This window comes from Onychomys torridus, chromosome 3, assembly GCF_903995425.1.
Source record: "Onychomys torridus chromosome 3, mOncTor1.1, whole genome shotgun sequence".
Lineage (NCBI taxonomy): Eukaryota > Metazoa > Chordata > Mammalia > Rodentia > Cricetidae > Onychomys > Onychomys torridus.
This window is the reverse complement of record NC_050445.1, coordinates 22,879,633-23,011,416: the sequence shown is the minus strand read 5'-3', so window position 1 is coordinate 23,011,416 and position 131,784 is coordinate 22,879,633. Positions and strand designations below refer to the sequence as shown.

At 40.8% G+C, this 131,784-nt stretch overlaps 2 protein-coding genes and 1 pseudogene across 4 annotated transcripts; 2 read left to right on the top strand and 1 right to left on the bottom strand.

The window, feature by feature from the left end:
• Nucleotides 1–20,826: 20,826 nt before the first annotated feature.
• LOC118579263 lies at nt 20,827–21,123 on the bottom strand (annotated as a pseudogene).
• A 5,850-nt stretch (nt 21,124–26,973) lies between these two features.
• On the top strand, nt 26,974–54,811 carry Tacstd2 (tumor associated calcium signal transducer 2). Of its 2 annotated transcripts, XM_036182798.1 has the most exons (3): nt 26,974–27,912; nt 53,665–53,895; nt 54,779–54,811. In XM_036182798.1, exons 1-2 carry the CDS (start codon nt 27,190–27,192, stop codon nt 53,887–53,889), a joined length of 948 nt encoding a protein of 315 aa, XP_036038691.1. In that variant the 5' UTR covers nt 26,974–27,189; the 3' UTR covers nt 53,890–53,895; nt 54,779–54,811. The 2 variants fall into 2 exon arrangements, with proteins under 2 accessions (XP_036038691.1, XP_036038690.1); XM_036182797.1 differs by lacking the exons at nt 53,665–53,895; nt 54,779–54,811 and having other exon boundaries at nt 26,974–28,783.
• On the top strand, nt 54,785–131,039 carry Il23r (interleukin 23 receptor). 2 transcript variants are annotated; one of them, XM_036182795.1, is made up of 11 exons: nt 54,798–54,881; nt 58,353–58,649; nt 67,098–67,221; nt 73,592–73,752; nt 76,495–76,640; nt 91,690–91,846; nt 104,637–104,723; nt 107,302–107,404; nt 111,506–111,596; nt 113,634–114,378; nt 130,668–131,039. In XM_036182795.1, exons 1-10 carry the CDS (start codon nt 54,812–54,814, stop codon nt 114,270–114,272), a joined length of 1,875 nt encoding a protein of 624 aa, XP_036038688.1. In that variant the 5' UTR covers nt 54,798–54,811; the 3' UTR covers nt 114,273–114,378; nt 130,668–131,039. The 2 variants fall into 2 exon arrangements, with proteins under 2 accessions (XP_036038689.1, XP_036038688.1); XM_036182796.1 differs by lacking the exon at nt 130,668–131,039 and having other exon boundaries at nt 54,785–54,881; nt 113,634–114,931.
• The last annotated feature ends 745 nt before the right edge of the window (nt 131,040–131,784 follow it).

Genomic DNA, 131,784 nt, shown 5'->3' with positions numbered 1-131,784 from the left:
GTCTATTGCTTTCCTCTCTCTATTTATTCTCTCTCCTTCTTTCCAATCACTTTCTCCTCTCCCTCTTTCCTCTCCTGTACCTCTACCCATCTGTTTCTGCTCTTTGCTCTGTCTGCCTGCCCTCTCCTTCCTCCTTCTTCCCCTCTTTCCTCTTTTTCTCTCATTCCTCCCTTCCTTCCCCTTTTCCTCTTTTGTCTATATATTCACTCCCCCTCTTCTGTGTCTCTCTTCTCTCCCCTCTCTCTACTTCCTATCTATCTCTGTCTACTGTCTCCCATTCTCTAATCTTCTCCCTCTCTTCTCTTTCTGTCCTTGCTCTCTGTCCTCCTCTTCTCTCCCTTTATCTTTATATTTCTATTCTCCCTTTCTCTCTCCCTTTCTCTCTCCTATCCTCTCCTATGTCTCTCCGCCATCTCTCTATATCTGTTTCTCTTCTCTCTCCTCCTCTCTCCCTCCCTCCATCTCTCTTTCTTCTCTCCCTCCCCTCTCTTTCCTCTTTCTGTCCATTCACTCCCCCACACTCCACCCTTTTTTCAGAGCTCTTCTTTCTCTCCTCACGCTCATACCCTATCCTCCCACGGTTTTGCTCCTTTATCTCCCTCTAACCTGACTCTCTCCCATCTCTCTCCTCACACTCTTCTCCTTCTCTCTCCCTCCTCCTCTCTCTCCTCTCTCATTCTCCCCTTTCTCCTCTGTCTCTTTCTCTCCTCTTCTCTCCTTTTTTCTCTTTCTCTAGCCAGTCTCTCTCCCCTCCCACCGTCCCCTGTGTCTCTCTACTCATTCTTATTGCCCCTCTCCCTCTTCTACATTTCTCTTCTTTCTCTCTCTTTCCTCTTTCTTATCTCTCCATCTCTCTGCACTCTTTGCTCCTCTTTCCCTCTCTTTTCATCCTCTCCTCATCCATTTACTGTCTGTCCTCACCATCCCCTTTCTAACTGCCCTCCCTCTCTCTCCTCTATCTCAATGTCCCCTTTCTCCATTCTTTTTACTCTCCTTTCCCCTCTCTGTGTTCTCTCTCTCTCTCTCTCTCTCTCTCTCTCTCTCTCTCTCTCTCTCCATTCTTTGTCCTCTTTTTCCCTTTTCTCTCTTCTCTCCCCATCCTCTCTTCCTCCCTCTCTTCTTTCTCTGTGTACTCTCTTTCTGTCCATTCTTTGTCCTCTCTTTCTCTCTCCTCTCTTTCTAGCCTCTTTTTTCTCTTTCTCTATATTCTCTCTGTATATATCTATATCTTCCCCTCTCAAAATGAGTCTCTCTCTTCCATTCTCTCTCTCTCTCTCTCTCTCTCTCTCTCTCTCTCTCTCTCTTCTCTCTTCTGTGTATATACGTTCTCTCCCCTCCCTAACTCTCCTAACTCTGCTCTTTCCCTTTCTCTAGTCTTTCCCTGTCCACTCACTCTTCTCTCTCCTTCTCTGAGTCTCTCTTCTTTCTCCTATCCCCTCCCCACACCTCCTCCCTCTTTCTCCACTCTCTTCTTTCTCTCTTCTTTCTCCCATCCCACTCTCTCTCAAGAGAGAGAGAGTAGGAGGTACACAGGCTAATACAAATCAACTTTTAAGACAAGAAAGATTTGTTTGGGGTTCAGGTTTGAGGTCATTTAGTCCATTATTCCGAGAAAGCAAAGCAGCAGGAATGTGAGAAGCTAGTCATGTGACATCTGCAGTCAGGAATGAGAAAGATGAATGCTGCTACTTTCCTCACTTTCTCTTTTTCCATTTTTATTCATTCTAGGCCCTCAGCTCCTGGCATGGGGCTGCCCACGTTTGGAATGAGTCTTCCCTCCTTAATCAAACTCCCAGAAACCCCCTTACAGATAGACCTAAAGGTACATTCTCCTAGGTGATTTCAAATTGTAAAGAATCATTAATGCCAAGTGGTGCTGGAATCATAAGAAGTTATGATTTAATCTAGAGAACTTGACCTTATTTATTCATATAATAATTTATACTAAAAGTTAAGTAGAGATATGCATATAGTATATAATACTACAAGTCTGATCTCACTGTTCGGATTGTCTGAGTCACATCTGAATTTGTCTGTTCCCTCTATCATGACATGATTTCAGCTGCCTTGATTGTGACTTCTATTTATGTGGCATCTATGACAATTTTATATAATAAGATTAATTCTGAGTTCGAACCTAAAATTCTGACAATCTTACATATATTGCTGAAAGCTTTTTGGTACTTTTTCATAATTTCAATAAAAAATATATAACAAACATTAAAATTTAATCATTTAAGTTTACAGTTCAGTGAATTAAATGTGTTCACCATGTTTTATCATTTCCACCTTTTCCAGAAAATTTTTCATTATGCCTAGTCTGTTTAAATGTAATATACTATTCCATATTATGGGTTATTTTATATTTTCAATATACTTCAGCAATTTGTCTCAACTCATTTAATTTGCAGCTTCCTTTAATGAAGTGAAGTTTATATCATATTCTTAAAACCTGAGGTAAGAGATATTCATTTGTTTTCACCTGATCTTATTAGCTTTGTCTATAAGGAGAGTACATATTTATGCACCAATATTCTGTCTCGACCTTGTCTAACTTTGGAAAAGTACAAACTGCTTACTGTGCATTGAGGAGCACTATGTTCCGCATATAACAAATGTATTTGTAAGAGCTTGGAAAAAAAAAAAAACTACCAAGCTCTGAAACAGAGCATGGAATACAGCAAGAAAACAAAAGTTTATGCTTAGGCTTTAGTGGTTCAACAGACTGTAATGGTTTAAATAGGAATGGCCTTCACAGTGTTATGTGTTTGAATGCTTGGCTCATCAGGAGTGGCACTATTAGGAGGTGTGGCCTTATTGAAGGAAGTGTGTCACTGTGGGGGCAGTCTTTGAGGTCTCATATGCTTAAGCTATGCTCAGTGTGGCTCAGCTTCTCCTGCAGCCTATGGATTGAGATGTTGCTCTGGTTTGCAGAACAAATTCCAGGACAGCCAAGCTTAGGCAGTGAAGGAAAACAGAAGACAGAACGCTGGTGAAGATGAATTGAACAAGGGGCAATGTTCTAGCCCCAGCAAGCAGTAGAACTTGGCAGCTTTGACTATTTGATTCTGGCTTTAGAGTCAAGGATAGAAAAAAAAGGGGTTATAAAATCTCCCTCCATAACTAAGGAAAGCTGCTGAGGCCAGGTACGTGGCAGGGGTGTCCCTGCATGGAGGCCCAAAGAGGCCATTGTGTGAAGCTGTGAAGTTGAAGTCTGGATTGCCTTGGAGACCCCAAGTTGTTGGAGATGCCAGGGTTTTAGGATACTGTCAAGGGAAGCTGTTAACAGGGAATGGAAACAGCACAAGAGAAAGAAGTGTGCTGCAGTCCACAAAGCTGAAAGGAGCTGGAGATCTGAAGAGTGTTTGACATCAGACATGGAGATGCAGAGTTTAGAGTTTGGCCAGCTGGTTTTTGGTCTTGCTTTGGTCTAAGTACTTCTCACTAAGTCCTTTGGACTTTTAAACGGTATTGAGTCTGTTACAGACTATGGGGGTTTTTAAAGTTGGACTGATGCATTTCTGCATTGTGTTATGGTTACAAGCCTGTAGAGGCCAGGGATTTGGAATATGGTGGTTTGGATAGGAATGGCCCCATAGATTCATGTGTTTGAATGTTTGACCCATTGGGAGTGACACTTCTAGGAGGTGTGGCCTTATCAGAGGAAGCATGTCACTGTGAGGGCAGGCTTTGGGGTCTCATATGCTCAAGCTATGCCCAGCACGGCACACAGTCTCCTTCTGTCACTTGTGTGCCAAGATGTAGAACTCTTGGCTACCTTCCCAGCACCATGGCGGCCTGCATGCCACCATAATTCCCACCATGATGACAATAAACTAAACTCTGAACTATATTCCAGCCCCAATTAAAAGTTTGTCTGTGGTGATATTTTGTTGTACCCTAATAAAATTTGCCTAAAGATCAGAGAACAGAACAAGCCACTAGATTAAACATAGAAACCAGGCGGTAGGGGCACACACATTTAATCCTAGCACTCCAGAGGCAGCGAACCTTCTGGATCTCTGTGGGTTCAAAGTCACCCTAGACTACCTGAGATTGATTCACTCTAGGAGAGAAACAGAGACAGGCAGTGGTAGCATACACCTTTAATCCCAGTACTTGGAAGTCACACACCTTTAATTCCAGCAGTAGAAAGTAATATGGCTGGATGGAGAAAGGTATATAAGGCATGAGCAGACAGGAACTAAGGCCACTATCTCACAGGTTTCACATCAAACAACCACAGACTGGAAATACTGTTTTTTTTAAACCAACTACATCTATACTGAACATATGTAGACTCTTTCCATCATACAGGAAATATGCTATAACATATTTATGTAACAATGATTTATGTAGCATTTACACTGTGTTATGTATTAGATATCCTAGGAATGATTCAAGTGAGAGGATTGCTTGAGTTATATATAAATCCCATGTTATTTTTATATTTTCATATAAGGGCTGACCTGGGCAAGTGTGGATGGTCCTAGACACAATTACCTATAGATTCTGAGGAACAACAACTATAAAGTGTTTAGCAGTTAAAACTATGTGGAATTTTGGCATCATAATGGAGGATAATTAGATTGAGGGGACAGTGAGAAGTAAGAAGCAACTGATGTATAGTTCACTCCTTTGAGAAGCTTAGTGGTGAGGACAAGAGAGATCAAGAAGGCTTCATGGAAACAAAACAATTTGAGAGATGAGGATGAGAGAAGAACGTGAATGGAAGACTATGAAGATGAGAAGAAGCCAGGGGAGAAGAAGAGAAAATACATAAAGAGGAAGCAGATCTACTATTTACAATTTTTCCACATCTTCCTTGGTTCTCCTGTATACCCCTCCATGAGGCTCTACTGATTGACCTTTCAAATAGGATTCTACTTCATTTACATACAGTCTTAGCTTACTTTTCGTAATTTCACACTTTTTCTGGTTTTCTATATAGAAATGGCCTCTCATTCTTCCTTACGTTTTTCTTTCTCTATTAAGTTTTGGGTTATCATGTGACCCAATCATCTCATACACACACACACACACACACACACACACACACCAGCTATCACATCCCTTCTCTTTCCCTTTTCTATATTCAAAGAAACTATATTTGGTTCTCTATTCCATTGATTCCTAAATTTTAAATTCTGTCTTCTATTAGCTCACCACTTGAATGATAATCTAACAGACATCTCATACTGAGTGTGTTTAAAATAACATCCTGAGCCCCATCACATTCTGTTCTTTCCTCAGCTTCTAGTTATTACTGAAGTCACAAGCCTTGGAGTCACCCTAGATTCCTGTCTCACTGTGTAACTGACTTGGTTAGTCTCTGTGTACCTACGTGAACAATAAGCTCTCTAAGGCACTGTATTCCTACTGTCTTGCACAGCAACTGGAAATTGGCAGAGTTATGATATCTGCGGAATAAAATCAAGAAAAGTATTAGAGATCTGTTTATTCTCAAGTAGTGAGCCAGCCTCCTATCTGTAGAAGCAAGGAGAGTTGGAAAAAGAAGATGAAACTCTCCCCATATAAGAAGGCTCTTTTAATCTAGAGAAAGCTCAGGGTTGCTTCATGGAAAATGGACAGATTTTAGCTCACAGCAGTAAAGGCAAGGATAGGGCTTGGCATCAACTGGGAGCTATCAGTGGAAAGTGGAGAGAATGCTAAGGTTTTATTTTGCATTTTTGTTGTCTTTTGAAGCATTTTAGTGTGGAAAAACTCATGAGGCCTCAACCCTAGACAAAGAACTATGGGCAGCTAAAGAATGCTGAGATCAGGAGAAATAGTATTCCCAATGAGGGGCACACCAACTGCTTGTCCAAGACCAAATTGTCAGCCCTGAGAACATACGTACAAGTAATATCATTCAGACTAAGCAGGTTTTATTTGTATTTAGGAACACACACACACACACACACACACACACACACACACACACACCACCACCACCACCACCAACAACAACAACAACAACAACAACAACAAACAAAAGAAAAAAGGTTATGAATTCAAAATATTTAAAAAGGGGGTACACCAGATATTTTGGGGGGAGGAAAGGGAAAGGGGAAGTGATGTAATTATATTATAGTCTCAAAAAATAAGGAAAAATATATTTTAAAATATTTTGGTCCTTTTTCTCTGGGTTCTTTAGTTAGAAAACAAACAAGGTATTTGAAAAGATCTAAGTTTTACATAGATGCAGCTCTGTTGTGTTATTGTAAGTGGAAACTGAGTTGAGGACATGTATGAACATTTCTTTAAGTCTTAAATTATCTTAAACTTTTTATTTTTAAATGAGTGGTTCAAAACATCATGATCTATCCCTCCCAGAAGGGGATATGGAGAGCAAGCAGCATACCCATTAGTGAGAACACGCCACCAGATACATCATGTTTTTGCCTAGGAAAGCTGTTAGAGATGCAGCACCAAGGCTTTTCACTAGGTGCAGGCATTTAGTTATCTTTGCATGACATGTGCCTGTACTTTAGGTTCCCAGAAGAAAAGCAGATACTTGGCATTAATCTTATTACTTATGCAAACAATGTAGGTGCAGACAGACAGCCTTAACACTTAAGAGAGGTTTTTTTTTTTGTTTTGTTTGTTTTTTTATCAATGGGAAGAATAGTTTACTGATCACGTTCCTCAATGCCACCCAAAGGCCAGCTTACGAGAAGGTCTTCCTTCTCTAAGTCAACTCCCCTTTTGTCTGTGTTCTTAATTCTTGACCAGCATGTATTATTACACTAAAACTGTTAACAAGAGTGGTGCAGCAAGTGAAGCCAAGCTGTAATGTTGAGTTTACATGGACCTTTTAGTTGTCTTGGTCTTAGCTAGTTAAATTTCATGTGGCAAGTCTAGCTTGGGTATTAATTTAACATAACTCAATTCTGTTCAGCCTAGGGTTGAGCTGATGTCATAGTGTGTAAATATACAAAATATAGTCTCAAAGAGCTATGTCAGTATACTGCAAGCCAAGCGTCTGTGGTTGTTAGGTCACCTCTAGACGGGACATCTATAGTCAGGTAGTAGGTTACTTCCGTCCCTGTGAGGCCTGCCTTTACGCCTTCCACTCTCTTCGTGTTTCACTCTGAATACTTTAGCTGAGTCACTGGTTTCAGAAGGACTGTCACAAGTAGTCAGTTTTAAAGAACTTCGTTATCTTTGACTTCATTTGGTCTGTGTCTAGACTGTGGATGATATTTGAAGGTGTTTTGTGGGAAAGTCAGGTGCAGGAGTCAACCCCTTCTATATTCTAGTCTGTCAGGTTAGAGAGAGGCTCAGAGATCACTCTGAGTTTCAAGTGATCATCACAACAGCTTTCGGGGTGGTGTTGGTTTTCCCCTTCCAGGGAGAACAGATTGGAATGGTTTTAAGGCTTTGTTCCTCCACACCTCCCAAGGCCTTGAGCTTTTTTTCTCTGTTTTATAAAACATTTAATGAATGTGTCCAGTGAATAATTATAACTTGATTTTTTTTCAATCTTGGTCATTTGGGGGTTTTGCTGTTGTTTTCTTTTTTCTTTCTTTTTTTTTTTTCATGTAGACCTTTTTGTGAAGAAATGTTGAATGCAAGAAGGGCAAAGGACTTTCTACACAAAACACTTTATAATGAATTCACCAGAAAGGATAGGGGTTGGTTAGGACAAAATTTCCATTTTTTTTAAACCAAATAAGACTTTAGAAGCTCCCTGTTTGGCCTGGAGAGGTGGACTCAGTGGGGAAAAATAGGCTGTTTTTTCAGAGGACTCAGATTCAATTCTCTGCACCAACATGGAAGCTCATGAGCAAGTGTAATCCAGTTTGGGTGAGCTCTGATGCCTCTTATGACATTGGACGTTCCTGCATGCGTGTGGTACACAGAAACACATTCAGGAAAAACACCCATACACAACATAAAGAATGCTTAAAATTTAAAACACGCTTCTTTTATTCTGATTGTGCATCAAGTGAACAGCCTAAAAAAGGTCAATCTTTTTCTGAGACAGCATCAATAAATAAACTGCCTTCCTGAGTTGTCTCTTATGTCAAGAGAAAGGCAAAAATTACAGAATCCAACTAATCAATCATACCTACACCAGAAAGCTGAATGAATGATGAGACATCCTAGAGGATGATATTCCTAATCATTTCAGTGGATCGCTAGTATTTCCTGCCCATTGTTGAGAGCTGTTTGGTATCATATACTTATATTATGATGGTATTTTATAAAATGTCTTGATTTTAATAAAAGAAACATTTTAAGACGTAAACACCTTCTTAAAGAGGTGATAGCTCAGTTGGTAAAGTACTAGTAATCTGGGTTTGATTCTCAGAACGCTTTTTATAATCCTAAGCATGGCCAGGTGTGGTAGTGCTCACCAATAATCCCTGTGGAGGCAGGTGGAATTCTGTGAGTTCAAGATCAGCCTGGTCTACATAGTGATTTCCAGTCCAGCCAGAGGTACATAGTGAGACCCTGTCTCAAAATCCACACTTGCGCGCATGCATACACACACACACACACACACACACACACACACACACACACACGTGAAAGAGAAGGAAGGAAGGAAGGGAGGGAGGGAGTGAAGGAGGGAAGGAGGGAGGGAGGAAGGAAAAAAGTAACCCACCTGACCCCACCCCCACACCGAACAAAAGAAAAATCCAGGTTTAGTGGACACCTGTGTAATCACAGCTCTGCACAGGTAGAAACAAGTGGATCCCGGGACTCACTAGCCAGCTAACTAGCCTAGCCTACTTGGAAAGTTCCAGTCCTGCAGGAGGAGGAGAAGGAGGAGAAGAAGAAAAGAAGAATATGATAATGACAACCAGATTGCCTCTGGCCTCCACACACATGCTCACAGAGACATTCACATGCACCCACACATTCTTTACACAAACTACTTTATTCTCAGTGTTACTGGAGGAAAGGGCAGTACCACAAGCAAGTTTGTACTTCTGCTTCCTTTTCGTAATAATTTAAGGAGTTTGTGCTCTTTTCCAATTTGCTTTTGTAGCCCTGGTGATCTGGATCATACAAAGAACGCAGCTCCTGGAAGTGGACCGCCAGCTAGAGGTTACTTGACAGTAACGAGAAGTTTGACTTAGCGGCTCACACGTTGCCGGTAAGTATTTTTCACATCCTTTCTCATGTAGAGGATGGATTTTGACCTTCCCTGTAGTCCTGTGACTGAGGAACTGGGGCAGAGCACATATAAGTCGAGAAATTCTGTTCCCAGCATGTCTGGGAACCATTTTTGGTCTCTTGAGAACCCGGGAATAGCGGCATGGCAGCAGACCCTTCACAGCAGTTTTGACTGTGTCAACCATTGGTGTCTCAGCATACTGTGACTAAGGTCTTCAACTAACCCTCAGGAAGTGTGGGGTCAAGAATTCAAATGGACAGTTCTCACCATATTTCTGGCATCGGAACTAAGATGTTTTTCATGACAAAAAATATACTGCTCTATTTCAGTGAGCTCCTGTGGGAGGAAAAAGACCTTCTTTATGTACTTAATCTCTAGTTTTGCCAACTATTGAATTTTTAGCACTTTTGGGGACAAAGTTTGATTAAAAGAATTATTGTAGGTAATCAGAATTGTCACTTTTTTGTAAAGCAGCTATTTATCTGTAAGCATGTGTGTACATATGGCAATTTTATTGCATTTGTTGTATAACATAAGACGCTTTCACTCACTATTCTGTTAATGAACTCTTACAATATTCTAATGACTTGCATTTTGGGTACTAACTTTTATATAAAAACATGATATTCCATTTTTGGTACGGGTACAAGGGAAAAGCCTCAGATCTCTTGGCGAGCGTGATGGGGTGTATGAGGGTGGGCAGTTGTTTTGAGAGTTTCTTTATTTTACATGTATTTTTATGTCTAGACCTTGCACAACATCTGCTACTAAAATTTACCATCTTGAGTGTTTCTATTCACGTTTATAGTAACTAGACCTCTACCTAAATGTACCTAAGGTACTTTGATCACAACAGTCCACACTTGAGAGTCAAAGGCAAAAGACTCCAAGTTCAAATGTCAGCTTTACCACAGAATGGTGATTTGTTTGCATTATTTATTTTTTCCGAATAGGAAATAGATGTAACAATTAAAAGGATTTCTGTCCTAATTGTAGGGGTGAAAACTTAAAATTTGAAATGAGCATTGTTTGTGTCTGGAGCACTCACCTCCATGATCAGCTGTAAGGTTTGCTGTAGCCTTTCCTGTACTTGATCCCACTTCCCTTTCCCTTAGTCGCGCAGGCCTGAGGAATGCAGTTTGCTTAGGTGTCCAGCAGATGGTGCCATAGTTCATTTTGTGGGCTCTGGACTCTGACTTCTTGAAAGTTTTATACGCATTTTTCAGTAACCATTCTTACCAGAACTATACCATGTTTGTATTTACATGACATATACTTATTTAAATTCCAGAAGACTGAGACTTAGATGCTGATGAAGATGAAAAACTAACAGGTGAAGAATTTGAATTGCTAGCTGGTCTGCTCGGTTTGAGTGACTGACTGGCTCATTGTGCCGGAACCAGCTCAGTTCCCTGACAGTAGCAATGGTCACAGCTCCCATTTTATTGTCTGTTATTTATTGTCTTATTTTATTGTCTGTTTTAATATGCTTCTTATGTAAATAGCAAGGATAGTGGTTTAGCATCACCTCACACCACCAAGTCCCTTTAGCCATTTGGTGGGGGAGGGCAGGGAGTATAGGCCAGAGGTTTACATGAAGGTTTTTTTCCTCCGTTGTTTTCCACCTTATTTTTGGGACAGGGTTTCTTTCTTTTTTTGGGGGGGGGGACGGTGAATGCTGGAAGATCAGAGAAGCAGAACAAGCCACAGCTATCTCACCTTGCTAGTTCCTCAGGTGATCCTGTTTCCTCAGGCTGGAAGCTTCTGAGTCCTCCTCCACATGAATCTCAGCTGAACTGTGTTGCTCCAAAGCCTGAACGCTTAACCAACCAGATGCTTAACTAACTACATGCTTTACTCCGGGACAGGGTTTCTTACTGAAGTTGGAACTCACTGATTTGGCCAGACTGGCCACATTCACATGCGCATGAATGCACACACTGAAATAGGTATATTAACACCACACACACACACACACACACACACACACACACACACACACACCCCAAAATAAATTTGGTACTATTAATGATTTAGCTCTTTATGTGTACTCAAGGCATATTTTATTTATACCTTTTATGGAGCTGGAGACATGGTTCACTGGTTAAGAGCACTTGCTGTTCTTGTAGAGGAACCAAGTTCTTTTCCAAGCTCTGATATGACAGTTCACAAATATCCGAAACTCCAGTTTCAGGGGATTTGATGCCCCCTTCTGGCCTCCTTGGGCACTGCACACACATGGTGTACATCTATACATGCAGACAAAATACTCTTACGCATAAAATAAAAACAAAATATTAAAAAGAAGTATCCTGTATCTGTTCACATCAGAAGTAACATATAAACAGAATGAAGAAAAACAAGCATGTATTTAGTGGAAATTTTCTCCTATTAACTCAGAAATCTCTAAGTTTAATATTTTAAGAAAGTTTCTACTAGTCCTAGTGAATGAACACATTGTCTTGCTATATTTCTGTGCTGACTAGAACACACATAAAATAAAGGGGAAGGGGGACTGGTGGTCCAGATACTTTTTATCCTTTTTTGTTGAGACCTGGACAGAATCCTGTTTTTGAGGTACCATGGCTATGGAAAAGAGTTCCTTTGGTAGAGTAACATTAGGGAAGCAGGCAGCAGCCCTCGTAAGCCCTCATGAACTTTAAGGAGAGTAGCGGCTGCTGCTCCAGTCCTCCTGGCCAGTATAATGTTCATGCAAGTCCTGTCTCCTCTCTCAGACAGGTTCGTTGTTTTGTCTCAAGTGATACAGTTAGTTCCTGGCACAGGAGCCTGGCGGTGGAGGGAGGAAACGTTCAAAACTTGAAGGTATATTGTTGAATGAATCTAGAACAGATTTGGTCATCATTGCTATTTATTCAGCTAATACGTGTCTCCTTGGGAGTTGAAAATAATGCCAATTTAGCAACTGAGTCAGCTACACACCTTTGTTGTTGTCATTCCAGAAACTGGAAACTAAAGCTGTTGCAATTGGCACTCGGTAAAAGTTAGTGAACGAGTGCGTCCACCAAACTGACAAAACATGAAGAGTAAAACATGAGCAAAATTAATGTGTACCTTTAGACATTACATGATGGCTACTTCTGAAGACGCAGTTGCTTCTTGGAGCCCCCAGCAGGCTTCTGAAGCATGCTAGGGTTCTGCTTCTTAACCTAGAAGACGGCTACGTGGGGATTTCCAGACTGAAATGCCACATCCCAGTGATTCAGTGATACTCTTGGTGCACACATTATTCATTAAAAAGAAAATATTTAGTTAGCAGTTCCCATGTTGTGTCATGTTTTGATATCAGGACATGACGGCACAGTTTTTGTTTGACTTGGGGTTTTGATGATGAGGACAGTAGGTGAGGTTCAAAACTGTCCCTGAAGAAATCTGTGTTTGTTTTCTATATGAAGTGCTTTTCTTCCTGGCAGTGGTTTGCCCTGTAACCTGGCTGCTGGTCTTGAGTCTCTGGATTAACAGATACCCATACACTAGTTCAGATGCAACAGGGAGAGCTGGCCCTTGTACCAGCCCTCCTGCCATGCAGACACCTTGGAACATTCACATGGTGGGTACATAAGACCTGCAAGCCCATTTCTTGCCTGGTCTACCTGAGCACAGCAGTGGGATGGCTGGCAACCAACACACCAAGTGCTACAGTGCTACTGGTGTAGCTGATTACACATGTATTCTGCTGTTTTTCTCCAGGGTTTCTTAAGAACACTGTGGAATGTTCTTTAAATCTTTTTGTTCCAGAAGCATAGGTAAGAATTAAACCGTTCGTCCCAACTGCCTCTTCAGAACTTTATTTTGGCTCCAATTGCTATCAATCTCACCTCAATCAACGGCCCAACTCAGCAGAAGTTTCTACCCAGCTTTCTCTGAGACGGTGATGAAGAAAGTCCGCATGTCAGCACCCCCAGGCTCTGTTGCCACTCAAGCCCTTATGGCGTTATTGGAAGACAAGGGGGCCAAACTGAGATGTAACTATGGTAAGTCAGACATAGGGAAGAAAGGCAGGTTCCACAGTGTTTGAGCCCAGTCTTCTAACTGACTTAATTCATGTTTAAAAAGAGTGGTTTTGCATTGTGTATGTGACAAAGGGCATTTCTTAAGTTTAGAGCACAAAAGAATTATGTAAATATCTTTGGTGTTTGGGAGAGGGTCTCTCTGTGGTTGGCCTCCCACCTGGGCCTCCTCAGCACTGGGATTACAGGCTTACACAGACACAGAAAGGAGTGCTATAAAAATGAGCAGATTAGTGTGGTTATAGAGTATGGCTTGAATCCACATAAATGGTAGAGTTCTTTAATAAAATTAAATAGAAATGGTATGAAAGATAACATTTTGAAGCCAGGCGGTGGAGGCGCACACCTTTAATCCCGCACTCAGGAGGCAGAGCCCAGCGGATCTCTGTGAGTTCAAGGCCAGTCTGGTCTACATAGTGAGATCCAAGACAGGCACCAACCTTGTCTCGAAACAAACAAACAATATATATATATATATGTATATATATACACATACATATATATATATATATGTATATATATATATATATATATATATATATATATATATCACTTTGAAAGGACTACTTAAAGTACTATTTAACTTTTGCTTCAGTCAAGAATAATTAGCTGAGATTCAGAGTACTTTGGGATCCATTAACCTAGTTCCTTGACTAGCTGTTAAGATAGATTTTTTTAATTATTTATTTATATATTTGGTGTTGAGTATTGGGACCCAGGGCCTTGTGTGTTCTGAGAATGTCCTCTGTCACTGAGCTGTAAGCCCAGTTATGTCCCTGCTAAGGTGCTCTTTAAGCAACAGACACTAGATTGTTATTCTTTTTTTTTTTTTTTTTAAGATTTATTTATTTATTATGTATACAGCATGTATGACTGCAGGCCAGAAGAGGGCACCAGATCTCATTACAGGTGGTTGTGAGCCACCATGTGGTTGCTGGGAATTGAACTCAGGACCTCTGGAAGAGCAGTCAGTGCTCTTAACCCCTGAGCCATCTCTCCAGCCCTAGATTGTTTTTATTTTATTTATTTATTTGTTTGTTTGTTTGTTTGTTTGGTGTTTTGAGACAGGGTTTCTCTGTGTAGCTTTGCACCTTTCCTAGAACTCACTTGGTAGCCCAGGCTGGCCTCAAACTCACAGAGATCCGCCTGGCTCTGCCTCCCAAGTGCTGGGATTAAAGGTGTGCGCCACCACCGCCCTCCCGGCTTGTTATTCTTAAAGACCCATCACTTTTGTATAGGCCAGAAAATTGTCTGCTGCATTCCCAATCCATTAAGTCCTTAGAGCAAGGACTACTTATTGATGTATAATAAAATTGCGTAGTGCTTTAATAATAGATGCATGTGCACTGCTCTATTAGCACACTCCTGTGCAGTGATGTAGTAGTACATCCTTGTGTGCAACAGTCTAGTTCCATGAAAGCAGATGTCATACATCTATGAGTCCTGCTGTGGGATTCATTACATTTGTGTGTTTCTATAATAGTACATCTATGTACTACTATACTCTTACATCCATGTGTGCTGCTTTGTGAGAACATGTGTCATCATTCCCACAACAGTGAATCTATGTGCACTCCTTTACTTTCATTCTGTGTGTGCTTCTGCACACGGACATCCATGTGTTCTGATTTACCAAGAAATACATAGACACCCCAATAATAGAACGTCTATGTGCACTGCTCCACTTCTGCACAAGTCCACCTGTGTCCATGTGCAATGCAGTAATAATATCCTTGTTTGCACTTCTTTCCTAGGGGACATATGTATAGTGCTGTCCCAGTAGGGCTATGGGCATACAGGAGTAGTACAACCAAGTTTGCTGTTATACGTGTACATACAGGTGCACTGCTGAACTAGTATATCAATGTGCACTGATCTACTCCTACAAATGTGTGCACTACTGTACAAGTACACCCCTGTGCTCCATCGTATCAGTATATGCACATCTGTTTATGTTGCAGAAGTAGGGCATCTGTTTTTCCTCAGATATCAATGCACAGTGCTCTAGTTAGAGATACATGTACACTGCAATAGTATTACTTTCAAGTACATCATGGTACTCACATATTCATGTATGCTCCTATCTAATATCTATAGTGTGTGCATTTACCCAGATTAAAAGCACCATGGGAGCAAGTGTCTACACTAACCCAGATTATCTCAGCATGAGTACAGATGTGTGAACTTATCCAGACTATCTGCACCATGGGCACAGATGTCTGCACTTACACAGATTATCTGCACCATGGGCACAGGTGTCTGCTCTTATCTGGATTATCTGCAGAATGGGCACAGGTGTCTACACTTATCCAGATTATCTGCACCATGGGTACAAATGTCTGCACTTATCCAGATTATCTGCAGCGTGGACACAGGTGTCTGCTCTTATTTGGATTATCTGCAGCATGGGCACAGGTATCTGCACTTATCTAGATTAGCTACAGCATGAGCACAGATGTCTACACTTACCAGATTATCTGTATCATGGACACAGGTGTCTGCACTTATCCAGACTATCTGTGCCCTTGTCGAAAGTTCCTGTACTTTTCTTGATTGATTGGTGCACTAGACACAGGTATTTTGTGGCATTAGTTAAGCTGTGGTACCAGCTGTCTTCCTTTTTGTTGTTGTTTGTTTGTTGATTAGCTGTATCTCTGGAACTGGTATAATCAGTTTTTATGGTCAGATGCACATTTACACTCAGGTCTCTGTGCTTTTCTGTATAGAGTGCATCCGTTGGCTAAACTGCCTACATTTCTTTCAGATTAACTTCACCCACCCCTGGATCAGGTGTCCATGGTTTGCCTAATTAGCTGCAGCTCAAAGCACAGGTGCCTTTCCTATCCTTAATTAGCTGCATCCCTGACCACTGCATACTTGGTCCTAACCCTAACCTACACTTACCCCTGATCTAACCTGTAACCAGAAATCCAACCCTTAACCCTAACTCTAACCTAACACTAACCTCAAACCCCAAATCCTAACCTTAACACTTTGTCTAATTATAGCCTTAACCCAAATGCAAGCAATAGTTCTAACCTTACACTAAGTAAATGACTGACTCTAATTACAATACTAATTTTAATTCTAATTGGAACGCTAGCAATAACCCTAACCCTAGCACTAACCAAAACCCTTGCATTAACCTACCCTTAACCCTAACACTAAAGAAAGTTCTATATCTGTTAGAAACTTAGCTGAAACCACTTTGTGTAACTTATAAACGTGACGCCAGAGCTTGCTTCCAGGTAGCACTGCTAAGAAGTAGATCTTAGAAGTGAGCCCCAGGCTGGCCATCCTGCAGCTCAGGTAGGAGACTAACCCAAAACAGGCATTTATATGGTAATTAACCTCCCCCAAATGGTATTGTTATGATAGTGATTCAGCCCCAAATTATGAGTCATGATAGCACAAAACCATCAAAATAGCTAACAGGATAGCCAAAGAAATGCTATAAAAATTGGAAGTTTGGAAGTGCTCTCTAAATTTAAGCCTAACCCTATTCCTATCTCTAACCCTACCTCTAATGCTAGTCCTAACCTTACACTTAACACTAGCTCTGTCCCTAAATCTAACTTGAATACTAACCCAAACCATAGCTCTCACTTCTCACCATCAATTTAATCCCAGCTTAAGCACTAGCCTTAAATACATCACTAGCCTTAATGAAACTGTAAACCTAACTCCAGCCCAAACTCAAAACTAGGTCTAAACCCTATTTCTAATAACTGTAGACCTTACATTAACTTTATACCAAACTCTAAAATAACTCTGACCATAATCCTAACCCTGACTCTGTCACTAACACAAAACTTAAACCTAGCCATAATTCTAACCCAAGGACTAACATTAACTGTAACTGTAAACCTAGCCCTAAAGTTAACCCTAAGTCAACCTCTAATCTAACTACAACTTTAGAAATAATGCGAATATTGTACCTAATCCTGCCCTAAAATTAACTATACCTCTAAATCTCATATTCAACTTAGAAATATAACTAAAACTTTCATTCCCTAACACAAACCCTGGCTTAACCATAACCCTATTCCTAACTCTAACATTAATCTTAGAATAAACATAAAAGTATCTCTAGAACTAACACTAACTCTGGCTGTTACCCTAAACTAAACTTAACCGTTTCTTACCAGAGCCTAACCTTAACCAAACACTTTCTAATCCTAATGTTAACCTAACCACAACCCTACCTTTAATATACAATAATTCTAATCAGATCCTAAGCAAAATCCTAACCTTAACTAGGATAATAAAATAATAAAATTAGGGCTAAAACTTATTAAAAATCCAATTTTTGATGCTAAATGTACTCCCTTGCCAAAATGCTAAATCAAGCTGTATCAAACCTGAGTCATCCTTAGATCCAACCCTAACCCTAACCCTAACCCTAACCCTAACTCTAACCAAGCTGTATCAAACCTGAGTCATCCTTAGATCCAACCCTAACCCTAACCCTAACCCTAACTCTAACCAAGCTGTATCAAACCTGAGTCATCCTTAGATCCAACCCTAACCCTAACCCCAACAGTAAATGGAATAGCTACATAGTTCTGTTAGTAAAATTAGATCACACCCTAATCCTAAACCAGCTCTAACATTACTCTAACATACAACCAAACATAAATACAAACCCAAGCTTGATACTAACCCTTTCCCTATCACTAATCTTCACTCTAATGCTAATACTAACCACCACCACTACCTAAAACTAGTCCTAATCCTAGCCATAAAACTTAAACATAGCACTAAACAAAATTTTACAACTAAAAAAACACTGGCTTTAACCCTAAACTTAATCCTAAAATTATCCAAAACATAGCCTTAATTCTGGGCCTAGTTCTAACCCTATTTATAATCCTAACACTAACACTAGCCATGACCCAACCCTAAACCTAACAGTAGCTCTAACAGTAGACTTAAGCTTACCTTGAAAGAGCATCCCAACCCTAGTTCTTGCCCTAGCTCAAAAAGTAGCCCTAAATGAAAGTGTAACCCTACCTCAAGCTCCAACTATAAAACTATGTTTAACCCACATTCTAAGACTAATTACAGCTTTACACAAAGAATATACAAAGCTCTACCTAACATTGTCAATAAGCCTAACCTTAATCATAAACCTAAACCTAGGTCTCAAACTAACCCTAGACCTAACAGTAACCCTAACACCTAACTCTAACATAAACCTTAGAAACAGCAATATTGTCTCCAGCCCCAACCTTAACCCTTACTCTACTCTAAATTTTTTGTTTGTTTGTTTTTCAAGACAGGGTTTCTCTGTGTAGCTTTGCGCCTTTCCTGGAACTCACTTTGTAGACCAGGCTGGCCTCGAACTCACAGAGATCCGCCTGCCTCTGCCTCCCGAGTGCTGGGAATAAAGGCGTGCGCCACCACTGTCTGGCTCTACTCTAAATCTTACATTAATCTTAGATATTTACCTAAACTGTCCCATGCTCTACACAAATCCTAGCCTAAACATAACCATGACTCTAACATTAATCTCAGAAATAAACATGAAACTGTCTCTAGACCTAAGGCTAACGTGAGTCATAACACTAACTTGAACAACTCTAATCTTATTTAATTCAACAGTAGCTCTAATCAGACCCCAACCAAAACCCTAACCCAAACAATACATCTAGCACAAACAATAAAAAATAACTTGGTCTAAATCTAACAATAACCCAATTTCTAACACTAATTTTACTCCTCACTCTAATGATACAGCAAGCTCTATCCCTACTCTGAGCCCTGTGCCTGATGCTGTACTGATCCTAACCATAACCTCAACTCTAAATTTAACCCTCATGGCTTTATTTGTAAGTTTACATCTAACCCTTATCCTAACCTAGCACACTATTCCTACATTTGACCATAGCTACAATATTGGCCATACCACTATCCTCAAACACAACAGTAATCAAAACCCTAGACCTGTAACTAATCATAACAATAACTTAAACATTGCCTAACCCATCCTTAACCTTAATCTTAACACTAAAAAAGCTCTACACTTAATCTAAACACTGGCTTTAATTCTAGTCTTACCCCAAAACTAACCCTAAATCTAGCCCTAAATTCTAACCAGAACCATAACACTGTCTAACCTAACCCAAAACCTAACACTAGCTCCAACCTTAGACCTAATTTGAATACTAACCCAAATCATAGCTCTTACCCTTAACTTGGGATTAACAGCTCTACTGTCCGTAAACTTAACCCAAACCCTATCTCTAACTCTACCATCAATCTTGGAAATATGCCTACTACTACAAATGGCCCTACTACTAACACAGGTCTAAATATAACCCTAAAACTACCTCAACCTCAAGCATTAATCTTAAAAATATAACCAAAAGTGTCTCTAGCCCTAACCCTAACCCTAACCCTAATATAACCCTAAACAGATCATAGTCAAAATCCTAATCATACGTATTGCCAAAACACTAAAACTAACCATAAACTTATTTCTAACTTTAACTAGACTCCTGACTCTAGTGCTACACCAAGATCTATCCCTGGAGTCCTAGGACTAGCTCTGACCCTAACCCTAACCTGTAGTTAGAGTTTTCCTGTCTGGCCCACAGTCAGGACAAATCTCTCACCCGCCAGGCCCATAGTCGCTCAGAACTAACCAAGTAAACACATAGAAACCTACATTGTTTACAAACTGTATGGCTGTGGCAGGCTTCCTGTTATCTATTTCTTCTATCTTAAATTAACCCATTTCTATCAATCCATACTTTGCCACGTGGCTCATGGCTTACCAGTACCCTATGTCTTTTCTGTCATGGCGGTGGCTGGCAGTGTCTCCATCCAGCCTTCTGCTTTCCACAGTTCTCTTCCTCCTTGTCCTGCCTACCCTATCCTTCCTGCCTGGCTACTGGCCAATCAGCATTTTATTTATTTTAACCAATCAGAGCAACACATTTGACATACAGAACATCCCATAACATTAACCCAAACCTAAATTTAACCCTCACACAGTTCTATTTACAAATTTACACCTATGAAAAATTCACCCTAGCTCCAACCTTACCCTGAGCCTATATCTAAAGGTGATTACAACACTACCCATAACAATTACCCTAACCCGAGCACTAAACCATAACCATAACTAAAATCTAACCATATATGTCTTAGTTAAGTTTTCTATTGCTTTGAAGAGACACCATGACAACAGCAACTCTTATTTAAAAAAACAAAAACAAAAACAAAAAAAACCCATTTAATTGGGATGGCTCAATTACAGTTTCAGAGGTTCAGTCCATTATCAGGGAGCACGGCGCCATGCAGGCAGACGTGGTGCTGGAGCTGAGGGTGTTACATCTTGCAAGCAACAGGAAGTCAACTCTCAGTCACACCGAGGGAAGCTTGAGCAAAAGAGACCTCAAAGCCCACCCCCACAGTGGCCCACTTCCTCCAACAAAGCCACACTCCTAATAGTGCCGCTCCCTATTTGATTATGGAGGCCAATTACATTCAACTACCACACTGTCCTAACCAAAATCTCTTTTTAATTAATTTATTTATTTAGTTTAGTTTAGGTGTCATCAGTTTCTTACAAAAGGGAGGCATGGAAATTATTTACATGATGAATAGGTCAGAACATCAGTGGAGTGGGCAACTTCATGTGACAGCGCCTCAACAATGATTTTAGTTCACATGCTTTCCAAAAATGTCACCATCTCTGAATAAGAAATAATCCTTGTCATCTAGACCTGCTTTGGCACCTCTGGGAGAAGAACTTGTCTCCAGCCTTCACACTGGCTGGCTTTTCTTTCCACCTTTTCCTTTCACGCCCCATCCCACAGCCCTACTGTGGCTTGCAACACTTTTGCTTGAGACTTCTCAGGAAGCCTAATGCCACCTTTGGAGATGGGTTAGGTGACATCCTTTCAACCAATACTCCCTCAAAGAGCAGAAAAACTTTCTGGAAGCCTGTCCAGCCATGACTTGTGTGCCACCGCAGCCCAAATTCTGCACTCAGACTTCTGCTGCAAGATGAGTCCCTAACCAGAATCTTAAACATGGCATTAAACAAAGATCTATACCTATTCTAAACACTAGCTTTGACACCAGTTTTAAGCATAAACCTAACCCTCTGGACCCCTAATTCTAAACTTAACCCTATATGTACTTCTAAGTCTAGCAACAGACTTAAATCTAACACTAAATTTAAGCCTATATGTAAATACGTACCCAAACCGTATCTCTAACCCTAAATTTAACCCTAGCTTAAACACTAGCTCTAAATATATCTCTGATCCTAAATAGAACTGAAACCTTACCTCAGGTCTGTACCCTAAAGCTAGGTCTTTAATAACTTCTACCCTGGTTCTAACTGTGCCTCCTACACTAACTTTATACCAGCCCTAAGTCTAACATTAAACAACACATACTCTAACACCAGTCTTAACCCTAATACTAACCCAAAACTTAGCCCTAATTCTAACCCTATCCCTAACTCATATCTACCACTAGCCATGACACTAAACTTAAAACTAGCTCTAACCCTATACTTAAAACAGTAGCCCTAAATAAATCCCTAGACTTAAATGAAATTCTAACTCTACCTCAAGCCTGGACCCTAAAGCTAGGTCTATAACTAACATTAATGCTATTTCCAATTCTAGCTGTTCATCTTACGTCAGCTTTGCACCAAGCTTTAACTGAACCCCATCCATAATTCTAACCTTGGCTCTGCATCAAACCTCACCCTAAACATAACCTTACAGGTAAAACTAACCCCAGGATTAACACTAACACAACAAATATAGCCCTACCTTAACATTAAGCCTACTCTAACTCTTAAACTAACCTTAGAAATAATAGCACTATTGTCATTTCCAAGCCCTAAATCAAACCTTCAACCTACCTCTAACCTAGTCAAAACCCTAAACCAAGCATTAACCATAACATTACCTAAACAAAGCCCTAAATCTATCACTAACCTTATCCCTCAAACTGAACAAAGCTTTACATCTAACCCAAATACTGTCTCAAACCCTAGTCTTAACCCTAAAACTAACCCTAAACCTAGCCCCAATTCTAACATTAGCCCCAACCTGATTTCTAACCCTAGCTGTACCTTAAACCTAATATTATTTCTAACGCTAGCCTCAACTTTATCTCTAACCTAAGTTGTAATCCTATCCCTAACCACAAACCTAAAACTAGCTATATCTTAGACATAACTTGAATACTAACTCAAATCCTAGCACTCACTTGAGCCTTCAAAAACCTCAGACTCATGCCCTAAGCATGCCCCTATCCCTAAATAGAATTGTAGCACTACCTTAAGCAAAATGCCTAAAAATAGGTTTAAAACTAACCTTAACTCTTGTTCTAACAATTTCTGTAGTTTTTACAGAACTTCATAGCAAGCCCTAACCTATTCCTAATGATAATCCTAACAATGGCTCTCCTAGCAATCTGAACCATAAACCTAAATTTAACTCTAAACCTAACCACAGAACAAACACTAATCCTAAGGACAACGTAACACTGATCTTAACGCTAAACCTACCTCTAACCCTACCATTAATCTTAGAAATATAACTAAGACATCCCCAGTCTTAACACTGACCCAGGCATAACCATAACTCAAACAACACTTCCAACAATCTTAGAAATAAAATTGTCTCTTCCCCAACACTAACCATAGCCCTAACTCTAACCCTACTCTGTCCCTAGTCTAGTCTTGTCTAACCCTAACATTAACAATATCCCTAAGCATAACCACACAACAATCCTAATTAGACCATAACCAAACCCTAACTCTACACCTACCTGAATCACAAAACTAGGTCCAAAACTAACTATAAAGCCATTTTTAACACTAACTCTACACTTTACCCTAATGCTACACTAAACTCTTTGCCTGAGTCCTATGCCAAAACTTAACTCCAACTCTAACCAGAATGCCAAGCCAAATTAAACATGTACATAGCTCTATTTGTAAGTTTACATCTCACCCCAATCCTATCCATAACTCTGACCTTACTTTAAGCCTACAACTAACATTCTGCCTAAATTGACATCAAAACCAAATCTAGCTCTCACCACAAATGTGATGCTAGCTCAAACACTAGCCCTGAATAAATCAGTAACCAGAAGCCCTATCCCTAACCACTAGCCCTTACAATTACACCTTAAACTTAACCCCATATCTAATCAGACTGAAGACATAACGTATATAAAACCTAACCCTAACCATCAGCCTAAACCTAACACTTATATGCTTAATATTAACCATAGAGTTCACCCTGCCCTAACACTCCAAAACTAACCCCAAACCAAGCTCTAACTCTAACCTGAAACCAACTCTAAATCTACATATAAACATAATGTGAATGCCAACCACCTAACAACAGTCGTACAATAACTCAGAACATTATCCCTAACTCTAACTCCCTAACTTTAAACCTAACCCTAACCCAACTTTGATCCTAACATTTTCTGAACTCTAATGATAACCCTAATGATAGCCTAACCCAAAACTAACCAAACCCTAACTGTAACCCTTACAGTAAACCTTAAAATAAACTCCTAAACCAAATCTCAAAACTCAAACATTAACTATAAACCAAACCTATTCTCTACTCCTAACCCTAATCTACAATAAACCTAACAACACTAAAACTGAAGCCTAACCCTAACCTTCTAACTATAATTCTAAAGTGAACTTAACCCCAACTGTAAGTCAACACTAACCAGAAACCTTACTCTAACACTAAGCCTCATCCTAACTTTATCCCTAACCCCCTAATATCAACCACTAACACTAACTGTAACACTAACCTGAATTTTAACTATCAAATTTAATAATAAGCTATACCTTAACTACCAAACAGAAACTCTAACCCTAACACTAAACGTAATTCAACCAAATGTAAATCATAACCAAACCCTAATCCTAACCCTAACATAAACCCTGACCCTGATCCCTAAAGCTGACCTTTCAGCAGAACATCTCTCTCCTCCCTACAGGCAAAAGCCAATAAAAGTTGGTGTTTGTGGGTAAATGTGAAAGCAGTTCTCAGGGTGCCATTATCAAGTCTTCCTTAAAGCTAGGCATTTGGAAGATGGGCTAAGGTAGGATTGGTATTTCAGGATGTCACAAGTGATAATATTTACTTGACCCAGGCCATCAATACTGAAATGGTTCACATATACACTCCAGGGAGAGCATATCAGGGTTGCAACATTCTGAGTACAATTCACTGTGAATTAATCCAACAAACGTTACTTAGTGATTCCTATGCTCATCTGTCAGGGACACAACACACTGATGTGGCTCCTGCCCCTTGTAAGCACCTGACAATTCCTGGATGATGGAAAGCTTTTGTTAAGTATTTCTAAATTACAGTAGAAATACAAAATAATTAAGCTAGTACATGACTTTTGTTTTTAATTAGAGGAAGGGAGAATTTGATCTGGGTAAGTTTGTACCTGTCGAGAAAAGTCTGGCAGAACCAGATATTAAAGAAGGAAGGCAGAGGGTCTGGAGGTCATCCTTGTTCACTCTGCCTTCCCAAAGAGAACGCCAAGCTTGGACACCTATTACTACTCCACTCCTCCCAGGAACCTAACAGAATCCTATTCTGGGGTGAGTTAACTAAGCAGTCAGGCCATCTTCTCCTACGTTCCTCAGCCCTGAGAGCCCTCCGCACCAGCTTCCCTCCATTTGGCCTGGGGGGACTCAGAGAAATGAAAACCAGGTGGAAACCTGGAAAGTGGTGGCACAGGCCTCTAATCCTAGCACTTGGGAGGCAAAGGCAGACAGATCTCTGAGTTCAAGGCCAGCCTGGTCTACTGAGGAAGTTTCAGGATGACCAGGGCTACACAAAGAAACCCTGTCTTGAAAAAAAAAACAAAACTATCTAAACAAACAAACTTTAAAAAGAAAAAGAAAACCAAGGGGCTTTGCCAGTTATCAAAGATTTTGGCCACCCAGCCAATCACTGGAAAAAGCAAGAAGACAGGCTAATTTTTAATAGAATGTATCATTGTCTTGGAGTTACAAAGATTTACCATTACTGTCTTGTCTGTTTAGTTTGATTCTCAAAAAACAACAACTAAGAAACAGAGCCTCTGATGTACCCATTTCACAGATGGGCAACAGAAACCAGGAAGGGTAGTTTTTGCTAATCCTGGGATGCAAAAGATAAGAAGACCGAGAAGAAGCATGTTTTTCTGAGTGGATCAGGGAGGAATGGATCAGGAAAGGCTTCCAGAAAGTAAACAATGATTGTGTAGAAAAATCACAATTGTGTACTGGAACCAAAGAGGAGATTCCAGGTACATGACTCTGCAAAGGCTTGAGAACATGTGGAAGTCTGGGAAGTGGGCAGGGATCCAGTGATGAAGGCAGTAACTAACTATGACAGCAGCTGACCCTGTGAACTAATTAATATAATAAAGTATGAACTTTACCCTTAGAGCCAAAATGTCTCTCTCTTCCCCTGTCTACACCACACACACACACACACACACACACACACACACACACACACACTCACAATACTCTCAACTGAGAGAAAATGCACACAGATTTGAGCATTAGTTCTTTGTCTGTGGCAAGGTGGGTGGAGGCCGGACAGGCTAGGCTAGTTGCTCAAGAGACCTGAAGACATGGTGGGAGTAGAAATCTGAGGTGTGTCCCCAAATCTCCTGGTGCTACTGGGTAAGAATCCGTCCCTCGTGTCTCCACTTCCTCTATCTATAAAGACAAAATAATATGTTTGCATCCGTCTGCCTTGGGAATTGCTTGATAATTAATGGTGCAGAGGCCTGGCTGGCTTCCATGAGTCAAACAACACCCTTGTACAGTATACTACTGGCACACATTAAATGCTGATATATAAAATGTGTTTTGAAGGTGGATCTGAGAATAATTATAGTTTGTTAATGATTGTTAATTTTACCACAGCTTGGAATGGTGGACTTTCTCTAGATTTTTAAAGAGATTGCCACCCCTTCATCCCATTAAAGAGGCACAGTTTCTCACAGGCTCCATTTTATTTATTTATTTATTTATTCTCCCCATACTTAGTGGTTCAGGCACCTCCACTGATTACCGAGAAAGAAAATCAATAATTTGCTCTCTGAGAATCAAATGGTACCAGATCTCACCTAGTGGTCTTACTGACTAAAAAAAAAAAAAACCTAAAACTGTTTCTTTTTCATTTATCTTTACAAGTATAGACACACGTGTGCGTTCAATAGAACTGGCACACCAGGGCAGCTGGATTCTGCAGGTGATGTGTAAAAGAATTGTTTCACTAGCCTACCTTCAGATTCTGCACCATTTTGTTTTCATAAATATGCCTTTACAGTTCTTAGAGCCAAATGGGAGACCCAGGCTGGAATCCTAGGAGATCAATGGCTGGGGTAACTTTAGGTCTCCCTGCCTCATCTGTATCATCTCTCCTAGAGTAGGGCTTACAGACAGTCCGTTTGTGTCCTGAAAGGCATGAGGGCATGCTAATATTATTGACCAGCAAAAGAACTGAGTAAATGTGTTATGAGGTGTTCTGGAGCGAGAAGGGAGGGCAGGGAAAAGACTGAAGACAGGAGCTGGGAGAGAAAGGGAGGTGGTATGGAATTATGAGACCCGGAATGAGAGGAGCGTGGAGGTCAGGAGCTGGGCCTCTGGAGGAACTCAGGAGGCTGCATTCGGAGAAGTGGGACACCCAGGTTCTGAGCCATAAGGAGGACAGGGTGGGGCTAGGTAAGTACTGGTTTCCTCTATGGGCTTTTGGTCAGCAGATGGCAGGAGCAGCCTCCCCTGCCTGATCCTATCTCAGGAAGCTCAGGGCTGGCGACTTCCTCCGCGGGACCTGGGAATGGGGAGTGCCGCCAGATTCCAATGGGTGAGTCACTGGCTAACCAGTCCTGCAGGTCTAGGAGGGTATAAGAGCAGGAGGGAGCGGCCTGGCAGCAGTCGCCTGCAGTGATCCTTCAGAACCCCTGCCCTTGGACAGTAGCTGTGAGTCCGTTCTCCTCCACCCCACCATGGCTAGGGGCTCGGAGCCAGCACCACTGCTGCTGCTGGGGCTGCTGGCGGTGGTGACCCACTTTTGCGCTGCACAGATGAGCAACTGCACATGCCCCACCAACAAGATGACCGTCTGCAGCTTAGATGGCCCAGGTGGCCACTGCCAATGCCGAGCAATCGGCTCCCAGATGATAGTCGACTGCACCACGCTGACTTCCAAGTGCCTGCTGCTCAAGGCACGCATGAGCGCCGGGAAGAGCGGCCGCAGCCTGGTGAAGCCTAGTGAGCATGCGGTCCTGGACAACGATGGCCTCTACGACCCAGAATGCGACCACGAGGGCCGCTTCAAGGCACGCCAGTGCAATCAGACCTCGGTGTGCTGGTGTGTAAACTCGGTGGGCGTGCGCCGCACAGACAAGGGCGACCTGAGTCTGCGCTGCGATGAAGTGGTGCGTACCCACCACATCCTCATTGAGCTGCGCCACCGCCGGACCGACCGAGCCTTCAACCACTCTGACCTGGACTCGGAGCTGCGGCGGCTCTTTAAGGAGCGCTACCAGCTGCGCCCCCACTTTCTGACAGCCGTGCACTACGAGGAGCCCATCATCCAGATTGAGCTGCGACAGAACGCGTCGCAAAAGGGCCCGAGAGACGTGGACATAGCTGACGTCGCCTACTACTTCGAGAGGGACATCAAAGGGGAGTCGCTGTTCTCGGGCCGCCGCCGCCTGGATGTGCAGGTGCGTGGGGAGCCCCTGCATGTGGAGCGGACGCTCATCTACTACTTGGACGAGAAGCCCCCCCAGTTCTCCATGAAGCGCCTCACCGCCGGCCTCATTGCTGTCATTGCTGTGGTTGTTGTGGCCCTAGTGGCCGGCGTGGTCGTCTTGGTGGTCACCAACCGGAGGAAGTCAGGAAAGTACAGAAAGGTGGAGCTAAAAGAGCTGGGGGAGATGAGACGCGAACCTAGCTTGTAGATGCCCGGCAGGTCCTGGGCTTCCACATCACCCCAGACCAGAATGAGCTGGCCTGTTGATTCTTGGCCAGGAGGTAATTTTCCTCCCAGCTCTGACCTTTTCCTTCTCTATCCACAAACAAATTCGCTAGATGCTGAGTTCAGGTTACCTCCTCGCCTTTGGTCTTGAAGGAAGCATTTCTGAAATTCCTTGTCCGGTCAATAGAAACCTGACCACAGAGTTAAGCAAAGGCTGGCGAGGTGGCTTAGTTAAGGAGCAAATGCCAGGCAGCCCAGAGTCGTTTCCCAGTGACTTGAATCCACCTAAAGACTTAAATGGGTTGAAATGGGAGAGCAGTGATACTAAGGCCATGGGTTGACATCCATCTGCTCCCTGCCTTCCCGAAGAGAAGAGAAGTTGACTAATTGAGTGTGCAGTGTCCTTCTTCATCAGGCGTCGTTTGTACGGGAGGAAAAGGCCTTTCCAATATATGAATACATTTTAAATGTCTCTGTTGGACTGCATCTATTCTTCTGCCTGCCCTTGATGGAGCTGATACTAGTAATGTTCTCTTTTGTAAAATGTTTGTACAGATATGTCTTTAATAATGCTGCTGTTTTTTAAGCAACAACTCGAGTTTAATAAAATATGGGAAAGGCACAAACCTGAAGATGGGCTGTGTGAAAATTCCCTGCAGATTTATACCATTTTGTTGTTCTCCTTTGTCTAATACTTGGATTTTATATTTTAAATTCTAACGCTCCCATGTGAGATTCTAGCATTGACTTTCGATTCTCTGGTGTTTCTGAGGGCTGGGGTGGTGTGCTTGCCTAGCATCTGGCAGGCCCTGGGTTCCATCCTCAGCGGTGGGTGGGGAGAGATGGAAATTTGGGATTGCAGTTCATTTGAAGGTGTTTGCTAAACCTAGCCGCCTTCAAACCCACAGAGGAATGGGAGATGGAAGCAGCCTCTGGCTGCTTATTAACAGACAAACCTTCCTTACAGTTCTTAAGCTGTGGAGGAGCAAAGACCACTCCCAAGAATCCTAGGAAATAAATGACTAGGTGGCTTCAGGTCTCTGCGACTCATCTTCTGAAGAACAGGGCTAAAAGTTCGCGTCTTTCTTATGAGGACACTCACCTGTTGGCGATGATCAGACTGTATAAATGATTGCTATTGTTTAGGGCCAGAAAGGAGAGAGTAAGGGGGTGGGGGGAGAGACCTGAAGGTGGAAGTTGGGAGGATGGGAGAATGGGGTGGGGCAGCGAGCGCCTCTGGAGGCTTTCCTGAAACTCTAACATTTGCTACCAGTTCTCGGGTTGTTCCTGAGAGATGGGAGGTGTGGTTGCCTAGCAAAGGGAAGCCGCGCGGGGGCGGAGCCTGGGCGGGCAGGCGAGTATCGGTTTCCTCTCTTGGCTTTCATTTGCCCAGAGGCGTGTGCAGTCTGATGCTATCTCACAGGGATGGCTGGGTACTCGGTGGAGTGGGAGGGCCACCCAGATTCCTTTAGGTGAGCCGCTGGAACCAGCTGATCCGGTCTGGCGGAGAGTAAGGGCGAGAGGGAGCGTTCCAGCCACCCGCAGAAGTCCGCAGTGTCCCAACACCTAGCCCGAGCCAGCCGAACCCCGCGGCTGATCCGCCCCTTCGCTGTTGATGCTCCGGCACACGCCGGTGCTACAAGTGCTAAAGGTGATGCTCCGCTTCGCATGCCAGCAGGACAGTGACACTTGATCTGCCAACTAGATGGGGTCTGTAGCCACTGTGGAGGTCGGCTTCTTCGATTTGGTGACTCACTGCTCCACGCTGACCTCCCTGTGCGTGAGCTGGTGAGGCTCCTTCGTTTCACAAGCGTATTTTCTCTTAAGAGTCCTACTCTGAAGTAGGAGGTACTGTCTCATTTAGCTGTTGGGCAAGGACATTAACCTTGGTGGTGAGCAACTGTTAAGCAACTTCCCCAAACCCATATTTATGAGCACTTGCACCATTTTTCCATTGGCTGTGCAAGCTAGTCACCAATTGCATCAAAGTTAACGCTTGCTTTTCACTCATTGGTACTCACCCAAAGCCAAGTGTGTCGCTGCGGGACAACAATTCAATGCAATAACCGGAAATCTAGATGCAAGGCTTTCTCCCCACAGAAACCCATCTCCTCCCACCCCTCCTCCACAGTCCAAACTGAGCCTCAGCCTAAAATACCCGGCTGGTGGTTAAGGGGTGGCAGCTCTCAGCTGCCTGTCTTCTCAGCCTGGGGCTGTGGGTGTTTGGCGTTGGTGGTTTAGTTTGCTGCTAGGGGAGGACCGAGGACCGAGTGTCTTCAACCTTAAAACTTCCTCTCCTGTTCAAATGAAACCACTTAAAGGAAGGCGGCAGGTGCAGGCAGGTTCCCAGCCGTGGCATGCAGGCGGAAGTGCCTACCTAGTTACTCCCTAGTGAGAGAGACTCTGTGGTCGTCATTCTCTGGTCCCTTCCTCTTTCAGCGTCACCTAGGACCCAGGCTAAAAAGCCTTGAGGGAGGGAGGGCGAGGCATTCTTTAACCTAACCTTCCTCATAAGGGTAAGAACAAGGGGTTTCCTAAAGTTAAATTTCTGTGGCCCAGCTGGAGCTTACAGGTTTCATTATTTTAACTGGCCTTCAAAAAACCAAATAAGCAGGTGTGGATGAACTGGGCAACTGAAAAGGAGTTCTCTGAGAAACATCACTTTCTTCTCTTAGCCCAGAGTAGATGCTTGCCACTTTACAGAGCTCCGAGTTGGATCCCCTCTCACACGTGTCATCTTTGAGACACTGACTTCCTGGAGAATCTGAATGCAATCCTGCTCGGGTGAGAAAATTGCTAACTCTCCTTTCTCTGTGAAGATGACAGGAGGTATTTGGTGAGTTCAGCGTATGTATATATACCCTTATATATACCACTACTCTCTTTTCTAGATCACGTGAATGACACACACAAGAAAATCAAGATCTAAAGAGGCTGACACGCACGCACATCCTCCTTGAGCCAAAGTTGACTTTGGCCCAAGTGGCTGTCATGGGCACCTGGTGTGTTCGGGACTTCTCCTCTTCATTTCTTCCAAGCCGGTCATATTTCTGTTTTCAACTCAACCTGTGTGCTGAGGACAGGACTCCTGAAACAGTAACCTTTGGGGCCTTAGCCTCTTCCTCCAGGATTCCCCTTCACGCCAAAATTTCCCTTTCACTGGCTGGTTTGAGGTCGGGCTGGTGCTGCACTTGAGAGGAATGTGTAAAGCAGGTGGGGCTCTCATCAGGTCTCAGCTTGTCCTCTGAGCCTCCAGCAGTCTGCGTTGATTTCCTTGTGTGAGTCACCAGGGTTTTCTCCATTATTTCCATTCCCTTCAGAAGAACAATATTCAACATTATTTACCACTCTTGCCTATCTCTTGTTTACTGTTTCCAAGTAGAATATTAGAGACAGAAGGAGTGTAATTTCGTCGGATATTTTATTGTACAGAGAAGGGACAGGACACAGAAAAGACTTACCCAAGCAGGGCAGCAGGTAGCAGTTGTACTTGGGTTCCTCAGCTCCTCAAGGTCTCATCTAGTGTTCATTCTGTCTGCCTGCCTGGTTTTTTCTTGATTATTTGTACACATTTTTTTTTTCTTTTGAGACAGGGTCTCACTCTGAATTCTTGGCTGGCTTAGAACTAACTCACTGTGTAGATTAGGATGGCCTCAAACTCTGTCTCTGACTCCTGAGTGCTGAGATTAAAGGTGTATGTCACCTTGCCTGGTGATTATTTCCATTTTCAAGTTGTAAATATTCTACAGCTTTTGGGTATCACTTAAATAGGAGTGATACTTTGGCTAAGTGGGTGTAAAATGGTAAGCTTTGAAGTCACCTGGCTGCTATTTTTCTGTTTGTGAAATGGGTATAGTTTTATTTAGCAATGTGCTTGGTCTTAGTTAAGATCAGGCCTAGGGGGTTGAAAAGATTACATCACTCCCGTTTGATCTACAGCAAGTTAGCCTAAAAACCTGGAGCAAATATTGCTGGTTGTGAATGAGTTCATAGATTGTCCACCCACTTGCTCATGGGAACATCTCTTTTTCTAGATTTCTGTGATAGAAAACTAGGGTGGGGGGCATCTCTGAATTACACAAAACAGAGGCATATCTTCAACTGTGGTATGAGAAACAAATCTTTTTCCTTTTTTTTTTTTTTTTTTTCTGAGACAGGGTTTCTCCATGAAACAGCTCTAGCTGTTCTAGCTGTCCTGGAACTTGCTTTGTAGACCAGGCTGGCCTCGGACTCACAGAGACCCATCTGCCTCTGCCTCCCAAGTGCTGGGATTACAGGCCTGTGCTACCACCGCCCACCTCAAATGTATTTCTTTTTTAACTTCAGGGTTATCCACTCAAGGAGCTCCACCTTGTAAAACTGAAGATTTGTTTCAGAGAACCAGAACTAAAAATGCCACTGAAGGGTTCTCTGTGTAGGGAATAGTACTCCAATAGTTTAATGCTGAGGAGTCAGGCTGAAAGAATTTGGCACTGAGGAGCTGGATGATAAAGGCTTCATTGCACAGAGGAGTCCCCATAGCAAGACAGGCCTCTAGAAGCAACCAGGTCAGACCGTTTTTATGCCCTAAGTCCCCACTCAACTCCCTCTCCCTGTTACAACTATTTCTTTTTAATTTAATACCCAATGCCAATTTTAAAGGACATCTTGGTCCTGCCTTGTGTCTTTTTTTCTTCTCCCTCTCTCAAAAAGCAAAGACTGTCCTGAGTTTGGGGGGAGCTCCATGGACTCTTGAGAAATGGAACTGTTCTGCATTATCTATTTTTTTAACCTCTCCCTTTGAGATTACCTTCTGCCCAAACTTCCTTAACTCACCCTCCTTTTCTTGCTCTTACAGCAATCCCTACTTTTTATGACTTGCCCCTCCATGCTTTCTATCAACCCAATATGAATTATTAGTCTTTCTTACTGTGGGATTCTTTTTCCTTCACTTTACTTTCCATGAATACCCATAATATCTGATATATTAATATACACAGTACTGTCAGTGTATCTTTTTAATTAAAAAAACTTTCATTCATTTTACACACCAATCAAAGATCCCCCTCTTCTCTCCTCCCACCCCTCCCAACCTCCCCTCCCAACCCATCCCCCACTCCCTCCCACAAGAAGGCAAGTCTTCCCATGTGGAGGCACTTTCAGTAGAGACAAGTCCAATCCCTTCCCCCTGCCTCAAGGTTGTTTGAGGTGTCCCGGCATAGGTAGTAGGCTCCACAAAGCCTGCTCACACACCAGAGGTGGATTCTGATCCTACCACCAGGGGCCCTCCCAAGCAGATCAAGCTACACAATTGTCTCACCATGCAGAGGGCCTAGTCCAGTCCCATGTAGGCTCCACAGCCATTGATCCAACTTTCATGAGTTCCCTTTAGTTTAGTTTGGTCATCCCCTATGAGTGTCTCTTTAAACCCCAAATAATTGGTGCATTTAGGATGATGATTTTGTAGTTGACTACAACTCTATTTTCATGATGGGTCTACCAATAGATAGTGATTAAAGTAATAGAATACAAATAGAATTCTACTCTAATGGATGGAATGGAATTAGAGTCTAGTTTCCTGAACAGTCTTACAAAGGAAATGACTCTTCAACACTACTACAAAATTTCTCCTGAACATGAAGACACCCCCAGTGATAGAAGAAAAATGACTTAAATAAAAATTTTCCAGATGCACAAGTCCCAGGGCAAACACAAATATAAGATGAACACAAAGACACCTGTCTCCTCCCAAAATACACTAATCCCACAGTATTGACCCCAACAAGAATGACTTCAGTGGAATTCCAGACAAGGAATTCAAGAGAATGTTTATAAACATACTCAAAGAAATCAGGGAGGCTAAATAAACTCCTGAATGAATTCTAAGAAAACACAAAGAACTGAATGAAATAAAGATATAAAAATGGAATTTAGTCAAGAGATATAAATGCTGCAGGCTAGAGAGATGGTCCAGCAATTTAAGAGGAGTGCATCTGTCACAGGGAACCTAAGTTCCACTCTCAGAACCCACTATAGGCACCTCATGGGCACCTGCACTCATGTGAACATGCCTACACACAGACACATAGATATATACATAATTAAAATAAAATAAATTTTAAAAAAATATAAATATGGGAGAAAAAACTAAAGTGCTGGAAATAAAATAGTCAATAAATCAAATAAAAAGAAAAGTACTTTGCCCATAGAATTGTCATAGGTAGGGCAGATTGTAGGGACTGAATACAAGGTAGAAGAATTGGAATATTCTGTCAAGAACAAAGAGACACTATTTAAAACATACAAATGGAGTATGGAAAAATCTATGGGATGCTGAGAAAATAATTACATGCTAAAATAAATAGAAAATTTTCAATATAACAGAAAAATCTGCAATCTAGGGAAGGAGATGTCCACCCAGGTACAAGAGGCATGTAGACTATCAAACAGATAAGATCAGATAAGAAACTCCACACACCACATTAGAATCAAAACAGAACAACTAACGGATCAAAAGATGTAAGAGATAAAAATGAAGTCACATATACAGGCAGGCCCATTAGAGTAACAGCTGATTTCTTAGCAGAAACTTTCAAACTGAGAAAGATTTGGAATGTCGTATTACAGCCTCAGGTAGATCATTGGTGCTAACCCACATTAGTATACCTAGCAAAATTCCCTGCCATCCTTGAAATGGAAATCCAAGTTTTTCATGATAAAAATGGCTTAAGGAACTTATGACCATTAATTAACCTCTACAGAGAATACTGTAATAAAGTTTTCAGACTAAAAAGAACAGCAAACCCATGCAAGGGGCTACACAGAAAATTACACAAATAAGGATTAGGAAAAACAACATTTCAACATCAATAAAATGAGAGTAATTAATACATAACTTTCAATAACAACTCTGAATGTTAATAGCCTCAATTCTCCAACCAAAAGACAACAAAATAGCAGATTGGATGAAAAACAGGGGAATGAAAACTGAAGCAACTACTCTGGAAATCAATGCAGAGGCTCCTCATACAGCTGGAAATAATCTACTCCATGATTCAGTTATACCAATCTTGAGAACATCCTAAATAGAGATTGGTGGTGGGGAAGAAACATGCCAAAGTCAGCAAATGCTATCATACAGTGGGACAAAGTCGGAAGGAAGCTAATCAAGCAACATTGCATAAAAGGAACACAGGTTGTCCCAAGTCTGGCACAGACTGAATATTCAGTGGCTTTGTGACTGGTAACTCCATTCTCTACCAGGGCAAAAGAGAAGTTCCCAGGAACCAGATCCTGAATCCCTTTGATGCCCTGGCCCCAACCCCAGCCCAGACCTTGCCAGGACACAGAACTAGCCTTCTCTCTGTCATTTCATCAGGGCATCTGAGAAAGCCCTGGGTCAGCCTGCATCCCCACGCAGAGATTGTTGCCCTTCCTTCATTCTTGCTCTATCCCCAATCTCCAGGAAATGGAAAGAGCCTAGATGTTCACCAGTTGATAAATGGATAATAAAAATGTAATATATTTACACAATAAAATATTATTCAGGTGTTAAGAGAATACAATTAGACCTGGCAGTAGTGGCACAGGTCTTTAATCCCAGAACTCAGTGTGGGGTTGAGCAGAGGTAGGCAGATCTCTGAGAGATCAAGACCAGCCTGGCCTATAAAGTGAGTTCCAGGACAGCCAGGGCTATTACACAGAGACACCCTGCCTCAAAACAAAACCAAACATATGAGGGAAATAAAAGAAAATTATAAGATGTGCAGGTAAATAAATGAAACTGGAAATAATCTTCCTGAGTGAGGTAACATAGACTCAAAGAGACAAACATCATGTTTTCTCTCATATGTGGATATTAATCTTTAAGCTTTAGATATGAGTGTTTTCTTTGAAATATCCATAGAAGTTAATGAACTAATAAAGGAAGGAGGAAGCCTTTTGAGCGAGGGAGATACAATATAATGTTATAAGGGGAAGAAATGGGAATAGGAAGGATTCAAGGGGGTGGGGGTAGGAAGGCATGCTAGAGGAGGGAATGAAGGGAAACTAAAACTAAAAACCTTTTTGAGGAAACTGTAAGGAAACCTACGAGAATAGAAGCATCTTATAATATATACATATATAAAAAGAGTTTAAATGGAGCTGCCCTATAATGAGGGGCAAACAATATTCCAACTAGATACCATATACTATCAAAATTCCAAGTACCAGGAATAGGTAATCCTTTTTAGAATTGCTGGCCAGTGGAGTCCCATAGACCCCCCACAAACATTACAGGCTATTCCGATTGCTCTTGGTTACTCTCCAGCACCTGACAGCAGTACCCTATTGAAGATACCACATACTTGAGTCATTAACATGAAGAAATCAAGTAGCCACTGATCTGGAAGTTTCACCCCTATTGGATAGCATTAATAGTGCTAGAGGATGCTTTACACAATATGGGAGGAGAAAAGTAATCACCAGTCTCACTCAGCTATGAACCTTGCATACTATAATAATGACCTGTCTGGCAAGTTATGCCCAATAGTACAAGAGCAGCATGAATGTTATGGGAGTAATCATCCACTTTCCAACTGGATCTAAGGCTCACTCCATGAAGTGGAACAAATATCTGGCACTGTCAATAAGGCCAAGATCCTAAGCCCCTAAGAGAAAACCTACTACTATTATTCTGCTAAATAGACATAGCATTTAAACTGCTAATGACTTACTGCTACACTCATAGATCAGTGTATCTTTCAACCCTGTGTGGGATATTCGATCACACCATGAGTCCTGGGTTTGAATTTGCATTATTAAATAAAATCAACCTTGAGTCAGGAGGCCAAGTTAGCAACCAGTTGACAGAAAGTAATCAGAGAGAGTCATAGGGTGTCTGCAAGACAATATAGAGACAGAGAAACACACAGAAAGTAGTAGGGAAGGACTTAGTGTAGCATTGATTCTCTTGTTTTGGCGGGGCAGTAGGACACTCTCTTTTAGAGATGCTGGCAAAGAGAGAAGGTCAGCTGGTTGCTACTCAACCTGTTTGAACTAGCAGGTTTTCACCCCAGCCTTTGACTCTCAAGTCTTATTGATAAATAGAACAATAGAGATTTAATTAAAAATTATATTTGGTGGCAGCAACATAGTCAATGCCTGCAGGAACAGAATTCCTGCCAGGCCTCAGCCTGAGCAGCCCGGCCACCGCCAGAGAAGCAGGTCAGTAACCTCAGAGCCACATTTGCTGGCTGAAACAGCAGCAGGTTAAAGCACAGCCTTCTGTGCCGATGGCAAACAACGCAACCCTCATTACAGACGCTTCTTTCAGCAGATAGTGAGTATCACAGAGATTCACCACAGGAATAAGGGAATATCCGACTGTGAAATATTCAGTCCTGAACGAGACATCTATGCCACAACTTAAGGCTCAGGGAAATCATGGAAGAGGGAGTGGAAAGACTGTAAGAGCCAAAGACAGTGGATGGTGTCACGGAAATGGAGTTTTCTGGACACACAGGAACTCACAGTGACTGTGGCAGTACACACAGAACACAAGAAAGCTCAAGGCCAACCAAGTCCCAGCAAGAAGTGTGATGAGGGGGCCATGCAGGAACACTCTCAGCTGAGGAGATGACTGACATTTGACAGCTGCTAGCAAAGACAGAGTTGGTTTTCTTTAACAGTGTATGCTCTGACATATTGACAAGACACGGGGTAGGCCCCACACCCAAGAGAAGTTAACCAATGTAAATTTAAACTCACTGGGTTTAAAGAGAGAGAGAGGGGAAGAGTGAGTGAGTAAGAAAGAGAGAGAGAAAACAAGAAGTTGGGTGGGTAAAAAGACTAAGGTGGATCTTGGAGAAAGTGAGGTGAATATGATCAATATATGTTGTATGAAATTTTCAAAGACTTAATAAAATGTAATTTAGAAAAAACGGAAAAAATGTGAACTATCTTTTTGCTGACTCCAAGAATATACCCCATCATTAAAATTAGATACCACTTTAGAAGAGAGGATAGAGAAAAGTATTACACACTAATCAAAAAGAAAGCAATCAGGAATTGCTGTTGAAATGGACTTCAAACAACAACTACTCCAAAGAGAGAGAGAAGGTCACTTTATTCTGACTAAAGGCAAAATTCATCAAGAGAAGGACGTTACATTTATAAACATTCATGTATCAAATACAGCAGCTCTCAGTCTCACTAAAGCAAGCACTGCTAGCAGGTCACAGACTGTGACGATCAGTATTAATTGTCAAATTGACTGAATGTAGGATCATCTGGAAGATGTGTACACTCCTATGAGGCATTATTTTGATCATTTTCATTGTGGTTAGAAGACTCACCTGCTGTGGGTAGTATCATTCCCTTGTTAGGATCCTGCATCATATAAGTAGAGAGGAGGAATTAAAGAACATGCATGCATTCATTGCTCTCTTCTTATTGTGGGTGCCATGTAACCAGTTGCTTCAAGCTCCTGATGCTCTGAATTCCCTGTATGATGACCTGTCTCTTGAACTGTGAGTGAAAACAAACTCTATCTCTCTTAAGTTGTTTTTGTTTAGAGTATTTTGTCACAGTAACAAAAAAATAAACTAAAACAGAGGTGAACAGTGTGTTCCCACTGATAGTGGGTGACTTCAATACCTACCCCTCTTACTCTTAGATAGACCATCTGGACAAAGCAAACAGAAACTTCTGAGGTAAATGACATCATAGAGCAACCACAGAGCATTGCATCAAAATACTACAAAAACACATAGCCTTCTTAGCAGCCCATGGAATTTTCCCAAAATAGACCACATATTAGGATTCAAAGTAAGTCTCAAAAAGTACAAGAAAACTGAAGTAACTTCTTGCATTTATATCTGACCACAGTGGAATAGAGCTAGACATCAACAGCAAGAAAAATCATAGAAAACGTACAAACTCGTGGAGATTAAACAACGCAGTGTGGAGTGATGAGAGTGTCCCAGAAGAAATCCAGAAGGAAATTTAAATACTTAGCATGGAACGAAAATGGAAACCTATGGGCAACAATGTAAGCAGCCTTAAGAGGAAAGGTCATAGAGACAAATAGTTACATTAAAAAAATGACACTCCAATAAAAAAAAACTTAACCATGCACCTCATAGCCTTAGAGAAACAAAAAGATGCCACACCTAAAAAGAGTTGATGGAGATAAATATTAAGATCAGCACATGTCAGGTGGTGATGGCACACACTTTGCTAAAGGACTACTCAGCACATGGAAGGCAGAGACAGATACACCTCTGAGTTCAAGTCCAACCTGGTCTACAGATGAGCTCCAGGACAGCCAGGCACAGACACTGAGAGCAACAATTAATAAATGGGACCTCCTGAAACTGAGAAGCTTCTGTAAGGCAAAGGACACAGTAAATAAAACAAAATGACAGCCTACAGAATGAGAAAAGGTTTTCACCAACCCCACATCTGACAGAGGGCTGGTCTCCAAAATATATAATGAATTCAAGAAAATGGACATCAAAATACCAAAAAATGGGCTACAGAGCTAAACAGAGAATTCTCAACAGAAGAATCTCAAATGGCCGAAAGACATTTAAGGAATTGATCAACAACCTTAGTCATCAGGGAGATGCAAATAACAACGACTCTGAGATACCATCTTACACTTGTCAGAATGGCTAAGATTAAAAAAAAAAAAATTGATAACAGCTTTTGTTAGAGAGAATGTGGAGCAAGGGGGACATTCCTCCCCAGGGAAAGACATGTAACTAAATTATAGTGATCTCACTCACTAGAAACATTCATAGCTACACCCAAATACATTTTACTAGCTATTTGACCATCCTTTAGTTCATTCAACCTGATAAAACTGGCTATCACAATAGATTTTGTGTTTCTGGCCAAGTTTTAGTCTCATAGAAAAAAATAAGCAGAGTGCACAAATATTTCTTCCATGTCTCTGGTACCCACATATGTACAGCTTCCCTGGTTATCAATACTCCACACCAGAATGGCACATTTATTAAAACTGTTGAACTATCATGGCACAGATTATCACCCAGAATCTGTAGTTTGTCTCAGAGTTCATTCCTGGTATTTCACAAATGTCTAATGATACACTCTAAAAATCCCTTGTGCTTTACTTCATTTTTCTTCTCCCACAATCTCTGACTACCACTGATCTTTTTATTATGTCTATAGTTTTGCCTTATATAGAATGTCATATTGTTGGAATAATATTGTGTGTAACTTCTTTATTAAACTCCTTTCATGTGTTTTCATGGCTTAGTAGTATGTTTATACTAAGTGGTGGGTATTATTTCATGGCTTTAATGAATCAAAATTTATTCATCACCTCCTAATAACATTATGGTGGTTTGAATAAGAATGGCCCCCATAGGCACAATTACTTAAATGTTTGGTTCCCAGTTAGTAGAATGTTTAAGAAGAATAAGGAGGTGTGGTGGCTTTATTGGAGGAGATGTGTCACTGGAAGAGTCTTTGAGGTTTCAAAAGACTATACCAGACCGTCTCCCTCTTTCTCTCTGCCTGCTGCCGAGGATCAGCGTATAAAACTCTCAGCTACTTCTCCAGCATCATACCTGCCTGTCTGCCACCACGCTCAGGCTATGATCATGGACTAACCTTCTGAAACTGTAAGCAAGCCCCAAATTAAATTATTTCTCCTATAAGCTGCCTCAGTCATGATCTCTTCACAAGACTGTCTTCGTGAACAGATGTATTAGAAGAACTGTTAATACCTTAGAGAAAAGCAGCATGGCATTAGCTCTGAGAAGAGTTCAGGTCCATGTAGCAGAGTGTGGGACCCTTCTTACAGGGTTTCAGAGGAAGGGCTAAGTTCTATGCCATCATGTGGTTGATGGGTTGATAATTAGATGGTGATATGGGTCTACAAACAGGCTATCTCTGACTCTGAGCAGCAGGAGAAATGAGAGGAGGTCTTGCATTTTGAGGAAAGAACATGTGACCTTGAGGCTGTATGGGGAGTGGAAAGGAGGAGCCCACTTAACTAATATGTACCCATCTTATGAGATGTGAGTTCTTTACCCTGGGATATGTACACAGAATCAGCTCTTCATAGGAGGTGGGGGGGCATAACTATAGATGGTATGATCTAAGCAGTGCCTGATCTGGGTCCTAACACAAACAAAAATTTTACAAGTCAGTAAAAGAAATATTTTCTTTTTTTAAAGAAAGTGGATTAAAATAATTATTAAGCATTTGCTTGAAGAAGAAATTCGAACAGCATAGAAGCATGAAAAGATGTTTGCCTTGTAAGGGACAAAGGAATGTGCATTTAAATGGCAAAAAGGAGCAGCTTACCATGTAGTGTTTCAAGTACTTTAAATACTTAAGATATTTGAATTTTGCATTTCAAGAAGGTTACATATCAAGATGTGAGCAATGGTATTGGGAGAGTAGGGTCAATGGCAATTTTCTTTCTTATATTTATTTTTACTTATGCAATTAGGAAATAATCATTTGCAGCCACTTAAAGGAGTTCCAAGCTGGAACTTCTGAACGAATAGCTAAGCTGTGGTTACCTCCTCTGGCTCCCCCTGGAGGACATTTAGCTATTTTTTAATTATTCTAGCTCCAACTTGCGGAAACCAGATCTTATCAGCTGGTGGTTAGACAAGAGGGGACTGTAGTGAGGATGTTAGTACACTAGCAATCCGAGGGCCAGTTACAAAAACAACGCTCTGTGTGCTAATATGACCATTCTCTTCAAGCAAAAGCAATAAGTTTAAAGTGGACGACCTGTTTAGGATGACAAGAAAGTACAGGAAGTCAAGAATGGATAAAGGAAATGCCAAGCTAATTTTTATTGGAGTGTAACTTGTAAATAAGGATGCAGCCAGTATTGCAAACATGTGTATATTCCAGAAGCATGACGGAGCGTTTCAGTCAAAATGCTGTCCCTGTGCTATGGTCCATCACATCTGTGACTCTCATCAAACCTATGGCCATTTCACCTGTTTCACAGGCTGAAACAAGAGCAGCAAAGATTTGATTATTGCATTGAGAGCACCTATGTGAACCTGTTATAAAACAAGTTACACTACATAGTTCTGCAGAGTTTCTACTACCTTTAACTTAGTATTCAGCTTCCCATACCTCATAAAAGATATGAGTGAAAGTCTCTGTGTACCAATGTGGCTTTTTTTGTGGGAGAAAATTCAGTTATATTGCACTGGGCCCCCTGGAAACAAAGAGATGTATCTGTGTGCAAGATTATTGTAGAGAGTCTCCAGAAGCAAGGGATACTGAGGGAGAGAGCAAAAGACCATGACATTTCTCAGCCAACTCCAAGAAGAGATCTGGTGCCTGTAGGGTTTCCTCACTTGTAGCACAGAGACCAGGGCTTTGGACCCACAATCGAGCTGTTGTTGAGTGTGTGCTATCCCAGAGAAGAAACATATGCCTTCATCTTTGGGAAATTTAGGAGGCAGGCAGCTGCTGGGATGAGGCTCTCTGTGAATGGAAATCTAGTATGCAGCACAGTGATTCCTCTGAGTTGAATGTAAATAAAGTCCTAATGACAGTGGTGGTGTCACAGGACAAATGCTTCAGTGGACTCTTCAAGCAACTGTCCTATCCATGACTATTCAAGAAGGAATACTCACAAGTGGTGCACATACCCCATTTCAGCCACATTCCACATTAAAACACTTTTTCTAAGGGCTTAGCCAAAGGAAGTTATTTTTGTTGGTTCTCTGAATCCAGATGGTGTTTGGAGCCTTGACATTCACAAAGTCTCCAAAGGTAGCATGCTGTATTAATTTTCATTGATGTGGGACATAGCTGAGAAAATACAAAAGGAAGAAAGGCTTTTTTGGGCCATGGTTTCAGAACATGGTTGAACAACTCAATCACATGTTGAGGATCAAGGCTATCACTTGTTGGCTTCTAAGAGACAGAGAGACACAGAGAGGAAAAGACTAGAGATATGATACAGTTTTTCAGAGACAGGCCCTCAGCGATTCATTTCCTCTAATCATTCCTGGCTTCCAGAGCTCCCATCCCACCTGAATAACCTGTAAAACTGTAAATCCATCAATGGATTAGTCCATTGGTTAAGCCAGAACCTCCATGATCTAAATGCTTCCTGAAAACTCAACCTCTGAACATTGCAGTGGGGACCAAGCCTTCAGCATACCAGCTTTTGGGGAAATATTGTATATTCAAACTATACAAGCCAATACAAGAATGTTGGTTCCTGAATGGGATCTGATCACACGTCTAAGTCTGGGCTGATACAACAAACTACTATCAAATGAGGAGCTTAAACAGAGAGCATTTATTTCTCACAGCCCTATAGGCTGTAAGTTCAAGAACAGGATGCCATTATGGTTAGATTCTGGTGGAGGGACCCTTTCTTGTTTTACAGACAAATGTTATATATTCACATGGAAGTAGGAGAAGTCTCTGGTTTCTCTACCTCCCTTATAGAGGGCTTTTGTCATTCAGGAGTACTCTCCCTGCATTACCTAGTTACTTCCTAGTCATCTTTGCATCTCTAGAATAAAAAGTATCTGACATAATTAACTTCTAAAAAGAAAGGTTTATTTTGGCCCATGGTTTGAAGGTTCTAGACCCAGATGAGGTAGACCTATTTCTCTCTGCCTCTGTTGAGATGAGGTGCCAGACAGTCACAGCCAAGATAGTGTGGTAGAGCAAAATATTCATATCATGAACTAGAGGATCAAGGCGGGGGGGAGGGGGAGCGCGAGAGAAGACTGTCTGGGGTCCATTAACTCCTTTGTAGATGCAGCCTCATTACCAAGGACCTCACATAATGTCCAACTGCCTAAAAGTTCATAGAACCTCCCAAACCCAATAATTGGGATTGAGCCTTTGGGGCCTTTAATCCAGTCAATAGCATCTGGATACCATCACATTGGGTATTCAAAATATGAATTTAGGAGGTACATAAACATGTTGAAGAACTGTTCATTTGGCAACATAGTGTTGTATATCCAGAACAGAAAACTTACTCAAGCTCTAAAATTATGCAGATTTTTGTGGCTGTGAAAATACATTTCTCAGATCTTCTACTGTGGGAAACTGTGGTGTGACACTATTCCTGGGAAGATACACACGAATATATATTCACCCTGTGCAGGAAACTGACGACAGACCAAATCAATGATACCACTGAAGTCCATCTTGACAAACCAATGAGTTTTATCAGGGTTACATACGGGAATAAAGGTGATGAATTACTTACAAGAACAGGGATGATGTAAAGGTAGCTGCATCACCCAAAAGCCCACCATAGCCATGAAAATTCATCAAAGCTGCATGACACAAAGGCAGCTCATCAGGTTTAAGAATCTCTCCCAGGAAGCTCAGCTGCCCTGAGCATTCCTTTAGCAGTCTTTGATGCTAATAGAATCTTGAGGAAGGAGGTCCTTTTGCAGCTGGTCACTTTCAGGGACTTCCTAGGCCTTTTTAAATTTTATTTTTGAAGTCTTAATTATTTATTTATTTATTTATTTATTTATTTATTTATTTACTTTTATGTATGAGTGCTTTGCCTGCATATACATAGGCACCACATGCATGCCTGCTATTTGCAGAGAAAGGGGTGTCAGGTACCCTGAAACTAGAGTTATAGATGATTGTGAATCACTATGTGGTTAGTGTAAACCTAGGCCCTCTGTAAGAGTAACAAATGCTCTTAACCACTAAGCCATTGATCCAGACCCAAGAACTTCCTGAATCTTAAGGTGCCTCCATTAGAACTTCCTGGGTCTTGAGAAGCTTCTGAGGAAATTGCTACATGACAGGAGCATGACCAGCTCATACTGTCTACCCCTGACCTGGGCTTTCCCTAAGAAAGAGCAACAAGGTAATACTTTCCCCAGGCTATGGCTACCTAATAACTAAGCATGATGTGAAGGGCAGTGGATGCCCATATCTGCAAGATACAGAGTTCTTCTAATGAGCAATTTGGGGTCCTGGGATTTCCTGTCTCCAGTACCCCCCAGAACTATGTTAAACCTCTAATCTTCTCCTACCCAGACTCCTCTTCTTTAGGCAATGTCAGATCTCATCGTGACCTCCTTGGATTATTGTTATTCCTGCATCCTTCTCAAATTTTTCCATTCAGTGAGTATTCAGTGTATCTGACTCTACCTTGACATATGCATCACAGAGAGCCTGAACTTCCACTAGCTTGGTCTCTGGCTCACTCACAGGCTCATGCTTTCTTGTACAACCCAAGACCACCTGCTGAGGGAGGGTACCGTCCACAGTGGGTTTACACCAATTAGTAATCAAGACAGTCCTTTGCAGACATATCCACAAACCAGTGTTATCTAGGCAAATCCTTAACTGAGATTTTTCTCTCAGATGAGTCTAGGCTGTCAAGTTAATAATTAACACTAATTTGTACAGCCACTTAAGGTACAGAAACATGAAGCCTAGGCTGGTCCACAGCCCTTCTGGCCACAGTGGAGAAAGCAGAGATGTGGTTAGGAGCAGCCAAGAAGCCAAGAGTGACCCCTGGGTTCCTTCTCAAAGTCACACTCTTCTGATTAGATTTGGTCCCTTAAACCGGATGGATATTCTCATATTCTCTCTCTCTCTCTCTCTCTCTCTCTCTCTCTCTCTCTTTCTCTCTCTCTCTCTCACACACACACACACACACACATACACACACACACACACACACACATTCACTTTTTTTTGTAAATTGGGACTAAAATATTTACCACTTTTTTTTTTTTTTGAAAACTGATCTCATCCCCTCCCCCCCACCCCCGCCTCCAAGCTTGTCTTGAACTCCTGGATTCAAGTGATCTCTCCAGCCTCAGTTTCCCAAGCATCTAATTTTAACTATTTGTAAGCATGGACTAAAGCAATATTGACTTTGGTCTGCACAAACCTGTACTTACTATGCCCATTTCTTGGCTGTCGGTTTGATCATTTGGCTGAAGTTAAATTCCTGGATTTAAAGTATTCTAAGAATTCAGCTGTCAAAGTTTCCACTGATCAAAGCATTGATGGTCAAAGATCTAGAATGTTGAATTTGATCTACTTTTAGCTTCAGGTCTCTTTATTTTAGCCTTAAAATTGTATAACAATTACTCTGGAAACTGAAGCAGGGGGATTTCAAGTCTAAGGATGGCCTGGACTACATAGCCAGTTCCAGGTCACCCCTAACTGTCTATCAAGGCCTATCTCCAAAGAAAACAACAAAACCTAAATCCTATAACTTTGTGATATATAGAGCTTCCCATTTTTTCCAAAAATGAGTCAATTAATTTCCCAATTATCTTTTCATACAGTTAATTTTAAAAAGTTGGCTTGACTTGCATATTTTGCTTTTAACAAATTGATAAAATTTTCCATTAAAGCTACCAATAGCAATAAAAGTAATTTATACTAAGTATCATTAATAACTGTTTTCAACTTGTTCTTCTTTGAGTCATTAAAGCTAAGCATCTATTTTTCAACTTCATTTTAGAGTTATTTTTCAATATATGTGTGTCTTAGTTGTGATTCTCTAAGAAACAGAACTGATAGAATGAACTAATGTGCATCTACATATTAGGAGGGGATTTATCAGAGCACCTTACAGGCTGTGGTCCAAGTATTCCTACAGTGGCTATCTCCTTATGGAAAGGCCAAAAATCCAGTAGTTGTTCACTCCACAATACTAGATGTGTGAATAGTCCCAATCTGGTGCTGGAGTCCCAGGAATGTCCTAGAGAGCTGCCAGTTTTCAGTCCACATTGGAATCCTGAAGAAGTTCTAATACCAGCAAAGAAATGGGTCAGGATAGATGGACTTGCCAGTGAGAATGAGGACAAGCAGATAGCTTTCTTCTTTCATATTCTCTTATGCAGATTGCCACCAGAAAGTATGGCCCAGATATAAGGTATATCTTCTGACCTCAAATGGTCCAGATTTAGGGTAGGTCTTTCCACATCAAATAATACAAGAAAAATCCTTCACAGGTGTAACCAGCTGCTTCTGCTTTAGTTACTTCCAAATACAGTCAAGTTGATAACCAAAGTTAGACAGCATAATGTATGTCTGTGTGTTTTGCACATGAATGCAGATTCACCGGGAGGCCAGAAGAGGGAGTTCAATCCCCTGGAGTTAGGGTAACAGGAAGTTGTGAACTTCCTGGTTAGATGCTGGGACTGATCCTGGGTCCTCTACAAGAGCAGTATGAGCTCTTTATCACTGACTCACCCTCCACCCCCAGGTTTGGTTTCTTGGCCATAGCCCAGAATTCTTGGATGTCATGAACATGCTCTTTTTTTCCCATTTATGTTTGAGTGTAGTATTTTCTCAGCCTTGTTCTGTATCCCTAATAGTCTCTCTTCCGCATGATTAAGTATATTAGTGATGTTTATACCTCTAAGTTTGAGCCCAGTCAAAAATAACCCTTTAAGAATAACAAACAGGAGCCTGGAGAGATGGCTCAGAGGTTAAGAGCACTAACTGCTCTTCCAGAGGTCCTGAGTTCAATTCCCAGCAACCACATGGTGGCTCACAACCATCTGTAATGAGATCTTGTGCCCTCTTCTGGCCTGCAGTCAGTCATACATGCTGTATACATAATAAATCAATAAATCTTTAAAAATAAAATAGGCCGGGTGGTGGTGGCACACATCTTTAGTCCCAGCACTCAGGAGGCAGAGCTAGGCAGATCTCTGAGTTCGAGGCCTGCCTGGACTACAGAGTGAGTTCCAGGAAAGGCGCAAAGCTACACAGAGAAACCCTGTCTCAAAAAACCAAAAAAATTAAAATTAAAATTAAATAAATTAATTTAAAATAAATAAAAATAATTATAAAAAAAGAATAACAAATAACTAATCAGACCTTGAATGTAAAAGGGAAAAAAGACTAAACATTAAAGGAAGAATTGTTTGTAGTTCTAATTTTGTCATGGATGTTTTTGTTGGTGGATATGCATTTAAATATATTCACTAGTGAAAATGATAAATCCAATGTGAAGCTCCAGAGCTTCAGAATGGCTACTGTAACTGTATAAAAGACCACTGAGATGTACAGACTCTAGATATGGTTAATTCTGGTGTATGGTGTTTATTTTTAAATTAATGCATGTATTTAGTTTTGTTTATACCATCAATGAGAAGGGGGGAGGGATGAAGGAAGAAGGGAAGGAAGGAGGGAAGAAAGGGAGGAAGGGAGGGAGGGAGGGAGGAAGGAAGGAAGGGAGGAAGGACGGAAGGAAGGAAGGAAGGAAGGAAGGAAGGAAGGAAGGAAGGAAGGAAGGAAAAGTGTTGGAGCAGCTTCCTTCTGGGCCTTTGGAAATTAAAGATTGAGCATGGAAACCCAAGCAAAAGAATCAATAGTTCAAAGGGGATCCTTAGCCTACACAACTAGGTTCACAAGATACCTTGCAACAAAATACTAGGAGAGGGCAGAGAAAGAAATGGGGTAGGGAAGAGAAGGGAACCTTGGAGACTGGCAGGCATATATAGAGTTGGGGTATGGGGTGTTAACCAATTGAACTTGTGTACTAATTTCTTGGTTTTGTTTTTGTTTTTGTTTTTCAATTGGTTTTCTGAGACAGGGTTTCCCTGTGTAGCTTTGCACCTTTCCTGGAACTCACTTGGTAGCCCAGGCTGGCCTCGAACTCACAGAGATCCACCTGCCTCTGCCTCCCGAGTGCTGGGATTAAAGGCATGCGCCACCACCGCCCGGCTTAATTTCTTGGTTTTGTTACCTTGATTCAAGATCTACTTTGTAGATCAAACTGCCCTTGAACTTACAGAAATCCTTCTGCCTCAGCTTCCTGAGTACTGGAAATACAGGCCTGAGTCTTTTGTGTGATATATGCTGTACCCAGCAAGTGTTTGATGTCTGCAAGAACTGTCTTCATTTCAGTGGCTTTTCTTCTTTGCACACCAGTGGCCTCTGCTGGCCACACTTAAGTTCATGGACTGAACATAATACTGCCTCTCTTTCTTAAGAGGACCTAGATCACACTGTAGAGGATGGCTGATGCTCTAGCTAAGGAAGTGTCTTCCAGGTGCAGCAGGTGCAAAGGAGAGAAACCACAGCACTGAAATCCCTATAGGCTGACCTGTGGTTATGCTTCCACAATCTACTAAGCATTAATCAATTGGAGGGATGGGACAGCAAGATGTCTGCTGGAGCTTTGGAGTTCATGGGCTCTACAGCAGTGAACCCCAGACAGAGAGATGCTGCTGACATCAGGCTCCGGGATATCACAGTCCAAAATTATTCCGAACTAATGTCATCTGTTCCCCCAGCACGTATGCGTGTCACTGCCTGGGTTGAGCCTCCTCGCCTGTAATTCCTGGCTTGTCTTTTCTATTTTACCTTTTTTTTTTTTTCCCAGAGCATGTTGTTCTACAGAAAAACTGGATAAACTTTCGATGTACTACATTTCCACACCTTTATCAATGGGGTACATTTTTTTAGAACTGATAAGCCTATAGTGACAAGTCATTATCAGAGAAGGTCCCAGTTTATGATAAGGTGATGTGTATTCTATGAGTTTGAATAAATATAGAATGACATGAGACCATCACTGTAGCATCATTAAGTGTAGTTTCACTACCTTAAAAATTCTCTGTGCTTAGCCTGTTCATCTTTTTCTCCCTTCCACTTAATTCTTGATGTACACTGTGATGGTTTTGTTACTGTTTGGTTGGTTTTCCATTTGTTTTGTTTTGTTTTGTTTTTCTATAATTTTTTATCTTCTGTAATGTCAGTAGGAATCATACAGTATGTAAACTTTCAGACTGGCTTCTTTTACCTAGTAACATTCATTTAAGCTTTCCCCCACGTCTTTCTATGGCACCACAGCTCAATTCTTTCAACACTTAACAATAGTCTATCATCTGTATGTACTACAGTTTATTCATCTACTTACTGGATATACTGGTTGTGTCCAAGTTTGAGTAAATATGAATAATGTTATAAATTCCCATATGCCAGATTCTGTATGCTTGTAGATTTTTATCTGCTGAGTAAATTCCAAGAAACACAATTTCTGGATTTTATGTAAGATTTTATGAGTCTGTTTAAATTTCAAAGCAGTTGTACTATTTTACATTTCCTTCTAGTTTTAATTCATCTCTGTTTCTTGGAGTTGTTAAATGTCTTGGGGAAATCAAGCAAAGTTGACCTTTAGTGTGCACCTCACAGGAAGTGGGGTGAGCCAATCTTCTACTGCTTTCCTTCTAACAGAGCTGAGTAAACCAAGGTGTCTAAAGCTGAGGCCCTGAACTGCTGATTGGAGGTGGCATTATCTTTCAGATAAAGTCAATATATGGCTCTTTCTTCTCAGAAAATCTTCAGGTACCAGTTCACTGCTGTGATAACTAATAAGACAAAATAGCTCCTCACTTATTTGAAGGATGAGTAAAAGTAAAAGTATCCCTGATTTATTTAAAATTTATAAATAAGCCATGAACTTAGAAACATTATGTCAAAGAAATTTTAGGTTGCTAGGAATGAATCTAGAACCTATACATTCTGGGTAAGCACTCCTAATGCTATTTTAATACTTTTTTAAATAAATTCATTGAAAATAGTGTGTTACCTTCTTAAATATAGCTATGTCACCTAGTGTCTATGTTTCTTAGTTACTCAGAATTTCCAGTGTTGAAAGGTAGGTCAGGCTGGGACAGTGAGCTGTGCATCTTTGGTAAAGCAAAAACATGGTGGTGAATGCTCACCCTCTGAAAGATTGGTAGGGCAGCAAAAAACAAACAAACAAACAAACAAAAAGCAGTTGAAAGGGGAATGCCTGCACCAAAAACAAAAATATAATATATATCAGTGAGACTATATCAACCCAAACAAACTAAGACAGACAACTTTCAATAGCCTTGTAGTGACAATGTGTTGATTGTATTCGGGGAAACTGGATATTTATACTCATTCCAAGCAAATAATTTGGAGAACACCTCCACGTCTCCACATAGCTCTCTAAATTCTTACTGCTTTGCTTTTCTTCTGGCCCCACTTGAGTCTCGCAAGCTCTCCCACCATGGGAGGTGGCTTCATCATTAATCTGTTCTCCACATAGTCATCCCCATTCTAAAGCCCATTGGTTAATGTTATTTCTTTACTTAGCAATAATTGACATATCTCTCTCTCTCTCTCTCTCTCTCTCTCTCTCTCTCTCTCTCTCTCTCTCTTTGCCTTCAGAATGAAACTTAACTATTTAGTCAGGAATACAATACCAATTTCAGGCTGTTACTGACATGAAGTTTGTTTGTTTGCTTATTTGTTTGTTTGTTTGGTTTGTTTTGTTTTAGCATGGTGGGAATGGGGTAGACAAGGAGGATCTTGCTATATGTCTTAGGCTGGACTCAAACTGGTGATCCTTCTGCCTCAGACTCCCAAGGACTAGGATGACTGGCATGTACCATCATGCTCACCTCTTCACTAACATACTTTCCGATGAAGCTCTCTATCTCTCACCTTGGAAAAGCAACTTGAAGGTCCTTAGACAGTCACCTACACCTTCTGTTCTCCACACGTGAAATGTTTTTCAAACCTCCTTCACAGCTTATAAGGCTGAAACTAATGATTAACTCCTGGTCCATAGTCATTTCTTCAGCTTGGTCTTCAAATTTATAATACGTTCATATTTTCCAGAGGTTCTCAGCTTGGCCATTGATTACAGTCACTCAGGCTTTTGTAAAAATCTCAGTGTCCAGATTTTGCCCACAGCAATAGCAATTTCACCATCTGCAATGACTCCAAGCACAGCAATATTTTAAATGTTCTCCTACAATGTGGGTGCTGGGAACTGAACTTAGGTCCTCTGGAAGAGCATCAAGCACTCTTCACAGCTAAACCACATTTCCAGACCCAAGCTTTATTTTATGTTTTGAAACAAGGTCTTAGTCAATTTCCCACACTATCTTTAAACATTTTGTAACCCAACCATCCTTGAATTAGAGATCCTCAGCCTCCCAAACATTGGAGATTTAAAGTAACTTTTCTTAAAAACATAATTATACATATCCCCAAAATAAGCTGTAAATGGATCAGAGTCATGGCAAATTTTACCTACTTAGCCATCTCCCCAGCTCTAAATTGATGATTTTTCCTTGCAGGGAAGGAATTTCTTATTTTCTTTCAGAGCATGGGAGAGTATGTCCTTCTCTCACTCCAGTGATTGTTTTTGAAGCCAAATAACCTGGCAACATTATCACATTGCACCTGGTAAGGGCCCTGAAGTAAGTGAAAGCTTTTAATTGGAGACTTTCTTACAGCTTCTGAGAGTTAGTTTTATGGCAGGAAGCATAGTGGAAGCCAGGCAGGCATGGTGCTGGAGCAATAGTTGAGAGCTCACATCTGAATAACAAGTTGGAGGCAAAGAGAGCAAGATTGTGCCTGGTGTGGGCTTCAGAAACTTCAAAGCTCACCCCCCAGTGACACACCTTCTCCAAGATCATACCTTCATAAAGAGTCCACCAACTAGATAAGGAACATTCAAGCCTATGGGAACCATTGTCATCAAACCACTGGGACCATAAGGAAAAGCTTGAAGGGTTGCACAGGAAGCAGTACTCTCTCACTTTCAGGAGGCTTCAAAGTTGGCTTCCTTCACCCACTTTCCCTTTTCCTTCCCTTACAGGCGTGTCCTCACTTGTCTGTTCCCCTGCATTTGTTGGAAAACTAAGGACTTACAGGGGTATAACCCTTTCCCCCTTTACTCTTGTGAGGTGCCTGTTGACCCAGTTTAGGCTCCTTTTCTGTGTCTTTGGCTGGGGGTGCATCTCTTCCCTCCCTTCCACATACCCTTCTGTGCTCTAAAATCTCATTTCTCATAATTTTGCAAGCTAAAATGTGTTGTTCTCTTAACCCACTGTTGGCCCTCAGCAGCCAAAGGAAAGAGGAGGAGTGTTGACCTAGAGAAATTCCAGCGTCTTGCTGGAGAAGAATGGCCTCCCAGTTAAGCCTCAACAAGCTTCTGTGCAACCGTGTGTGGTTGGGATTGGTCAAAATGAATCTGGAAATGAGGTCTACAGGAGAGAGTGGTGGGACGTCCTCCTGAGTTACCTCATGTGGCTATTATCTCTAAAGGAGTTGGGGGGAGTAGAGGGTTTCTCTCCAATTCTCTTGACCTCATTATTCTCTCTTACTTTGGTGTATGGTGCAGGTAGAAAAATAAGCTGCTACATGGATTGGTGTTTCCTCTTTTTATTTTTTTAATGTTTATTTGTTTTGAGACCAGGTCTCACTACGTAGCCCTAGCTGGCCTAGAATTCCCTACATAGACCATGCTGACCTTGAACTCACAGAGAACCACCTGCCTCTCTCTCCCAAGTGCCATGCCCATTTGTTTGACTTCTTCTTAAATCAGACAATATTTTCAATTAAGGTGAGGGAAACAGCATTGATGCAGCAGCTCACTTTCAGAAATCTGGGTTTTCCCAAATAGTGACATGAGAGCTAGTCATTATGAAATGGACTCCGAGTTCCTCTTCAGGAAACGGAAATGTAGGTCAGGGCTCTGCTGACATTTCCATTTGTCTCATAGGTAAAATCTGAAGCAATCACTGACAGGCAGGCAGTGGGAAAGAAGCCAGCCAGCCATGAGGGCAGCTGCTTGGCTCTGAAGAGAGAAGGTGCGGCAAATGAGCAGAGATGTAAAGAGACCTTAACCCTGAAACACGCAAAGCCGGCTGCACTCTCCTCTGCAAAGGCACGGGCCAAAACTGCTTTCTTTCGTGTGCTCTGTGGTGCTTTCGTGCAATGCTACTGATGAAAGGTGAGTCTATTATAATTACTGTCTGCCATACTATCACACCAATTTTGGTAACTAGGTGGTGAGCAGTAAAGTTCTGATGAGGTACTTCTACAGCTTGTACTGCCTCTTATAGAGACATGTTGTCACATATTAAGAAAGGGCTCTCCAAGTTCATAAGCCACAAAAATATAATCATGTGTTTTATGCTGTTTGATGAGCCATGAGTTGTGTTTTGAAGTTTTTTAATATAAAAACTCAGGCTTCACTAAATTGACAAAAACAAAATAACTGTTACTAAGTAACTAACTTATTCCACAACAAGACAGACAAGTGAAGAGCAAGGCCCAAGTGTAAACTGTGGACAGTGTCTTCCATCAAACGTCTCTTCTGAGCCAGAGATGAAGGGCCCTCTGTAGCTTTGACTTGTCATAGTCTATTTAGTCTTGGCCTTGTTCCACTATTCCTCACTTTGTATCTTTTGTGTGTGTGTGTGAAAATTCTAAAACTTTCTGTTTTTCCCACCTTCTGTTCATCAAAGACTGGTCTTCAGATCATGATAAGTGTGAACCAGTCACATATTAACTGTTCATCATCAGAAGTTACAGCAGAGAGGGGAGCTGTCTGATGAGGGGCTATAGAGTAGGAGTAACTTCATTTTAACAAAGATCTGATGACCTCCTAAGTGATGCTCGAAGGTGGACATTCTATCCTGATGCTCTGTAGACAATCCACCCTGATGCTCTGCTTATCTGCCTCTTCATGAAGCTTCTCACACAACGCTGGCATCTCTCTGCCCTGCTTCTGTCATTCTGAATGAAAGAATCCTATTCAAGCTAATAATTATGAAAAATATAAGTATCTCAGTAAAATATTACAATATAAAGATTTTTCATATTTTTTCCAGAGAGAAATGAAAGGTTTCTTCCTTGCTTGGAACATGAATCACCTCACACTTCAGTTGCATGTAGGAATAGCCCTCTATGTGCTCTTCAGATGGTGTCATGGAGGTATAGTATTTTGTGTGTCTCTGTTTTCATTTAACAAATAGAACATTGAATGATTTTCATTTTCAAGCCATTGTGTCATAATATCTGAAAAATGCAAAATTTATTGCACTGAGAAAAGTTAATACAGAATGGAACAAACTAAAAGTAATCCAACTTCCTTCCAAATACAAGTTGTTTACTGTTTTGCTTTTTTTCCCAGATACCCCAATGGACAGTCCTCTGTCATTCATGAATGTTTCCACACAGAAGGCCATCTTGAGATGTTCTATTTGGGGATTATTGTAACCTTTATGTAACTTATCCAAAGCTTACATTTACTTCAATTCTGTGAACTCTTTATTAATGATCACTCTACAGCAAGCTCTCTGCTAGTTTTAGTCCTTGTGAGACACCATTATTTTGCTGTTTTGTTTCTGTCTTACAATTCACATAAACGTTCAATAAAACAAGTTCTTCTGAGACTGCAGAAGTTTAAGGAAGGTTATAGTTGACATCTGGGAGTTTCTGTTGGGAACAGCTATCTCCTATGAAAGGGTACAGTTATAGGAAGACAAACAATACCAACACAGGATTCTGACTAGTGAGTGACATTTTTCAGACTAGGTGATTCAGAATAGTGACAAATTTTTCCTTTTTTGTTTGTTTTGGGGGAGTGTTGTTTGTTTTTTCATTTGTTTGTTTGTTGTTAAACGTGAAATGCTTCACAGATTTGTAAATCATCCTTGCTTGGGACCATGCTGACTTCCATTTTGCTCATCTATAGCTGTGGACACAGTTATGTTGGAGCTATAGATGTAGACTCACAGCAAAATGACTGGACACTTCAGAATCAGACCAACAGATTCCTTACAAGCTTTAGGAGAAAAGAAGCCAGTTGCTTGAAATGAGCAGACACTAAGTAGATTTCTGTTTATACATCCAAATGACAAGCACACAGCAAGTGAAGTAAGAAGTGGTGGTAGACAGTGCCAGCACTGATGTTCTTTCTTCTATGACTATTCTAGTAGAATCCAAGTGACAGCTGTCCAGGTTTTCACTAGGATGGTCCAATCCATTTCAGTAGCTCTACTATCCGAGTGAAGAGGCACACAGCTTAATCCTGATACTCAGGAGGCCAAGTCAAGAGAACTGTTGCAAGTTTGAGGCTAGAGTCGGCTACAGAGTAGAAGGACAGCCTGGAACACATGGCGAAACTACTCCATCAAAAAAAAAAAATCGTTGAATAAACAAATGCCTTTATAAAGATATAAAAGTATAATTACACATTTCTACAAAAAAGTCAAACATTTCTAACCAATCTAATAACCTTATTTAAGAAATTCAATTAGCTTGGCAGGGTAGCTCATGTCTATATTATTATCATGTAAGAGGCCGACAGGAAGATGGAAGTAAATTCAAAGTCAGCATGTGCTGCGTGCAAAGTGAGAGCCTGTCTCAAGAAGAAGAAAGAAGAAAGGAACTGTCAAGTCAACATGACCTAGTCTGTGTTACCTCTTCCTGATCAACAACTTGCCCCCATTATGTTCTGAAAAGCCATTTCTAAACCCCAGAACATGTGACCAAATCACTTGACACTTTTCTATGTATTCTAAAAATGGTTTCACAATGAGTCATAGAGATATTTTTTTCTAAAGTTGAATTATCAAACTTATTTAAAATAGCTAGATGTTTCCTTTTAAAATATATATATAGAGTATATATATATATATATATATATATATATATATATATATATATATAGAGAGAGAGAGAGAGAGAGAGAGAGAGAGAGAGAAAGAGACTACCTCACAAATCTGTCTGTCATCCTTACTCTGGACACATGCCACTCTACTCAATATTGTCCCATTCCTCCTCCTCCTCCTCCTCCTCCTCCTCCTCCTCCTCCTCCTCCCTTTTCTTTTCCTCTCCTCATCTTCTTCTTTCGCTTATTTTTTAAGATCAAGCCACAATTTGCACATCAGCCTTGAACTTGCTATGTGATACAGGCTGACCTCAAATTCTCCATTTTCCTCCTTCAGCCTCCCAAGTGCTAGGATTTTACTAATGTGCTACCATGCCCTGGTAGGTATTTCTCTCTTTCTTTTTAAATATTTTTCACACTGATTCATCTGTTTGGGTAACAGAGACTGTGCCATGGCACAAGAAGGAGACCAGAGGACATGTGAGGCCCAAGGATCAAACTCATGTCTCCAAATTTGGTAGCCATCTCACCTACTCTCATTTTCTGTTGTGCAGCCCAAGCTATCTTAGAGCTTATAATCTATGTAGCACATGCTGGCCCTGAACATGTGGTCCTCCTCCCTCGGTCTCTTGAGTCCTGGGATGACAATAGTATAAGACTGCCCAGATAGTGTCACAAACTCCCTTTTCGTGTCTCTGGTTCTAGTACCTATTGATGATGCTGTAATTATTTTATTACTACGTCAACATTTAAACATTTTTAATTTATGTATAAATGTTACTTAAACAAAATGAAATCTTAAATTACATATTCAGCAAGTTAGTTCTTTAAGCTTTATATTTCAAAGAAAGGGCCTTTTTAAAATCAAATATTGATCTTTGTTCTTATCTTAATAAGATTTAAATTTATTTTAATATAAGTACTTCCAGAAAAAGCTACAACAAATTTCATAAAATTTCTGGTATGTTTTCCAGGTAAGAGTTTTATTTCACTAACATTCCATTCCATTTGACTTTATACAAATGACTTAAGTATTAGGAGAGTCTCATGGGAACAGAACTCAAGGCAAAACTGCCACTGATCTTTAAAGTTAGTGATTTGGTGTCATGAAAGTAATTTACCAATTGTATAATGTTTAAGTCATAGACATACACAATTTAAAATAAAAATATTAACATGGAGATTAATTGTTGCTAACAACTTTTAGTATTTCTCCTTGATTCGTCCATTATTTGTTTTTTCCCAATGTTGAGCTTTTATGAACTATGTTGTTTTGCAGCTTGCTTTTTAACTCAATAATGTATTTTGTTTCCCTTATCAAATTAATGATAAGTTTCATGTGGCTATTAAGTGCTCTTTTTTTTGTAAGGAGTTGATCATTATATCACATTATGCTGATAAAAGAAACTTTTATCTCAAACAAACAAACAAACAAAAACAGCCCCTCACAACCAACAAAAGATTGGTTGAGTATCAAAAGAATAGAATTGAATTCTGCAGTGCCCCGTGTGCTACTTTGAGTCTCATCTTTGAAAAAATGTTGTCACTTCATAATGGTCTCCACCCTACAGTAGAAAAGGAAATTGTGTTTGCTCTCTGACAATGGGAAAGCACAAGGGCTGTGCCGAGCTGCTGCTCATCAGGGCAACCAAAATGAAAACACATAGCCATTCTTCAGTAATCATTCAGTTACTGAAAGAAAACATTTTACATGCAGTGGCATATTCTTCTTCTAAATCCCTTACAATATTTTGCCAACACAATTGATTATTTTATGTGTTTGTTTGCAGGAATTACAACTATAAACTGCTCTGGTAACATGTGGGTAGAGCCTAGTGAAATGTTTCAGATGGGGATGAATGTTTCTATATATTGCCAAGAAGCCCTTAAGAACTGCCGACCAAGGAAGCTTTATTTTTATAAAAATGGCCTCAAAGAAAGATTTCATATCACAAGGATTAATAGAACAACAGCTCGACTTTGGTACAAAGGCTTTTGGGAACCTCATGCCTCTATGCATTGCACTGCTGAATGTCCTGGGCATTTTCAAGAGACGTTCATTTGTGGGAAAGACATTTCCTCTGGATGTAAGTACTATGATGTATCTTAATGGTTAACTGATAATTGCTGGGCTTTTGAACTAAAGCTAGAGGCAAATCACTGTAGTTGGCCTATCATATAGGTTTAAGACAAGGGCTCAACTTGAAAGAGTCAGGTTAATCAACTCTGAGTTAAGGAGGCTGGTGAGGCCCATGCAAAGAAGAAAGATCTGGGACAGCCACTGCCACACAGGGCCCAGCATGCCTTGATCTGTTAAGTTTTCAAAAGAAGACAGAAGTAGGGAGGTTTAGTGTGAACACCGTAAGTTTTAAAATATTGCAAATACCCACCAGAGAACAATTTCCCCCCACTAGCCTGAATAAATACAGTCTATGTGAAAGCAACACCTCAGGGCTGAGAGGCTGCTCTTAGGTAAGGATGAATGTGGAGGAAGCAGGATAGTGAATTCCTGATCAACCTGAGCCTTGGCAACAACAAAAACGTTTACATGATGTTCTTTTCATCTGTTTTTCATTTGGTTTTTGTTGGTGAATTTGTTTTCCAAACTAATATCATTAACTCTGAAGCTCATTGATCCCAGTGAGAGATTTTTGAAACCAAGATTCAGCGTGCATTTCAAAACTACCTTTGCATTCTCACTGTCCTCCCAATGAGCTGTGTGATCTTGGGCAATTTGTTTAGCTGACCTCAACCTCCATGGCTTTTTCTGTGAAATGAAAGTAATTGTAAGCACCATATTTCAAAATTTATTTAAATATATGTTAAAAACTTCAAAGTATGTTAGAGTCTAATTCTTATAAAAGCATGTTGTTGATAAAACATAAGAAGATTCTCCAGACAGGCATGGTGGCTTCCACTTTTAATCCTAGCACTTGGGAGTCAAGTAAATAGATCTCTGTAAGTTTAAGGGTAGACCATTCTATATCAAGAATTCCAGGCCATCCAAGGCTACATAGTGAGACCCCATTTCAATAAACAAACAAACAAATAAACATACATAGGGAGAATCTCATACAGTCTTTTGTTCTTAATCCCATAGTTCCTATTACGAATTACCATTACTGTCATTATTAAGAAAAATTCAGTCATATCGATCTCAAAACACAATCAGTTTTGTTCACAACATTATGAAGGTGTGTAAGTTCCTGTAATTATTTATATAAATATTTATGGACCTTCTGTTTTTGAAGTGTTTGTGTGTTTGTAATTGTATGTGCAAGTATGTGTGTATATGTGTGCATTTGGGTGCAGAGGCCAGATGTCAAACTTGTGCATTATTTGAAAGGAGTCTTTCACCTTTTTTGTTGAGACAAGGCCCCACACTATGACCTGAGGCTCACCAGTTAGTCTGGCTGGCCATGGAGCCTTAGGAATCTTCCTGTCTCTACCAACTCAATGCTGAGATTACAAGCTTATGAGAACATGCCAGGTATGTTATGTGGATGCTAGGGACTAAACCCATGCTTGCACAACAAACACTTGACCAACTAAGTGAACCACCTCCTTATCCTCATTCTCCAGTAGCTCTCTGCCATTTGGGGTGAATGATTAGAAGGGCTCCCTTCCCCTGTACATTTTATAATACTATCTAAGTTCTTGCTTCTTCCTCGGCTCCAAATTGTAAATAAGAAGAGCCAGAGCAGACCCCTGGATCACTTGGCCTCATGATTCTTCCTTGTTCTGTAATAAGGTCACTGTCCTGCTTAACTCCAGGCAGCTGACCAAGCATGCATGTCTTTCAAATGAGATAGCTATAGGATGAGGTGGAGGAGAGTTAAAGAAGTAAGTTTTAGGCTTTAATAATAAACTTGCTACATGTGCCTTGAATCAATGCATTAAACAGTAAAATGTGCCTACATTGTGAAAAATTAAACCATAAACAGACAGCTCATCAGAAGTATGAAATCTTATTAGCTTGTCCGTATCCTCAGGAACAAAATCACCCTCTCAATATGTCAGTGTGTTTCTGTTTCTCTTATGGGAATTGATGTAAGAGTGGAGAATGATATGCAATTTCTTCAGAGGGAAAATGAGAAATCTCCACAGTTTCTGAGAAAGGTGGGTTTGTTTAAGTGAGAGGGGGAAAAAATCTAAAATAAGCATCACTTCTATTAAAAGAAAAAATCCAGCAGTTTTGGGTTTCAGTTCTGAATGAGTTTAGAGAATGAGCACAGACAGTTGTGGTGATGGAGATCAGAGCAGGTGATTTTATAAGATGGAACAAGATCTCAAAACAGTTACCACCATGTTGCTTTTAGTTAAAGCAGAATGGGTCTGCCTTATGCTGGGTCTGGTTGAATGAACCATTAATACAGGATATTGTTGAGCCTCCTATTTTCAAGCAAACTTGATCTTAAACTCCAGTTTGGTACTGATCACAGGCCCCTTCATTTTGGTTTGAATTGCTAGTTTCTTTTCCTAGTGAAGACCTTCATCCAAAACAACAGCAAACACATTCTTACAAATTTTACTTAACACCCCTTCCCTGTGTGTGCCAGAGTGTAGATGACTCATTACTTGCTGCCACCCTCCTAGTATGGTTGAGGGGTTTCTGTCCAAAGAGCAGAACCAAGTCAGAGGATGTTCCCCCTCCAGGACACCCTAAGAGAAGCTCTCATCCTGTACCATCACTCTTTCCATTCATTAATTTTTGAGGTGTAATTCCTCACAGAAACCTTGGGTTATGAGTGTAAAAACCCAACTGCCAGGCAAGAATTTACTCAACCCCCTGGGTTCAAGTTGAATGAGCTTTGGGGCTGAGTTCTCAGCAAACTTACATCCTATTAACTAGGTCAAAAAAGGGGGCTTGAGGGTTTTGTGGTGTTCTAGAAAGTACACTGCTTTCACTGGGCTACTTTGATACAAGATATTTGTTCTGTAAGCTTCACGATGTCAAGTAGTCATCACTGTTTTGAATGGAGTGATTGCAGGCATTTTGACACATTGTGGAAGGGAAAGTGGGTCAGTGTCTTCCCTGAAACTGTACAGGTATTTCAAAGTCTTTCTAATGAGTGATTCCTGAAACACCACTATTGAAGTTTCCACTATAATCCATAATCTTAAATGCTTCTTAGATTCTTATCTCTGATTAAATGAGAACATACTATGGGAAATTTGTTCAAATAGGGGTCATTGAAAGGTGTCAAATTAAACAAATCATGTAAGTGATGTTTCCACTTAACCATTTACTTGAAATTTCGAGTATTTTTGTCTTACATGTTTTCGGTCTTTGGTCTATACTTATGATGATGAAAGAATTGTTAGCCACTCAAAAACCTAAATATTTTCAGTGTTGCTCCTTGTGTGGATAGCATAGCCTGCACCTTCCTGCAGCGGCTTAGTGCTCTCCGCCTGAAACTTCACGCCTCTCTCCACCTTAGTTCTTCCCATTATCATCGTTTTAACTCACCATTCAGTTCATGGGATAAACTTCAGTGACTGTTTTACAAATGTACCCCAAAATGTGCTGAGTACTAGAAATACAAAGTGAAGAGAACCACAGACCCTGCCCCTTCAGAAGATCTCGGTGGCAAAGGATCCTTGGTTAGACTGAATTAGTGACTCTCCTGGTAAATGATCAGGGAGCATCCTAGAAGAGCAGAAGGGTGGAACCGATGTGGGGGAGCAGAATCCTAATCCTCTGTGTGCTCTGGATATTCTCAAGAAGTGGAGAGCCAGTTTTGTTCTTGGATAGCTGTAGCCTGGCAGTGAATCTAACAGTGGGATGTTCCTCTTGGGACTTTACTCTCTAGCTCCTTATTCTGCTTCCCACTAACATGCATTGCTCACTTAGCCATGAGACAGAGTTGTCACTTCTGTCTTTTCCGAAGTTGTTGCCAACCATCCATTTGCAGACCTGACCATTTGCTTCATGGAGAATAGTGTGAAACAAAGTCCAGAAAGTTGACATGTGTCTTCTGTAATTGTCAAATTATAGGGCTGTCGATAACCACAGGAAAAAGTAGCAAAAATAGAAAAACCCCTATAAAGCCCACGAGCTCATCATTCTACCCATGACATAATCCCACTGTTATAATCCGCAAGCTCTCACCACCCAGTGTGCAGAATGATGTAAAGTACTGTTTCCATGCTTACCTCTTTCAAGTTCAAATGAAACTTCAAGATTTCTTTCACCTTGAGGGAGCCCCCGTTTCTCATTGGAACCTAACACTACCACTCACCAAACTCTTACAAAGCATTTTCATGTCATCATTGCTGTTTGAAAAATAGCTTTTAAAAAGAAGATTGAGTTGTTTGTATGAGTTTCTGTGTGAAAATGCATGTACATATGTGTGTGAAGGTAGGAAGGCAAGAAGAGGTCACTGGGTATTTTCCTCTCTCACTCTCCTTCTTTTTCCTATGAGGCAGAGTCTCTCTCTGAACCCAGGGCTCACATTCTCTTGGCTAGGCTGGAAGCCAGCAAGTTGCAGTTATTCTCCTGTTTCTGCTTCACTTGGAGCTGGAGTTACAGAGGTGCATACCATGCCTAGCTCATTACACAGGTGTCATGATCTAAACTCCAGGCTTCATAATTATGCAGCAAACACTCCCAAACACTGGACATCTCTATAGCCAAGAACACAGCTTTTAATATTAAAATTGATTACATTCAACATACACAGTTAAAAAGCTTTTGATGAGCAATGCCTGTCAAGCACACAAGCCCATCATTCTACCCATGACATAATCCCCTCGTAACAATTGCAAAGGTGTCTTTGAAGTTTCAGCATTTCCCTTTCCCTTTCTCTATGGAAACTGCTGCAATATACCACTTTGTGACACACTTTTTAAATCACTTTATCATATAGTCATTGCTCAGTAATATATTTCTAACAACTTCTAAGTCCTTAAAGCATTGTCAACAACATTGTTTTAAGGTAAGGTGTGTTTTGGGAGTATATTATAGTTTGCTCAGCCTAGTGTTGTATCACTGAGGGAGATTCCATGTTTTTCATTATTATTAACACTACTTTGAAGGATAGTTACATACTCTTAGGAAGTTATTTTCATATGTGTGTGGATATTTTTATTAAGAATGTACTCTTACAGTAGAACTGCTGGGTTGCATGGTATTGTTCTCACTTGAAACTTTTTAAATTATATGTTGTATTTACTCTGTGTGCACATGAGCACACGTATATGTATTTATGTGCCTATGCATAAGTCATGGCATGCATGTAGAAGTCAGAGGACCACCCCAAGGAATCCATTCTCTCCACCATATGGGTCTTGGGGATCAAACTCAGATTGTCAGTTTGAGCAACAAGCACCTTTTCACACTGAGGGATCCTGCCAGCCCTATTCTTACCTTTCACTTTTATAATACACAAAGGGTAAACCTCAGAGGTCATCCAAATTTGTATTCATGCCAAATTTGTATAGGATTTCCATAAATCTATTTTAACATTTTGTAATTTATAATACCATTTTTTAATCTTTGCCAATTTGATAACTCTAAATAACTTTTTGAGGTTTTCTGTTTTCTTTTGTTTCATTTCGTTTAAGAAAATTGTCTCACTGTGTAGCTCATTGTGTCTCACTATGGCTGACCTGGGACTCACTATGTAGACCTGGCTCACCTTGAACTCACAGGAATCCATTTGCCTCTTGAAATAACATGTAATATTCTTCATAGACAATTTGCAAATACCAAACTGTCTGTGTCCTTTTCATATTAATTAAATTTGTTCTTTGACAATTTCATACACACATACATATTCTGATGACTCTTAACCTGTCTTTTGTCTACTCTCCATCCCTGTCAACCCATCCTCCTCACAGATCTTTCCCCCATATTCATGTCTTTTTGTTTTGTGATCTGATTTTAACCAGGACCATCTGTGTGACCATCTTTGAAATGATATATCATGCCTTGTGGGCTTACTTTCAGGTGCACAACTGAAGATAATGTTCACCCCTAACCATTAGTAGCCAACAGTTCATCAGCAGAAGTAGAGCTCCATGAATCCATGATTGTCTGTGGACTGGCCCAAGCTTTATTCTTCATAATTCTTCCCTCCCAGCATCCACCATAAGTTCTTCCATTTGTCTTGTAATTCTCAGCATAGTCATCTCAGGCAGGAGTATATCTGGAGGTAAACCAAGAGAAGTGCCCTGGAAATGTTGAGATACAGCAAGCACTCAATATCCCCATGCTTGCTTGAAAACATCAATCCCGGTGGCTTATTGTTGAACGACATAATTGGACATCTGGATGTCATTCGATGGTTTCTGGGGTTACATGGGCCTCAGAGACACTGAGGGTCCAAAGACTGTCATCAAAACTCTTTGTCCTAGACTGGATTCACCCTCAAATCCAGCACCACTAAAAGGACTGCTCACTGTGACAGGCATGTCACAAGCAGCTTAGCTCATGCACCATATAGAGAGAAATAAAGGGAGAGAGAGAGAGAGTGGGGATAGGGAGAGGGGGAGAGGAGAGGGAGAGAAGGAGACCGTGAGAGAATCCTTATTGATTCATTCTGAGTCATGAGCTCATTCCCAAGAGAAATTCTCTGATTAGTCAGTTTAGGTCAAGGGCACCCTTGTCCACAGGACCTAGTTACTAACATCCCTGGGTTGGGCTTGGGTGGAGAATGGAGCTGAGGAGACTGGGGATAATGTTGCTTCTCAAAGGAAAAAAATGCTAGCAGACAAAACAAAATAAAAAATGAGGCTGGAGGACAAGCAGAACCGGGTGGGTGGGTGGGGGTGTGGTCAGGGATGTGGGAGGGAGAGCACATCTTGAAATAGCTCTATGAATACCAAACCTTAAAAACAAACAAACAAACAAAAAAAACCTTTTTGATGTGGCAATGCTAAAATCTACATAGCATAACCTACTTATTTTCGCCATTTGTAAGGGTTTGCTTCGGTGGCGGCGGCTGCATTTGCCTATCTCCTTCCAGCACTCCCTTTCTGGGACTCTTGTTGTCAAAGTCAACTGTCTATTGAATAACAGCTCTCATCCTGGACTTCCACACACTGCCTACCTGCACAACGGGCCACCACTGTCGTTCTACCTTTGGTTTTGTGAATTTGACTATTCTAGATACCCTTTCTAAGAGGAACCATGCAGTCTTTTGAGTCTGGCTTATTCTGTACAGTGTCCTCAGGTGTCGTGCATATTGTAACATGGTTGGAAGTCTCCTTCCCCTTACTGCTGAATCGCATGTGAAGAGCAAACTTTCAAGGGGGAAAGTGAAATACATTCTCCATAGGAGGAAATAGTCTTCTGGACCAATAGGGGAAAGCTGAAGAATCTCTCCCAGAGCCTAAGGACAAAGGCTTGAAGGAGAAAGTAAGACAAGGGTCAGTTGCTACAGAGGCCAAGCTCTATAATGCTGAAGGAATTCTGATGGGGCAGCAAGAAGTTTTCCAGACAGAAAGCTCCTGTGACCTTAACAACTGTGGCTTCAGCAGAACTGTGCAAACGAATCCTGAGAGACCAGAGGGGCTGAGGAGATGGCTCCAATGGTAAAATGCGTGTCATGAAAGCATGAAGACCTGAGGTTAGATGTCCAGTATCCACATGAAAGCCAGGCATCATGATGGCTGCCTATAATCCCAGTACTGAGGAGGCAAAGGCAGGAGAATCTCTAGGGCTTGCTGGCCTCCCAGTTTAGCCAATCAGTGAGAGATCTTGCCTCAAAACAAACAACAACAAGAAAAAACAAAAACAAAAAAACAATAGCAACAAAAACAGAAAAAAGTCATGAAAGGCTACAGAGATGGTTCAGGGGTTAAGAGCACATACTCTACTTGTAGAAGTCCCGAATTCAGTTCCCAAAACCCACATAGGGCTATTTACAACTGCCTGTACCTCCAGCTCTAGGGAATCCAGTGCCCTCTTCTGTGCCCCCCCAGAGGCATCTGCACTTACATGCACAAATTCCCACATAGTCAGACATATGTAATTTACAATAAAATACATATTTTAAAAAATAATATGAAAGGTCATGAAGGAAGACATCCAGGGTGGCCTCTGTCTTCCACTTGTACCAGAATTCTTACACACATAAGTGCACACAGACCATACACATACATACACATCATACACACACACACACCATACACACACACACACACACACACACACACACACACACACACACCATACACACATGCAGTCACACAAAAATATGTATAAGAATAATTTTTTAATGACTTGATTAAAAAGTACGAAAGGTAGAGTGGCAGCTGAGAGGAGATAGGATTGGAGAATTGGGGGCAGGGGACTTGTTGTTTGAACGGGAGGAATCTGACCTTGTTAGCATCCCAAAGGAGTAGAGACCACAGATCAGTATAGTGCTGGAAGAAGCAATGCTTGGAGACAAACCGGGTACAAGGTAGTAGTAGTGGAATGAGGAGCCATGGGCACTCAGTGCCAAGTGGCCTAGTTTCCCTATGAAACTGACAATTTATTAACTACCTACTTTATCAAGAGCAACTCTCAGTGATTCATTTTGTTGCAGATCCACCAGATGCCCCCAGCCAAGTGACATGTGTCATCTATGAATACTCAGGCAACATGACGTGCACCTGGAACACTGGGAAGCCCACCTACATAGACACCAAGTATGTGGTGCACGTGAAGAGGTAGGTTCTATGGCGCTATCCAACACATATTCTACTGCAGAGTGGATCCAACAGAGACCAAGACCAGCCTCAAACCTGAGACACCTGCCTTTGTTAGGGAACTTAAAACCACTCCTGGATCACTGTTGTTTTCTGCTTCATGGGACAGCAAACTCTATGACCAACTCATTCTTTTGGTAGTAACTGGTAGCAGGAGTTAAAGAGCCCATTTTAAACTGTGACCTAAATCTCAGCTCCATTCTCCTTTGAGGACTAGGATCATGTACTTAGTTCCTTAAAGTTCCCATTCTTCATCTTTAAAACAGGCCCCCAATGCACGCTTGTTCCAATGAATTGAGTGGTTCTGACTTCAACTCACATGATGGTGCCAGGTCCTTAGCAGTAAGTTTAGGGAAAGTATTAACGATTAATTGTGACCTTCAAGTTTTAGTTCTAATTTGGGTAAGACAACTCTAGCTTGAATGGGAATTAAAGTTCCAGATAGGAAAAGTGTTGAAAGGAAAAAAAGATATCCTCCCATGGACTCCTCCTCCACAGTGCTGAGCAGAAAAATGCCATGCATCTGTCCACTCTGTCCAGCTGGGAACCTGGCAGAAGGCATTACAGAGCAGCCTCACCACTGCCATCCAACCATGTGCCATCCAACACAATTGCCACTATATGTCCTCAGAGAGGTTGTTAGCCTTGCTGGATGGCTGGCTCCCAACCTCCTGTGGAATGAGGACAATTATTAAAGCAACGCTGAAACAGGAGATATCTTAGCCCATTCACGTTACTATAACTGAGTACCAGTGACTGGCTAATTGGTAAGAAATAGAAATTCATTTCATATAGACCAGAGATCGGGAAGTTCAAGATCAAAGTGCTAGTAGATTTGGTGTCTGCCACTGGCCCGGTCCTCATAAGCAGTGTCTTCTGTACGTACTCAGATGAGAGGAGAAAAAAGCTCCCTCCCTTCCTAAGGCATTGGCGTCATCCTTGAGGGTGGGGCCCTCATTACATCATCACCATCTAATAGCTCAGTCCCTTAAGACTCTTGCACTAGAATCTGAATCTTACATATGAAACTGACCCATTGCTCAAGAGAGGAGCTAGGTCTCAGCATGTGAGTTTGGAGGGACACCAATCAAACTATAGCAAAGGGGATTAGAATATTATGGTGCACTCAGAACTGTCTTCCTAGGCTTATGTGATTTGCCTTACACCAAGCCTGATTCATATAGGAGAAGAAAAATTAATAAATGCATCAACAATCATTTACAGAGTACTATATACAATTTTATTTTCAAATAATTTTGGACAAGTCTAGAAAATGATGCTCGATGTGTTCTAATATGAAAGATTAACTTTATAGCTATTGAACATAGATATATCATTATGTATAAGCAATATTCCAAAATCTGGAAAAAATGTAAAATCCAACACTTCAGGTCCTGACCACTTTGGATAAGGGAAGTAAACTATAGTTAAACTCTGACAAACCCAACCTGTATTTCAAATTGATGGAGTGCGTGCAGATCAATGTAATTTTATTGAATTTTAAAGAAGGCACAGTGAGACTGGAAACATGGTTTAGCAGTTAAGAGCATTTACTGATCTTCCAGAAGACCCAAGTTTGGTTCCCAGCACCCATGTCAGATGACTAATAACTGTAACTCCAGTGCTAGGTGATCTAACCCTCTGGCCTCTATGGGTACCTGCACTCACATACCACCATGTACACACACACACACACACCCATGTGCACACACATACACTCACATACCCACATGCATACACACACACACACACACACACACACACACACATCATTAAAAATAAAAAATAACAACACTAAATTCTTTAGAGATGACATAAAGCATTGGAAAAAATTTTCATACAAATGCATGTTTTCTTCTAGCAAATTCAAAGCATGCTTTCCAGTAAGCACAGACAAACAAAAGGAAACAGGCATCTAATCATCTTCTAACTCATGGGGAACACAGTCATGAGCTGAAATAAGCTAGAGAAAGAAAAGCCCACTTCTCTAATAAACTGCCCAAAAGGCCTTTTCCCTCCAAGAAAAAGCTGATTTATACTGAATGCTGTGGACATTGAAGGTGGAAAGCATGCAGCAGGCAAAAGAAAAAACCTGTGCAGATCCTGGCTTCTTAGGGTATTTCCATTTAGCCAAACAGCAAGAGATCAGTATAGGCAAAGTTTCATTTTCAACTCGTGTGCTTCTGTGTTCCAGTAAAGCCAACACACTGTGAAGCCTGCCACCATGCCCACCTGCTTGTTCCACAGGAAAGTGGAAATCCTTCAATGGCAGGACAGGAGTCTTCTCCTCTCTGGTGGTGCTCCCACTAGACGGAACTCTGTGTTATTTTCCTTTGTATCAATGGGTGGTGCCAGGAAAAGATTGGCCTCTGTTACTAAGTGTCTACCTACTCTTGGCCCCCTGTCTTCAGCAGGCCCTTACAAATAGACTATCTGTGAAACTCAGCAGTGTCTGGCAGTGCCTTCTAGTTGTTAATAGTTGTTGAATAGAAATGAGTGAATGGGACCCTCAAGATGGCTCAGCAGTTAAACATGCTTGCCTCAGGCCTAACAACCTCAGTTTGACTCCTGAGACCCACAAGGTAGAAGGAGAGAACTGAATCTAAAAATTGACCTCTGACAACAATATCATATGTGTACCTGTGAGTATACACATACACAAAATAAATAATAAGCGGATGAAAATATTTAATTTCAACAAGTTTTAGGAAGAGAAATGGATAAGCAACTGCTCTCCACTCTGTCCCAGCCAAGCCAATTCAGCAAATATTTATTTCCTGTTGTATGATTTCTAGGTCAATGTTAAGTCCTAGAAGTTAAAGGGGGGAAAAGACACCAACAAACCCAAGATCATAAACATTTGGAGGTCAGTGGTTCCTCTTAGATGTCCAAAAGGCTGCTCAAAGAGAACATTTTTCTAAATCAAGCACCAGGCTCTTCTTCCAACTTTCTTCCAACAGGTTGTCAGGCTTGGAGACAAATACTTTTAACTACTGAGGCCCATCTTTTAAAGGACAACTCTCTCGCTGTTTGGGTCACATCCTTAGCACCCATGCACTTCTCCTTACAAGACTTGAGGTCTCAATATGTGTGGTAAGAGAACTAGCCACAAACCAGTTAAGAATGTGTGTGTGGTTTTCTCTAACTGGAAAATAGTCAAAGATGCCCCACTTACCACTTACCCTAACCACTAAGCATAGCTGCAGGTTTCTCGTTTTCACGTTTGAATTCTTATTTAACACAGTTTAGCCTATTTTCCAATAAGTTCTCTGTTGATAAACTTATGACCCCTTGTATTTCAGAAAGAATATAAGGCACCTACATAACTATCTAAAGACAATGACATAATTTAACTTTAGATACAAATTTGATATATGTATGTGTATACACACACACACACACACACACACACACACACACACACACACACATACACATCAAGCAGATGTGGTAGTGCACACACACTGGCAATTCCTAGCACTTAGGAAGCCAAAGCAAGGGGATTAAGATTTCAAGGCCAGCCTGAGACACAGAGCAACCCTGTCTTAATTCTTTAAATTTCATTTACATTCATAAAAGTGACATTACAAGTGCCTTTTATCTTGTCATAACTTAATGAATCCTGCTCCTTCCTTTCTCTCCTCATGCCTCTACCTTCATTCGTTATTATAGTGATGGCATTTTTCCTTTTTCACAGAGGAGTAAACTGAATTATATCAGGGTTAAGGAAATAATCTTAAACCTCATAGCTTATGAAGGGAAGCAAAAGGCAATATGGGAAAACACTGAAGCTTAAAGCCTGAGTTGCTAGGGACATGTTATTTGGTTCTACCCCTCTGCCATGTGTCGGCATGAGAGAGCCCTTTATCACCTGCTAAGGTGGCCTTCGTATGGCAGAACACTTCTATGGTGTTTTCATCCATAAAATCATTTTTTAATGAAAGAATAAAGTTAGTTCTTTAGAGATATGTGTCTCTGTGAGCAAGTCACATGAATCAAGTTCTGATTCTTGCTGAGGTATTGGGAAGCTGCAGAAATTTGGGAGTTGCTAAAGAGTCATGTAGTAATACACGGAGCCAGAATGGAACACTAAGCATGAAATGGCAGTAACATTAAAGCTCTCTCTTCCTCACCAACCTATGAAAGCAGTCTCCTAGAAGAAAAAAGTTGATGGTGTTAGATAATAATCAACTCAGCAGCTCAATCATCATAATTGGAACAGTACAAAAAAAAAAAAAAAAAAAAGGAGGCAGGTGACTCCCACAGCACCCCATTCCCAATGAATGGTGATGTGCAGACCTGTGAAGTATTTCCATTTCTTAGAAATAGGAATTTGGGGGGTGAAATGTGACTCAATTAATGGAATGGTTTTCTAGCATGCACAAAGCCCCAGGTTCAACCCCCAACTCTGAATAAACTGGGTCATCTCCAGCAACAGAGGCAATTTAAAGACCAGCTAGAGCTACATGAAACCCTGTCTCAAAAAAGGAAAAGCAGGCGTAGTGGTGCAATCCTTTAATCCTCAGCACTTGGGAGGCAGAAGCAAGGAGATCTCTGAGTTGGAGGCCAGCCTGGTCTACATAATGAATTCCAAGCCAGTCAGGGCTACATTTGAGCTGAGAGAGAGAGAGAACACCAAAACACTGTATGACTATTTCAAAGTAGAGATTTAAAAATAGAGGACCATGAGATGGCTCAGCAGGGAAAGATGCTCTCTACCAAGCCTGATGACCTGAGTTTGACACTGACCCACAACATAAAAGAAGACCTGGGTCCCATGGGTTGTTCTCTCTCTCTCTCTCTCTCTCTCTCTCTCTCTCTCTCTCTCTCTCTCTCTCTCTCTCTCTCACACACACACACACACACACACACACACACACACACACACACACACACAAGCTCAAACATGTCTCCATCTGTTGAGAGCTGGAAGACTCCCACTCTGGTCTGCTTCTTCTGTTTGCTGTCCAAAGGCAATATTAGCTAATAAAATTTGACAGTTTAGCACAAAGCAAGTGGAATTTATCAGGATTAACTGGCTGACTAGAAATCCTCAGCCACACAATGCAAAAACACTGATGTGATTCAAGTGGCGTTTAATGGTTCTCTATACTGCCTAGTCCCTAACTCCTACCATTATCTTCTTCATTATCTTGCACAGCAAATGACTCCTTCTCCTCATTTAATCAACTACCTGGTACAATCTACTTTCTTATGTTATTTTTGAAGATAGAGTCTCCTTGTAGCCCATACTAGCCTAAAGCTCTCTGTATATCCAGGAATGACCTTGAACATGAGATTCGCATGCCTCCCAATCATGCTCAGATGGCTCTATTTTCAAAATATTTCATGGCCATCCTCATTGACCCTCACTTAAGACTTACAACAGTTTAATTCTGGATGATCCTGGACTATTGTTCTTTCTCCTGTACCACTTTCATTTCCCAGTAGTCTAACCTTCATAACAATGCCTCTGAAACTGCCCAACCGATCCTACATGCTCTCTTCCCCTCACATGGTAAATCCCAACCTACCGGCTCCTCATTAGAGGGTCTTTGGAGCACGGCCTGCTCCACTCCGAGCTACTTCCTGCCCTTCCATGCTCCCTTCCATGCACTTGGTTGTTTTACAATATGCTAGGTTTTTTCTACCTGCAAAGCTGCCCTTCCGCAACCTGCTTCAGCCTCTCACCCCATCCTGACCCTCCTCTCACTCATTCTCACCCCATCCTGACCCCCCTCTCACTCTCTCCCCTTACCCAGTCTTGTGGCAGAAATAAACGTCCAACTGAAAAGCCCAATGCACTGAACCTCTGCATTGCCCCTTCACGGTGGTGGCTCATTCATGTCAGGCTGTGGATAATGCCAAGTCAATTAATGGGCACTGTGAGCCCAGTGCCTGGTGTCCACAATACACAGAGGAGTTCATGAAAATACTTAATTTTTTTAAATGAGAAAAGAAATAGAACTTAAAATTTTAATAAATAATATATATATATATATATATATATATAAGCTTACAAATAAACCAACATGTATGAACATATGAATATATGTGTGCATTTTGTTTATATGTATAGTTTGCACATGACTATATAACCACTTTTATTTTTTTAGGGGAGGAGGTCTAAAATGGGAAAAGTATTTGGAACCCACCAAAGTTAAACCATGGCCTGTGCCACCCTTGAATTTGTTTTTAAAAATCCAGAAGATAAAATGAAGTTTGATTCATGATGTAGTAACAAGTTCAGTTCTGAAACCAGGTGAAAAGATAGCATTCGATGTTTCTGGAGCAAGTAGACTACATAAATATAACATGGGTTTTCTTATAGTTTAGAGACAGAAGAACAGCAACAGTATCTTGCCTCAAGCCATGTCAACATCTCCACTGACTCATTGCAAGGTGGAAGGAAGTATTTGGTATGGGTCCAAGCTGTCAACGCCCTGGGCATGGAGGACTCACCACCACTACAAGTCCATCTGGATGACATAGGTAAGGAGTGAGAGATGCTGCGTGTCTTTTGTTACAGATGACTAATTTGCATTGATGGCGTCAAGTGCTCTAAATCTGAGCAAAGCACACCTAAAGTCCCTGCAGACTACAAGCCATCACATTTTTCTGGTGTTTTTCCACCTGGGGCAATTCTGCAACTGGGCATCCTTCTAGTCTCACTTCTAGCTGGCCGTGGTTTTAGAAATATGTTTTGAGAATTTGTATTCCAAAAGCCGGAGAGACTAAGAGAGACATGAAATCTACCTCAAAAGAACTTGCCACCCTTCAAGGGCAGATGCGGCGACACAAGGATTGTGCTCAGATGTGATGAACCTTAACGGTGTAAAAGGCATGGCATACTAGAATACTACGCTCTGTGTACTGTGTGTCAGGGAGGGCCCTTTTCAAGTACATAGAGATTGCTGGAAATTGTATTGACATCTCTAACTTCACTAACCAAACTGGTGTTAGCATGTTTTAACTTGAAATATTTAGACCCTGCCTTTTCAAGGTTACAATATTTAATAAGCATTTCTATTAACTTAACCTACAGTGTTGTTTTCATTATTATCTGAGCATGTGATTGTTTATTCCCTTGTTGGAGATTTATACTGTTCTCGATTTCCACCATCATAAAGTCTAATGTCATGGTAATTAGCTCAGGTACTCTTCAAGGGTAAATTAGTTTATTCAGACTTAGCAGTACAATGTGAACATGTATGCCATTGTCAACTATATATGAATTGAAAGAGGATGGTGCAAGAAGTTTCAAAGGTAAAATAAGGATGACTATATAAATTGTTTCGCATTGATTACCCTTGCCTACAGGGATTAGTAACAAAGGTGGTGTTGACCCAAACAAGGCCAGACAGGTGATGGACTGACGTTGCACAGGCGTTTTCTGTACTCATACACATGAGTGAATTCCTTTCCCTTTCTATCCCCACCTCTAACTTTACATACTTAATTTTTGTTAAGAAGACTTAACACAGTTATATTTTGATTTTGATAATTTTTACAGGGTTCAGAATGCTTAATGGTGCGATTCTCAATGCCTGCACCAAACTCAAGTGGAAGACAGGAGGAGGAATATAACTTAGGGCTTTGATAATACTTTAAAAAGTTTCAAGTGGTCCCAGAGCCCTGTAAGTCTACTTTCTTAACTCTAGAAAAATTCAGAAACTGATTGCTATTGAAACAAAACTTGTCCTAGTAAAAGGAAAACAACTGTGTTATTCAGGTGACATAAATCAGCTACAGTGAGCTCTGGAAAGAAACTAATTTCACTGTGGTGTTTATGCTAGTTAGTCCTGTGTAAAGCATATTTGAGTTTTATAATTCTCTATAAATTAACTACCTGTGTACACATAATTTTAGGTAATTGTTAATTAAACAAGAGCTTCCCAGAATGCATTTTATGAAGTTAAAAATGAATGAAAATGAATTAATTCATAGAGGATATTAAGTTGTAACAACAGTTCCTGAAGCCTAAATGCAGGCTTCTGAGTTGATATAATTTATCTAATGAAGACAAAAGTTTTCACCTTTATAATATACATATAGAATAAATGAAAAGTATCAATAACATATTCTGTTCATATAAAGAAATTTACAGGGGCTGGAGAGATGACTCAGAGGTTAAGAGAATTGGCTGCTCTTCCAAAGGTCCTGAGTTCGATTCCCAGCAACCACAGGGTGGCTTCCAACCATCTATAATGAGATCTGGTGCCCTCCTCTGGCCTGCAGGCATACATGCAGGCAGAACTCTGTATACACAGTAAATAAATAAATCTTTTTTTAAAACTTACAAATGGAAAAAATTTACAGATGTTTATATAGTTTAGAAATATGAATATTCTAGCTGCTACACAACTTCTTCTAGAATAACTGTAAGGTGACCCATCAGAGTGTCAGTCCCCTTTAAGGGCACACAACAATGTCTTCCTCTTAGGGAACTTGTTTATTGCAGTGGAAGAAGAAGAACACAAGTAGCAGCAGATGTAAATATTCACAAATTCCCTTCTTCCCCCCAGAAGAAGAGTGTTACGTGAAAAGTATGTTTAACAGCTTATCAAGGAAGACCATCTGAAATAAATATGGATGCTGTGTCAGCTTACTGTTACTGTGACGAAGTACCCAAGATAATCCACTCCTAAGAAGGAAGGATGTGATATGCTTGACTTTTTACCAGTGTCAGTCCACGACTGTTTGATCCCATTGCTTTGGGCCCGTGGTAGAGAAGGACGTCAGAGTAGAGCCTATGATTGAAGAGGCTGCTTACTTTATCATTGCTAGGAAACAAAGAGAGAGAGAGGAAGGGCCAGAGTCCCAAATATACCTCTTAAAATCACATATCTCTTACTATCTAAGACCTCCTACTAGATTATACATCTTAAAGTTACTGTCATCTCCCAGTGGTGTCTAGATGGGTACCAAGCCTTTAACACATGGGCCATTGGGAATGTTTAAAATCCAAGCCATGGAAGAAGAGATACCGCCTTTATCTCTTTTTTATATTCCAGATAATGAGGCCAGCAGCTGAAGTTTCATTAGACTTATGGGAAGTACTTCTCTCTTACATAATAAATCAGAAAATAAGACAAGGTTCATCAGCTGTTACTTAAATTATGAATTTATGGAATTTTGTATTTTGAATTTTGGCATGTCTATATATTGATGAAAAGCTATCAATTTCTTCCTGGGGGACTTTTTTAACCACAAATATTTTGTTTCTTTTTCTAGTAATACCTTCTGCACCCATCATTTCCAGAGCTGAGACTGTAAATGCTACTGTGCCCATGACCATAATTTACTGGAATAGAAAAACCACGATTGAGAACATATTCTGTGAAATGAGATACAGAGCAGCAACAAATCAGACGTGGAGTGTAAGCTAAGTTTTCATTGTTCCTTAGCATGTGAGGAAATGACTTAGAGAAAAGCCAATTAGCAGTATTCAGACTGGACCCTGACAGGATCCAATTCTCACACTTTTGGCTGATAGGACATTTGAACTACTCTGATTTCTGTGATTACTGTGTGCTTCTGAATGGGGTTGTTTCCTGAAATGATTGTCTGCCTTCTGTAAGTTGCTAAATAGGCTGAATTTTCAACTAAATAAGATTATTTTTAGTTCCTTAGGATTGTCTCTTAGGATGAAATTTACATCCACATCCATGGGTATCAAACCAAAGCATTCTGTGCTGAAATTTGACAGTATGGTGGGTAGGAGAGATTCAGAATGGAGATGTTAGAGTAAGATGTCTGTTTTTCACCTGCAAATGTGTAATTCAGGAGCTGAAGGAGTGGCTCAGTGGTGAAAGGCAATGCTGTTGTTGCAGAAGACCATAATTTGACTCCTAACAAGATACCCCAAAATGGGTATCTTACAGCCTTCTGTAGACCTTAAGGGCACCTTCATACATGTGCATGAATACAACACATACACATGAGTAAAAACCAAAGCTTTAGCTCTCTCCCTCTTGCCAAAGATAGTGTGCATCCATCTCTCTCTCTCTCTCTCTCTCTCTCTCTCTCTCTCTCTCTCTCTCTCTCTCTCTCTCTCTCTCTCTCTCTCTCTCTCTCTCACATCCCCAGGAACCAGTCTCTGCCCCTTTTTCTGCCCCCTTCTTTCCCCTCCCTTCAATAAACCTCCTATGTGGGGAAAAAAGTCTTTAAAAATTGTACAATCTAAGATTTATCACTAGTATAAGCTTTAGTCTTAGATAAGATTAAAGTAAAAGTGAATTTCTGGACAAACTAGCAGAATTTAAACAGCAAGATTAAATTACCAAGTATTTTAGGAGGAACACGGTTGGTTTGCTGCCAAAGCTTTTAGGGTACACGCCCAGGCCCTGGCAGCCTCAGCAGTCTAAGCTTGGTCACTTGTGAAAGTGGAATGTGAAAAGAAGAGCAGAGACTCGTTGGATGTGGCCACAATAAGAAAAAACTAAAACTAAAGGATTCAATGATGCCCAAGTCCATCTTCACAGTACTGACAATAAGGTTTGGTTTAAAAAGAAGGAAAGAGACATACATACTTACACAGTGTCTCGCTGTGATCTCATTAATTACCGTCTTGGCTCTGACAATGTACTTATTCCTTAAAGTGTGCTTCTCAGGAAATTACTTCTGCTCCCAGGAGAGGCCCCCTCTTCACTGATGTGTGCCCTCTCCTTCACTAAGGCGTGTCCTCCCCTTCACTGAGGTGTGCTTTTCTATGGACCTGAGATGCTTTCTGAGTTCACAGTTGAGTGGAAGCTAGTAGTCTGCTTAATTAACAGATTACAAAAGGGTTTTTGTTATTGTTGTTGTTGTTCATGTTTTCTGTTTGTTCATCTGTTATTCACAAGATGTTAGTTCTGGCACAGAAATGGGCAAGGAATGGCTGTTCCAACTAGAACAAGCCCAAGATGAGGTAATTAGCTTCTGGACCTGCCACATTCCAACCGCTCCACAGCCCTGGAACTCTACCTAGCCAGTCAGTCTCTGCAGGCTCGGCTTCTTTACAGGAGTCTTCATTCACCGTTTTCTTCTGGACAAGCACCGCTTTTTGGGCATGTGGGGGCACACATTATTTACTAACTATTATAAGGTCCCTCATAGCTAGGAAGACTCATTCCTAGGATCTGATCTAGATGAGGCTGAGTAGTGGGCAGGACAGTCAGGAGAGAGGAACAGCTGGAAAAGGACATTAAGAAAAAACATCCTGGATCATATCAAAACCATTAGCTCATGATCCAGATTTGACTTATATTTTTTTTATCCCCCCCAGGGTCTGATGTAACCCTTGCATGAGACATAAGACACTGCACCTAGAGTTAAGTAATCAGGGACACAGTCTGGCCTAATGGAGTAAAGATTACAGAGGAGACAGTATTTCAAAAGTAACCAAAATGTACATATTGTTCACAAGGTTGACTACATAATCCCCCTGTATTTATGGTTATTTATACTCTATGAACTATCTTACTTGTACTTAAATGGTTAGAATTGGGACTTTCAAAGGCGTCACTATAGTATTGTCCCTTTTTTATCTGTAAAATACAAATATTGTTTAATTAACTTTTTAATTCTGGCTAATTGTCCCATAGGACATTTTAGATACTAATTAAATCAAGAAACATCAGTATTTAAGGTTGAATGCTGTTATTAGAAATTGATGTGTTTTGCATAACTTGGATAAGAAGAGTTAACTCAAATATTTGGGTATCTCTAGTGAAAGTAAGTGGAGTTAAATTTTAATTTAAAAGCAAGATTTCTTTTGTTTTATTGAAATTATACACAATGAAAACACTTGAATCTTTTATATATTAATTTTGAATAAGGCAAGGATTTAGGGTAAGGAAACAGTTATAACAAAAAGACATGACCAAATATAAGGTGGTAATATTTTTATTTAGACCTTATATTTTCATTAAAACCAAGATTAGTATTATTTTATCACTTAGAAATATATCAGGTAGAATGTTAGATGACATAAACAAAATTTTAAGATCTATTTAAATTTAAGAAACATAAAGGTGAGAGAAATGTACTCCACTTGGAGTACAGTGGCATTTAAGATTAGTGCCCAGCATTTTCAAAATCCACAGGAATGTGCTATCAGATGATGTGGGAAAGTTCACAGCCTCCTAGAAATGAGTGAGAAGTCCCTGGATACAGTCCTGATTTTTTTAAGTAGAATGGAGTCTTCAGCGAGATGTCTATTTTTTTAAGCTGGCGAAATAATCTAGTCTTTCATCCTCTGTAACTAATTTGAATGTTAGTTGTCATAGTTGAGTATTTTACCATGCTATGTGTTATGTTTCTCTACTAGACCAAACCTTACAAACAGATTTAACACAGTATAAATATTCTAAGTAGGCATCACCCTCTGAAGAGAATGTCTTTATGATGAAAACAATGACTGATTATCCAAAAAGCAAAAGTTTTGTTTAATGGGAAAACATGAAAAAAAACCCTAAAATTTAATTATGGATTTTAAATGCTCATTTAGTAAAAAGATACTAAAAGCAAACCAGTACTTAAGAAAACATTGTTGTAGAGAATCAAGCATTAAATTTATCTCAGGGTATGGAAAGAACCTTAAATAATTTATAACCTTTATGTTAATTTTTAACTTAAATATGAGATGTTTATTTTTAAACAACCTTTTACAACATACTTTAATCTTAACATTATTTAAAAAATTAGAAGACAATTTTAATGTGATAGTTTTAAATGAAAGCTCAGGAGGTTGTATCTAAAACATAGAAAGCATATGGAACCTTTAGATATCGAACAATTATAAAGACAGGTAAAGAACATTAGTTTTTGTTGTCTTACCAAATATAAATAAATAAGTTGTTATAACACATTCCTTGAAATACTTTTTTGCTAGAAAAACTTTTACTTCTTATTAGTGTTTATGAGGCACCCAAAGCAAAATAAAGTTTGGCATTTATGACTATTATTATTGCTATTTTAAATAAAATTCAAAGATGAATAATATTTTAAAATGTATCATTATGAAACATTAAGATGATCTGCAAATTCTAAGATGTCTATATAAGTCTCAACATAGTTTTTTTGATGAGAGTTTAAAATATGTATTTAGAGTTTTTCTCTTACATACCTGACTAAAATAAGGATCTTGAAAACTTTGTTTGTAAAGACACAGTAATGATCAAAAATACCCTTAAAATTCTTTAAATGTTTGTATTTATATGTATGTCTCCCATACATATACAGCATATTTAAGGTACAGACAGAATTGGTGAAAAGAATCTGTGTTTGCAGAGACTAAATGACTGATTAGAACTTCAGCACTGTGGAGACAATGGAATGTTGCAGGTCCTGAGTCTAATCACCACATCTTGGGCTAATTCTAGCCCTCTAGCACAGACATTCCATGCCTACCTCTGTGTCAGGAATTTTAATTTGCACGTCCTCAGGATGCCAAAGTAAGCATATTTTTATAGCAAGTCAGAGAAGGCAATAAGTCATTCAAAGGTTTCATTTCGTCCCTCTGTGGTCCCCTTTGTCTCTGCTTGCTTCCTGCACTTACCTCATTATGGCCTCTGTTAAGGGGAGGGGTGTTCACACACACTGAACATCATTGAGTCTTACATTCCTCCCAAGTCACCATATGGATTGCATCTAGGTTACAAGTTTAACTCAAAACAAACTCCTAAAAGTGGTGCTGGGCTTTTTACAATGTGTTCCTTCATACAGCTTTCAAATTATGAAGTACAAATAGAGACTGTTATGTGATGACATTTTCCTGGAGAGATGCAATACATACACACAAATAGGGGAGTGATAAATCCTAGATAGATGATAGATAAATAGATTAGAGATATAGATAGATTAGAGATACATGATATAGATAGATAGATAGATAGATAGATAGATAGATAGATAGATAGATAGATAGATAGATAGATGAGAAAGAAGTCTAGACACAACAGAAAGGGAACCCATGACAGAACAAATGAAAGATTACACCAATGTTCAACTTAGTGAAACAATGAATTGGGGGGGCGGGGATTCCTAACAGGAACATAGGTGAGAAGTTTCCCACAGGAGCAGGGATTACTCAAAAAGCTGAATCACCCAAAGCCCCAACACTGGTGATGACTGTTGAAAGCATTCACCCTAGACCTGTCTGCACAGTGTTCGGGTAGCTCAGTCTCTTCTCTGGGAAGCACCCAGCAGTCACCCGTCCCTACCCCAACAGCTGTTTGCTCACTTTTATGCTGGGGAAGGAGCTCTGGGGAATCTTCCAAGTTTCTGTTCTCTTGATCAGTGGAGTGACTTTTTGTTTACCTCCTAAACTTCATAAGCCTCCCCTCCCCCATGGAGGGAATTTTTCAGAGCAAACTGCTATACAACAAATGTAAAGGTGCCTCTATCCATCTCTCCTTTCCCCGTCATATTCATTATCTCCTGTAATCCTCACAACAAACTCCCAACAATTTTTTGGGACAGGTCACATTAACTCCATTCAACATGTAATTGAAGTTAGCCTGAATGAGTCAAGGCAAGTGTTCCTAAGTATACAGTTAGTGCCTAAGTGTTTCTCACAAACTCTGTATTGCTCCAGGTATCCAGTGAACAGGCAGAAAATGAAAACAACAGGTTCGAATCCAAAGCTCACATTCCATCCATTCTACTGTGCTTCTAAAATACAGCCACTAGCACAGAAAAAGGGTGGATTGTCATTTCTTTCTATAATTTTCCAGTCAAGTCAAAGATAGACAGGATGACGTTTGTTTTATATTTTCATCTGGGTCATTTGTAAAAAAGAATGGAAAGCTGAAAAGGGCTACACCTTTCACCTCTCGGTTCTGTGGTGACACTGTGTTCATTAGATTAGCTGGAGGGCAGTGACAAGCAGCTAAGGAAAGTCTTGTGGCTCAGATCACAGGGTCAAAACTCCGTTCTGCTTTCAAATTGTACAGCCTACAGCAACCCTGTTGCTAATTGTGAAGTTAGTGGATGCCTTGGTCCGCTGAGCTTCGTGAGACATTTACCTAAGAAGATGTTAGGCCAGATGCAAAACTTAAGACTGTTAAAGACTGTTAAAGGGGGTAAGAAAGCCCAAGAAAACATGGGGTATAAACTACAACATTGCATCTCTCCACAATCAGGATGTTCTGATCAGCCAAGATCTAGCAATCTGCAAGACCTTTAATAGAAATTTAGCTTTCTCAAAGAACTTCAACTCACAATCTCTTCTTGGGTTCCAAAATTGGGTTGGGATATAATAGGAAGATTTAAGAAAGTCTCAGAAATTGCAACAGGAAAATAAGCCAGCCACAGTGTAGTCCTAATTACAAAATAAGACCAGATCTCCATAAAGGTTGTGTCTAAGTGAACTAAGTCAATGGCATAGACCCATTTGTATCATTCCACATCAAAATTATTGAATAACAATGAATATACAAGTTTACAAATTCATGTACACTCACTTCATTGGCCTTAGTTTACCAAGTGTAAATGTAAACTACATTCCCTGGCAGGGAATGGCCCCTCTTTTTGGTTGTCAGAATATTGAAACATTGGTCCCTAAGCTGTTGGAATTCCCCCCAGGAATCTTTTGCTAGGATCCTAGGATCCTAATCTCAGCCAAAAGGGGGAAATCTGTCTCCCAAAGAGAATTCACACAGCTTTAACAAGTTGTCAGACTCTTTGAAGGACAAATAGAGCTATGACAGTGGTGATGAATGGACCACACTTTAATCAGAACTACTTAGTAATGTGCACCTTTCACCCTTTATTTGAACCTAAACTTCATGTCAGACCCCTTAAGATGTACTGGACCTCCCTGTTCTCCTCTCAATGTGGCCATATTGAATAAATCACCTCATCCTGCTTTTCATCATGTCTCTGTCTTTTTAATTGACCCATTGTAGATAAGTGACCTTGCCTAGCTCTTAGGGCTGCCAGCCTTATTTAGGCTATGACCCTAAAAACCTTGTTAACAGTTTTTGCAAGCCACAGCCACCAGGATAAAAGGACACATTTGGAGTGTGCGGTCATTTGAATGAGAAATGTTCCCCATAGCATCTGAACAGGTGGTCCTCTGATGGTGGTGACGTTTGGGTAGGTTTAGGAAGTGTGGCCTTGCTAGAGGAAATCTGTCACTGGGAGGGAGCTTTGAGGTTTCAACTCTACCTGCCGCTCCCAGTTCACATTCTTTGTTTCCTGATTGTGATTCAAGATTGAGCTCTCAGCATCCTGGGGCAGTGGCCATGCCTCTGCTCTGACATCATGGACCCTTATCCCTCTGGAACTCTAAGCCAATTGGTTAAAGCCTATCCCCACTTTCTCTTCTGTCAGGTTCTTAGGTTGATCTTTATGTTGAGGGCTTTGATCCATTTGGAGTGGAGTCTTGTATAGGGTGATAAATGTGGATTTATTTAGACTCTTATATATGTAGACATCCAATTGACCAGCATCATTTATTAAAGATGTTGTCTTTTTATATGTATATATTTTATATAGTATATATTTCTGGCTTCTTTATCAAAAAAAAATCAGGTGTCCATAGGTGTATGGATTTACATCAGTTCAACTCCATTGATCAATAGGTCCGTGTGTGTGTGTGTGTGTGTGTGTGTGTGTGTGTGTGTGTGTGAACACCATGCTGTTTTTATTACTCTAGCTCTGTAGTACAGTTAGAGGTCTGGGATGCTGATACCTATAGAAGTTCTTTGATTATTCATGATTGTTTTAGCTATCCTGAGTTTTTATTTCCATATGAAGCTAAAAGTTGTTTTTGTTTTTGTTTTTTTCCAAAGTTGTGAAGAATTGTGTTGGAAGTTTGATGGGGATTGTGTTGAGTCTGTTGATTGCTTTTGGTGATACTGCCATTTTCACAATATTAATCCTAACAATCCATAAGCATGGGACATCTTCCCATCTTCTGGTATCTTCTTCAATTTCTTCAATGTAATAAAGTTTTTATTGCACAAGTCTTTCATTTGATTGATTAAAGTTGCCGCAAGGTATATTTTTTGAGGCTACTGTGTAAGGCACTGTCTCCCTGGCTTTTTCTCAGTATGTTTGTCATTTATATATGGAAAGGCTACTGATTTTTGTGAGTTAATTTTGTGTTCTGTTACTTTAGTGAATATGTTTATCAACTATAGAAGTTTCTTATTGGAGTTTTTAGGGTCTTTTATATGTAAAGTCATATCATCTGAGAGTAAAAATACTTTGACTTCTACTTTTCTATTTGTATCCTGTAAGCAGAATTTTTCATATGGACAGCCAGTCAGCTCTATCCTGCCAGCTGCTCCCAAATAACCATACAGAGACATTAATTATGTCTCTTGTTAATTATAATAATATAATATTATTAATTATAAATTCTTGGCCAATAGCTTAGGCTTGTTACTAACTAGCTCTTACATCTTAAATTAACCCATAGTTTTAATCTATGTTCTACCACATGGCTTGGTACCTTATCTCAGTACAATATGTTCATCTCCTGCTTCCTCTGTCTCCTCTCAACCCTCCTGACTCCATTCTTCTTTTTCCCAGCATCCTTCTAGCCTCTCCTTCCCAATCTCTTCCTGCCAAACTATAGGCCAGTTAGCTCTTTATTAACAGTGAGAGCAATACAGCTTCACAGTGAACAAGAGGATTAGTCCACAGCATTTCCCCCTTTTCCTCTAATTAAAAAGGAAGGTTTTAACTTTAACATAGTAAAAGTATATATAAAAAAAAAACAGTTACTGAATAAGAATTACTGTTACACTATCCAGTCAATTTGTATTTGGCAAATTTAGAGAAAATATTCTATTATTTATCTTATCTTTGTGAGTCTAAAATTTTATCCTTAATTTACCTTTATCATAACTAAGAAAAACTTTAAGTCTAATTGTTTAGTCTTTAAGTCCATCAAAGACCCCAGAAGGGTGTAATGTTACCTAATGACAGGGACATCTGGTTGTCTAGACAGTTACCCAGAGTTGTTCTGTAATGTTGGGGTATCCAACTTTGGCCTATAGGCCTAGTATATCTGACAGACATTTTTGAGAAGCAAGAAATTTTGCAGGGCTGTCTACCCTGTCTTGGCAAGTTTGGTAGTCACGTTTTTTGTGTCCTGCTGTTCCAGTTTGGACAGTATACTGTCAGCTATTGAGGCAAGGGCAATTTCTTTGCCCAGATGGCTAGCTTTTGTCATGAAGAAAGCAAACTCAATACAGAGTTTCTTTGATGCCCATCATCTTTTTTGAAATAATTTGGTGCTGTCAGGAACAGACCTGTCTCACTGTCATGAAAAGCCTTAGGTTATTAAACACCTTAAATGCCATAGTCTATAAGTCTTTGAAGTATATGAAGACCATCTATCTACCTAAATATATATATTTAACCTTGAAAACATATCTAATATGACTACAAGCTTGATTATTATAGATTATTATCAACCTGTATTTCTTAATTATACATGACATTTTTAAATTAGCTACATGAACACAATGCCCCAAACAAGAGTGGAAACATACATACAGTGTAACGAGAATAATTTCAGATTTGTATCAATAAACTAAAATCCATACCAATGTAAAAATATTTTGAGATTGATAGTTGTTTTGGATTAAATTTGATAATCTATCTTTTTTCCTATAATTCCTATATCCTCCCCGTTTTCTTTAGAAAGAGATCTTTGAATTTAACTCCTTTATTTAGCATTTTTCCTGACTGTAACTAATAACAATTTGTAACCAATCCTCTTTAAGTGATGACAAACATCAATAACCAATTTTGGGGATGTGGGTGTCTTTTCTCTAGACTGCTTCCTGTTGTCTAGGGGCACTGGCATCTTTAGGGGACCCTGAGAAAATCTAGGATAATGGTTAAGTCTTGACTGGAGTAGTTCTTGAGGTTGGACCACCTCATTCAGCCGCCTTAAAGCTATTCTGGATGTTGAACTCTGAGAAAACTACAACAGAGGCATTTTAAGAGGCTGGATCACCTGGGCCATTTGTCTTTATTGGTGACTGGTCCCCTTGCTCTGAAAACACATAAACTTTTAAAGGTAACATATATTACAAGTATAGAATATGTGGTGTGTATAAGTCAGTTAAAAATATTTTTTGTTTTGTGTTTGAGCAGGTAAAATACAGCACATGTTTTGTAGGTTTTTTAGGTTTATTTCTTTATTTTTGTAACCAGGATTTTCAGGGTGTCTTCCCCCATCAAACCTGATCCATATCAGCCTGGAATTAATCCATCTCATTTTCTGTGGAAAGAAGCATAAGTCAAGACATTTTAAAAATATATAGATTGGTTTAATAATCCAATGTCTCTTAGGGAAGAGGAGGGAAAGGAAGGACCAAAAATTCCAAGATGAATTTCAGAATCATTTGAACTGCATTTGTTGAGAAGGAGGTTGAGGGTAAATAAAGTCAATGATGGAACAGGCATCATCAAAGGAAGTGATGCCAAAAAAATTAAAATTTCTGTTTAGTTGTGTAGATGTAACCATCTTGTTAAATAAGAAACACAGAGCCAAATGCAGAGTTAAAAGCCCAAGAGGTCAGAGCAATAGCTAAGAGCTGATATTAAAACCCTTTCTTACCCTTCCTGCCATTGCCGTCCTTCCCCTCAGAAAAAGACCTACTTCCTGTGTATCTGTCTTTTTATTGACTTTCTGTTCTGCCTTCTCATTGGTTGTAAACCAACCATAGGACCTCTTCATCACTGTCTGTCTATACAGACCTCCAGATCTTCTATAGTTGGCATTGAGATTAAAGGCATGTGTCTCCATGCTGGCTGTGTCCTTGAACACACAGAGATCTGTCTGTCATGTGATTGGGATTAAAGGTGTGCACCACCACCACCACCCAGCTTCTGCTATGGCTTGCTATTAGCTCTGACCCCCAGGCAACTTTATTTATTAACATACAAATAAAATCACATTTCAGTACAAATAAAATATCATCATATAATTGACTCCTTGCCAGATAGTTGTGATATATAAGGTAGGTTAGAGGTTGTGGGAAGGTATTGGTGAAGATAGATTTAAATAGGGTTGTTATGGACATCCTTAAAGTTATTCCCATGAGGTAGCTTTAGTGTTCTCAACACAGTTGTTTACATAGAGGGAGGTAATAGATTGGCTATTTTGAAAAGGCTAAGATGTGCTAAAGTGGTTTTGGGGTTTGGGCCTGTAGTATTCTTATATCCCTGAGTGGTTCCCCTCCTCCAGCCGAGCCCCTGTTCTATTTTTTCACTTTGTATGTTATGTCAGTTGAACATAAGTCAGCTTTTTCTTAATGTAATTGGAGAATGAGTTGGTGGTAGAAGGTGGACTCTATAGAACAAGATAGCTCTCTGTGGGTCCTAATAAAACTTGTCAGGGTAAAACATGGTCTCCCTTTGGTCACAGTTAGCATGGAGGGAGAAGCACAGTCCCCATTCCAGAAACATTGAAATGTGAACCTGCTTTGGTGTGGTCAGGGGGGAAACTGCAAGGAGGGGCTGGTGCATGTGTCAACAGAAAAGTCGTGGAGGATCCTGTGGTGTGCAGCCCTGAAGATGGGGTGGGGCACGTGTAATAATCCACACAAGAAAGATACAGACACCTGATTAAGTCAATTAAAAATATATGAGTCCTTTATTAGCCAGTGACCAAGGGAAAGCTTATGCCTCAAAGTCTCAGGGCCAAAGCTTAGGGGAACAGCATTTTTAAATGCAAAAGCCACAAAGACAATAATTTACATCAAAGTTAGAGTAACTTGGAAGCATTCATTTCTGGCAGAATATAGTAATTATTTCAGACATGACATGACAATTATTTCTTTATTTATACCTTCCTCAGGTGTATTAGTTTATGTCAAGTTTGTATAAATATTCATTATTTTGGTGAACACATTTGGACTATGATCAAGGTCATGGAAATATTAACTATGTTGCCAAGGTAGATGTGACTCTTGTCAGGTAGAAAGCTGAGAACTGTCTAAGTCTACACAAAATGGAGTCAGGACAAGATGGCATTATCTTAGTCATGTCATAACTACACAGAGGGAGATGGGGGAACAACTACATGGTGGGTATCATCAGCACCAGGCCAGGTCCAGGAGAAACCAAGAGGCTTTTAATAAGATCCCAGCCATAAAGTAGTAACCATGAGCCACCGTGTGTCAGAGGAGACAAGTAGACCCAAGGACAACACTGGAGAAGCCAGGCTTTTTGTCATCATAGCAAAGCAAAAAGTGGCTGTGAATGAGGCAGCCTCCTAACACACACAGAGAAAAGCTGCAGTCTCCACGCAGCTGGAGAAAGAGGCTTTCTGAGGAGGCTGCTTTTGTGTGGAGAATATAGTACAGAAAAACAGAAAGGAAAAGAGCTATTTTAGAGTTGGAAAGGGCATTTGCTATAGGGATCCTCAAGCCATTTGCCACTATGCTGTATAAAATCTAGGTCTGTTCAAATGTGCATCAAAGAAATCATGTTTAGGCCACTGAAAGCTATTATTTAATTTTTTGTGTGTGACAAGATGATGTTACAAAAGAAAATTGGTCATTTGGGTATGATTTCTTCCCCCAGGATAAAGCATTTTGAGAAAGGTGGGCAGAAATGGGTTGTATCCATTATGAGGCTTGATGAGTCATGAGGGAAGCCTGCACCACTTTGCTTCCTGATCTCCTAAATACGTGGCCATTGTCACACCCAGGAAACCAAGCTGAGTTTGGGCATCCCCAAACCTGGCTGGTTTATAGCAATGAGTCCCAACCCAAGCTCAAGGGAGGCAGCTGCCTAAACTTTTATACTAAGTTGGTACAGAGATGGTGGTTGTCCCAAAGATGAGAGGCTTACCAGAAGTCAGAGGCCAGTGCGGAGTGTGGAGAAGCAGCAGTAAGCAGAGAGGGGCTGGGAACCCCAAAGAGCATCTGTGACAGCTGAGCCCCATCGTGGGCTTTGGCACCATTATGATAGGCCTCAGCTTAGGAGCTCAAGTGCACACTGAGGGGGATGGGTTGTCTGAGGTGAGTTCAGACCCAGGAGGCAGAGCGTGTGCCCCCTTTGACATGTTTCAAAGAAATGGGAAGGGCCACGACAGCACTTTGAGTCAATGTGGGGAACTGTCTCTAATTCCAGGAAGCAGAAGGGGAAGAGGTCTTGCATTTTGAGGAAGGAATGAGTGACCTTGAAAGTGTGAAGAGTAAAGAGGAGGGACCCATTAGCTACTATGTTTCTATCACTCCTTCATTGCAGACAAAACTCCCTCTCTGTCAAGTGATTAGGATCTCTGGCTGGTTAATCACTTTGGCTAAGGAACAACCCCTAGGAAGGTGGGCTCACTTGCCATGCTAAAGAGATAGAATAATTAGCTCTTTAACGAAGTACTACACTATTTTTTCGGCCCCGAGTTCAGTAGTAACGCAGGGCCATCAGTCTGCACACCTTTCTGAAGTGAGACTTTTCTTTCTCTTTATTTCTAAGCATGTTTTCCAGGCTTTTTCCCTATAAAGGGAAGGACAGGGAAACCACTAAACTGGACCACGGTATGGGTAGAAAGCAAGGTTTATTTGAGAAAGTTCAAAGCTACCATGGCCATCTCTCAGGGGAAAGCCTTGACAGATTTTAAGAGACAGGCTGCTGCAGGCGAAAGTGGAAATATCCTGGAAATTAGAGTATCAAGTGGGGAAGGTCTGTGAGCCAGGAGAACCTGAGGACCAGAGTGGGGACTTGGACGGCTGTTACTAGGGAGAGACTGGAGAGACTCGGCTCTAAGGAGCTAAGGGAAGCAGTGGCTCTTCTGACAGACAGAACCTGCTTCACAGGTAGGTTTCTGAGGGATGCTGATTTCAGGCTTTTGTTTATCTGCTAGCAAGTCTTCTGTCACTTGGTCAGAGTCCAACCTGAGCTGAGCCTAGACTGTCATTTATGACATTGTCAACGGCACTGCCATTTGGGGGGTCCATTTGGATCATGCATCCCCCAATGTTTTAGGATTCCTACTTAAAAGCTTGTGGCTGCTCACAGGCCATGCATCTGGCCTCCATAACATCTGAAACGCATGGCTTTCTCCTGTAGCTAAAGTTTTGCAGCATAACTGCTCTGGAAGTTTTCTTTTTAAGCTCTAATAACATCCTCATGCTTCCATTTGAGTCTATTCTTAAATTGTTTTATTGATAACTCCAAAGGGGACCCAGTTAACTTCCTATGTATCAACACAGGGAAGGTGGCTCCTGACAGCTTAGAGTCTTTTATAGGACAGGTGAGTGCTATGTAAATGACCTCTATAAAATGGGCCAGAAGTCCTTTAGAGCACATGCTTTTCCTTCAGCTCTCTGGCCCACTCCCGTTCTCTGGGGTGCTTTCTCTTTCACAATAAACTGCCCCTGTTTCTATAACAATACAATGGACGGTGCTTGGCATCCTTCTTGCTCCTCTGAGTGCTAGACCCTCTCTTCTAGCTACTTATCTTTGTAGCTTCCTCTTGGCACCTTAAGCTCCTGTCAAGACCGACTCAGGAGCTAGAGACATGGCTCCTGGCTAAAAGAGCACTCCATGCTCTTGCAAAGGACCAGGAGATCAGTTCCCAGCACCCACACGGCAGGTCACAACTGTCCATAACTTCATTAAGTCACTTTCCACAGGGTGCCGCTGCTGTGAGCCCTGCGTCCCTCTCCTGGCTGAACCAGCTAATATAGAGTGTGTTTTTCACTTTGTTTGATAACAGATGATACCACAATCACAGTTGTATTCCTGAGAATTTCTCTCCTATTTCCTTTTCATTACATGATCGGAGTCCACTTTTCTTGGATGTTTTATTTGCTCTCATATACTTGTGCACACACACTCATACATATTGTACTATTTACACACATCTCCAATAAGAGCTAATTTAACAACTTACTTTCTGAGTATTTTTTTCTAATTTTTCATGAATGAATGAGACACTTTCCTCATTCGGGGAAGTTATTCATATAAATAGTCAATGTGCCGGGCGGTGGTGGCGCACACCTGTAATCCCAGCACTCAGGAGGCAGAGACAAATGATCAGAAGTTCAAGACTGTTCTCAGCTACATACCATTTGGAGTCAGCCTGGATTGCATCAGACCCTAACCAAAAAAATAAATAAATAAATAACATCTGATACAGAGAAAGAATACAAATGATTAACAGCTTAATCCTCCATCCGCTGGGATGGGGAGAGGGAGGGTCAGGCAGCTATTCCAAAATGTAAAATGTATCATATTTTGGAATTTCTGGAGATTTCCAAGTTTGTCAAATATAAACAAGTATGGATTTTGCTTTTAATTCTAAAGCCTGTGTGTGGTTTTGTATGTTTTATAGTACTCTGCTCTTACCTATTTTCTCTGGCTCTAAGAAGTGCCCAGAATCTAATGGGTGTTACCTAGATCTGCTGAATTGAATAACTATTCTGAATGCCCACCACCTCACTTCACTACCATTATGCATCCATTTAGGTTAAGGAATTTGATACCAACTTCACATATGTACAGCAGTCAGAATTCTACCTGGAACCTAACAGCAAGTATGTATTTCAAGTGAGATGTCAAGGACCAGGTAAAGGACATTGGCAGTCTTGGAGTTCACCTTTTGTTCACAAAACTCCCCACACAGGTTTGTATGTTTAAATACTGTGTTCTCTGCAGCAACTCCTTTTGATCTCCATCTTCTAAGCATTCTTTCAGCTTGCCTGCAACCCTTGAGAAAGGCTATTCTGTGGAGGGTGACAATATTGAAATCATTATTTGCTTTAACATTTTTAGGGTTGACAATTTGTGAAATGGTTTAAGCCGCCTGGAGATACTTAGGTTTCAACACATTTACTCACGTTTCTTCCCACAAAGGAACTGATTCCACACACAGTTGGGATGACCATCCTTACATACACAATGATTTGTTATCAGTCCTTGTTTTGGAAAGTATCATTGAGTTATAGAAAAAAAATAAATGCATCACAAAAATAAAAAAATCAAATAATGTGACTAAACACTGATTATCTCTATACTAAAAGCAACCCGAAAGTTAAAAAACACTTAACCATGGAATTAATGATTTCTCAGCAAGACCTCACTGATAGAGATATAGAAAGATCTCATTCCTATTATTATTAGTTTAATTACATATGCATTTAGTCACACCACACAATACCACCTTCTTAGGTGAACAGATTTGAATTGTAAGCAAGTAATAAAAGTCAAACAAGGATTACGTCATTGTCACACACAGTTGTCACAACATTCCAGAGTGGCTCCATGAACCAGATGTATGACTTTTATGTATAGTTTATATGCCAGGTTTTGTTTTGCTTTCCAGAAACAATGCATCTGGCTTAATTATACTCACATCATTAATAATATCATCCTTATTGCAACAGCTTGACAACTATGATGTGATTTCAAGTGGATGGAGCCAAGCAAACCAAGTTATTAAGGCGCCCCCTGATGTCCAAATCCTAGATCTACATTATTAGTGGAGTAATTCCAAATAAATTATCAGTTCTCTATTTTTAGAAGTTAAAATTTAATATTTTCTGTCTTAAGCTGGTATTGATAAAAACTTCTTGAGACTTTCATACAATATAAAATATATTTACTTAGTAATTAAATTCTTTTTCAAAATTTATTTTATTTTGATTTTATGTGTATTGGAGTTTTATTTATGTTTGTCTGTGTGTGCCTGGAGCCCACAGAAGCCCAGAAGCATGCAGTGGATCCCCTGGAACTGAAGGTATAAATGGTTGTGAACCACAGCGTGGGTGTTGGGAATCAAACCCAGATCCCTCTGGATGAGCTCTTAACTGTTAAGCCATCTCTCCAGCCCCAGGTAACACGGTTCTTTTTAAATGAAATCCAGAGTTACTCAAATAAGTGTAATTAAGCATAATTTGCTTAAATTTACAAAGCACTGTTCTCTGCAAGCTTGTTTGTTTTCTGTGTTCACTGTATTTGGTTGTGTAATTAGCACCATTTTGCAAATGTAGAAAGTGAGTCATGATTTGCTAGACAGTCTGGCACATTGCTTATGGGTCATTGCACTGAGCTGCTCAGATGCGATACATGCTCATCACCACTGCTCAGCACTCTTAATCTCTGTCATTCAGTTCTGTCTGAACAAGTGGAATGGCAGATAATCTGTCCCCTCTACAGGTCAGGGCAGGCCACAAATGGTGTGTGCATTCATGTATTTGGTGGTGGTTGTTGTTGTTTTAGACAGAATGTCACTCTGTAACACAGGACTGTCTTGAACTTATGACAATCCTTCTGCCTCAGCTCTTCAACTGCTGGAATTACAGGTGTGTGCCATCATATCCAGCACACGTGTTGTTTAAGGACAGAGGTCTTGGGTAGAAGGGAATAAGAACCTACAAAGTCTGAGCTTCGTGTTTCTTATTTCATAAGGAGAAATTCCACTTAAAAGGCAAAAGAGCAGTCAAACATAAAGATTTATGCACTTCACACACTCGCTAAAAGGAGTCACAGGTTATTCTTTTGTTCCATATCCTTTCCCAAAGTACATTAAATGAGAAACAGTGAAAATACTAGAGAAAGTGAAAATTTTAAAACCAAATACATATTTTTCTTTGCCAACACAATGTACGTTTATTTACTATGAGACCTAGAAATATCTACTACTCGCATGTTAATGAATTTATGCTAGTATTTCCCATGCACTTATATTTTTGTGATTGGAACTGCAGTATTTTCTAGTTTGCTTATGCAGTCCACTTGTAAGTTTTTAAATACCTTGTTTAATGGATACACATTGTTCCAGTTTATAGACATACCATGACTTATTTATTTTCTTTTTTTGAGTTTTTTTTTTAATATATATGAATATTTTTGCCTGCATGTATGTCTGTACACCACATGCATGCAATATCCAAGGAGGCCAGAAGAGGGCATCTGATCCTTTGAAATTGGAATTACACATGCACTAACATGTGGGTGCTGCGAATCCAGCCACAGACCTCTGGAAGGGCAGACAGTGCTCTTAACAGCTGATCCATTTCTCCACCCCCATTTCCTTATTTAAACAAAATTTCAGCTACTTCATTTCATCATTATCAGTAAGCTTCTTTAAATAGATTTGCATTTAAACTTTGATTTCTTTATGTCTAAAAGAAGAATTATTAGATCAAGAGTTAGGCAAATTTGGTGCTGGGGAGATGGCTTGGGAGGTAAAGTGCTTGCTGAACAAGAATGAGGCTCTGAGTTCAGGTTTCCAGCACCCACATAATAGCCGTGTGCCACAGTGTGTATCTCTAATCCCAGTGCTCAGGAAGGGCAGAGCCTGGCAGATCCTAGAGGCTGACTAGCCAGTCAGTCTAGCCCATCAATGAGCTCCAGGTTCAGTAACAGATCAATGTCTAAAAAAAAAAAAAAGGTAAAGAACAGTAGAAGCAGAACACTGGATTTCAGACTGCCACATGCACAAACATGGAAGAAAGTACCTCACATACACAAGTATACACACATATACACAGTTAAGCACATACATGTATACAACACACATATAATGTTAAGCATATACACACATACTCCAAGTTAAGCACATATACACAAACCACACATATATTCAGGCAACTGCACACACACACACACACACACACACACACACACACACACACACACACACACACGGAGGGGGATTAAGCACATTTTAAGATGCATGTTGTCAAATTGGGTTTTTATTCTGTTGGTAATTTCATATATAAATACACTGTATTTACATCATTTCCACCCCTATATCTCTTTTATCCCTCCTCTCAAATTCATGACCCCTTCTCCTCCTCCTCTTCCTCTTCTCCTCCTCCTCCTCTTCTCCTTTTTATTATTTTTTTGAGACAGGGTTTCTCTGTGAGACCATGGCTGTCCTGGAACTCACTCTGTACTGTAGACCAGGATGGCCTTGAACTTGCAGAGATCCACCTGCCTCTGCCTTCCAAGTGCTGGGGTTAAAGGCCTCTGGGCTATGACCCCTTCTTGTACAGTTTATTTACACACACACACACACACACACACACACACACACACACACACACATTACTGAATCCATTCAGTGTTGTACTTATGTATATGTGTTTAGGACTGACAATTTGAAATGGATAGTCTATGAGGGAGCTTATCCCCAAAGATAACTAATTCTCCCTCCCTCAGAAGCCATTGCTTGTCTGTAGCTCTTCATCTAGGGGTGGAGTCTTGTGAAAGTTCCCTCATCTTCATTGGCTCATGAACTGATGTATTTATTCATTATGCAGGTCTTGTTTAGGTAGCCATATTGTTGAGAGATCATGGGAGCTGCTCCCTGTCATGTCTAGAAGACACTGTCTTGTAGCAGGCATCTTGGTTTTCTGGCTCTTACCATATTTCTGCTCTCTTTTCCATCATGTCTCCTGAGCTTTAGGTATTGGGATTGTGTTGTAGATGTACTAATTGAGTCTTTGCCTCCCATAGTCATTTAGTCTCTACATTTTGACCAGTCATGGATCCCTATAGCAGTTTCCATCTGTTGTAAAAAGAAGTTTCTTTGTTGAGGGATGTGAGCCACACTTATCTGTGAGTACAAAAGTAAGTGTTTAGAAACAGAAGCTAAATTGACTTAGGAAAATCATAATAGTAGGTTCTCAAATATATTTTAGTAAATCCTTACTATTTACCTTTTTAAGAATCCATAAAAAAACAGTTATTATCATGATGTTTAAGTATTAATTCAGCCTATACCACATGGCAAGCCTTATAAGTGCTTAAGAACCTTAGTAAGCAAAGACCAAGATATATACCTTGAAGAAGTTTTATTCTAGAGAAGATAGAAAAGAATAATTACATAACAAATTTCATTACCTTGTAAGTACAAATACAAATTAAAGCAGGGAGAAGCAACCTACACAGGTGAAGATCAACGTGACTTGTGATTGAAAAGTAAAACAAAATCTGTTCCCATAATATGATTTTTGTTAACCAGTTTGCTTATTTTTTCCCTAACAGCTAAACTCCAAGTAATTAAGGGTTTATTTATAATTAAGTATATACAGTGCAAGCAATAATGTTCCTTCCACAGAGGATTGTCCTGATTATTTTCTAAATTATTACATGTGTGCCACTGATTTCCAAAATTGTACCCAGCTAGGCTAGTGAGCATTTCTCTGTATTGCTGCTCTCTGCAGAGCGTCTTCCTGCCTTTAAAGCCTGGTCTTGAGTACTGGGCGTGGGTGCACATGCCTATAATCCTGTAACATGGGAGGCTGAAAACGGGAGGACTTGGAGTTCAAGTTCAGCCTAGGCTACATAGTGAGAGCCTACCAATAAATGGAAGGAAGGACGACGGATGGATGGATGGATGGATGGATGGAAGGCTGGAAGGAAGGCTGGAAGGAAGGAAGGAAGGAAGGAAGGAAGGAAGGAAGGAAGGAAGGAAGGAAGGCAGGCTGGAAGGAAGGACGGACGGACGGACGGACGGAAGGAAGGAAGGAAGGAAGGAAGGAAGGAAGGAAGGAAGGATGGATGGATTAGATGGGGAGGACACAAGCAGCAAAACTGCCCTCAAGCTATGATGCTAGTCAGTTGTAGAGTGGTTGGCCTGCCCGGTTCAAGTACTGTTAGCTATAACAACAATAAAAGTTTTTGGAAAACCCAGACTCAAAGAGAAACCAAAAGAGCTCACTTATAGTAAGAGCTGGGTAACTTGAATGACTTAATCTCTTTTCCTTCCTTGAATATTAAGCCTTTACTGGAAAGCAGAGCTTTATAAAAAAAAAAAAAAAATCAGTTCCTCAGAATAAAATGTCAGGCCTTACCACACCCACAGGGGAAGTTTTGCTAATTAGACACCCATGCTCCTCTGTCCTAGCATGTTATCAAGTCACTTAGAAAGACTGGGAGTCTTCAGAATAAAAGATATTAGCTAACATTTCTTGGATGGTCACTATGGTAAGCTTTTTACCTATGAATTGTTCTCTATTGCTATGGTCCCATAAAACCAGCATGATCCTTGTTCCACCACGTAGATGAAGGCAATGAGGTCCAAAAACTTGCCAAAAGTTACAAAACAGGGCAATAGCCAAGTCCTGGCCCGGTCAGGCTGTGGGGTTCCAAGGCAGCTCAGCTGTTCGTGTTCCCTAGAGACCTAGGAAGAGCCATGTCAGCCCCATCTCAGCCACTGTCTGAATGCTCTCCACAGGTGTCAATAAGAAACCCCAGCTGGCAGAGCTTTGTTTCATTATCAGCCCCTCAAACGAAGCCCACCTCCTCCTCCTCATTCATTGACGACAAAGTGTGAAGTAGTTGATGGGATATTATGATTATTTTCTCACTTGTTCATTTTCAAAGTGAGCCCTACATTAGATACAAAGCAGAGGTTCCAGTCAAGTAAATTATCTAGAGCACAGTGTTTCTCAGAGTGGGAACCCTGGGCCAGTTGCTTGGAAATGCCTGTGCAGATACCGCTTCACTCCCAGGTTCTTCTGTAATGAAGTGTGAGAACCAATGTTTAAACGGCAGACCAGCCTTCAGATAGAAGCTCTGGTTGTGGTGGCTACTACCTGTAATTCCAGGCTGAGTCAAGAGTCTCACCAGGCAGCCTGGACAGTAGAATGAATTCTAAGCCAGCCTGAAATAGGTAATGAGACCCATCCTCCCACTCCAAGAATAGAGAGAATTACTAGCTACCATTCTCCCCAGGATTAGTTTCCAGCTCTCAGTTTTCAGTGTCCCATATTTTTCGTGGGTTTTTTAGCTAACTCTGATGGAAACCAGAGGCAAACAAGACCATCTAAATGAACCTAAACACAAGGGGAATGGTACACAGAACGGGATTGGGATCCCAGGGACTCAAGGGTCAAGATTATTAAGTAAAATGTGGGCCTCCAAGGCCACATAGTCAGCTACTACACACAATCTGGCATGTCTACCCATATCTTTAGAGTTCTTTGCTCTCCTTTCTGGAGTTTATGCTTGGCTTAGTGACCTACTTACGCGCACTGGGTCTATCTGAGCTTTACTTACAAAAGATGGTGGAGACGCTGCCTCTGTGCCCTCATTAAGATATATCCACTACGTTCTGGTGTTATTATAAAAGTCGGCGTTGTGGGAAAGCCGAGGGGAGGCGTCAACAGCTCTGCAGTCTGGTCACTGGTATGCATTGGCAAGTGCCTTGGTGCTGGATTGGGAGCCTGGGGCTTAGTCTCCTTAAGAAAGAACACCCACCAAGGCAAGAAGCGGTGAGAGACAAGTATAGAACCCAGTTTCAGTAACCACAGGCTTCAGAGGGCATGAGAGAATCTTAGGAATTCTCTCTTGTGCTGTCCGGCCGCTTCCCCGAGAGTCCGCCCATCCTGGCGTCTTTGGCAGCCCAAGCTCTTGAGAAGCACAGGAAGCAGGCCTGTGTTCTGGAATGGTGTCCACATGGTCCTCTCTGCTACATCTGGCAGTGAGGCCTCAGCAAGACAGAACCACTGAGGTCTTCTGAGCCACCAACCTGCCCAGCTAGCTGCTATAGAAACGTCTGGGGTCTTTAAACACAGAAAATACTCAAAATGAAACAGATAATTCATCAATAATTTGTAGAAAACCAATACTGGAAACAAAGTCAGTTCCCTGAACTCAGTCTTACCAATATAAATCAGAGACACTGCTCTGTCCTACAGACTTCTCTGCGATGGAAAAGGGCTTGAATTTAGGAAGCCTTTTATGAAGTTAGAGCCCAGGGAAAGGCAATAATTTCATGGTGACTAATTAGCGTGCTTAACTGCAACTTTCAGCAGAAGCTTCCCAGGGAAGACAGACAGACACCTGTTTGGACAGGTTTCCAGAGGAAGGCAAGTGTGAGCAAGCTGTGAAACGGCTTTTCACTTTGTTCCTGTGAAGTTACTGGCAGCAGCATCACCAGAGCTACTTAGGTGCTCGTTATTAGGTTTCAGGATCTTCAGTGTCTGAAGAAGAAAAAAATCTTAATAGAACTCAATATACGTGCTATCAAATATAATGCAAATTTGTTAATAGTGTACAGAGTGTTTTCCAAATTTCACCTTGTTTATAATTAGAGACTTGTCATTCATGCATATATAAATTAATTATAATTTGTAGGTTCTTAGTTAATAAACTATGAAACAAACACGCCGTTCCTTGAAATATGAGCCATTTTGGACTTCTCATGGAGGTGTCATCTTCTCCTGGTCCTGCCTCTAATAAATCACTGTGTTTCTGTAGAATAAGTAACAACCCATACCACAAGGGAGGAATGCATGAATTAAGAGAGTCTGGTGGTAGTGTCTCTGCATACCTTGCCATTCTTAATTATCATGGATGATATGATTCATTTACCAGTGAAATAACTTGATCTGGCTTAGTTTTCCAGGTGTCGTGGTGAGTTGGTTGCTGACACACTATTGTTTCTTCCTTGGGCTTCTGATGCCTGTCTGAAGTCATGTGGTCAGTGTCTTCACTTTACCAATCAGTATAGACCAGACCAAATTGTGCCCATGATCTGATGGTATTGAATTCCACCATCCCAGGTTTGGCCCAGAATGATAACACTTAAATGTTGTTACACAGCTGAATTATTAAAATAAGACTAGAAAGATAGGAACCAAATGGAGATGTTTAAGTTTTAAGAAAATAGTACATTGGTTAAAAAAAAAATAAATTACCTCTTGCTTTGACTCTTGTTTTTTGGAAAGAAAGGTCCAGAATGGCACCTGTCAGCTCTGATCTGAGTTCTTATAATACAGTTCTCAACTGACACAAAGACTGGCAAAGGAAGAAATAAATAAAACAGTCCCGTAGATGCCTGTGTCTGTGGCCAAAGAAGCCCACATACAGAAACACAACTTGAAAAATAATTAGAAATGTGGATCTCAAGACATATGGGAAAGAATCAACAGATAAGAAAAGAAAATTCATGTGCAGTAACATTTGTCCCAAAGCTAATTATGACAGAAAGAACTTTAAGCCAATTCAAATGTTCAACATAGCAATAAATAATGTTTTTGAGGCTTTCATTTATGTAAAACATGGTACTAAGTACTTCATGTAAATTATCTCAGTGTGGTGTTTGAATGAGAATGGCCCCCCTAGACTCCTGTGTGAATGCTTGGTCCCCAGTTAATGGGGCTATTTGTGGAAGATCAGGAGTGTTCCTTATTGGAAGAGATGAGTCCAGATCTGATCTAATATCTCTCTGTGTGTGTCTGTCTCTCTGTCTCTGTCTCTCTCTGTCTCTGTCTCTCTGTGTCTCTGTCTCTCTCTCTCTCTCTCTCTCTCTCTCTCTCTCTCTCTCTCTCTCTCTCTCTCTCTCTCTCTCTGCCTGCAACTTGCTCTGAACTGAACTATGATTCCAGCCACCACTGTTCCCTCCATGACAATCATGGACCCACTCTCTGAAACTGTAAGCAAGTCTCCAATTAAATAGCTTCTTTTATAAGATGCCTTCATCATGGTGTCTCTTCCCAGCAACAGAACAGTAACTAAGATGGACATTAGAATCCCTGAGTTAAGCATGGCTGTCTTCCAGTTTTGCTGTGAAGTCATAGAAGGAACTAATAATTTGTTTAGGGTTATATAATTCCAATTGGTGGAGCTAGGACCTGGGCTATTTTATGTGAGCCAACAGTTTATGTTCAAAACAGCTTCTCAATGGGAGTGTTATTGGATGGGTACTCATTGCATGAGTGTGATGAGTATTAAGCAACTATGTGTTTTGAGAAATTTTTAATGAGGAAGTGCTCATTATGTAACAGTGAATGCAAAAGACACACTGCGATATTGCTAAGGCATGTGATCTCCAAAAGGGTTTTGATGTGGAAACAAAACAAATATTTCAAATGACTTCGTCTAGGTTGTGACACAATCTGAAATCCTGTGTGCTGTCCATAATCTTCTGTACTTTCCAAGCCTCTCCTGATTAGTGTGTGTTTATGGAGTGATCAAGAAAAATATCTGGAGAAAATAATCATAGGCTGAAGCTTTAAAGAATCAGTGCTCAGTGCTTTAGCCCAATAATACACAGTGTGGTGGGACTGAGAACCCAGTGAGGCCAGGCAGCGATAACACACTGACTTGTCCCCAGAGAAGCAATGCTACCTGTTAGGGGGCCAGACTGCTGGCAGGTCCACCACACTGAACTGCCCTGTTGTAAAAGTGAGACTATTAACTCATGAGCCTAGTGACCAGTACAAAGTACATGCAAAAGCTAGATGAGACATCCCACTCTTAACTGCCATGTATCTACATGGCATTGGTTGGTTGCCATTCCTAAGTCTTCATTCAGTAAATGGCATGCTTAGTTATGATGAAGTTAGATGTGATTGCAAGGCTCAGCAGAGAGCATATAAGGTCTTCTGTGTCATCCAAAACATACTGGGAGATACTGAATGGTTGCGTTGCCTCACAGTGATAACATGGTTGGCCCGGAGGTGGCCAGACAGGGAAGAGCTAAGGAGATCATTTGGCACCAACTCAAAGAAACAAATAGAATACATTCTTTCCAAAACCCTTTGGAGCAGATTTGGTTAATTTAGCCTGGCATTTGTTGGGCTAAAGAATATATTTATGCTCTACTTTTTGTCCAAGAATGGGGAGCTATTTTTATTATAAAAAATGCCAACTCTTCCCAGGCACATTGTCTTCTCTTAGGATCATTCTTACTTTCCATGATAGTGTGTGTAAACTACATCAAAAATTTTTTCCAAACTAGAATTTTATTTGGGTTTCTGAATATCTTGAAATACATCCTGTGAAGATAAAATAGTCATACAATGTAACACTCTACTGCAGGACAGACTTGTACAGCTGTGAACAAAACACCATATTTAATAAAGCGATAACAGAGATAGTGTGAGGTTTCCCCAGCATGAAATTAACGGCCCGATGGTTAAAGCTGATGGACATAGCAATGGTTTACAGCTGTGAAGGAGTCTACGTGGGGGTCATTCTATCTGTGGGTGCTTTCCTATGTTAAAATACTTAAAAATACTACAAGAGACTGACACCGGGTGAATGAAGAGGGAAGAATTGGGTTGTTTTTATCTCACACTTCTGTTTCCTGTTAAAACATCTTCACCGTAACTGTTGCTTTTACAATGAAAAAAATTTAAGTGTGATTTATAAAGAAATTAACTAGCCACTTGGTGGCAGTATAACATGGAAAATATATGGTTTCATTTCACGCTATGCTAAAAAAATTTTGTCACAGATTTGATTTCTTCCCTGATAGTTCTGTTTATAAGTTAATTTATTCAGATAGCTAATCCTTTATGAAATTACCATCTCATAATTAAAAACCTCTTTTAAATGACTAGCTTAATTTCAATGAGCACACCTTGTTGATTTGAAACTATGATAACAGATTCTAAAGGAAAATTGTATTTATTCATTAAGGCTAATAATATGAAATACAGTTAGTCGTGTATGAAGTTTTCATTGCCAAATAATCAACTTGGTTTATACAGCAAAATTATATTAACTTGTATTAAAAATACAACAGCTCAATTTACTATTTTTAAATGAAAATGCTGGTTTTCAAATAATGAAAGTAAAAATAAAAATACCGGCAACATATGCTGTAAACCCCTGCCTTTGCCAAAGGGAAAATTATGCTGCATTTTAATATTATATTTCTGCTCTTAAAATTCCCACAGCATGTGGCTGCAAGTTCTTCTAGACTTGTGAGAATGATCACTGCTCTGCGGGCCACTCATCTAGAGGAGCAAACCTGGCAGTTGGCCATGACTACTTAGCCTTCATGACTCAGGATTTAGTAGAAGTATTTGCCAGGGAGCAGAAGAAATTTGGTGAAACACTGTGAAGCTCAAAACAATGTCTGATTGCCACAATTCACAGGGAACGTTTTCGTCTTGCTGTGTAAAGAGTCAAGACACAGACAGACCTTACAGTTTCCTGATGCTCTCGTTTGCTAAAATCTCTAGCCCATAGTTTACAGAAAATTGCCCTTAAGTTACCTGCATACAATTAGCTCTTTCGGGGGGAAAATAAAAATTCTAGCCGGGCAGTAGTGGTGCACGTCTGTAATCCCAGCACTTGGGAGGCAGAGGCAGGCAGATCTCTGTGAGTTCAAGGCTAGCCTGGTCTACAAAGTGAGTTCTAGGAAAGGCGTAAAGCTACACAGAGAAATCCTGTCTCAAAAAACAAAAAACAAACAAAAAAAAAATTAAAGGCCTATAGGAATCTTTTCTTTGAGTATGTGTTGTACATTTCTTAACAAGTGTTCCAGAGACCACACTTTATCACATAAGCCTTTGGTGGCTTGGCAACAGAAACATCACAAGTTGTGCAAAACACTTTCAAAAGGTGAATTTGAATAGTGACCCTGGAGTGGCTGGATACATAGGGTGTGGGGGATGCTGAACTTAGAGCCTGTTTCAGAATCAGAACCTTCTTCAGCGCTGTCTGCTGCTCTTGAGGGCTGTGCCCCTGAAGTCACCTCTGACAGCTCTCCTTTATTAGGAAACAGGAGAAGGGCAAGCTTGCTCTGAAACTCTTTTGAGTTCAGACCTAAAGTAAATTAACTGCCAAGACTTCTTACCTCACCCAGTTCCCAAGCTTTCATTAGTGGGGCCCTGAAAGTCTGATGGCTAGATAGGGCTGGCCAAGATCCTCAAGAGCAGAAAAGCAGCAGAGAGGAGTCATTAGTGACATCTCACCTCTGTGTTACAACCTCAAAGTGTCTGCTCATAAAAGCTCACCTTAGTGCAGCCAAAGTCAGAGCCTGTACCAAGGCAGAGGTGACCCAGCTTGGACAGTCAAGGCAATGTGGACTTCACAGCATCATTACCTATTGGGGAAAAAAAACAAGTAGAGACAAGTTATTGTGCATTTTTGTGGCTGGGTGGAATTTTTATCTTGCTATTGTTTGTTGCCTAGAAACCAAGTGAAATTACTAGCCATGTTGGTATTTTAAAACCTGGTGTAGTTTTTTGTTTTGGGGGTTTTTTTTGTTTTGTTTTTTTGTTTTTGTTTTTTTTGTTTGTTTGTTTGGTTGGTTGGTTGGTTTTTGCTTTTGGTTTTGGGGTTTTTTTGTTTGTTTGTTGTTTTGTTTTTCGACACAGGGTTTCTCTGTGTAGCTTTTGGAGCCTGTCCTGGATCTCGATCTGTAAACTAAGCTGGCCTCAAACTTACAGAGATCCACCTGCCTCTGCCTCTCAAATGCTAGGATTAAAGGCTCAGCCTGGTGTAGTTTGAACTGTCGGTGCAGAAGTTCCTCCTTCAAGATGTAGTTACTGAAAAGAAAACAAGGAAAGGTACACATTTGAGACCTTTGCTTTATCCCACCCCCTGAACCTATTAAAATTACTAGTTCAATCATCTCCAAACAAGAGAAGAATGTCTCAGGAACGTGGGCCACCGCAATGCTAAGACCTAAAATGCTGATACTCTTTCTTTCTTGTTTTAAGTGCCCCAGGTCACATCAAAATCATACCATGAATCTCAGAAGACTGAGATGCTCACTGCTACAATCTTTAAAGGACATCTTACTTCTGGTAAAGAAAAATGCACGTGTATGTATGTGTGTGTGTATGTATGTACATGGAATTAAGGCCTCCTCAGCAGGTAACTTTCGCACCAAAAATGACATATCAGAATTTCTGGGAAATACTTGACTAGGTTCAAAATGTGCTTACACTGAATGTAAGCAATAGTTCAGAGGCACCTGTCTGCTGTGGCAGTGAGGAGGTTACATTGTTGTTTCAGCAAGCTATGGGTCTCAAGTCCCAGAAATGTCTTTTTAAAAACATAGCACCTGCCCACCATGTGCTAGGGTTGTATATGCATCATCTGTCAATCTGAAGAACTATCTGTTGAGATAAATGCTGTGGATCTACTCTATAGAAGGGAAGACTCAACTTCAAGAAAGTTGAGGAATGCTCAAATGTACAAAACTGTTAGAAATTCAGGTCTTACTTTTGCTTTCATTTATTTATTTGTTGGTTTTTTGTTTTGTTTTGCTTCTCAAGACAGGGTCTCACACTGTAGCTCAGTTCCAGGATGTCCTGAAATTTACAGCCTGCCTCCTGCCTCACCTTCCCAAATGCTGGGATTACCAGCATGAAACATCACACTTAGCCCTATCCTTTTTAATACACAAGTCTGTGCTCTTCCTCTTAGATGAACCAGTTCCCATTTTATTTGTTAACATGGCCTTGATGTGTTTTTATTGACAGCCACACATAAATGTTTGAGGCATGTGAAAATATTAGATAATATTGTACAATGAGCAAATATAACTCTGAATTGAAGTTTGACATTGAAAAACTTGAGGCCTGACTGTTTGACTAGTAGACTATTTACTTCCTGGCACAAAAATCTAACAGGACCAGAATAAGAAATTTTGCAGGTTGTATTGGTATTTTTTCACTGTTGTTAATTTATTCAACAAATATGTGTTAAATAACTATGGACCGGGTACTGTTCTGGGTGATAGGAAATTGACAATGAAAAAAAAAAAAAAAAAAAAGAGGACAAAGCTGGACCTGGTTGTATAAGCCTATAATCCTAGCAATGAGGAGGTGGAAGCAGGAAGATCAACAGTTCAAGATGTCAGCTACATAGCAAGTTAGAAGTCAGCCTGGGCTACGTGAGATCTTGTCAAAGAGTGAAGGAGGTGGGGAGGGAAGGGCTGGGAGGGAGGGAGAGAGGAAACATAAACAATGCCTTTGTCTTCCTTGAACTTCTACTCTTCATAGATAGGGGATAAAAACAACAAAACAAGAAGGAAAATGTCACATGTTATACAGAATCATGAAGCAGGCAAAAACACCCCAATACAGATTCCTAATTGTATACATGCACATTGAATTTTCTGTGGAAATTTTGCAGGCTGGGGACTCATGGCAGCTCCATTAGACAGACAGTACCATCTGTGTCTATGGAAAATAAAATGTGACTCTCAGCAAGTTTATAATTATTCCCCAAGTTCATAGAGCCGATGAATGGCAGAGCTGAATTAGACTCCTGGTCCCTCTGATCTCCTCCTTACACCATTTCTCTAAGCACCACGTTACCTTGATAACCCTCTCTCTAATTCCAAGCTCTAATGCTCAACGGTGCTGCATTGCACCCAAATTGTTGCTTAGAATATTCAATAATACATCTTTAGCCCTAGAAAAATACTAATTCCCTAGTCCGTGAGAATTTGAAACAGGCTAAAGTTCACAGGCTCCTGCCTGGCAAGTGTGTTTAAAGAGGAAGAAGGAAAACCTGGAAGCTCCCAGGAGAACCGAGCAGAAAAGGGACTAGTGTGGGGCTAGTAGCTGCCTAGTGCTAATCATCAAAGAAAAATGGGAAGGGAGGCAGGGATGAAAGAAGAATGGAAAGGTAGGAAGGTAGCTGCTAACTCAGCATGACCCTACAAGTTCCAAATTGGTAAGTCACGCCTGAAATATCTTCTAGATCTGAAAATACTAAGGTTATCTTCCCCTGTACTAGGAGAAAAATGTGATGAGCCTGTGAGTAATACATGTTGGATAAACTCTGTTGAGAGATCTAAAGAGATCAATTCAACTTCAAAAGGTGTTTTTAAAATGGGTATAATATGTGCCAATTTTTATTTCTTCCCCACAGTATATATTGTTCTAGGCAGAATTATTATGCTTTCTTGTAGGTCATATTTCATATTAAAGAATGGTGAGAAGTCACAGATAAATTTTGCCTTACAGAAAAGGTTACAAAAAGATCTTAGTTGTGGCTTTGGCCAGCCATAGACATTGTCACAGCAATTGGGAATTCTCAGCTGTGTCAGACAAACCAAATGAGGTTTATCACAGCACTTATTCACATAAACTATGTATGTGTGTGTTGACCACATTTGCTGGAGATGCACTTCTAGAAACCCACTGACCTCAGACACGGTCCAATTTCCTCAGACAGAAGATGGTTTCCTGGGGTACTCAGTCAGGCAATCTGGAAGGGCAGTCATTTGTAGTCTCGGGTGAATGTTAACTCTGCCTTCCCTCCCTTTGAGATCAGTGGCTGTCACTTTAAACAGGGTACAGAAAACAATGGCATGGTCACCACATGGAAACTAATGCCTAGTTAAATTTCTTTTCTTTCCTTTGTTAGATAATAGTCAAGACATTGGATTTTTGTTGGGAATGGTTTTCTTGTCCACCATGTTGCCGATTTTTACTCTGATTGGGATATTTAACACATCACTTCGAACAGGGTAGGTTTTTATAGTGTCTGGTTCCTGATTTAGGCCATATATGTGTACTATCAAAATATAGTCAATTCTTTACTAGAAAAAGACATTAACATCTTTATTTTGAAAAAGAGAATTTTTAATCATTATTGTGTGTGTATCATTTGTGACTTCGAGAGTGTACACATGTCACAGGGTGTGTGCATGGAGATCAGAGGACAACTTTGTTGTTGGGTCTCTCTTTTCACCCTTATGTGAGTTTCATGGAATTGAATAGGTCTCATGCAGGTAACCACAGCTGGTATAAGTCAGTGAGTGTGGCAACCATGTCGTGTCCTAAAGACAGCATTTCACAACACTTCTCTCCATCCTCTGTCTCTTACCTTCTTTCTGCCCCTTCTTCTGCCATGCTGTCTTGAGCCTTGCAAGGTGAAGGTATTTTAGACAGTCCACTCAGACTGATCATTAAACAGTTACTTATTTCTCAGAACTTTGACCAGTTATGAGTTTCTGCATTGACAGCTGCTTACTGTAAAAAGAAGCTTCTCTGACCCAGGTTGAGAATACCACTAATCTCTGAGTATAAACAAATACATAGAAGCCAATTTGACAACAAGACCATTTAGCAAAAGAACAGTAGTAGATCTCTTCCTTATTTGGGCCTATGCCTCCCCAGACATGAGCTTTTAACCAGGTTTAACACCACACTTGAATTTCCTCCTGTGGACAGGTTTCAAATCCAATCAGAAAGTGGATGGTTACTCCTGTAACATTCTTGGCACTATAGCACTAATGAATACACTTTGACTGACATTTTAATATTGTAGAACGTGGGGTTACCACTGGGTAAAACCATTGATGACTTTCCTCCTCCATTGGCCGAAATAAACCCTTCCAGCATTGTGAACACCGGCTAGTATGAAGGAAATTTCCAGCATCATTTTTCTGTATTCTGCAACCAATGTGTACAGTGTCTCCAGAAATAATGTCTTACCATCTAGTCATGGTGAGCAACTAAAAGCAGTAGTAATAGCCTGTGTTGTCTTGAGGAAGGGCCCATCTTCTTTCAAATGACTTCTCCAAGTATGGTATTAGTAAAGGTTTATGCCTAGTTGTTCAAACTGAGATATGAGTAAAGAAAGGCCTCTGATATTCTGTATGTTACCAGATGCATTTGGCATTTCTAATATGTTAACAGACTAAAGTTGTTTAATGTTACAGTTTTTTAGTGTGTCTAATAATACACAGATTTGGATGCACATGAACATTCTCTAGTTTCTGACTTAGACTGTATATATAGCCAATCAGAAATTGGAAACCAGTGTCTTTTTTTTTTTTGTCAACACTTGTTTCATGAGGCAATCTTTCATCTAAATGTATAATCAAAATGAAGAAGAAAGGTTTTAAGCAAGCTAGTCTATAAATTATATCTGCATAGGCTTTTCCCATAGAACTCAATATTTCAAATTTTAAATTATATGTTAATAAGTGTATCCCTAGTGCCTTTTTAAAGTGGATGAACTAGCATGTAATTTTGCCTGGGAGTGTCTTAAAATGTCATTAAAAACAAAAGTTCTTGAAACCTCTCACTGTTCAAATAATGCCTGTAAAAATTGGTATTATCATCTAAGATAATATTAGTAATATTAGTATTAGCATCTAAAGATATCCTAGATAGTTTGAAATTTTAAGTAATAACCATTTCATTATTATAATTAATATAACCCAAAGACTTGTAGTTAGCAATAATGCATAAGAAAATAGAATAATTCTTAGATAATTCAATTGCTTAAATTCTAATTTTAAGAAAATAAAAGAGAGGCTTGGGAGATGGCTCTTTCATTAAAGTAGGACTTGAGTTTGAGCCCTAGAATCCAACTTAACAAAGGTCACAGGTATTGTGTTACTTACTTATAATCCCAGTGCTGGAAAAGCAGAAACAGGCATATCTGTGAGGCTCACTGGCCAGTCTACCTGACCTACTTGCCAAACTCCAGGCTGATGCTAGACCCTGTCTTCAAAATAAGGCAGATAGCACCTGACCCAGGGTTGTCCCCAGGCCTCCACATGTACACATATCCACAAATCCACACGTGTATAATGACAACACATGCACATTTAAAATAGAAAGAAGAAATAATCCCACTGTAAGTATTCAACATATGAGTAGATACTGTTGGTTAATACAACTCATTACAGATAAAAGCCTATTATTAAAATCAGAACTAAACCAGAGGCAAAAATCACATTTTAAATATGCACAGATTATATGTATTAGTGATTAAGACCAAGTCACTGATAATGCATCAGTGTCGAATTAAGGAAAGAAGTAAAAGCACTTCCCTTGGAGTCATTTAACCAAGAACAAAGTCCAGATTGGAATCCTCTGCCCCATGTTCCCTGTACCTTCTCATCTGCCTGCTGTATGAGTCTGAACCTGTACCTGCCTGAAGGCTGTCTTGTGAGTCTGTCTGTCCAGGTGTCTGTGTGTATCTCTCCCTATGTGTGTCTGTCTGTCTGTGAGTGCCATGTGTGTCTCTCACAAAGGGCTTCGCTCTTTATTGAATAACACAGAAAGCGTCACATGGGAAGGGAACAGGATACTTCATAGAAATCTTTAACAGAGTTTTACAAGGGATTAAGTCCCTGGCTCCAACTGATCCCAACTGGCCCAGATAACATTAATGAAAAATATCATTGTTTATCAACTAATATCCATATCCATACATGATTGCTTTCAACCTTTATGATAGATTTTAGAAAGTGGCTTTCAACTTCTATACTTGCTGCTTTAAGCAAATGATACACATGCATTATCTGGGTCAGGGGCATGGAAGAGGAGATAATTTAAGATTATAGCTATGCATTAGCTTAGGTTGTAAATGTTGATTACATGGGAAATCCTATGCAAGTAAGATTGACTACTACAGTATTTTCTTAAAGGTGGATTAAACAAACTGAATACACAGTAGTCTAGCAGTCTCTTAAGTGACCTTGAGGTGTATTATTAACTCTGGCAGTGAGGTACAGCAAAAGTTTCAGTCTTTTAAAATGTAAAATATTTTCAGAATAGTGTATCGCCATTTAAATATAACAAAACTAAGAGTAGATAAATTAAAAATATATATGTTGGGCTGGAGAGATGGAGAGATGGTTAAGAGTACCAACTGCTCTTCCAGAGGTCCTGAGTTCAATTCCCAGCAACAACATGGTGGCTCACAACCACCTGTAATGAGATCTGGTGCCCTCTTCTGGCCTGCAGGGACACATGCAGACAGAGCACTGTATACATAATAAATAAATAAATAAATAAATAAATAAATAAATAAGTAAATAAATAAGTAAGTAAATCTTTAAATATATATATGTAATATCACTGTATACTGTATTAATGTGTATTGTGAAACATCACAGTATCATCAAATCACTAGCTTGGTCTACTTATAAACAGAAAGAATGTGAATTAATTTTAAAATCGGAGTCATAAAAGATTGTATACATATACACAAAGAAATCATTTTTCCCTAGTGTCAATCAAGGTCAAAGGAGCTTGCAAAGTCCACTCAGCCATTTTTGTTGTGACTTGATAAATGTGTTTAGGGAACTTGCTAAAACAAATAACAGGTCTTACTTGTTTAACAGTTTCTTGATGTATAAAAATAGATCTCAGATATGTGCAGTCTTGTCTACAAGCCTGGTACAACCTTTTTGCACAAACGAGTGTGCACAGTCAATGAAGAAAGTGCTTTTATACACAAAGGCAGCACCATGAGAGACATCTGAAAAGACATGAAGCTGGCTTCTCACTGAACCCTTCTTAAGGAAGAGACAGAAGACTTTCCTTCAAGTGGTCAAGTTGTGTTCCATTCTAGCTCAGTTCATCACCTCTGATTGCCTGCTCTGATTCTCCAGAGATGTGCTGAGAGAGTGTGGCAGTGCATGCCCTTAATCCCAGCACTCAGGAGGCAGGCAGGGCCGGCCTGGTCTGCAGAGTAAGATCTAGTATAGGCAGGGCTACATGGAGAAACTCTGTCTCAAAAAAACTAAGGAAGGAAGGAAGGAAGGAAGGAAGGAAGGAAGGAAGGAAGGAAGGGGCTGCTTCTAATGTGTAGTTTTGTTTTCTAGAATTAAAAGAAAAGTCTTACTGATAATCCCAAAGTGGCTACATGAAAAGATTCCTAAAATGGAAAATAGCAATGTTGCAAAATTGCTACAGGTAATCAAACAGCACCAAACAGAACCTGATTGGTTCCCAGTGTGGTAGGTATGCCAGTAATACCAGCATTGGAAAGGCTGGGGCAGGAAGATCACAAATTCGCGGCCAACCTGAGGTATATAATGAGACCTTTTCAAAACTAATAAGTAGAGGCTGGAGAGGCTGCTCAGTAGTTAAGAGTATTTGTTGCTCTTGCAGAGGACCCAGGTTCAATTCTTAGCACTCACATGGTGGCCCACAGCCATCCATAACTCCAGTTCCAGAGGATCCAATGCCCCTTTCTGACCCCTTCAGACACCATATACACACATAATGCACATACATATATGCAAACAAAACATTTGAACATATAAAATAAGATAAATAACTCTAAAAATAAATAGTAAACAACAACAAAATCTCCACAATTGAAATGTCAGTTGGAGTGCAGTCTGGTCATTAGAGTAGAAACATAGCTATGTATGTGTGTGGAAACAAAGTTGTAGAATTTCAAGCCCTACTTAGATGAAAGAACAGTTAGCAGAGTAAAGGGCAGGAGAAAAGGAAACTATACTTTTCAGGAAGAAAGATTGGTAAGTGTCTTCAGGGCAGAGGAGGGAGGGAAGAAACATTTTGTGGAACATGCATTAAAGGCTCCAAGAGGATTGTTTACCAGAGACAGAAGTGTGTCCAAGTCTCAGGGAGGGTACCACTCCATTTCTCCAACTTTATGGACTATGCAAAGATTATTGTTGGGTGACTGTGGAAGATGGTGTCACAGGGTGCTCTAGGATTGATGTCAACCAGGAAAAAAGGAGTATGCAACAGGATGGCCCTGGGAAGGGCCGGGGTGGGGAGGTTGCAGCTTTGCCGGCTACAGAGCAAAGGGTCAGAAATATTATGTTTCCAGAACTCTGCTTAACCATTACCATTTTTAATAACCAGTTAGTGGGACAGAAATGTCATCTAAACATATGGTACTTCAAGAGCAGTGACCATAGGAAAGAGGCCGAATGTGATGGATGCAGAGTGGAAACATGGGGAGATGAGGACTTCCTGAAAGAATATTCTAGAAAAAGAATGCATGAGCTCAAGTACAGAGGGGACAACATCTTGGGCAGTTCAGGCCTGTGTGCAAAGCAGACACACATGGGTCTTCAAGCTGGGCGAGCCCTCTGTCTTAGTTTGCTCTCTATGGCTGTGATAAACCACCATGACCAAAAGAAACTTGGGGAAGAAAGGGCTTGCATCATCTCACAGCTTGCAGCCTTTCGTCCAAGGCAGGCAGGGCAGGACCCTGAGGCAGGAACTGACGCCAAGGCCATGGAGGAGAGAGAGTTGCTTACTTGCTTGCTCTCCATGGCTTGTTCAGTGTGCTTTCCTACAGCACCCAGGAGCACTAGCTCGGGGGGTGGCACTGCCCACAGTGGTCTAGCCTCTCCCACATCAATCATCAATCAGGAAAACGTACCACAGGCTTGCTCACAGGCCACATTTTCTCCACCCTATTCCAAAATGACTCTGGCTTGTGTTGAGTTGACAGAAAACGAGTCAGCACACCTACAAATCAACTCAACCCAGACATATGTCATATGAACAAAGGGTTCCCAGGATAGAATAAAAATACATAAATAAAGTTTTTAAAACTTTTTTTTTTTTGGTTTGGTTTTGTTTCAGACAGGGTTTCTCTGTGTAACAGCTCTGATTGTCAACCAGGCTGGCCTAGAACTCACAAAGATCTGCCTGCCTCTGCCTCCACCACAGCCTGGCTAAAAGACTCTTTAAAAAAGATTTTAACCAAGAAATATGCTTAAGACTTGGATTATTTTTAGTTCTATCTTTGGGAGGCCTGAATAAAGGTTTAGAAGACACCAAAAAGACAGGAGGAAATCATCCAGTACATAACAGTAAGGGGGAAAGAAAGGGAAGTTGGAGAAAGGAAATTTCAGCCCTAACTCAATTATTCAGTTGATTCCTTTAAATAGGTTTTGGGGTCTTTTGGGGGGAGGGGTTGTTTTGTTTGTAAAGTGAAGTAATGTCTTTTTTTTTTTTTTCTAGGAAAAAGGTGTATTTGAGGATAATAATGACAGTGAGCAGGCTCCGTATGTGGATCCTGTGCTTACAGAGATAAGTGAAATCTCTCCCCTGGAATACAATCCCACAGGTTACAAGGAAGAAAGGCTCACAGGACTCCTGGAGACAAGAGACTGTCCGCTAACAATGCTGTCTACCAGTTCTTCTGTTGTGTACATTCCTGATCTCAACACTGGATACAAACCCCAGATTTCAACCATTCCCTCTGGGAGAGACCATTTCAGTACCAGGGATGAGAGGGAGTCTGCAACCCTTGAGGCCACAAGTGACCACTTTACCAGACTGAAAACATATCCCAGTTTTGCATTTTCTGCCTCAAGTATGACTTTACTAAGCAAAACACTAATTCTTGATGAATTGAACCTCGTTTTAAATCAAGGTGAATTCAATCCTCTTGATATACAAAACTCAAGACAGGAGGAAACAACCATGATTTTGGAAAGTGACACACCCAGGGAAACGATTCCAGAGCAGACTGTGCTGTCTGATGAATTTGTCTCCTGTTTGGCAATCAGGAGTGAGGATTTGGCATCTATTAGTTCTTACTTTCCACAGAACATTTTGGAAAGCCAATTCGGTAGGATTTCACTCTTGCAAAAGTAGACTCTCCCATCAAAGTCAGTGAGAGAGGCTGCCTTTCCACTGAAGGCCAAATCTTCCCTCCAAAAAGTGTAATTACACTTACAAGACAGCAGGAATGAACATCCAGGTAGGAGGTTCCTCCACCAATACACTAAGCCAAATCAACCCAGTTAAAAGTAAAGGACCAGGTTTAATCTAAGCAAAGCATTTCCGGGTGATCTTGGGGGAAGGAAGGAGGGGGAATCATGTGGCAGGTGTATGGACCCGAGCCAACATACCCTGTAGGTGTGGTCTTGATCAGCTCCAGGGAAGGAGCCGCCACTTGGCACGCTTTCTGAAAGGGACAGGCTTGAGGCGGGGTTGCCAATGGAACAGGGATCACACTGTGGCAAACACCAGTATTTACATTCTAGCAGAATCCATTTGAGGCAGGAGCACAGGATTGGCAAGACAGATGGTGTTACTGTTGTTTTCAACTATATGTTGAGTGTGTTCATAAACAGATGCGTCTCCTACTCTGGAATGGTGAACCTTCACTCCATCTGCCCTTGTCCTGTGGCCTGTGTCTGCTGCAGACATTGCAGGTTGGTCCCCACATGCCTCTGTTTACTTTTGTCTCATTCTCTGACACCATTGTGATCCAAAGTAGAACAACCAGTTACAATGTAAAAAGCTTTAAACCTGATGGGAATTCCATTGTCTAATCCTAAAATAGATACGTCTTTGTTGAACTTTACATAATCTAAAAGGGATGCTTTATGTCACTCACAAAACGCAACTGTTAAATATCCTGACTTGTAAAGTATCACGACTTTTCTTTAGTCTTCTCTAAAGAGAGACTGACAATAAGGGACAGAGGCAGGTCGGATTTGATACAAAAAACGGCAAGACAGAGTCATCTTCTGTTTGTTGGATGATCTGGTGTACTGTGAAGAATATTTCCATAGGCCATTTCATTATAACCACAAATCTAACACATTTAGAAAGCTTTTGTCCAGTTCAAAGGACAGAAGCAAGAGTTCTTTGCTCTCCTGTCAATGCTTCGGGAGCAGTGCGTGCCACTGACCCCAGGCAGTGTGAAGGGAGCAAGAGTTTTTGTTATGTGGTGTCTCCTCCCACCACATCCCTGTTCAGCACAGGAAAAACTTTTTTAGCTTACAAAGTAACAGGTTTCTCTGTGGCTTTTTCATGTAGACCTGGTTTTGGTTGACACTCTCCCCACGTTCTGTCCTCGCGCGCGCCCACGCCCACTCAAGCCCTCCCACCCCCAGCACTGCCGCTTGTACTTGCAAAGCACATGTGTTCTGTTACCCTCCTCTTCTCTCCCCTTCTCCCTCTCAAGAGCCCCTTTCTAGGTTCCTGGCCTCCACCCATACTCACATCTACAAATGCACATGTAAAAAATTAGTACTAAGTATCCACATAAGAGAAAGAACATGCAATGTTGTCTGTCTGAGCTGGGTTACTTCATTCCATATAACATCCCGAGGAGGAAGAGCTGGTTAACAATGGGCACTGCTCTTGTAAAGGACCCGAGTTCCATTCCCAGTATCCATGCTGGTTGAGTCTCAGCTACTCAAACTCCAGGGGATTGACAGCCTTTCTGGTCTCGGAGGGCACCAGCATTCATGCACACATACTCCCATACAGACGAACACATACCTTAAACATACTTATAGAAAACAATATGTAATATTTTCTTCTCCCATCCATTTTCCTGAAAATTTCATAACTTCATTTTTCTTTGCTGCTGAATAATATTCCATTGTGCATATGTACCACATTTTCACTACCCACTTATCAGCTAGTGGGCATCCAGACTGGTAGCATTCCTTGGTTATTGAGAGTAGAGCAGCAGTGAAGGATGAACAGAAACTCTAAAATGGATGTGAAGTCCTGTGGGTATAAGCCCAACAGTGGTTGTATAATAGATCTATTACCAGGTTTCTGAGGACTTCTCCACTCCTTCCCATAGTGTCAGCACCAGTTTACACTTCTACCAACAGTGCATAATGATTCCCTTTCTCTACATTCTCATAGTATTTATTTTCTTCATAATAGACAATCTGATTGGGGTGTGATGGAATCTCAAAGTTGTTGTTTTTGTATAACATGATTATTTATTGATTCTTAGGGAATTTCACATCACACACTCCAAACCCACTCACCTTTCAGTCCCTCCATGCCTGTCCCTTACCCCCACAGCTTTCCCTCAAAAAGGAAAACCCCAAAAAAAAAAAAATTAAAAAAAAAACAACCTCCATGCTCCTCCATCTTCCTGCCCCTCTAACACGTCTCCTTTCATCCCAGTGGCATTGGGGGCTGTGGTGTGTCACACAACATACTCTTTCATCCACCCGGCTTACTTGTAAATGTTCATTACAATGAGTTAGTTGTTGGTCTGGTTGAAGACCTCTGGTTTCAGGCACACCATCATCGCTGGACACTCACTCATCTGAGAGTCCTCTCAGACATCCTGCTATTGCTCCGAGTCCTAGAGATCCTGCAGCTCTTGTCCAGCTCCACAGGACCAGTCCCTTCATGCACTCCAGCAGATCACATGGTGTAGATGTTAGGGTGGGCCAAGCCAAGGCCCAGGATGTGGGCCTGGGTGGAAGTTGAGCTTGTTAGTCCAGGCTGCTAGGACTAGCCGCCTCAGGTGAGGGGTGGAGCCAGCTCTCCTATACCCATGCCATCTGGACCAGCTCTCCCACTTGTTGTGAGGGGTACAGCCACCTCTAGGAGTGCAGGGGGGGGAGGGGAAGCTCTACCATGAGGGGTGGAGCCAGCTCTTCTGTTGCACTGTCCAACAAGGGATGGGAACAGCTATTACAAGGGCAGTGAAGTCCAGGGCTGGCTCAGCATGGCCCTGGGATTTCAGCATTCATGATTCCTATGGCCCCCTGTGATAACATCGGCCATGGAGATCAACACAGACCCCAGCTTCAATAGGACCACAGACTCAGACATGGTCTAGGCAGCAGCCTGAGCCTGGACATCACCACTGTCCTGGGTGGCAGCACAGGACAACCAGATCAGTCTGGTCCCAGTAGCAGCATGGCCCTCAGACATCAACATGGTCTCAAGTAGCTGACCAGACCCGTGTCGTTGGCACAGCTTTCAATGGTATCAGGAGCCAGACACATTAACACAGACCTTGGTCATGGTAGGGATACAGACACAGACATGGCCCTAGGTGGAAGCCCAGGCCCAGATGGTATATACCATGGCCCTGGCTGGCAGTGCAGGCCACTCAGATAAGCATGGCCCCAGTGGCAGCATGGCTCTTGGATACCAAGATGGCCACAGATTGCAGCCTAGATCTCAGGCATCCATGTGGCCTTTGGTGGCAACATGGTCCACAAACATCAACACTGACCCTAGTTGTGGTAGAACTATGGACTCAGACATGGTCTTCAGCAGCAGCCCAGGCTTGGATGTCACCATGGCCTCAGGTAGCAACACAGGCACTCGGATCAGCATGATCCAGTGGCGGTATGGCCATTGGACACTGACATGTGCCCATGGCATTGGCATAGCCTTCGATGGTATCAGGACCCATGGACATCAACGCAAACCCTGGCTGCAGCAGGGCCAGGACCCAGACATGGCCCTTGACAGCAGCTCATACCTGATGTCGTAAGGGTCCTGGGCAGTAGAACAGGCCACTCAGATTGGCATGGACCCAGTGGTGGCATGGCCCTTGAACACCAACATGACCACAGTGGCAGCCCAGACTCCTGCCATCCTTGCGGACTTTGGTGGCAACATGGGTCATGGTTGTCAACACAGACCCTGGCTGTGGTAGGACCATGGGCCCAGACATGCCCTTGGCAGCAGCCCAGGCCCAGATATCAACCTGTCCCCAGGTAGCAGGCCAGCCACACACATCAGGCTGTTCCTCATCTCCTTGCTTCTTCAGTTCTGCCTCTCTCCACAGCACATGAACTGTTCTGATTCTCTTCCTCTCCCATTTTCCACCATATAGTTGCTCATCATAATGGTACCTACCTACCTGGCGCCACAAGCCAGCCTGGACTGTGGGGACTCAGGTTCACCTTGTGAGTGTCTTTCACCCACCTAGGCCAAATGGTGTCAGATGGGCCTGTGGATGTCTCCAGCCAGCCTGAACTGTGAGGACCCAGGCTGCAGAATCTCAAAGTTTTAATTTGCATTTCTCTGATAGTGATCTTGAACACTTTTTAAAAAACACTTACTTACTCTTTGAAGAACTCTGTTAACTCCCTAAGCTTGTTTTTTTAAAAATCAGGTTGTTAGGCTGGGCGGTGGTAGTGCATGCCTGTAATCCCAGCACTCGGGAGGCAGAGGCAAGTGGATCTCTGTGAGTTCGAGGCCAGCCTGGGCTACCAAGTGAGTTCCAGGAAAGGCACAAAGCAACACAGGGAAACCCTGTCTCGAAAAACCAAAAAAACAAAACAAAACAAAAAAAACAGGTTGTTTTCTTTTCAGGTATATTTACGTATATGGGTATTTTGCACACATGCATGTCTGTACATCATGTGCATATAGTGCCCATGGAGGCCAGAAGAGGGTATTGAATCCTCCTGGACTGTAGTTACAAATGGTTGGACACTGGTGTCCACTGTTCTGTTCTCTGATCCTAGGTAAATTTATTAGGGTGCACGATATATTGGGAAACACAATATCACCACAAAAGCCCTCTGCAACAAACTTAAAAACATCAAGGACAATACAAATGCTGGGAATTGAACCCATGTCCTCTGGAAGAGCAGCTGGTGCTCTGAACCACTGGCTAGCCTCTCCAGCCCCTGTTTGTTTTCTTGTTGTTTAGCTATTTTATTTTTTTAATATTCTAGACATTAATCCTCTATCAGAAGTACAGCTGTCAAAGATGTTTCCCACATTCTGTAAGCTGTCTCGTCACTTAATTACTTCTTGTGCCGTACAGAAACTTTTTAATTTCGTGAGGTCTCATTCCAGGCCTTGTTTCCCAAGCAACGAGGGTGTCCTATTCGAAAAGTTCTTCCCTGAAGAAGAAATCAAGAAAAAAAGAAAGAGGAAGGAAGGGAGGGAGGGAGGGATGGAGAGAGGGTAGGACAAAAGGAGGGAGGGAGGGAGGGAGAGAGAGAAAGAGAGAGAGAGAGAGAGAGAGAGAGAGAGAGAGAGACCTTGAAATAAATCTAATGAAGGAAATGAAAGTCCTCTATAATGAAAATTGAAGCTATTTTTTCCTGTAGAACTTTCATGGTTTCAGCCCTCACACTGAGGGCTTTGATCCATTGGAGCTGATTTTGTGTGGTGTAAGAGATGTTGTTTTATCCTTGTACATGAGGACACTGGATTTCTCCAACACGTTCTGTTGAAGAGGCTGTCTTTTATCCAGTGTATTTTGGCATCTTAATCAAAAATTACATTACTGTAGCTAGTTTAGGTCAGGATTCTCTATTCTATTCCACTGGTCTATATTTCTATTTTTGTGTCAGCACCATACAGTTTTTATTACAATAGCCTTGTAATACAACTTAAAATCAGGTACAATGATACCTCCATTGCCCTTTTTGCTCAGAATTGCTTTAGCTTCCTGGAGTCTTTATGAATTTAAGACTTTTTATCTATTTTTATGAAGAATGGCATTGGGATTTTGATTGGATTGGGTGAATCTGTAGAGTTCTTTGGTAAGAAGGCCATTTTCACAATATTAATTCTTCCAATTTAGAAGTATGTGACTTTTTCCGTCTTCTGGAGCCTTCCTTGATGGTTTTTCCTCCAGTTTTTAAGTTTGTTGCAGAGGGCTTTTGTGGTGATATTGTGTTTCCCAATATATCGTGCACCCTAATAAATTTATCTGGGATCAGAGAACAGAACAGCCACTAGACAGACATAGAGGCCAGAAAATAGTGGCACTCACACCTTTAATCCTATCACTTGGGAGGCAGAGATCCGGACGGATCTCTGTGAATTTAAAGCCATACTGGAAACAGCCAGGCATGGTGACACACACTTTTAATCCCAGGAAGTGATGGTAGAAAGCAGAAAGGTATATAAGGCATGAAGACCAGAAACTAGAAGCTTTTGGCATGGTTAAGCTTTTAGGCTTTTGAGCAACAAACAGTTCAGCTGAGAGCCATTTGGATGAGGACACAGAGGCTTCCCGTCTAAGGAAACAGAATCAGCTGAGGAATTGGCAAGGTGAAGTGGCTGTGGCTTGTCCTGCTTCTCTGATCTTCCAGCATTCACCCCAATACCTGGCCCTGGGTTTATTTTGTTAATAAGACCTTCTAACAATTCTGCTACAGGCTTTCACTTCGGTTAGGTTTGGCTAGATTTATTCCAAGGAGGTTTGCTTGGTTTTGTTTTTGTTTTTGTTTTGTTTTTTGTTGTTGTTGTTGTTGTTGTTGTTTCAATCCATTGTAAAGGGGATTATTTCCTTGGTTGTTTTCTCAAGATACCTGTGGTTGGTATATAAGAAGCTCACTGATTTGTGTGGTCACCTTGCTGAAAGTGTTCATCAGCCCTGGGAGTTTTCTGGTGGGTTCTTTTTCTTCTCTTGTGTAGATCATGTCACCTGCAAATAGAGATACATTGACCTCTTCCTTTCCTGTATTTACCCTATTTACCTGCTTGTGCTACTGCTCTAGCTAAGACTGCCACTTCTACACTGACCACAAATGAAAAAGAAAAAAAAATCTTGTTCCTTATTTTAGTGGAACGTCTTGAGTGTTTTAACATTTAATATAATTTGGGCTATAAGTTTCTTGTATATAACATTTATTATGTTGAGCTATGTTCTTTTTATTGAGTTTCTCCAGGACTTTTATCAAAAGGGAGGTGCTGGAGAGCTAGCTCAGTGATTAACTGTGCTCGATGCTCTTGTAAGGGATTGGAGTCTGTTTCCAACACCCACACCAAGTGGCCCACAGTCACCTGGAACTTCAGCCCTAAGAGCTCCAAAGGCCTCTTTGGCTTTAATGAACACCCGCTTGCACATTTGTGTGCCCTAACACACACATACATACGCATAAATAAAAAATATCAAGGAGAAATTTGGGATTTGAAATTTGGAAGAGACATTTCTTCTCTCCTAACCCCCTATTTTATTTTACACTTCAGTAATAGTTTCCAGTGTGCCAGCTAGATCTATGTTGATTTGACACAAGGTAGAGTCATCTGAGAGGAGGAAACCACAATGAGAAATTACCTCACAAGACCTGGCTGTAGGCTAGGCTATCAGGAAATTTATTAATTAGTGGTTGATGTGGGAGGGACCAGCCCATTGTGGGGACACCCTTGGACTGTTGGCCCTGGAAAGTAGGATAAGCAAACCACAGGAGCAAACAATAAGTCTACACTCCTTCACGGCCTCTGCACCAGCTCCTGCCTCCAGGTTCCTGCCTTGTTTGAGTTCCTGCCTTGGCTTTCCTCTGTGAACTGTGATTCAGAATATGTCAGCCAAATCAACCCTTTCCTCCTCAAGTTACTCTTCATCATGACACAGCAATATTAACTCTGCCTAAGACACTAGGGAAGAGCACACCAACTGATTACAAATACCAAATGATCAGCCCTAAAAGCACATATATTAAAAAAATCATTATATGGATGGAGCCAGTTGTGCTGATGTATTTAGAAATGTGTGTGTGTCCTGTGAGTGTGTGTAATAAAAATTAGAGAAAAAGAGGTCATGAATTTGAAAGAAAGCAAGGAGGGTGTTGGTTAGGAGGGACATTTTTATTGCACACTCTCTATTGGTCTTTTTGATCTCCAATAAACTGGAAATCGAGAGTATGCCTGCAACTGCCCTAGTTTTCAGAGAAACTTCAGCTCTGTTTCTACAATGCTACTTTGGCAAAGTGTTTTCATTCTGTAATTCTTTTAATGAGTACTAATTGAATTGTTACATAGAATTATTACTATTTATATTTAATACTTATCACATTAGAAGTGCCATCACCATTACCATACCAATCTCAGGGATGAGTTAGCACAGAAAAATTCTGGAACGGTTGAAGTCACGCTTCTCTCCCCACAGCTGCTCCTACCCACTTCACCTCCCAACTTTGACTTTTTCATCTTGTATTTCCTGTACTTTCTGGGAACAAGTATGAACCCATGACATCTATCCATTTTGCTCTTAAGAATATTACCAACTTCATTTCCTTGAGCCTCACAGTATTGTAAGTTGCTGATCCTAAGTGGAAATATCTTCCCTTTTGGTATGGTGGAGGGGAAGGGAGAAAGGAGGAAAGTGGTTCTCAAGATACCACTAAGAAAGCTTAAGGGGAGAGATGCTGACGCAGTGGAGTACCTGTGCTGTACACCACAATGGCTGGTAAGAAGAATAAGCAAAAAACAGAGGCAGACCCTGCCCCTCACCTGGGCAGCAGGAAGGAGCTTGTCCCATTGCTTGGGCGAGGGAGAGCTGGCAGGCTGATCAACTCAGCCGCCACCCAGGCTCAGATTCAGGGCTTTGAATTGGCCCACCCCAACATCTTCCCCATCTATGAGCTGTTGGAGCACCTGAAGGGTCCAGTCCTGCGGAACCATAGCTGCAGGATCTCCGTGGCTCAAGACAACAGCAGGATATCTGAGAGGAGTTCCTGTACTGATGGTCTAACAGAAGCCAGAGGCCTTGAACCAATGACTCATTGCAATACACAAAAGGGTATACTGCATAACACATGCTTCCAAAGCCACTGCAAAGCATGAACATGTGATGGAGTGGTGGGAAAGATGGAGGTACAGAACAGCACATGCGCAGCACAACTAGAGTCGTGACAGCTGTGATGGAGAGAAAAAAGGCTGCAGCTGATAGAAGAGCAGGTTGTGTGTGTCCAGAGGGGTGGGTGAGATGGTTTGGGTTTTTTGTTTGATTGCGTGGTTGCTTCTTGTTCTGTTTTAATTTTATTTTTTTTTATTTTCTTTGGCGGTGCAGGGGAGGTTACGAGGGTGGAGGGTGGATATGGAAAGACTGGGAAATGAGTGGGATGGTATGGAAAGAGTGGGAAATGTTATTGGGGTGCATGTTGTGAAATTCCCAAAGAATCAATCCAAAATTATGTTAAAAATAATGGAGGCACAGATGAAGTACAGTGGGGCCATTTCCTGGAGCAGGTTTGTGTGTGTGTGTGTGTGTGTGTGTGTGTGTGTGTGTGTGTGTGTCTTCTATCTGTCTGTCCATGTACTTTATTTAGAGTAGAATTTTTGCAACCAGAGTTAAAAATATTGTGGAAGATACAATAAAGGATGCAGTATGGGTTGCTGGGTTGCAACCCTGTACATCCCCAGCTTATTCTTTTCTTATATTTTCAATCATCCTTTTTTGACAGAGGGACTGCACGTGGATACATAGAAACAAGGTTTTCTAAGATGTGCTTCAGCAATTTACCCCTTTCTCAAGCACAATTAGCTGTAGCATTCCAAAGAGCAAAGATGAGGAAGGCAGACTTCCTGCTGAGAAGGCGCTGGAGACCTTTCTGAGGCTTCCTTTTTCCATCTCTTACCTGAAGCTGCCTCTGGAGCAGCATGGAGAACCCAGACTAGACATCTCTCTCCCTTTCTGTACACTGAGTCTAGCCTGGAGAAGACTGAACCTCAGGACCAAACAGAATTTTTCATCTGGTATTAAGTGGGCCAGCCCAGAAGGTTGATCCAGAACATTCCTAAACTTCTCTGTGCCATGACTGGGCCCAGGGGCTTCTCCCTCAGACAGCTGAGAGAGGCAACCGCACCAAGGATGACCTAGCTGCTCTCCAGTTACTGTGGGATTTGCCTGGGCTGTGTTCACATTTGGGCTCTGAGAGCAGTGTAAATAAAATAGTGTGTTGTGGACATAATTTGATTTTATAAAGCTGGAGATTACAGAATCCTGCTGCGGCTTCTCTCCATGTGAGGTAATTATACCAATTACAGAGAGCTTCACCTTAAAGGGAATTGTTATCCACTTGGCAGACACTATTGATTTAACATGCAAGAGGTGATTAAAAATAAACCATGGCTCCCTCTGAGATGAAAGCATGAAACTAATACAAAGTAATTAGATTCAGATTCATGAATAGATTGTGTACAATTCTATTTAAGTTAAGGTAAATTACAGAGAGCTACCAGAGGCTGGACAGAGTGTTCCTATGTCTCTTCCCCACTGCCAAGATTAACCATTAAATTCCAGTTAATGTTTCATGTTAGTGCTCATTAGCCATTTTCCTAATTCCACTCAACCTAACTCAGGATAATGACTCTACATCTTGCTTGTGTAGAATTCCCATAATTGCTCTGAAGACACATTCCGTTCGCTCTTATGTTCAGAAATACAAGCTCTTGTCTTTTCTCATAATTCACATTTAGCAGATATTAAGAATGTGATTTTACATGGTCTGCTTCTACTCGGAGCAGTGAGAAGGTTCTGGTTGAGTTGTATAACAGGAAAAGTAAAGATAAATAAAGCAGCAGCAGGGCAGGCAGCAGTTTGTAGAACTGCTTTTTATTTGTTATACATTCATCAATTTTGGTATATAAAAAACAGAATGAAGAGCATTCTTTCCTTAGACCATTGTCTCAGGCAAAACAAAATACTTCCTCCAACAATAAAGAAAAACCTAAAATTAGTTGCTCTCTCAGAGCACAGGAAGGAAATCATAAACAGCCCAACACTGGGACCCAAGTGTGAGGTGCGAAAGTCAACGAGCCTTCTCTTTTGCTTTCCTTTGCTTCCTGCCTGAAAGTTTGTTTTTCCAGTTTTTGTAGTGGACAAAGAAAACTCAGTCTGTAAGACTTCCTTCAAGTCTTATTTGCTTCTGTGCCATTTAGTACACAGGTCAATTATTATTTTATATTTATTATGTGTATGGGTGTTTTGCTTGCCTGTATGTATGTGCACCATATATATGTCTGGTACCCAAGAAGGTCAGAAAATGCTGTAAGATCCCCTGGGACTAGAGTTACATATGGTTGTGAACTGTCACTAGGTGCAAGGAATCATATCCACGTTTTATTTTCTTGAGTCACTCCAATGTCACAGTCATTTTCAATGGATTTCTTGGCTTTTGACCCAAACCCTTTTCTTCACGGGGATTCATTTGACGGAAATAAGATCCCACCAAGCAAACAGTGTCCCTCACTGGGGGAGAAACCTGTCCAGCTTCCATACTAATTAGACAGTCATCCACCTGATGATAAGGCACAGGCAAGCAGTACACTAAATTAAAGAAAATGAGTAAGCAAACCTACATGATCACCTTTCAGAATATTAATTAGATATCCTTTAACAGCTAAATTATAAAAGACAAAGCATTCTTACAGCTGATAGGAAGTTTGGCATAGAGAAATGTGTTGCTTCCATATATTAATTTATAAATGTAGCATCATTAGTGACTAAAATCTTCCTTCATTCACGTCAAGTATGTATTCTACCTCTGAGCTACAGCTTCAGCCTATGAGTTGCAAATCCTTTACTTCTAACAGTTGAACGTTCATTTATTTTATATTACTGTTTGTGGTGGTTTGAAACAAAATGATCCCCATAGGGAGCATCACTATTAGGAGGTATGGCCTTGTTGGAGGAAGCATGTCACTGGACTTTGAGGTTTCAAAGCAAATCCAGTATGTCTCTTCCTGCAGCCTTCTGATTTCTCTATGCACCAACATGCTTCCTGACATGGACTAAACTTCTGAACTGTAAGCCAGCCCCAGTTATATATTTTCCTTTATATGAGTTGCCATGGGCTGGGCAGTGGTGACGCACACCTTTAATCCCAGCACTTGGGAGGCAGAGCCAGGCGGATCTCTGTGAGTTCAAGGCCAGCCTGGTCTACAGACTGAGATCCAAGACAGGCACCAAAACTACACAAGAGAAATCCTATCTCAAAAAAAAACAAAACAAAACAAAAAAGAGTTGCCATGGTCATGGTGTCTCTTCACAGCAAAAACAAACAAACAAACAAACAAGAAACTCTAAGAGTTTTATTAAGACCAAGGGTTTTATTAAGATTTATTTATTAAGACACTATTATAGATGACATCTCATATGTTTAGATTCAATCCATTCTTTTTCTGAATGAAGCTGAGCTTAGCCTGATCATTTATATACAGTTTGCTAGACCAGACCCTCTTCCTCACTCCAGCCCAGGGCTCTATTACAACTCACACCAGATTAATGTGCTCACAAATAGATTCATGCTTCTCATTCTGTTTCAATTACCCAGAATCCATTTCAGAAAAAAAGAGGGGGAAAACCCTATTTTTTCCAAAACTACTACTGAAGTTGAAGCTCCTGGGAGCTCTTTTGGAACTTTCTAAAGGTTTGTCAGAGGTATTTTATATACACTTCTAGGAACTAAGTTTCTGCCTCATGAGAAGGGGCTTTTGTTTTACCTTTATTTACTATTATTTGTCAATGCCTTCCTTATCAAAGTTACAGATGGCAAGCAATGGGAGCATCATCATGCCACCACCAGTCTGTCTACAAACTCAACTCCCTGTACCTTCTTGCCTTTCATAAAGCATAAGAAGCACACCCCTGCCATCAAATTTATCTCCACCTGCCCTGAACTCTCTCTACATCTGGTCTTCTGCAGAGACTGCCTGTGATTATGTGTTTATCATACACTTACCATACTCCCAGAATTTACCACAGCATAGGATTCTAATTAACTATACCAGGGACTGTTAAGTTTCTGTCAGTATTCTAATGGAAGTGACACGTTCAGTTAAAACATACAGTGCCCAGCCTCTCTTGCAGCTAGGTTTGGCCATAATGGGATATGCATAGAAACTATTGAGAAAGGTTCTAGGAAATGTTGTTAAAGCAGTGGAGAGGTATGGGGATAGACAAAGAAAGAAGCCATTTTTTTCCTTTTTTCATTTTTGCTGACTGGAAAATTGGCAAGACGGCTACAGCTACAACCATCATCTAAGTCCATAAGGTGACCTGGAAATTAGAAGCTGTATACCAAAAGATGATTAAGCAGAGGTAGTGAGATGGCACAGTAGGTAAAGGGAGTTGTTGCCAAGCCTGATAACCTGAGCTTGATCCCCAGAATCCACATGGTGGAGGGAAAGAATTGACTCCTGCAAGTTATCTTTTGACTTACATACCATACATGCAATGGTGCGTGAATGCACATGTACACACACACACACACACACACACACACACACACACTAAAAAAATTTAAGGTGGTGGGACAAAAAGAAACAGGCAATTATTTAAAGAGTTTCTCTGGACCAACTTCCTTAACACTAACATTTTGAACTTTTAATTTTTAAAAATTCCTTTTGTTTCTCTTTATCTCCATGCATCCTCGTGTGTGTGTGTGTGTGTGTGTGTGTGTGTGTGTGTGTGTGTGTGTGTATGTGTGTACATATTGTGACCTTGGCAAGTTGGAGCCAAGAGGCACCACAAGGCCACACCTTACAGCAGAGCTCATGTGAGAGGTTTATTTGGGGCAGAGGGAGTGCAGAGGTGAGGCGGCCTCTGAGCAAGAGCAGAAGGAAGAAAGAAAGTAGCGAGGAGGACTTGCCTTTTATAAAGGGATGTAGTGCATGACCACCAAAGAGTGCTCTACCCAGTGGCTGCAGTAGTCATAGTTACATATCCTGGAGATTTGCTTACTTTCCTTCATCCATGCCAAGTACGAGGCTGCCTTAGTTACTGTCCTATTGCTGTGAAGAGACTCCATGACCAAGGGAACTCTTATTTTTTTTAAAAGCATTTAATTGGGGTCTTCTTTACAGTTTCAGAAGATTAGTCCATTATCATCATGGCACAAAGCAGACAGGCATGGTGCTGGAGCAGTAAGTGAGAGGTTTACATCCTGATCCACCTACTGGGGAGAGAGAGAGAGAGAGAGAGAGAGAGAGAGAGAGAGAGAGAGAGTCTGGGCCTGGTGTGGGCTTTTGAAACCTCAAAGCCCACCCCTAATGATATACCTCCTCCAATGAGGCCACACCTCCTAATCCTTCACAAACAGTTCCACCCCCTGGTGACTGAGCTTTCAAATATATGAGCCTATGGGAGCTGTTCTCATTTAGATTGCTACAGTGGCTTAAATGCAAATTGTCTTTGTTATGGAAGGGAATATTCCTTCCATAAGGCTGGTCAATTCTGGTGAACACTTACATCCTAACAGCTTAATATTTGCTTGTCTCTAACAAGCCTGGCTAGCATAGTTCTTATGTTTGGGATATTTTAGAGGCAGTGCTCTTTTTGTTAAATTCCACTTGTGTGATTTCATTGTCTCCCAAGAAAATCTATTAGAAAATCCTTTGTAACATCAATTTTATTACTTCTGGTTTCTTCTACATTGAGACCAATTTTCTAAATAGCCTGTGCTAGCCTCAAACCTATGATTCTCCGCAGCCTTAGGAGTTCTGGAATTACACAAAAAAAGTCCCTATAGCCAGCAATAACTAACAAAACTAAATACTCAAGCCATTTACATTTTTTACATTTTCTACATATCCGTTTATCCTTGCTTGATAATCTCAGGGCCTACTTCTTTAATTCTGGCCACATGAATAAAAACAAGACTGACAACAGACAACAGCTTTGGAACTAGATCTCCAGTGTGTCATTGGGGACCTTCTCTCTCACACACCGTAGTACTCCAAACTTTCCAAGTAGAGCCTTTGATGCATCTAGCATGGGGCAAATGTACACAACTGTTAATGAAAGGGCTTTGATAAGCTTATCTTGAAACATGCATTTCTGCATGCTGGTCAATAGAAGCTAGCTGATTGGCTGACACTGATGGTAATGTGGCCAGATAGGAGGGAACCAGAAAAGGGGAACTATAGAAACAGCACATCACCGGTATTGTGGACAGACCTGCTTCTCTTGAATGCATACACTGAAGCTCAAACTTCCCATATGAGAAATTTGGAGAGTGGGCCTTCATGCTAGGGAATTAAAATTAAGTGCCATCATGGGGCTGAAGAGATGGCTCAGCAGTTGAAGTGTGTACTGTTCTTTCATAGTTCCTGAGTTTGGTTCCTGACACCCACTGGGGCCCATAATCATCAGTAACTTCAACTCCAAGGGTATCCAAAGCTTCTAGCCTTCATGGACACCAGAACTTACATACACATAACATCTCCCTGATGCAGAAGAAACCCCAAGGTAATGAAATTGATGTTATAAAAGCTTTACTAGTAGATTTGCTTAGAGACATGAAGTCTCACAAGTGGAATTTAGCTAAGAGAGCACTGTCTCCAAAATATCCCATAGTTAAGTACTAAACTAACCAGGCCTATTAGCAACAAGGGAAATTTGGGATGCTAGGATATAAATGTTCACCAGGATTGACCAGCCATTAGGCCCTGATTTCCATACAAAGGAATATCTCTAAAGAGCAGCTCAGGGGGCAGACCATGTAGAGTCACAGTCATCAATAAATTCAGGTCTGCCATTAAGACTGCTGTACTCTTATCAGGAAAAACATGAGTCTACCAGGTGACCCTGGGTAACAACTATTTGTTGTTACACTGGCATACTTAAAATAATTCTGTCAATATGTAAAGTCTTTGTAGAGTAAATCTCCTGTCTGCCTAAGCAGCCAGACTTGCAGTCTCCTGTCCCTATTTAAATTTTTGGAAGTATAACCTGGGGCCAAGCCCAAAAGAAATTTAAAATGACATGTGTAAAATATATAAGCCTAAGGTGGATAAAAACTAATGAAATCTTCGATTGGGGCTCTTATTTGGTTGTTAGCCCCAGTTGGTCAAGGCCTAAAGTAAAGAACTTTTCCTTCATCTCTAAGCATGTGGAGTAATCCTCACTGAGAAGACATATTATTTTTATTACGTTAAAAAAAGTAAAAGAAAGTTTGATTACAGGACTGGAGAGATGGCTCAGCAGTTAGGAGTACTTGATGTTCTTCTAGAGGACAGGGGTTTGATTGCCAACATCTACATGGCAGCTAACAATAATTTGTAACTCCAGTCCCAAGGATCTGACACCCTCTTCCAGGCTGTGTGGGTACTTCACACACATGGTGCATAGACAGACATGTAGACAGATCACCTTTATTCATAAAAACAAATACATAATTTTTGAGACAATATCTCACTGTGTATCTATGGCAAGCCTGGAGCTTGCTGTGTTGACCAGGCTGCCCTTGAGTTCACACAAACCCTCCTGCCTCTACCCATCAAGTGCTGGGACTGGACGTCAGCTATAAATACTTCCTTCAAGTTCAACCACGCTCATAACTGACGGTTCACCCTTCCATCATTCGGTCTCTTTTCCTTTGCTACTTAGAATCCAGCGTCTGTTATTTACAAGTGAGATTCTCAGCCATTTCCCATTTTCCAGGGAAAAAGAATTAAAGAAAAACTTCGTGTTTGTCTTCTAGAATGTACGTGATTTTGTGTTAATAATGGTTAGCAATAATTCTCAGTGTTTGTTTTGCCTTGCACGCTAATGTGCCTGAACTTGAACAGGGACTACAGCCTAAGGAAACAGGATGCTGGGGGTTAAACCTGAAGCTACCATCACATCTCCTCTTCCATTGACATCTTTGCAATTGAACAAGTGAAATCACACTGAAAAGCAATGAAAACACCACAGTCTTGCAGGCTCTTGAGAAGACAATAGCTCATGTTAGCAACTCTCTGAACATCCTGTTTGGAAATCTGAAACAGACTGAAAGCCCTGTTGTTTTTATGGTTATAAATGATCCCAGTCAGACCTTTATGTCTCTGATTAAAACACTGGATAAAGATATCAAGCATCAAGTAAGAGGAAACCACTACCACCCCTAAAACACACAGCTAACTTTCAGAATGTAAATAAAGTATGGCTAAACAAAATTATCAAGCCAACTGATGCAAGTTTTCTTTCCTGTGACTACATAAGCAAAAATCTTTTGCATGATACTGAGTTTGATGTGGTATAGCACATAAAAGAGAAAGCATTGTATTTGCACAGAAACCAGGTAACTCTTCCTACAAACGGAGGAAGAAATTACCTAAGTGTCAGCTCCTGCATCCCCTGGTGTAAATAGGCTTACTGAGGTACCAGGCATCATTATCATTAATACATAAATTTGACAGAAACTAAATCTCAATGCACACGTTCATTTATACCAGATTCTTCACCTCAATTGTTTAATTACTCTTCCTAACGCCCTCTGAGGTATGTGTTATCACCACCATTTGATGGCTAAGGCAACTGAGTATTGCCCAGCATCACTTACTAGGGTGTGGTAACAAATACATACAGCTTTTGAAGACATGCCCCTTCATTCCTACCCATGCACCTAATTCAGCAGTGCACTAGAAGTTCCTCGGTGAATCCCAGGGACTGCTGTTTAAATTGTTTCTTTAAGTAGGCATGCAAATTTGGGTCCTTCTTTCTAGTAGTAATAATACATAGATCACAAAAAATAAGAAAGTTATACCATGAACATCAGCAGGAGTGTGTGTGTGTGTGTGTGTGTGTGTGTGTGTGTGTGTGTGTGTGTATACATGTCCTGGAAAAGTTACTAAAGGCTCACCTATGACACATATCCAAATCCAGCCACAATAAATCATTAAAAAAAAAAACAAAACAGAGTCC

What these genes read in the sequence shown, in the direction of transcription:
- Il23r (XM_036182796.1), top strand. Translation starts at nt 54,785, where the DNA reads ATGAAAGGTTTCTTCCTTGCTTGGAACATGAATCACCTCACACTTCAG. An exon ending in TATGTGGTGCACGTGAAGAG is followed by an intron (nt 67,222 to 73,591) that starts GTAGGTTCTATG and finishes GTTTTCTTATAG; the next exon opens with TTTAGAGACAGAAGAACAGC. An exon ending in TAAAGGACATCTTACTTCTG is followed by an intron (nt 104,724 to 107,301) that starts GTAAAGAAAAAT and finishes TTCCTTTGTTAG; the next exon opens with ATAATAGTCAAGACATTGGA.
- Tacstd2 (XM_036182797.1), top strand. Translation starts at nt 27,190, where the DNA reads ATGGCTAGGGGCTCGGAGCCAGCACCACTGCTGCTGCTGGGGCTGCTG.